Source organism: Phragmites australis, chromosome 2 (genome assembly GCF_958298935.1).
Source record: "Phragmites australis chromosome 2, lpPhrAust1.1, whole genome shotgun sequence".
NCBI lineage: Eukaryota > Viridiplantae > Streptophyta > Magnoliopsida > Poales > Poaceae > Phragmites > Phragmites australis.
The window spans coordinates 36,054,481-36,197,671 of record NC_084922.1 but is presented as its reverse complement, the minus strand read 5'-3'; the positions used below and the strand labels follow the sequence as shown (position 1 = coordinate 36,197,671).

Sequence of the window (143,191 nt, the reverse complement as noted above, 5' to 3'; positions counted from 1 at the left end):
ATAGTGGAAGGCCACTTATCTTGCAACGGAAGCCTCACGACTAGTAGCTTCTAGGGGAGGCACTGAGGTGACTTCCGTCACAAGGCTCAGCATCTCACCCTATATATGAGGCTAAGGTCCTCTCACTTATGCAAGCCAACCAAATAGATCATCGTTTATCCTAGAAGCAGTACTCGAGAGAGTTGTGTTTCTCCTCCAATGACTCTTCCGATGATGAAGATGCTTTGTTCTTAGAGACTCTGAGAGCCTAACATGCGGAGTCGGAGGTATCACAGCGGGGACCTTAGGATGGTTCAGTGCCGAGTCGTCAGCGTATCCATCGGAATCAGCTTAAGGGCCATAATAGGTTGTACAATGACTACTTTGTCGATCCCCCGGTGTACCCCAACTAAATTTTTCGTCGCATGTATTATTATAAATAGAAGCTCTCTTGTGTAAGTAGTATTCACTGATATATGTGTGAGGTGTCTAATGCTCATTGTTCATGCAGATCCAGAATGAAACGTGACCTTTACCTCAAGATTATGTTGGCGGTTGAGGAGTATGACCCATGGTTCTAGCATAGGAGGAATGCTGCAGGCGAGCTAGGGTTGTCCTCCTTGCAAGAAGTGATCATGGCATTCCGTATGCTAGCATACAATGCTCCTGCTGATTCTCTGGATGAGTGCCTCCAGCTTGGAGAGAGCACCATCATTGAGAGCATGAGGTGGTTTGTTCATGTCATCATCGAGATATCCGGCGATGAGTACCTCCGTTCTCCGAACGAGGAGGACATTGCTTGCTTGCTTACTATCAACGAGCGAAGAGGGTTCCTCGGGATGCTGGGAAGCATTGACTGCATGCATTGGAGGTGGAAGAACTATCCGACTGTGTGGTCAGGTTATTTCACCGGCCATGTCAACGCATCGACGATCATTCTAGAGGTGGTGGCGTCGGAGGACCTGTGGATTTGGCATGCCTTCTTCACAATGCTAGGTCCTCTGAACGACAACAATGTTCTGCACTGCTCACATCTCTTCGATAATCTTGCCACTTGTGAGCCCCCAAGGTACAATACTCTATTAATGGACACCATTACACCATAGGGTACTACCTTGCAGATGACATATATCCAAAATGGGTCACGTTCATGAAGCCCATACCAACTTGTCAGAGGATTAACTCCTGTCATAGGGATCCCGAGAGACCCCTTTTTAGAGATTCGGCCAGGGGATGATCCTGAATAAGTTCGTCGGAGAAATAAATGGAAGTAGAAATAAATGCAACGGCCGGTGGTGGGGGATGATCGACCTAGTGTAAAGGGAGTAAATGCACCGGAGTTTAGACAGGTTCGGGCCGCACGGGGGCGTAATACCCTACTCCTGTATGGATGCAATCACTTTCCCTGAGGGGGATCCCTCAGGGATATATCTGGTTACAAGGATATATTGTCTACTAAGAGCTTGAGGCTCCTTGTTCTAGCTCTGCTCAGGCTTGCTTGCGATGTTTTCGTCTGAGTGTGGCACGGTCGACTGCTTGGGCTTGTCTTTTTTCTGATTGTTCTCCCCTCCGATGTTTCGATTTTTCCGATCGTTTTTCCGATTGTCTTCTTCTCTCTATATGCCGATCCTTTTATGCACTCGTCGACCACGACATACCCGAACGGGAAGGAAGGGGCACAAGTTCCAAGACGCCACGACTGAGAAAGGCGTCATCATTTCCTCTGGGCGAAGTGATAGGGGCGGTGGAAAAACACGGCGCGCGTCCGGTCACTCGTCACTGTGGACGCCCTGGCGACGGGCGCCGTTGAGAGGGCCCACCGGGCAGCCACATAGGCACCTGGCGTGCCCGTACTGTCTTGTTCCTCTGCCACGACAGGGCGGCAGACGGAACGTCTTGATCCTGGCAACGTTATCCCGAGATACACCGGATGATACGGGACGGGACCCGTGCAATTAATGGCCCTACACCTCCCTGCCAAAGCATGGCAGTGACTGACACTGCGGCGGGAGCAGTTGGGAATGTCAGGCCGCGCACGCCCATTAAATGCGGCCTCGGACCTCTGACTGGTTGATACCTCATCGGCGGGCCCCTCGGGGGCCCTTCTGGGTTGTCGGGGCACCGAGTGCTCGGGGGTACTGTTCACCTCCCCAAGCACTCTCGCACGAACCTTCGGGGAACCGAGTGCTCGGGGGCTGCCACGTGCAACCCCGAGCACTCTCTCCTGAGCACTTTCGCACTGACCCTCGGGGAACCGGGCGCTCGGGGGCTGCCGCACGCAGCCCCCCGAGCGCTCTCTCCCGAAACTTAGCTCTTCTGATCGTCGGGGGACTAGGATGCTCGGGGGCGACCGGGCACCTCCCTGAGCACTTTCTTCCCGGTACTTGGACTCTGCGGGTCATCGGGGAACTGGGGTGCTCGGAGACCAGAGGCTGTGGCCCCGAGCACCTTCTCCCAGAACTTAGATTTTCCTCATCCCGCATGAGGGACCTCGCGGGATGGTGACGCGTGGCGGACGGCTGGCCTGGCCTCGGGACTCAGGGACCCCCGGTTCTTGATACACCGACACAACTCCATTTGGGAGGAAGCATCAACGCTTCATGGTTTAGCAGGTAGCTGCATGAAAGGATGTAGAATGGGACTCCGGAGTCCTGCAGTTCCGGTTTCCCATAGTCCGGGGAGCAACGATGTTATGGGATCAGGGAACCCTTAACGACATGTGGCTGAGGACACCGACGGTGGGGAACCTGGGAGCTCGGTCGCTGGATCTGTGGTGGCCCAATCCTCACCCGCGGGTGACGATGCGCTAGACGCCCAGTCGCCAGATGCTGCTCGCTTTCGTTGGCCACAGACGTTGCCTGCCTTGTCTCCGCCAAGGCACACCAGATCCTCTTCCGCTGCTTCGCGGGAACCATGATCCATTCCTGAGTTTTGTCGCCAACAGTAAAGTGGGCGCTGCATCTGCCTAAAAAAAATGACGTTGCCGCTCCCCTCCCCGCATCCCTATAAACCTTGATACGGACTCTGCTAGAGTTTTACAAGGTGATGCCGAGTGGTATTTGATGTGGATGTCCACCCGAAGAGGGATACAGACTCTGTTAGAGATGGTCTTAGACACATCAGCATTTGCATGTTATGTCGTGTCCATTAAAACGAGGATCCAGAAAGAGCAATATGGCATCCAAGCATGCCCGCCGGAGGTTATTAGCTGCTCTGACTTAGAACATGGATTAATGAGTGCTTAAGAGTGATTTAATTTTGGCAGGCAGTCTCTAATCTCAATAGGATCCTGTACATAGTGGTTGATGGGTCAGATCACAGATCAAAAAAAATCGCGAAAAGAGGTCTAAAGAAGATAGAAACTCGTAAAAAGATGTGAAAAGCGTTGTCCATGGGTTGGATTCAGAAGCATGCACGTCCAGCCTAATTCTAGCCAGTTGGGAAAAGGAGGAGGACGTTCTCCGCGAGGTGGTTTGTTTGATTGCCATTAGAGACAACAAGGCATCCACCACACGCAAGGCGCCTCGCCGCCGGTTTTGCTTTATGATCCCGTCGGTTGCGGGGTGTCTAATTCGCGCGCGAGTTAGCAGGCTTGCTCACCTGCGATTTCGAACAGCAAAACGATAATCACGTGTGTTAGCAGGTCTCCTTTTTTCTAGCCTCTGATGGCTCACCTCCGCTCCTCTTCTCTAGCAGCTCGCCCCCACCCCGCCCTCCTCAGCCTTCTCGTGCTCCTCCTCATCCTTCTCCAGTGTGCTCACCCCTGCCCTGCCCTCCTCCATCATCTCCGGCAGCTCTCCATCGCCAGACCCGCCACTGCCGCCTGCCGCCACGCTAACTCGGTATTGCCAGACAGTTGCTTTGCTACCCTCGCCGCCAACACTGCCTACCGACGATCCTCCACCGCTCTGCCTCAGCTGCCCTCCCGCCCGCCTCCTCCACCTCATCGGTCGCCGCTCCAGACCTCTCCCTAGACCTATCAAGACCTGAACCCTAACCCTGAACTCCGAACCTTAACTGTAACCTTAACCTGGACCTCCCTTATCAGCCACCACAGCTGTCCATGACCGATTCGAACACCCAACAAGGGCACCATGACTTCCTAATTCGTACACGCTTGTATCAGTCTTTTCGGTCGGTTGCCCTGTTAGAGCAGAGCGAAAAATAGATGTTTTTGGAGCATGACAGCACATCACGATCTCAAAGAGATGCAGCATGCCATCAAATTATATTTGTTGCCAACCCTGACCGATCGGGTACATCGGACCATTCTATTATGCACTATGATTCTGACTAGTTAGCCGGTCATCATACACCGGTAGCTTTATGCGTACGTTTTTATTTAAGAAAAGGTTCAGATTGATGGTTCATATACTTTGTGATCATAAATATTTAACGTTTTAACTACAATCTAATTAAAATTTAAAAACTTTATAGGTCAATAGCTTTTAAAATATTTAGTTTGTAAACATAAAAATTATACGTGAATATTTATTTTAAAAAATACTATCATAATATTATATTTTTATTAGATATTATAACTATATTTAATATAAAATAGTGGTTAAGGTTGCACATCGAAGATTGAAAAAATAAAAAACATTATATACTTTCTCTAATTATAAATATTTATCGTTTCGATCAAGATCCGATTAAACTTTTAAAACTTTTAAAATATTTAGTTTAGAAATATAAAAATCACATATGATTTATCTTAAAAAATATTTTCATAATATTATATTTTTATTAAATATTATAACTATATTTTAATAAAACAATGGTTAAAGTTACCATAAAAATCATAAAAAATAAAAAACGACAAGCAAGGAAGTATTTTTGAGAGAAAGTACTTGATCTCCGTGGTGCCTCTCTAAATGGTTATATGTGAAGCAACAGCTTGTCATACTCTAATCGCAGTGTGACTGAAAAATTAGCAATGAATGCAGAATGTACGATGTCTTAAACATATGTAGCTAGGACCCAAATGCGAAAGAAATGCTTCATCACGAAGGTACTCTTTTTTTCCGAGGGCTCATCACGAAGGTACCAGCTATATGAGATGGGAGTATCACCTAAAGAGGAAACGGAATACCCCACTAAGAACATCACTGCCTTTGACACTGCCAACATGTTTATGTGGAGAATTCTGTAGAGTTGGAAGAAGATTGATGCAACACACACTCGTTTAATGCGTCATAACATAAAAAATTCTACCCACAAGGTCTACTACAGTGTTGGACCTATCGGTCCGTAAAATTATCTCCAATTATATTCTCTTTATGATTTTCTTTCTCGTTTCTATTCTTTTTATTTTCTCTCATCTTCAATAACTTTCTTTTGAAGGGAATCGCGAAGGGAAAGGAGAGAATCTTATCCTAAAAGGAATGACTTAGAAATCATTTCGTAACAAAAATCGTAAAAAAAAAATTGTTACAACGCTGAAGTGAACGAAAATCCGTTATGAATATATTTTTTCTCTAAAAAAAACCTTTGAGCATAGTCTAATCTCACTTATTGATGCTGTCCCCCAGAGCGAGCAAAACAGAGACCCAGCGTCCACCACCGCGCCAATGCTGCAGTGAGTACACCACACCACCCGTCGTCGATCTCCACCAGACCACCACCTAACTAATTGCGACCGTACCGAACCACGGACCGCAGGTAGGCCATGCCAAACCCAAACAACCAGAAACCTCCCCATTCCGGCCCTCCCCCGCGCCGACGCACCACGACGCCCCCAGCGAACGCGGCCACTCCCGCCTGCCCTGCCGTTCTGCCGCAAAGCCGACCCTTAAAAAACACAACCCCTTGCGCGGCCGCTGAAACAGACTGCGAATCGCCGTGCGCCAGCGCGCAGATCGCAGCAGAGGCAGGCAGGCGGAGCCCTTTCCGCGATTAAAAAAAAAACAGAGTACCCACTCGCTTGCTTTGTAGTGCTAGTCGGCTTGGTGCGTGCTCCGCCGCCCCATTCTCCGTGTTTAGTAGTCTCGGGCTCTGTGCGCCGAATCTTTTCCCTCCTCGCGCACCCCAGAGCCACCACCGCCACCCACTCATCCGCCTCTGCGCCCGCGCGTGCAGTGTGTCGACCGGACTAACTGGTACGGGGGGATTGAGATGTGATCGTGGCGGACTAGCACCGGCGGTTAGTCCGAGTTTTGCCGCCGGCTTGTGGTGGCGGGCCGGGAGATGGGGCGGTGCGGAGGAGGGGCGGGCGGCTGCTGCGGAGGTGGCTTCGCTCTCCTCGCCGCCGCCTTGGTCGTCTCCGTGCTTGTGATCCGTGGTGGTGGAGGTATGCGAACTCGGGTCTGTTGGTCTCTGGGAGTTTGGCGGTGTCCTGTGGGTGTAGTTTTGTCAGGATCATGCGTCCGTGGATGCTCGAGTAGCTTACTCGTGAGAATTTTGTGGTCTGAGCTGCCAAAAGCCCAAAACCGAAGGCTCGGAGACTTTGTTTGGTATACTACCCTTAGTTTTCACTGTGAAACGTACTGATGGTTGGAATCTTCGTTGAACTTAGAGTTAACATTGTTTGAGTCTTTCATCCTTGGAATTGGATGGCGGGTTGATGTTAGAGCCTTAGAGGGTTGTTTGCGATTTTGGCATGTATCATGAAGTTATATCCCCCAAGGTTAAGTGCAACGTTGAAGAATACCCACATAATTCAAATTCTAGACATACATGTTTGAAGTTTACTTGGTTAAGAAATGATTAAGTTTATGCACCTAATATATTGGCACGATCGAGTTGTTACCTCCAATTTGTTGGATTCCTATTAATTAATTGCACTGCATATGGCAATGCTGGGCTTAATTATACTATATACTTAAGGAACGGCATAATAGCAATTCTGGATGAAATTGTTAGTGTATAATGGTTGCAGTAACTGGGGACGAGGCACAATTGCTTTGTGCTTTGGCAGGTAACCTCACAGTATGATGCGATCAGAAAATTAGGGATTCAATGTAGCAGGCATAGCAGTAGTATTTAAGGGCTAGGAGATGAGGCTTTACATTTTTAATATGAAGCAAGAATCTTTTGGTTCAAATCAGCATCTAGATTAGTATTGAGCAGTACCTAAAATGCCTCGCTAACTGTTTTAGCTAATCATCTCTTTTTGTTAGCACTGTGTTGTTATAGTTTATGAAGTACACTTGTCAGATATTTTCGCCAAATGTTCTTTAATCTTTAACATTTTTCTTGTTGGTAAAGAAAGATGAAAAAAAACTGTGCTGATTTTTACTTTATTCCACTTGGAGACACGAACAAGTTCCTTCTATCGCATATGGAATGGAACTTGTATGCTGATAAAATCACTGAATGTTCTGTTTCATACTTACTTTTGAAGGTTTGAAGCAATCTCACGCACCTGCTGTTGCTCGCAAGATGGTTCTATCCATAACGAGTTGGCATCCACAAACTAACTTGGATAATGTACTTCATCCATCACAAGTACAAGATCAAAGACTGGAAAGCTTAGGTCTGTAACTAAACATTATATACTTCAATGTTCTGTAATTTTTGTTTTTATATATTGTGATGCGTGTTTCTGAACTAGACACGATTGTCTATATTATTTCTTTGGTAGGATTAACTGCAAAACGACCTGCATGAACTACTATCTAGTATACATGTTAACAAACTGCAGGATCAATATGCACCAAGCCCGGAAATCAACCATGTAGTTAATTTGCATAACTGTGATTTATTCTAAGCTTTTCCAAGTCCAACGTCGAACAATAGCTGGCTTTTTTTCCTTTTTTGTTCTGAAAATAGTTGCACTCTTCTAATAGGTTTCCTTTCATAGATGAAACCATTTCACCATCTAAACAAGCAGTGCTGCCTGCAATGCAACCTAGTGCTCCACCTGATCATTTTTATCAGTCACCAAACAGAGAATTATCCCCGTCTATACAGAGCCCAGGGCCAATTGTTGGTTAGCTTGCTGAACTCTATCTACATCTATGTAACCTTAAAAAACTAGTTTGGCATGATGATTTTTTATTTTTGCTTCATTCACAGGCCAAGCTGTGCCACATTCACATATAATATCTCCATCATTTCAAACCAGCAATGAAGTTACAAATCCTCATCTCCGGGTGCCTGCTTCTTTGCCATCTCTTCCAGTTCAACTAAATGTGCCTCATCCTAAAATTTCTGCTGACACTCCAACTGCTGCACCTTTTTCTCAACAGAAGCCATGGTGTAAGAACTCTCTAAGCTCTGGCATATGTTCTCATTGTTCATCACAACATTCGATCAATCTTTTACGGCCTCTAATTTCATTTTTTTTTTACCTTGGACCAGCATCTCAACCTCCTTCATATCTCCCTTCTATCGGAAGTCAATCAACACCACCAGCTCTTTCACCCCTTATAAATGACCACTGTAAGATTGTTGGATCTAAGGTTATACCATGTCATAAGTTTACAAGCTAATGAGATGGCATCGGGTTTCTCATGCTTACCTAACTCAGAATCTGTTGCAACCTATCTTTTGCACGGCAGCAGCTCCTCAATCATCTCGTACTTCTCCAACAGGCCAGGAGACATCTAGAGTACCTGGTGCTTCACCTCCAGCAGAATTTCCCAGCCAAAGAAAGCCACCGCCAGGAGGTATAGTTCCTATTGATCGCTTAGTGTCTAGATGGTCCATTAATTCCAAACAGTTCATGTTTATATAACCCATTTGTATTGTAACCTTTGGTGGATATAGCAGCTGTATCACCAAGTTCGAATTCAAATGGTACTGAATCAACTAGGTCATTCTGTGATTTTATCATCTGCATTTTTACATTCCGACCATATGATGTACAGTATCTGCTGTTTCTCCATCACCAATATCTTCTCCCGCCATCAATGGGACTAGGTATGGTGCGCCTGTTGCTGCACCTCCGTGGCAATCCTCTACCCCTTCACATTATCCACACATAGAAGGTAGCCCTCTCCTTTAGTTAAAGCTCAACAAACTTCTCTTGATTGCAATACGATCGTATGTATGACGTCAGGCTCACCTCGTTCACCACCACTAAATGCTCCGCTCACTAATCAGGGGAAGATGTATGCATTCGAGTTTCTGGCCCTCCAAAGCATTTAGCGCTTTTAGACTATCCACATAGCAAAAGTATATCGTATCTGTTTGAGAGTTTATGAAAATTATATTTTCTTATTTCTAAGTCAGTTCCAACAATGTTCTGATGCAGGACCTGCTATTCCTCCAGCATCAACTACTTCACCCCCAGTTTTGGCACCTCCTATCAGATCTTACCCGTCTTCACCTGCAATTGGGCGACAAACACAAAGTATGTCCCTCAAGCATTATTCAAAATTATTTTTTTATCTTCTAGGGTATGATTAACATACTTTTCTTCTGCTACACTATGCAGGATCAGCAGCTTCTCCAGAAACAGCAGTTCATCCAGCTAACCATGGTAAGGACCATGGAGTTCCAGTTGCAGCACCTTCAAAAGGAATTCATCACGATTCCATACCTGTGAATAATACACATGGAAAGACTCATGGAGCTCCAGTTGTGGCACCACCAAGGAGAAGGCATCACCAGTTGCCTGCAAATAATACATATGTAAAAGGTATACTACCAGGCACCAATAATGCCTTGTACCAGGATGAACCAATGGCTGGTAATAAAATGATTCATGAAGTTATGTCGTGCAGGACCTGCTGTTTCTCCCTCGAAGTCCCCCATCATCCATAGGAAAGGACCTGGCATTCCAGTTGCGGCACCTCCAGAGGAACATTCCAGCCATTTACCACCTGCAAATCATAGACACCACAAAGGCACGCACCTACTGGAAACACTACTAAAAATAAATGCATTCATCTCAGTCAATTGATGTTTGATGCAGGTTCCTTACCTGTTATAAGTCCTGCTCCGCATAAAACTAATAATGCTTCTGCACCAAGCCATGGGCATTCTGGTTTACATCATAGTCCTGCACCTGCACCTGCACCTGTACGTTTGCCTCCATCAAAAGGAAAGGGACAAGGAAATCCTGCATATGCTCCACACCATCCCCGACAATATCATTCGCCATCGTATTCTCCAGGTTAGATTTATTTGTTTGAACACTCTTGTTACATTGCCTCATTTGTTCTAGCCCCTACAAACGCTCCAGCCATATGTCCTAAGAACAGTCCCAAACAAGCACCACCTCATTTTGTCGAAGGTACTAACATGTTAAGTTTGGTTAGACTTAAGCTCAATCATGCATGCCGCCATCATTGAGTGTTGAAACATGAAAGTCTTAAGACATCTCATGCAAATAAATAGATGACAGACATTTCTAGTGCAAGAATAGTCTATGGTTACTTGATTGAGAGTCCAATATTTAATCCATAGCAGGATCGGGACTCATTCTTAACATGAATACGCATACTATCCTTCCCTGGTATGTGCATCTGAATGTGTTTGTAATATTAGTAACACAGGCCTCAAGTAAATTTCCAACCTTTTATAAATATGTCAAAAGGGATTCCGCCTTGATAATGTTAACTCCAACAGGGGCTGGAAGTAATCTAGATTTCCATGGCTTTAATATGAATGTAACTATATAATCTGGTTTCTCAATACCATTACACCTATGCAGGACCTGATCTACCGCCTGTGCATCCACCTGACAGTCCTGCATTTAAAAAGCCCAAGGCTTTGGCACCAGCCCCTAATCAAGTGTTGCTACCTCCACCACCAAATTCATGTATGCTGAGGATACTTTGTTCCATTTGAATTCATCAATGCAAAGTTTCTCTACATTAGTCAGCTACTCATTGCTTATCTGTGGTTCATTCATCTTCGTTTTGGTTTTGCTAGACTGCACGGCATTATCCTGTCAAGATCCTCTGACCAATACTCCTCCGGGGACAATATGTCTCTGTGTGTTGCCAATAAAAGTCGAGCTTCGTTTTGGTATAGCATTGTACACGTTCTTTACACTGGTCGCGGAACTTGCGCAGGATATTGCGTCTGGAGTGCTCATGAATCAAAGTCAAGTCCGTGTTATGGGAGCAAATGCTGCACCTGATGACCCTGAGAAGACAGTTGTCCTTATTGATCTTGTGCCACTGGGAGCAAAATTTGACAATACAACAGCACTTTTAGTATTTGAAAGGTTTTGGCATAAGCAGGTTATCATAAACACTATGCATTTTGGAAACTATGATGTGTTATATGTTCTTTACCCAGGTGAGAGTTCTCAGTGACTTATTGTTGTTCCACTTAATATCAGATTCTTATGTTAACCTCTTGGATATATCTTGTTGATTGTATTTGACTTGATTCTTAAATCACTTTTTATTGTTCAGGTCCATAGTTCACTTGCTGCTCTTTTCTTTTTTTCCTTTCAAAACACTGGTCATGATACGCATGGTTTCATTTACTCGTGCAGGTCTTCCTTCGTCACCGCCGGCAGCTGCGGGAAGCATGAACAATGGTCTTAGCAATGTAAATGATCCAAGGTTACGCCCCCTTGCTGTTGATGTGGGAAATAAGAGAGGAAGAAAAGGCAGGGACATAATTGTAATAGTTGTTCTATCAAGTATTTTTGCTTTTATTTTATGTTCTGGAGCAGCATTGGCGATTTATTTCAAGCTTAAGAACTGCAACCATTTAACTGAAGCATCACTTACGCCAGCAAAACCTGCAGGTAGCAAGACATTCTGTTCATGGATTATTATTACCTTTTATCTTTCTGTGTGACACCTTTGAAAACGTAGCAAAATGCAGCTTGGTGAACCTCTTTTCTGCTAAAAACATAAGTTGCCCCTTTTTCTGTGAAAACATAAACCATTTGGCAGCAGATTGTAATACATCTTTATAGGTATATGTTAGAGAACAACATGACTTATTGATCATCCTTTCCATGCCTAAAGGCATTCTGAGGCCTTAGTATGTGCTGCAAACTAGCGAGCTAAGATGCTTATTCTGTTTATAGCTTTCAAGAGCTGAGCACTGAGAAGGTGAGAAGTGTTGCTTCTATAGTGAAAAGAAATGTTTCTGTGGAAGATTAAGTGTTCTGTTTCATGCTTCATGGGTGAACTGTAGAAGTACTCGCATCATCTTTGATAAATCTTAAGACTTACAGTTACAACTTTACAAAAAAAAAAAACCTCATGGCACTGATTTTATTCATTTTTCCTTCAATGGTTGCATTGGAAATGCAGGTCTTGGTTCTGTAGTGGTTGGGAGCAGGCTAGGTAGCAGACCTATTTCGGCATCACCGTCCTTCAGCTCAAGCATGGTGACATATAAAGGATCTGCCAAAACGTTTAGCTTGGTTGAGATGGAAAGAGCTACACAGGGATTTGATGAGTCTAGAATTATTGGTGAGGGTGGTTTTGGACGTGTCTATGAAGGTATTCTTGAGGATGGAGAACAGGTTGCTGTCAAGATTCTGAAGAGGGATGACCAGCAAGGTACCCGTGAATTTTTGGCTGAGGTTGAGATGCTTAGCCGATTGCATCACAGGAACTTGGTTAAGCTGATAGGTATATGCACAGAGGAGCATAGCCGGTGTTTGGTATATGAGCTTATTCCAAATGGCAGTGTGGAATCTCACTTGCATGGTAAATTCGTGTGTTTTTTCTTCTTCTGTGACTTCACTTTCTAAGACTTTCTTCATTGTCACAAGAACTTCTGCTTCATCACTTTATTTAGTCGTTTTCTTGGCGAGAGATGTAGATGAGCAAAACACTTAATTGACTAGAGAATCCAGACTCTATTCTGTAGTGGAATAGAGCTGTTATAATGGTGCTACTCATATGAAAACATATCAGTACTAGTTTTGAATATCATTATGTTGAATTTGTTGATACTTAATACCAACAAAATGCAAACATGTGTTTTCAAATCTTACTATGGTTTGTGGGTTGTGTGGTATATATCTTCTGCTCTCTAAATTGGCAAGTTTGGAGACTATGGATCCATGGACTTTTGAAATGAAATAATATTGTGATTCTAAGCAGGATCAGATAAGGAAGCTGCTCGACTTGATTGGGATGCTAGGCTAAAAATTGCACTAGGTGCGGCACGTGCACTTGCTTATTTGCATGAAGATTCAAGTCCACGTGTCATACATCGTGACTTCAAGTCAAGTAACATCTTATTGGAACATGACTTCACCCCAAAGGTTTCAGACTTTGGCCTAGCAAGAACAGCTTTGGGTGAGGGAAACGAGCATATTTCAACTCGTGTTATGGGAACCTTTGGGTATGTTGAATCTGAACTCATTTTCTTTACTCTTCCATAGCCGATTTAATATCCTCAACTTATTATATATTTATGATCGATTATTCTTAGGTATGTTGCTCCTGAATATGCAATGACCGGGCATCTTCTAGTAAAGAGTGATGTCTACAGCTATGGTGTTGTTCTTCTTGAGCTTCTTACAGGAAGGAAACCGGTAGATATGTCAAGACCTCCAGGGCAAGAGAACTTAGTCGCATGGGCTAGTTCTCTTCTGACAAACAGGGATGGTTTGGAAACAATCATAGATCCTTCACTTGGGAATAGCGTCCCATTTGACAGCATTGCAAAAGTAGCAGCCATTGCTTCTATGTGCGTTCAGCCTGAGGTGGATCAGCGCCCATTTATGGGGGAAGTTGTTCAGGCTCTGAAGTTGGTATGCAACGAAGGCAGTGAGTTCAACGAATCCACAAGCTTTAGCCAAGATTTGCATATCCAGGATGCTGATATTGTGAGTAGAGCTAGTCTGGATATGGACGTCGACCCAGCGCTATCTGCCGAGCGGTTCAGTTCATCAGCACATTATGATGCTCTGGATGCCTCTGGTTCTTTCCGACGATATTCAAGTTCAGGTCCTTTAAGAGTAGGTAGAACTGGCCACAATAAGGAGAGGGGCTTGTCAACAGGTAGCTCAAGTGAACACGTTGGTCTACAAAGATTTAGGATTGATTCAGAGTAGTCAGCCTGCAGTCTTCGTTTGATGATGTGAGCATTGAAGAAATGCACATTGGTTTATTTTGTCCAAGCCAGAGTTCATATTTATTGTGAATATCTGTAAAAATAGCAAAAGGTGTAAAAAACAGTGTACCAGCTTCAGCTGAGACCGAGAGTGAGCCCCTGGGTGGCTTGGCAAATGGCAATGGAAGACTGCTAGGTACTGCAGAACTGAACAGTTACTGCTGCCTTCTACTTTTCTCTCATTGATGGCATCGGGGAAGCTGAAGCAAAAAGATTTCGCACGCTCTTTTGTAGTGTTAGGGATGTAAAAATGCCTTCGGCGAAAAAGGGATGTACAAAAGCTTGTTCCCCGTACTCAAAAGTGAAATGTGTCGTTTTCGGCCGATCCACGCTGGGATTCTGGGCCGTTTCAACTGTACAATCCACGAACCCTTTCTATCACATGAAATGTATATCAAGTGAAATTTCAACTGAAATCTCGGATATTCGTACACATGCTGTCATCATTTTTGGATTCAATGGAATAATGTTTGTCTTCCTAATTGGTGGCAATCTTCTGCATATTTATCTGGTGACAGTATATTATCGTTGTGATGCTGGACTTCTTAATGCCAGACTACCGAAGCTGGCTGTTTGGCCATTCAGACGAAACCAGCTGGTTTGGTCTACACGCAACATTGGAGGCGATGTCGCAAAAGACCGGAGCCTTGCGTTTCTGCATAATTTGTGATTTCTCACGTTACAAATCACTAGCATAAAAAACTGACAAGATTATGCTTAGATGCAAATACAGAATTCAAGATGACGTTGCTACATTAAATGGTTGCAATTCCATTTCAGATTACATGCGGTCAAAATACATTCGGTGGCCATTGTTCAGATGGGAACAACCAAAATCAATCACATCCATCACATGCTGAATACAACACCTTTCTGGAACAAACCACACTGAAAAAATAGTGGGGCTGGCAGTACTCATCTAGTGGACGCCATCGCCTACATGGTTAAGGCTCCGGCATGCAAATCATTTTGCATGGCCAAGGAAACGGGCAATCGGTAGAGGATGAACAAAAAATAGACATTGCACTGAACAAATATCTCGTGCAGAAGACTTGACAAATCAAACCAATAAGAAAGGAGAGAAAAGATCGCCATCGTCAGGTTGCTGAAGGAGCTTCCTTTTCCTCAGCTGCAAGCGGAGCATCTTGTTGGTCAGCTATAGCTGGAGAAGCTTCCTTTTCTTTGTCAAGAGACACAGCTGCTGAGAGCCATTCTGAAGCTGGGGCTCCAATTTCAGGCTCCACATACCCATGCACATTCAGAGGAGTGACAGATATCTGTAGGTTGTATAATGAGGGGTAAACAATTAGGCATTTTGAAAGGGACACACACGACACACCACACTAGAGAGAGAGAGAGAGAGAGAGAGAGAGAGAGAGAGAGAGAGAGCTCACAAATCCATTCTCCAATGCTCTCAAATCGATATCTTCATCTAAATCTTCATGTTGCTTCTCAATGAACTGCATTTTGATGTAAGCAGAGAAGAAAATAATGCTCAGAATGCTTTGAGGATATTACATATGTGATTGGAAACATGCTCTCGACTCCACTAGAAAATGTAATTACCTCAGCACGGAATAATTTCTTTACTACTTCTCGAACCTCTTGTTTCCCAGCAGCTGCAACAGACTCAACCTCGACTATCTTTCGCTGAGCATTAACTCTACGTGCAGCTCCCTGAAGATGAAAGCAAAAATCAATTAAAGAAATGTGCTAATGAGGATGTAACAAATTTCTGTGGCATAAAAGAATTGTCTTCTTACTGCTGCAGACGCATCCTTCCCAAGCTGCGCCAGCTGAATACCGAGGCTTTGATGCATGCCCATGAAGTGAGCAGCAGATGAAGGTCTGCTTGTTGACACAGCTTGCCAACTTTGAGCAGGACTATATACGCTCTGTTTGGTCAACTTGAAACCCTGGCATCATGAGATATACAATTTAAAAGTAATTACATTTAAAAAGAGAACCAAACTATGTCCGTGCTATAGGTTTCTTCTATCACAGTTGTCAGAAAGAATGCAAATTAACTCAAGCTAAAGTAAAGTGAAGTGGTTCACCATTATCAATATGTCCACAAATCATAGTTGTCCTTCTAATTAATAATGTTGACATGCCTTACATATAAATTAGTGAACTTACAATTCTCATAATTCTTATGAAGAAATAATGAGGCATATTGTTGCGCTTGTGGATAAGCCACTAAGGTAATGCCTACATGGCTGATCATTCTGTTCAGCTCAGCAGTTGAAGTTAAGTTATGAACTTATAATGCAGAGAAGAAGCTATTAACCCATTAGGCCACAAAATGAGACAGTGCTTTGCCACAGTGGGATACATCTGACATGCCATGGTACTTAAGGGAGTTCAGAGTCAAGATATCACAGTTTCACATGTTCACAGGACTATATTCTGATACAGTATGTTGATACAAGAGAACTACTGGTGACAAAACACAGCTAAAAATATATTTATGTATTTTTTTTAAAAAAAAGGACGCATTTGCCAAAACAGTGCAGCTTCACTGTAGTTTATTGATTTCTTAAACCTTCAATGGTGCAGGCAGCAGATGCACCTTTTTTGTCTGACATCAACATGGCAAACAGCTAATGCTCTGTGATGTGGAATCTCATTTCTTTGTCTTTAAACTAAACTCCCAAGGAGATTAAAGTAGTAAATGATGTTTTTAAATCGAGCTTATTTTTCTAGCCAGCAGCAACAGTGGTCCAGATATGCTTCCATCTAAGTTTCGAAGTGAAAGAAGTAAAAGGAGTTCGTGTAATCCAAGAGCTATGGTGTTGCTATTCACCCTAAAGTGGAGTTTAGGGTTCAGAGTACCATTCACAAAATAACCTTATTTGCAGATGGTGAGTTTGGAACCCCAATATTCAGCAGGCACCCTCTGAGGAAAGTTCCTTTCTCAATGTCTGCCAAGGCAGCACTTATCAATGGCAAACATGCTTGAGCTGCATCCTTGAAGTCACTGTCTTTGCTTTCATCCTTCTTCCTAGTCACATATACCCAACACATATTGTTAGCTTGTGTTATTGGATAGAACAATCATATTAATGATGTAGAAAATTTGAAATATAAATTCAACAAAAGTGTAGGCATGCCCACCAATTCAATGAGATTGCAATTGAAGGCACCCCATACATTAAGGCCTCCCTTGCGGCAGCAATGGCAGAAGAGTGGAACCTGCAGAATTCAGCAATGAATTAATAACAAAATAGAAAACAAACAATAAATGGATCACTTCTGAAACAAGAGCATACATCTCATATCCGCAATTTGGCCCTGCGTTGATACCGCTGATCACCTGTATTAACCAAATGAAATCATCCTCAATGATGAGTTGATGACATGCTCAGGAAATCCAGGTTCTCAACAATAAACATAGCTCACAAGTACGATACCAAAGCCGGTGCCGACCAAGAAAACAGCCTCCCAGATAATGCTAATGAGACGCAATCCACCGGTGTGCCTTCATTAGCAATCATCAAAGTCAGCACAGAAATAAAATATTATGCACAGAAATAACTCGAGAACGGTATGAATGAATAACCCTCACCAGATATCTCAAAAGCTTTCGCCCCTGTGAAATCCACGGATGTCGCGGTGATGGTCTCACGGATGGTAATTGAATGGCCGCAAGCTAGCTTATCCCTTTGAATCAAGAAAGGGCCACAGATTAGTTTAGTTCTAGAATCACAGAGCGACGAAATTAGTTAGTTTCTACAAGCTCACAACACATCCAACCGAAACGAAGACTATTCCGCGGTCAAAAGACCAATGCAAGGCGAAATCAACAAGCCGGGCGGGCGGGCGGGTTGGTGGGGCATACGATTCGGGGGCGCACACGTGGACGTCGCAGCAGCCGCCGGCGACGAGGGCGTCGACGAGAGCCGCGAGACCCGGCGACCGGATCCCGCTGGCGCAGGTCAGCAGGACGACAGGCCTCTCCGGGGCTCCATCTCCCGCTGTGGCGTCGGAAGCCTCCGCCGCTGGGGCCTCCGCCTCCGCCTCCGCCTCGCCGGCGGCGGTGCCGACGTCATCGGCCGGGGGCGGGCGGCGCGCGGCGAGCACGGACTGGAGGTTGGAGACGAGCGCGGACGGGAGAGGGTTGCGTTTCGGAGCGTCGTCGCCGGAGCTGGCCTCCATCGGCTTCGCCGCCGGAGAGGTTGTTGCCTTGTCGGGGATGGTGTGGGGGCAAGAGAGAGGTGTACGAAGGAAGGAAGCGGTGGTGGTGACAAGGAGGAGGTGGTGGAAATGGACTGAAATAGCGAAATGGGTTGGGCGCGCATAGTTTATGGATTTCCTGGCCGGGCCCGCTTTACATGTAGGGAGAGGCTCCTTTTCTGACCTGCTCAGATTTGGGGGAAAGTTGAGTACGGATTCGGCAAATTATGGCCAAATTAACTTTGTCGTCATTTGGTAATTAAATCGTCCATTATTAAATTTTACACCTAAACCACTATTACTAACAGAAGCTAGTGCCATGGTATCCTATGACTTGGGAACCTTGGAATTAGCCAGGTCCTTTCTTTGACCAGCGCTGGTTCATGTGAAAACTAGCAACGTGTTAAACCCCGTGAAATCCATGCGAAAAAGTTTCGAATAGAAAAAAAAACAGATGTAGTGGAGGGCATGCGCGAAAGTTCTGAGACCAAACTCAGCCTGCACTTACCAAGATGTTAATACAGGCATGTCCCCGTCTCGGCATTTACGCGCTGCACGCAAGTGGGGCTACGGTTCCGTTCCGGCGACGTTGGTGTATTCGTCAAACTCTAAAATATTGCAGACACGAGGACGCGGAAGTATGCGGTCACGTACAGCTTCGTGCACTCGATCGCAGATTGATAGTACTACGTGGGGGCGCACGAAGGGAGGCCAGCGTATGTGCACCGATCGATGTACGCGCGGAGCGCCTAGTGGTTGAGATTCGGGAGCCAGCCGAACCTGCACGGCGGTGGTCGCGGCGGGGCAGGGAACCGCCATGTGAGCCCTTTTCAGCGGTCATGTGAGGGGCGCTGGTGACCGCTGACCAGTCCTCTCCTCGCCCGCGCGGGGCCGGGGACCGCGGGCGGCAGGCACGCACGCAGGACGGACGGATCTGGAAGAAAATTTTATTAGATTTTTTATCAAAAAAATTATATGAGATCTTGATTTATACTATTTTTTATCTAACGATTGACATATACAATTGAAAAAAAAAGAGAAAATACGAGATATGTATAAAAAATCTTTCCACAAAATCAGATGTTATAAGATTTTCTTTCGATGGGACAGCCGTCTAACGTTGTATCCACTCGCGCAAGGGAAAAAAGAGAGACTATTTTTAGGCTATCCCGCCAGCCCGCTCGGCTCGATGGGCCAGCGCGGCGCGCGAGGCAGAAGCCCGCGGTCGACCGCTTCGCTCTCCTCGGCTCATTAGTCATTTCAATGTTGCCGACGCCTGCAGGACCATGGACGGTCGGTGGCTTCTGGGCGCGCGATATCTCACGCTCGGCCCCGACCTAATCCACGCGGTCCCGTTTGGTTCCTAGTATTGACTTACCACGTCGCACTTTAGAAAGTATCATGTTATCGAGTGAAGAACGAGCTTGTGATCAAAATTATTCATGCTAGGTGCTTCTACAGTTAAAAGCTGAATGATGAAATTTCGCCAAAGTTGCTGTTGAAATGTTCCTTGGCATTTATATATTTTTGTCAGTTTAGGTAAGATGCCGGCTCTGGTCTTCGTCTTTTCTTTTCCGTCCTCTGCTTCTCCCACGTTCAATGCGATAGCTTATTTGGTTTTCCATAGTACTACTTACCTTTAATTTTGTGTCCAGTGAGACCCGGCTGGCATCGCGAGACCCATATAACCTGAGCTTCTATAATGTAACTAAATACTCATTTCAATCATAAATATATATTATTTTTTATAAAATACGATCTTCAATGTATAATTATGTCCACTATTTTTTATTAAAATATATTTATAAAATCTATTGAATTTGTGATGCTAAGAAAGTTTTTTTTAAAACAAATATACGCATATGTTTCTAAATTAAATATTTTAAAAGCTAATATTAGTGCAGATTTTAAAAGTTTGATCAAATATTTTTTAAACAACATATATTAATGACCGAAGAGTGTATTAGTATAAGATCTACTTCAGTTCAACCCAAAAGCGGTCAAAGTTACCTAACCGTACGCACGTTTACTTATCAGTTTCCAGAACGCTATAATTAGGGATTTCCGTGATTAACCAATCGATGCCTGTTTTTAAGGCCTACCAATGCAGTTATAGCCAATTAAACGCAGCTACTGCCAACGGAGACACCACGCATACACATCGCGTCGAGCCTTGAAAGCCAGAGCCGAAATCTGACCAACAGGGCCGACAGGAAATTATCCAGGACAAACATGGCCAGGGCATCGTCGATGGCGGTGCGGGCGTGCGCAGTGCTGGTGCTGGTGCTGGTCGCAGCGATGGCGGCCGTGCAGCGCGCGGAGGCCGGGCAGAACTGCATCTGCGAGTGCATGAAGCTGTGCATGCGGAAGAAGATCCCGTCGCTGGAGCAGTGCGCGGGCAAGTGCCGGGAGAACGCGTGCGTCAGGAGCTGCGAGGAGGCCTGCAGGCTCAAGGGCTTCCCGAAGCAGCCCACGGAGGGGATCTCGACCTGCGAGGTGGAGCCGCTCACCCCCGACGAGGAGCACATGCTGCAGTGATGCACCACCACTCGTCGACGGCGTGCGTTCTCCGTGCGATGTGATCGAACGAGGAGCACATGCGATCTGTAAGTCTGTGCATGTCTCGTCGATCTGTGAGTCTGTAACCTGTTCCGTTTCATTGTTGGTTTTCTGCTCGTCGTGCATGGCTCTGCACCGCTCGATGTTTCGGACATTCAATGCTACACATATGCGGACCATACGTGACGCGCGTTCTCTGATTCCTGCCATGCGTACCAACACTGAGAGTTACGCATCCATCCTGGGCCATACGTGACGCGCGTTCTCTGATTTCGGAGTATAGTAAAGCTTCGCAGTAATAGTTTTGGGCTTGAAAGTTGCGTATCCATCCTGGGCCTCACTTCGCAGGTTAGCCTAAGAGCCCAAGACAGCACACAGACGGACATACCCCTCAATTCGAGTCTGTTTATCCTCCAAATCACAAAATTAGGTATATCACATTCTTATTAAATGGGTGTAATTTACTTTGTTAGCTGGTTTTGATGATGATTTCATCCTATAAAGCGACAACTGTTTAGCCGACGTGGTATAAAAAAATAAAAAATAACTTTTTTATAAAAATTACAAAAAATCTAAAAATACTAGTCTAAGACCTTATGCGATTTTTTTCTCAAAATAATGTCCTTAGCATCATATTTCATGGAGAGGAAGCTTGAAAAAAAAAGAAAAAGTGTGCTTTAAAGAGCATACATCATTTATTAACTCACATTAAGAAAAATATTAACATACAAACATATTTTTTTTAAAGTATACTTAAGAGGATCTATAAAATTAGTTCACTTTATTTAGACTTTTATTAATTTATCTATGATTTTTATAAAATTCAGAAGCATAAAGTGAACATGTTGGTTTTTGTTAGTTTCTTTGTAAAATCGATAACTAATTCATCTGAGTTTTAAATCAAGTGAAGCAAATTCTGTTGGTTTACTTGTAACATGATATACATGCTAAAAGTATTTATACCCATGAAAAAAGTTGTATATTTTTTGAGAAAGTTTATTTGCTAAACCTAGTTAAATGCATAGTTAATTATTTGCTAATCTAGAAATCATGAAACTAATGTTTTAGTCTTCTTACATGATCCTATATCTTCTAAAAATGCATGAATCATAAAATAGTTATCGTAACATGCATGATTGAGTAAATGTGTTGCAACTAGATTAATTCATAACTAATCCATCACACCCTAAAATTAGTAAAAACCACTTTTATTAGTTTAAAAATAATGCTTTGTGTAGGAAAAATAATGGTAGACATTATAAAGTATATTATGGTGCTTTTTTTCTTAACATGTTCACTTTATGCTGGTCAACTTTATAAAAATTATGAAGAAATTAATAAAACTTTAAATAAAGCGAAACTAGTTTTATAGATCCTCTTAAGTAACTCTACATAAAAAAAATATATGTTTGCATGTTAATATTTTCCTTATGTGAGTTAATAAATTAGTTGCATGATTTTTAGAGCATGCTTTTTCCTTTTTTTTTCCAAGCTTTCTCTCCATAAAATATGATGTAAAAGACATTATTTTTAATATTTTTTCATCGAAGGTCTTAGAATTGTCTATAGAATTTAAAAAAAAATTAAGAATTTTTTATTTTTAAATTTTTTATGCCACATCAGCGAACGTTACTAACAGGATAGGCTGAGTTGTAGCTACATAGGAAGAAATCATCATCAAAATTAGTTAAGGAGGTTAATTGTACCGGTTTAAATAGTTAGATAGGGTGTGATATTTGATTTTACGGTTTGAAAGGATAAACCGACTCGAGCAATAGGTAAGGAAGATAATATTATTATTTTTTAAAATCTAAAAACTAAGTAAATTCGGCCCACAAATATGTGCGCTATTGTTACCAGCACTTTCTCCCCCGTCCCCCTCCCCCGGTAGGAGCACACAGGTCACACGGCCGGTGGGCGCTCGCGTTCTCGCGTGAAAGAACATGTTCGGGAAGCGCGTGGGCGGGTGGGACTTTGCGAGCCGCCGAACTGCCGATGTCGCAAGGCGCCGCGTGCGCGACGGTCTGGCGCTCTGGCCTGAGTTTTTTTTGCCGCGCCAGCACGGGCAGATCGCGTGTGGCGGATGGGCGCGGCACGAGGGGCGTACGGCGAGACACCGAACGGCTGCGTGGCTTGATGTGTCCCGGAGGTGCGTAACGAAAACAGGAAGGCCAAACTCAATGACACTTCACATTTTCTGCACACTTCCTACATGCAAGGAATGCAAGCTTCATTTATGATTCGAGGCCTCGAGCTTCTTCGCAAGGGAGGATAACGATATCTCGTGATCGATTTTGCTGCTCTCTGAACATTTGGTGTCGTGGCATGTAGGTCACTTTTTTCAAAGGCAGACATGCACCATTTAGCTACACATAGATGAAATTCGTAGAACTGTAGAACATTCCCGACTTTTACCTAAAACAAACACACTTTGTGCCTGCCGGTGAAAAAATATGCGCCCGCATGCCCTTCCGGTTCGTTAATTTGGGTGAATCAACATAAGATTAAGACACCTCGCAAAACAATCCCTCGTAAACAAAAAAAAAAAAAATCAAAATAAGATATTTGCTAACTTGGCAGACATGTTTGAGGCTATTGTCAGTGTAATAGGTAAGAAATGCCTCCCCTGATAGGCACCATACTGCCAAATGTCAATCGGCGGCAGATATCCTTAAGACCACGATCTTACCGCGTGACAAGATGAAGCTCAGGAAGCTCAGTCGACCAACCCCTTGATCGAAGCATCAAGGTCTTGTAACCAGCCCCTGCGGGCCACAGGGCACCTTTCGGGCCACAGGGCACCTTTCGGTGAGTATGGTCATGGATAGACGTGAAGTTAGAGTGACATGTTCCATATCATTTAATGCTATAGGATGACCTTGCATATGAGTGTGACATCGTTCGACGGATGGTAAAAGGCATGTTGAACGACCGGAGAAGGTCGAGGGTGTCTACCCCCGTCATGATGAGCTAGAAATAGGTCTGCTATATGGTTTGGCTATGTTCATATGTACGCTTTTACTTTCCCCTTTTATATAAAGGGGATGACCGACTTGTAAAAGGGGATTAGAGAAAATACACCAATTCATCCGATTTATAAGAAAATATACAGAGCGTAGAGCTATTATCCTACAAGAAATCTGAACCTGGAAAACTCTTCACGTTCTTACGTCCATTTGATCCATGCATAAGAAACGTAAATAAATGCGTCCATCGTTCGGTACACCCCACATTATTGTTAGGGATCATCCCCGTCAGTTGCACGCCAGTTAGGGCGCGTTTTTCGCGTTTCTTCAGGTTTTGAGACTATGATTGGGCTACCCATGTCCGAATCTATGATGGCCGTGGAGTCCCATTTCGAGGACCTCGGCCTTCGTGAGTCTTTCATCATGAAGTATGACCCAGACGAGCCGCAGATGGTGACAGGAAGGTCATAGCGAACTATTTCCCGGTTGACTTGATTGGTTCCCCTTGGTCCTGCTCATGAACCTCCCCTACGGGTCGATTCATTCCTGAGAAGACTTATGCAACCAGTTCATCACTAACTTTTAGGGAACCTATGCCCGACCAAGGATCGAGGATGACCTATACCAGGTCAGGCAGCGGGCATAGTGAGCATTGCGAGATTACATCTGGTGTTTCACCGAATGCCAAAATACCATTCCGAAGATCATCACATTATGGAGGGAGGTCAGAGACCATAAGATGGTTGATAAGTTGGCCACCAAAGAGGTTCAGATCACTATCGAGCTCTTTGAGATCGTGGACAAGTGCGTTCAGACTGTTGAGGCCTGAGAGCGCCAGATTGGCTCCAAGCAGCAACCGACCTTTGAACAGGCCATCCTTTCCAAAGGGGCTAGTGTAGGATCAAGGAGGAATGTCTATGTCAAGGTTTGCAACCTAGGGTGACATGTAGGCAATAATAATTCTAGAAATATAAATTGTATAATGTAAATAGACTTAAGTAGACAAATCAAAAAGAAGACACCAGTTTTTTTAACATGCTCTCGGAGACTTGCCGTCTCCCCTAATACACGTTGAGATGGGTTTAAGCCTTTAACCGTTCCTCTATCAAGTATGCAATTCTCACCACGAGAAGAGCTCACTATGAATAACTTGATCTTGAGCCGGATTAATCCAATAAACCACTCACTACCTCGACTCCACTATAGTTGCACTTTACCGCTCTGTCAAGGTGTGCATAAAACCTCTCACAATCATATCGGACCTTCTTACAAGCTTCTTTGAGAAGATCATCGTATCACGACGTCACCACGACATCTAGGTGGTGGCAAACATCAAGAGGAACAAGCTAAGATGAACTCGACTCTCACCAAGTACCTAAAGCTCAATCTCTAATGAAAATACACTTGATTCTTGCCTTACAACCCACTCTATATGCAACACGTGCACAAATATGTGGGGAAGACTTTACTTAGCTCAATGATACTCAATGGGGGTAGGAGAGTTACTCCAAGTTGCTAGATATGACGTATATATAGGCCACAACCTAAAATGTAGCTTATTTAGAGGGCTACATATCCCAACTGATTGGTTGATCTAAAATACATTGGATCAAACCTAAAACATAGTCCAAAGATCCATCACAATGAAAACTGCATGAACCTTAATCTTTTGCGAAATAAATTTACAATCTAAAGGTTCCATTCGATCAAGGGTTAAACACTTTGCAAACTTAGTGACATATCATACGGAGTAGGAACATGTGCTTGAGCTATTTGCAAAACTCATTTACAAACTATAGCATCCTACCAAAGAGAGTATGCACGTGCAAAATTGAGCTTATCAAAGAATGGTAAAAACTCAAGTAATTGTCTAGATCCCTCTTAATAGTATGACATCTATCCTACCAATATGCTTATTTCTCTTCTCTAATCACCATTGATCAGTAAAAAAAATGCTCTACATTTTATACCTTTGCCTTGAGCTAGCCATCTTTTTGAACTTTACAAACACATCATCCAAGTCTCGATGTTTCTTTTAGGCTTGTCATCAACTCTTCACTTATTCTTGGTGACGATGTTCATCCTCGCTTCCCATCTCAATCCTCTCTTGATCTTCCGAAAGCTTGATGAAAATCACTTGATTGATTCCCATTCACCAAGCATAGAAGATTTTTCTTTTCATATCATCTTTATCCGATTCACCATCGAGGTATGAACCGCAAGCATCAAGCACACAAGTTATCCACAAGCTTGTCTTGATCTTATTTTTTCAACTCGACTCATTGAATATCTCAATTTAATATTTATCTTTAGTTACTTGATCTCCATAAGCAACTTTGATCTTCACGCTTATTGTCAATATTCTTAAAGCTATCCTCAAACTCCGAGGTCTCTTGCGCTCTAACTTCTTCTTAATCACATGAGCATCACTTAGAGCTCAATGACCTTGATGCATATCTTTTGATCACATGGTATTCCTCAACGAATCTATGATTTATCACTTAGGCATCTCCTATAGAACAACCTACTAACAATTCTCAACATAATTGTTAGTTCATAGGTATTATCATTAATTATCAAAATCACATTTAGGAGCTAGATACACCTTTAATCTCCCCCATTTTGATAATTGATAACAATATCAATAGATGGTTATATTTGGAAAATGAAGCTCTTAGTATACATCTAATCCAAAGATACAATGTATATTAAGATCAAGTTTTGGTAGTATTAAACACACTAAGTTTTTTGAGATTACCCATTAAGATTTTGATGTTAGTAGTGTTGGAATTTGAAGAGGTTTTTCCTTTAAAATTCGAATTTGAGTTGGAGTCAAATTTGAATTGAGTAAAATTCCTTGAAAAAGAAAAATGAAAGAAAGAAAAAAAAAAGAAGAAGGAGGAAGTGGCCTGACCGAATGGGCCGCTTCAAGGCCCAAAAGCCGAGCAGCCCACCCGGCCAGCTGCCTGCCCTAATAGGGTGCCTGGCTGCGCGTGTGCTGGAGAGCAGCCGCCACAGAGGCGTGCTGGGAGGGGGCTCCGCCCTTCTCGGCTTCTCCGTTGGTCGTCCAGCGATTTCGGCGCGCCGTTGAGGCGTGATGGGGTGGCGGCCGTGCTTCTTCCTCTCTCTAAAAGGCAGGGGCTCTCACCTGTTCTTCACCCCCGAAGCTTTTCCTTCTGCGAGTTTTCCCTCTTGCTCTGATCTTCAACTCTCTCTCCGTTTCTTCTTGCGCGAGGCTGTTCCGGCTTTCTCCGGTGGGGCGTAGACCGACCCGGTTGAGCTCTCCGCTGGGTGAGTTCCCGTCGGCTCTGAGTCGCCGGCCTCGTGCGGGATTTTTGGAGCCGCACCTTCTGCTTGTTTGGTGCTCAGCTGATTCGGTGACCGGCTGCGCGTGTGCGCGAGGAGATCTGTGGTGTGGTGATTGGTATTTTCTGGGCTGTGCCTTCGAGCACGCCATTACTTGCAGTGTTCGGCGGATCCACCTTGGCCCGGTGATTGGACTTCGGCTGTTGTGGTTTCTCTGCTTCTTGCGAGTTGGTTGTGGTGTGCCTCACAGCCGGCTTTGTGGCATTGTATCTCCGAAAGCAATTCCCAGTTGACCTCGGCATAGAGGGGGAATCTCAGTTTTCTGGGTCAGCGCATTTGCGTGCCTTGCCATCTTCATCTTCCCGGACAGTAAGCCCGTTTCAATCCTATCTTTAAATTCTAGCGTGCAATTTTGATTCATATTTATATACTCTGTATATGCATGCTAGAATTGGCAATATTCTGCTCTGTGATGAATGCGAGCTAAGTGCGATTAGTGTATCATTTGAGCTCTTTTGCTGGGCTGTAGTTGCCGGTTATTGATCTAGCTGAAATCCTGTGATTAGTCTCTGTGTCCACTGTGGTGTGGCTTTGCCACCCTCTGGTCAGTGGTTCTGTGTTGAAAAGAGAACTCTGGAAAGCTTTGGTGCTGTCTGGTTCGGTTGGCTTGGGCGCCCTTTGTATGTTACCCTTGATCTGGTGTCACTTTGTGGCATTCTGCTCTGATCAGTTGTAGTCGGCTGTATTTGATATTGTCTGATCTTGATGGTTTGGGCGCCCTAGTGAGTACTGTGTTCGGCTGTCATTCTCTGTTTGCCGACTGGTACTGTGCTTTCCAGAAGAGTTCTCTTGATCATAGACTTGTGTAGCTTGGCCTAGCTTTAGAGGAGATTTGATACACTAATCGGTAACATCTTAGTATGTGTTGGTGGCCGTTAAGTCGGCAACTCGCTCTGAGAGCCATGACTTTGTTTTAATATATGTTCATGAGTTATATTGCTTCACTGACAGTCTTGTTTCATTTGTATTCATGAGTAGCTTATGTGTTTTCATATATGCTTTTGAAATGCTCATGTTTACCTATATGAAATATGTTGTCAGTTATGTTTTTATACATTCTTATACATTCAGAATCAATTCATTCGAAAAGTTGCTAAAACGTAATTTGAAACAACAAGTAGCCTCGCCTCAGCTTCGGACCGACGGCCCATCGTTCGGTACTCTAGATTCATTATCGAGGATTATCCCCCGACATCTCTACTTTTAGTGTAGTTGATACAAGATGCCTTGATCAAACACCTCAAGTATATCCCTAGCTTCAACTCGACGAATTCTGGAAGCTAGAAAAACCCAAATCCACTGCCAAACAGACCCTTGACAGGTAGATGAGTCGTATCTAACTCCTAAAACTTTCACCAATGATGATTCCTAATTTAGACCATAACAAACGCAATATATTGTTATAACAGATTTGGTCATTACTACACAAAGTACTTTGAGTAAGCCAGACTTCAGGGACCTTTTTGTGATGACTCTAACATATTTGTCAAAATTAAGAGGTATGACACTGGGCAATTAAAATGTAGTTTGTGTAGGTCATAGTATGCATCATGCATCTATGCGTGGAAAAGATGTAAATTTTCATCAATAAGAATCGCTAGCAGGAGCACATATTCAAGTACATGTACACTATAGCTGTTTAGAAGTTTCAAGTACTTCCATCTTGGTACATGACTAACACCCAGTTATATATACTTATCCTCCCTACACAATATATATGTAAACATATTTACGTATAACTTAATTATGTGATTACTACGCTGAAAAACATAAGTATATATTATTTCTACAAATTATATGTATTTATCTGATACTGCGCCTGCGTGCTTGATCAATCCATGCAACTATTTAAGTGCTCCAAACATTGAGGGGATCCAACAATGAGAAGGTTGCATGCCGGTGTTCGCCGAGACGCTGTCGACAGATGAGGCACTGGCCGTCGACGTCGAGGAAGACCCCAGGATGGCTTCCATGAAGTCCACCACCGGGCTCACGGCCGCCTCGGCAGGGAAAGTGCCGGCTCCCTTCGGTTCAAGAAACACCGGGAGGCTCCGGACCACGGCACCTTCTTGGGCCACGAGATCGGCTGGCTTGCACTGGCCTCCGATGCCGGCGCCGTTATCCGGCGGGTAAGCGTCCGCCGCGCGGCACAGCTTGATGAACTCCCCGTCGACGGCGTACTGGAGATCTCCGCCGCCGTGGACTATGTGGTCGGGGAGGAAAAGCTGCTGAGAGCCAAAGTCTGCCCATGCCGCGGGATTCTGCACCATGGAAGGAGGTGACTGCGTACTCACTCCTTGTGCTGATGACGAATTGTCCGGTCCGTGCAGTGACGCGCATCCTGCCGCTGTGATGCCCTGTCCAGCTCCATCCAGAATGCTGTAGTACAAGTCTGCAGCATTGCAGCAGAAATCGAGTTAAATTGTGCTCCATCACATGGTATGATTAATTGGTGTCAAACTAGCTAGCTCTATCCAAAGAGGAAACAGCTGAGGCCACCATTGTCACACCATACGCAACAAAGAGAAGCTTCTAGGCGTGAGAACTGGCACGCACAAACGGGAACTGTAAAAATGTAAACAGTTTAACACAGGATTTTCCTGCAGGGTAAGAGATGTTACCGGGGTGGAGGCTGCCCACGGCCTGAGAGATGAGCTTCTTCTTGATGGTGGAGTTCCAGAAATTCTTCACCTCATTGTCTGTTCTACCAGGCAGATGCTTGGCAATCTGGGCCCACCTGCAGTGCAGTAAAGCACAGTAGCTCACATTTAGCTAGCTCAATTGCCATTTGTGTCCCTTTCCTTATCCGAAGCAAGTTAATGCGATCGTGCATTACTCGTATATTGGCAATTGCATGTAACTGTCATGCAGGGAAAGTTGCAGGGTCACATGCATAGCTAATTTGCATGTAGGGCCGCCCGGCGAAGGATTACCTGTTCCCTAGCACCCTGTGGAGCTCAATGATGAGAGCCTCCTCCTGCTGCGAGAAGCTTCCCCTCTTCAAGTCCGGCCTCAGGTAGTTGATCCACCTCAGTCTGCAGCTCTTGCCACACCTCTGCAGCCCTGCATGGATGCACCGATACACAGAATGAAGTACGCTGAAGTGAACTTTTTCTTGCCGCTATCACACAATTACACGTATGTCACTGCATCTGTTTCAGATTACGATGAACGCGTACCAGCTTGTCTCGGGACTGAGCTCCAGCAGCCATGGCCGTGCGTGGTGATGTACTTGATGAGCTTCTCGTCTTCCTCCGGTGACCACAGGCCCCTCCTGACCTTCTGCTTGTTGCAGCAGGAGTGGTACCCCATCTCTCCCTCTCCTCTAACTCACAAGCTTCTCACCTACACACAAGGATCAAGAATGCAGTTCCATACCCACTTGAGCTTTAGTAGTGCATGGTTATAAAGAAGAGGAGGAGAGGGAGAGCAGTCTGCAGCATGCCAAATGCATCCATGCAATGGGTGCATCCAAGGGCAGGCAGGTTAAAAGCACGGGCAGGAAAAGTCGGCCCAAACCTGTGCATGCAGTTGGAGCCCTAGGTAGCTACCCTAGGGGCGAGCGGCAGAAACAAATTTTACAGGAACAGATAAAAAAGACACCTGTGAGATCTTGATCTACATGTTGCGTTTATGATCCAACAGCTGAGAAGAGAGACACATGTCACACTGAGAGCGGAGGTCTTTTGAAGAACCAGATTATGTAGAATTTGTTTCCGCCAGCTGCATGTATGTTACGTAGGTTACTTCAAAAGTGAGTGGCTTCTTATAAAAAAAAAGTGAGTGGCTCAGAGCACTTCATGGCTAAGGAGTTAGAGGATCAAGTTGACTGGAGGGCACTTCGGTAATTCGACCCCGCCTTTTATGATAGGAGACTTGTGTGATGGGGTTCGGCCCCGATGCTAGGTAGTTTTAGGAACTCCTGTACTGGGCGTGAGTGATCGGCCACATCTGATGCCTGTGTGATGTGCACTACTACTGTACCCAGCGGTGAGTGCGCTTTGCTTGCATGCGTGAGAAATTTCACTGCTGCTTTTATCAGTACGGCCATAACTGCTTTGGTTTCTTCAAACAACTCGAGCATGGCAGTGCCGCTACCATTTAGACTAGTATCAATTCGTCTATATATCCAATGGTCCATGTGTCCTGATCAATCGTCTATATTTATACTCGAGCCTTAAATAGTCCAGATTCTTTAGCATGTTTATTGTTCTTACTTACCATGGGTTCTATAAAAAAGAGAGAATTTGTTTCGAAAAAGAAAATAAAAAGAGACAACGCAAGCAGCCGTTCGATCATGATCTCGATCACGATCAGATGATAACGAGGGGTATCCTCTTGTGTAGGGTGTGGTGTCCCGTAGAAATTTTCTTGAGCATTACCGATTTGATTATAGCGCTTTTATAGTTTGTATATGAAAAATAATTAAGCAACGTACAATTCATTTCACGTTTGACAAAACGGTCAGGGTTTGGGATCCTCAGGATTCGTCTTTTTCTTTGGCATTACCGATTTTTCGGGGAGTATTTGCCAAAGAAAAAGACAAGAAGCAAGAACTGCAAGGTCATGCATATGCACGTACGTGTTCACGAGGACACGATTAGGTTGCTTCCCCGAAAAGATTGTAGTAGCAATTAAGTCGAGTAGGTGGCCTTCCGTATTTATCAGCGTTCAACAAATATCTGTGGAAAATTAAAGATACAAGCTATATATGGATCCGAAAGGTACAAAATGCTGTAAATCGGTAAATCTTGATGTCATGTTTCGCAGCCAGTTCTTGCTTTATCCAGTGGCATCAAAGATTAGCGAATACCCTCAGTTTCAGAAGAAACGTCAAAAGATTGGTGAATGCAAAATCCAAAATGCATTACCTTTTTACAACACAGCCATGCATGCCTACCTCTAGCTAATATGTATTAAATCTGGTGACACACTTCATTCTGTCAATTTAGCACAACTCTTGCCATCGCACTCGATTCGACCGAGACCAAAGATGAAATGCTAGCTGATCGAGACTAGTATTTGTTGGCCAAGGATTGATGCAGAAAAGTGGAGCTAGCCGGCGGTTCTTGGACAAGAACACCGAGTGGACTGCACCGGTGCTTGCATGCATGCATGGGCCATGCAGAAAATATAGGAAACGCGACAACACGTAGCATTCGCCGTACGTGCACCACGGCCGGCCCGCTCCCCTGATCGATCGATCGAACGAACGAAGCGTGCACCCTACGGGTCATGTGCACGTCCCTCGTGCAGTTAATGCGCCGGGCCCACGAGGCATGTCATAGCAATACGTACGTGTACCGTACTGCTGCTTCTACCATGCATACTACCGCGATAATGTACGAAAAGGAGTACAATCATGTGTACTGCCTACGTAAACGTCCCTCTGCAGCGCGTGCATGTCGTTCTATATGTATATATGCAAAAAAAAAAAAAAAACATAACGAGAAAACAGAGAAACCTGTACCGGCACTTTCACGGAGCAGCGTGTGTCGGGAGCGCGAAACGGCATGCACCGGCGATTCACGCACTGCATGCATGATGCATGTATCTCTACTTGGTGCTCTCGCACTTGTGCTTTCTGCTCGCTCGCGTCCGTGCGTACCAAAGGCGAGCCGATGTGATTCCCCAACTGCCCATCCATCGATCGATTGTTTCAGTGGCAAGCTAGCGTCCTTTATTTTCCATTGCTTTTCGATCCCGTTGTTCTTACCTGCAGTGTGTATGTACGTACGCACATCACAAGCTCTCCGCTGATATCACTCTCACACATACACAAGTAGGTACAACGCTTCTTATTTGGTGGTTAATTAGTTTCTAGTAGTATTGTTTAACTTGCGTTGGAAGCGAAATGCTTGTACGTGCATGTGAGACATGAAGTATGATATGAGCCACGTAGTAAGCTAGGTATATCCGGTGAATACAAATGCCCACTCTTCAGAAACGACAGTACGTAGAAACCGCTCCATGTGCAGAGAAAGTACCGGTGAACGTAGGGGAAGCTTTTGCTGCACTTGTAAGCGAAGCTACGGAAATGAATGGTGATAGCTACTATATACGCCCAAGACAAAAGAAATGTACTACATATCGACGCATGAATAACCACAACTGTTCGTTATAGTTTGAGCGCATGCACCTTTCCATTGGTCTTTTTTTTGTTGTCTCTGCGTGTGTGTGTGCAGTGAACACAAGATGCCATCCGTTCGTGAACACGAGTACAGTATAACTTCATGCATGTGTGTGACTCACTCTACCTCGACTTCCGCAGTATCCGTGCATGCCGTGCAGTTGGGAAACTGACCCCGAAAAGAGTTGTTCAGTGCTAGGACTCAACTGCTACTCATGCAAGAAGTCGAGATGGATCGGCCGGAGTCAGTGGAGTTGATGCCGAAAGATCGCTGCGGCATAATTTCTTTTCCAGCTATGGCTAGCCTTCACGGCAACTTTACCAACGAAATTACAAAAGGCCACATTGACCGGTTTAGTCACAACTCACAAGCACTGAAGCACATGCACGGGCCGGCGTCATCACGTACGGGTACGGTCCCTCATCCATCGTGTATATATTGAAACCTGCCATGTCTCCTCCGTGCTTTCACTTCACAGTTTCCATTCAAATCCAGGCGTGCATGTCACTGCTTTTTACATTTTCCCTCATTTAACGCGGCGAACCTTTTACTGGGAGCACCGCTTTAACGGGACATGTCTAATTAGCGCACGCTCGCAGTTCTCCGCGCTAATCTCGGATAGCAACCCGATAAAACACGCTGCTAATTCACGGAGCGCAAACGACCGGATAGCAACCGATAAAACTATTTATGGCCAGTTTCTCCGTGTCTTATTTACAGTAGCTGTGATTAGCACTAATTAATTCTCTTTTTGGCAGCAACCGAGGTTTCGCGCGAATCATTTTTGGGATGTGGGATATGAGGGTAAGAAAAAGGTGAGAGAGTAAAATTACACTTTCAACTGGTTTTTACATCCACTTTTATATTACAAATAAATATTCAGTGTGCATTAAATTAAAAATTAAAAAAAAAGAAAGAAACGCAAAAGCAAAATTTCTCTTTCAAACCGGAACATAGTTCAAGTGAAAACAATATATTCTTGATTTACTCTTTTTCTCTAAAATCTATATGGGAGAAAAAAAACTTAAATACAGAAGTAAAAAAACAAAAAAAAGAAAACTTATAAAATAAAATATGATATAACTCATTATAAGTTACATAGGAAATTATTCAGAGATAACTTATTAAAAAAGAATGATATAGCTTTTTTGACATACCTTATTTCAAATATGTTTGAACATAATTTATTCAACATATCGTTTTAAATAGAAAAGTTAATAGGAAAAGTTTTGCAAACAAAGTTATCCAGAAAACTTAAATCGATATAAGTTATCCAGAAAACCTTCTACATAAACCCTAAAGTTGATAACTTATTCAATATAACTTATTTATATAAATTTGTCAGATAACTTATCTATACAAACATTACCTAGAAAACTTATTCAAGATAACTTTTCAAATATACCTTATTTGAGAAAACTTATTTGTAAAACTTATTCAAGATAACGTCTAAAAAAAAGTTATCCTCTTAAAAGTTAATAATTTATTCGATATAACTTATTTGTATAAGTTTGTCAGATAACTTATCTATGCAAATATTACCAAAAAAATTATTCAGGATAACTTATTCGAGATAACTTTTCTTTGAGATAAGTTGACTGAAAATGTTTTTTAAAAAAAGTTATCTACAATAAGTTTACCACAAACTTTTCAATCATAAGTTATCTCCATAACTAATAAATTATAACTTACGCAAAAAATTAATGAAGATAAGTTATCTAAACTTATTGAGGATAACTTTTTTTAGTATATCATGTTTAGTATAAGTTTTGTTAGAACCTTGTCATGTTCAGACAAATGTGCACGATAAACTTTGTTAGAAAAATAAAGAACAAAAATACAATATAAACATCTTTGTATGAGTTTCTGAACAATGTGTCTTACCTCTTGATAAATGGCATTGTTAGAAATCACATATTTAAATCCACATTCTGTGCCACAACAAATAAAAAAAGAATAGAGGAAAATGTTATTTCAAACATCCAATGAACATGTCTTGAAAGCTTTTGTGTAGCTGATCTCCAACCTAAAAAAATTATGTTGCAGGGAAATAAATCCCCAAAAGAAAAAAAAAGTATACCAAAAGAATGACAACTGCATACACTGAACAAGATAACAAAAGCACAAGTCAGATTTATATACCTCCTTGCTTTCAGTCATAAGAGATGACAAGTACGATGAATCATCAACATTGTATGATTCACAATTGCTCGTATCTATATTTGTTTCCTGTACAAAAAAACAAATTATGGGTCGATCAATATTAAAAATAATTATTAGAATATGGCTGATGAATGCACACAAGAAAAATATAGCAACAAAAAACAAGAAATAAACACATACTTTTCCCTATTTCCTGCAGATGAAGAATTGTTCCTTGGAGAAGAGATATCATCTTCATAATTATCAAATCCTTTACTTGATGTAGATCCGGCCATTGTTCTGATGTGAAAAAAGAAAATGATTAACTAGCACTATAACATATTCCATGATGTGCCTTTCTGGCTTAATTAGCAGATGCTAGACTCCAAGCTGATGGACCTGCAACTGATATCAAAGATGCACCCTGATTGATGTAGATCCAGTCATTGTTCTGATGTGAAAAAAAAATGATTAACTAGTACTATAGTCTATTTCACAAGTCCATTCACCTCAACCGGAATGAGCTCTCTGGGAGCATTAATGCAGAATTTCCTCCAAATATGTGAAAAGTTAGAATTTCCTCCACAAACCAGTAATATTTTATGTAGGTTACAATAATGTTAAAATAACAAACCTTGCACATGACTTGCACTGAAAGGTTGAACAAGAGAACTGTCCCAGGAAGGCACCACTGCATTCCTATTTGTGTTCCTAATGACATTAGATATATCTATAGACATGATAGGGCCTTGCTCCCTCAAAGGAGGGAGTTATTGATGATACAGCTTGAGAAACTGCACAAATAAACTCTGAGAATATAATTCTACACAAAAATTTGCAAGTAAAGTTTTATTTCTAAAACTTAATAAACTATCTAACAAACTTACATCAAAAAATTTATACTAGTAACTTTCCTAGAAGACTTGCTTGAAACTTGAATATATAATTGGAGACAAAAACTTCCCCAATAAAGCTTTATATAAAAAACTTTGCTCTTAACTTATCTGACAAACTTAAATGAAAAACTTTATCTTAATAACTTTTATAACATGCTTGCAATAAAAAGGTTTATCCTAATAAATTAAATTAAACAAACAAGTTCTACACAAAAGTTTGCAAATAAAGTTTTATATCTAAAACTTAATAAATTATCTAACCAACTTACATCAAAAACTTTATACTAGTAACTTTCCTACAAGACTTGCTTGAAACTTCAATAAACAAGTTGGAGGCAAAAACTTCCCAATAAACTTTATATCAAAAACTTTGCTCTTAACTTATCTGATAAACTTACATGAAAAACTTTATTATAGTAACTTTTGTAACAGGCTTACAATAAAAAAGTTTATCCTAGTAAATTAAATTAAAAGGTTTGCTTTAAATTTGGATAAAAATTTAGAAGCATGATAACACTTTAGCTCTTACTGTCTTATCTAACAAAATTTTATAGAAACCGGTCAACAGGTAGCAAGCTTTGACGGCACATAGACAAATGCTCAATGAAATTTGGGGTGTTCTAGTGGTGGCATGAGGAGAGAAAGAGAAAGGGTGCTACTAGTATGGCTTGGCAGGGCTGTGGGTGGAAGAGAAGAGGAATGAGATGGGGAGAGGAAGAAAGAGCCGGACCTAATTCCAAAATCGGTCCCATCTCTACAGCCAAATTCCCCTACTCTACCTCACACCAAAAGCCACCTCTCCACACTCCACCATCTCGCTGCCGGCAAGCCGGCCCGTAGCCAACAGTGAGGCTACTCCCTCTCCCTCTCCTACTCTTCCTCAACCGAGGCTCTCTATATCCCCTTCCACATCCCTAAATTCGAGCTCACCAATCCTAGTGCCTCTCTCTCTCTCTCTCTCTCTCTCTCTCTCTCTCTCTCTCTCTCTCTCTCTCTCTCTCTCTACTACACATAGCTACAACACCTAACAGATTGAAGCCACAAACTGTTCTACATCTCTCTGTTGCTCTACTCCGTAGATGATGCCAAAGGATGCTGGTGTTGGTCATCTACCTCTTCTTTCCCTGCTTCCTCACGAACAACCTGCTGCTAAATTGCTTCTTCCCCAATTGGCTCCCTCTACTTCATCTGCACCACCAGCTGCAGGATGACTCCTATCTGTGATCTCTACATCCTCTACTCCAGCTCTCCCTCACAACCCTTGCATCTCACTGAGATTTGAAACAATAACACATGCGAGACAAAGTATGGATCGATTCGTTACAAGAGTTCAATCAATTAGAAAAATCCCCAAAAAGTACCTACACACTTTTCCCACACATCGAGGAAACAAAAAATAAATCAAACTGACGAATCAAGTCAGGGCTAGAAGAAAATCCTGAGATTGGAGCTGCTAGAACCCTAGGATAAGATGAACATGCCACCTTGACAGGAACAGGGATGCAAACAAGGAAAGAACAACAGGGATTCGGTGGAATTGGTAGCTGTATTGATAGGATTTGAACCGGAAGATCCAGATGTACTACAGCTACTTGAAAGTGCCTAGAGGGGGGCGGGGTGAACAGGCTTTTCTGAAAATTAAAACTAAAACAAAGGATTAAATCTGCCAGACACTCCGGTGAAGGTCGGATACTCCGGTCTGGTCCGGAGTATCCGGTCTAGTCCGGAGTCTCCGGTCTATACAGGAATTCTAGAACAACTACGAATTAAAGCAAGTAGCTAGAATCTAAGGATGAAGCTAGGTCTACTGGATATCACAGAGCTAAAATAACACTTAACACTAGCAAGATGATCACTAGAGCAATTTGTATGAAGAATCACAAATTTCACACGATAAAACAAATTGCACCAATACAAACACAAGAGATTATCCCGGAGTTCGGCCACCTCACAAAGAAGTGCCTACGTCTCCGTTGAGAAGCTCACAAAGAGCCGGGTCTTTTCCAACCCTATCCTCTTCTAGCGACCACCAAGATCAAGCTAGAAATTCTTACTCAATTCGAAGATGTTTACAAACTTCCCGTGGCACTCCACAAGTTTGGGTGCTCTACGGGCGACGTCTTGCCGTCTAGAAGCACGAAGCTTCAAGAGAAATGATCGCAGCGAATGCTCGATGAAGAACTCAATGCTCAAGTGGCTTAAACCCTCTCCAAACACAAACTCTCTAAATTTTTGTAAACTTTGCGTTAGAGGTGGTTGGAGGGTCTTTGAATACTCTTAAAGTGCTCAAGAGGTCTAAAGTTCACCAGCAACAGCAAGCCCTAAATGCCATGGGGTGTGGGAGCATTTATAGTCCTCTCTCAAAAACTATCCGTTACTGTTTTGTCAGAACTGACCGGAGTATCCGGCCCTAAATCCAAAAACGGCGTCAGAACGGTCACAGAACGTGTCCAAACTAGCTGTTATAGTTCTGTTAAGTTACCGGAGTCTCCGGTCCTGACAGGGCTTCCAAAAACACTAAGTCCGGAGACTAGCCGGACCCTCCGGCCTCTCCAGATACCGGAGTGTCCGGTGAACACCGGAGACTCCGGTCTTTTTATCAAAAAGATTAAAAATTAACCGAGACTCTCTGCCGGATTCTCTCTCGGAGACTCCGTTTAAAACTTAATCTTTTACCGGAGTATCCGGTGAACACCGGAGACTCCGGTCTTTTTTAATTAAAATAAAGATCTAACCGAGACTCTTTGGCGGAGTCTCCCTCGGAGACTCCGGTCTGTTAACCCATAAATTACCGGAGTATCCGGTGAACACCGGAGACTCCGGTGTTTTTCCAATAAAAATAAACCGTAACCGAGACTCTCTGCCGGAGTCTACCTCGGAGACTCCGGACTAAATACTGAGTACCAGAGTATCCGGTGAACACCGGAGTATCCGGACTCAGTGAATTTTTGCAGAACTAACTCGGTGTCCGTGGGTGATTGTGTCTCTCAACTAGTTGGTTCTAAGGGATAGTTTGAGTATTGAGACATTAACCAAGCAATCAAATGCAACTCTCTTAATAGAGCGGCTATCCTAGACTCAATTTCAAAAATAAAAGAATCTAAATTCTATTGAGTACTCTTCATTGATTCTCTATTTGTTTCGACGGGTGTCAAACGTCACTTCTCTTTTCAACTAATACTTAAACCTGTTCATAACTTAGATAAACATATTAGTTCCTTAATCATTTTGTCATCAATAAGCCAAAACCCACTTAGGGGGCCTAGATGCACTTTCACTACTTTACTCTACTAGCTAGGGTTCGAGAATATCCATTTTCCTGTCTGATACAGACTCCGACTCGGCCCTTTATAGTTCAGGGCTTAAACATACTTAACACTAATGCTACTTAACAAGTAAGTATTGTTTATCGTCCGCAAATGAACTGAAAAGTAACAGGCTGCATAATTAGGCGCTAATTGGACTTGGAGTTGAACGATAGCTGAGAGATTGAAGATGGACGGTGCCGATGCAAGGATACCTCTTCGCCACATAACATAGCCTTCACTGAACTGAACTGAATGTTCTTCAGTAGTCTGAATATACCCTTTCCTGACACACCTAGTCAAACAGCTGACTCCACCTGGGAATCACCCTAGAAACAGAACACGGGGATGTTGTGAACTCCCTCATATTGAGAAGCTAGATCCCTTGCTGCTGGCGACCGACGACGATGACCCTCTCCGCCTCATAATTGCCTCACCTGAATCAACTGTGATTTCAAAAGAGAGAGGGAAAGGGAAAATGTAGAGAGAGAAAATGAATCTCAAAATGAAATACCAGGAGGGAGCGGATAAATCTTAAGAGGCATCGCACGACACAATAAAAAAGGAAAGCGGAACTCGGATCGGTGAGTACGAAAAAGGAAGTAGCGACACTGTCAGAGTCGTGTATGACTTGTTAAATAACGGGCGCGCTCAGAAAAGAATTTCGGGCTTTAACGCGACTCGGAGTCTCATCTTGTCAGCCCGGGACGTGTCGGGCGACCTACCCACACGGCTACTCTCGATCTGATAACTGAGCGATTCGATCGGTCAGGAGACATACATGGACATGTGAGAGCTGGCTAATCCGCGAGATGGCAACAGAATCCCTCGCCGCCGTGCGAAATTCACCCGGCCGCCCGGTTAGGACGTCGTGCGTGCGTGCTCAAAAGAGCCCCGCGAACGAGTCGTTTTCCGCGAAAATTTCCCGATCAGTTGACCATCCAAGAGCGGCACGGTGGGTCGCCATCTCCCGCCCCCGCTCCCGCTCCCGTAGTGCCGTCGCTTTTGAGGGGCCGAGGGACGCCGCTGCCGTTAGCCGGCTACCCGGCGCCGGGAACAGGACAAGCCGAATCCCCTTGCCGATATCGCCGCCCACGTCGCCACGCGGCTGGCGAGCTACCGAAAAGTCACACTGCGCGCGCGCGTACGTCCGTAATAACGGCCGGATCGGTCGACCGGAACCGGTTGAGCATGGGCTGAGCTCCTCCTCCGCGAACTTGAACAATCATGCGTGCGATATATATAGGTCCGGCGCCCCTGTTCATTAGTGCGATATCGGCAGTAATTAGAAGGGGAGGGGGGTTGACGGTGGAGGAGCTCCGTCGAGGATTGGAGGCGACATGCGGAGCTGCTCAGATAGGTGCACTAAGACGCAGACTCGATGGAATGGAGAACTAGTCGTGGAAATCGCCGTCACATCTGAACACCGGGCACCCGCGAAGATGCATATGCCATCAAATTTGGAACACCCTGGCTATCGTCAGCATCCTGCAGATGTGAGGGAATTTATTTGGTTTGCCCACATACATATACAGTGAAGGACGCAGACTCAGCTCGATTATAGGAGCTCTCTCTTCTTTTTCCCGCACACTATCTTATCTTCTTCTTTTTCTTCTATTTCCTCCTCTCCTCTAATTTTTAATGAAGTTTCAGCCGGTGGAGAGCCTGCATGTATGGTGGGTAACCTCCTAGCTGCAGTGGACTTGTGGTGACCGTCACAACTTGTCAAAGATTGCCTTAGACATGTGCAATAACGATTATAGCATGAATTAAAACTATGGCATGTTTAAATACTACGTGAAAGAAGCTCCGGTTTCATTCACAACATTTACACAAGACAAACTATGATGAAAGAAGCTCAGATTTATTCACAGAATATGTACCATATCAGTATATCACAGTAAAAACAATGGAATAAGCAGAAGACATGCCAAATTTATGATCGAAAACAAAGCGGCTCGCAGTGTAAAACGACCGGACCAAACGAGCGGCTCGATGGGCTAACATCTCCCGCCCCCGGGATGCAAAAGCGTAGTGCAGTTGCTATAGACTTTGGAGTCTTTTATTTTTTTTATATTTTTCTATCATTAATATTTAAATAATAGATCTATGATGACAATATTTATATAAATAGGCGTCTACCGTCCTTTGAAATAGCTGCAGCTCTTTCAGAGAGCGATAAAGATGCAAACGTGGCACTAGAGACCCTTATCACTCTCTCAGAGGACGAGTAGGGCCCACCTCGAGCGCAACGCTCCTTACCGCCCTCTGAGAGGACGGATAGACCCTACCCCGCGCCCGCCGGCCGTACCACCCCTTATCGCCCATTGAGAGAGTGGGTAGCCCCTTTACGCCCTCTCAAGATGCGGTTAGCCCCCCGCACCCACCCCCTCCTATTGCCCTCACACTATAAAAGGCTGAAAATCAGTCAAAATAGCCATTTAAATCTAGAAAAAAAGAAGAGATGGGGGAGGAGAGGAGATGGAGGCAACGTGGCGAAGTTTCTACTTTTTTTAATCTGTGGATTTTATATCTCGGTTTCTGGTAATTTTTTTAGACTTATGATTTTTATTAGTAATTAAAGTACCACAAGATCTAGGGTTTAGCGACATAACAGTAGCTACATTATATAAGAACTAGGGTTTAGAAAGGTAATCAGAAAATGATGATTTTCTATCTTTTGTAGTATATTGTAAAGATCAATTTTAACATGGTAGGATAGCCATCAGATGTATAATTTAGAGTACGGTAGTTTCGATTATCTAGATTTTATATAATAATGATGTAAGTAATAATTATAGATAATTAGAACCTTTATTGATTGTAGTGAACTAAATGTATTATTAGGTGATTATCAGTGCCGGTAATTTTGTTAGAGTTTCGATAATTAGAAGTATAGTTTTTCGGTATTAACATTGGACATATTTTCGAATGTTTCTAGGGATGTCCGATAAATTATATTTTCAGATATATTATGGTGAAAGGCTGGATTGGTTATGGTCCTATCGATGTAGATCTCTTTGAATTTCAGCATGTCATCAAGGGGCTTAGTAGAGCTAATGAGAGGACCATAGTGGGCATGTGTAAGTGGCTAATGCGCTATTTTCAACTGGATCCCTAGCAACATGAGCTTAAGCTAAGAGCTGTGCTAAGCCGTGCTACTCAGGGGTACTTCAAGAAGCTTGTCCCGATTAATACGACATCTACTTGGAGATAGTACGTAGATATATTATGTGAATGTGGTCTCCCTCTTGTGCTGCTAGCTCAGGCGTACTAGAAGTACTAGAAGGATCCAATAGAGATAAATGTTGCATAAGCGGTAGCAGGAACAAGTCAGGTAGTGATGGATGAAGCAGACCCGGCAACTATGAGGGACGAGGAAGACGTTGAAAATGTGTGGGAGATGCAACCGAGGGGTATAGCCGATGAGGGGAGCATACCCCTAGCATAATTGAAGAGATGGATATAGAGGATCAAGAGCTGGAGGAAGCCACTGCCGATGAGGATTCATCCGATGAGGAGGGAAATGCTCCTATTCATGTAGAGTGAAGGAATCAGGAATTTTTAAAGCTAGTGGTCAGTGAGGGTCATTAGACACCTTGGAAATATCATAAGAATGAGGTGTCCCAGGGTGCTATGTACCCTAGTAAGGAGGCTGTTATTGATGCAGTAAAATTCCGATCACTGTCTCTTCGGAGACAGTTCAAGGTTGTGAAGTCGAGTAAAAAGGAGTACGACATCAAGTGTTTGGTGTCTGATTGTCTGTGACAGGTGCACGTAGTCAGGGAGAAATGGGTTGACTACTGGGAGTGAACCGCTCCGCTCCAACATATAACTACTGATGACCTAAGAGCCCTCTTGCACAAGCAGCATCAAACGTATCTCAAGGCGTGCGAGCTAGCTGAACATCCTTCTATGCTAGGTTTCTATAGGAGGCAAAGAACAATAGTGATGTTGCCTGACCAGTATGCATCCCACATTCAAGTTCATCATTTTTTCTATTTGGTCATACTACTTATCTTTTTCTATTGATTCGAATGCTCCTGTTTTGCGTTAGGCGTTCCCAGAAGGCGTATAGTTGATAAAAAAATCACAAACTTTTTGGTGATGTATATGCTCTTCGACGGGGGTGTGATGCACGGTTCGCGAACCTAAGGGGTACAGAGGTACCCCCTACTACTCACCCACAAATTGATGAGGACGATGGGATGATGATTTCATACCCCTAATGCATCGACGTTCCAACAGCAATACATGAGAAGGTTCAAGAAACACTGCAAGAGAACATTCACGCACCACATCGAGATGGCATACAACCGACAAGGAAATAGGACGTGCTACTTCCGTGATAGCTCAAGAAAATGACGACGACGACAATTTCATACCGCAACGACCCCTCCCTCCGAGACCTCCATCTCTGAAGGACATTGATGACCCTGATACAAGAACAGGCTAAAGTCCACTTCATAAAAATGTGGAATGAAAAGGAGAAGGAAAGGGCGACATTAGTGATGATAGAGCAACCAACCAGCTCAGGCTTTCGGAGTAGCGTCGGATCCACACAGGTCGATAACCAGGGATATCATGTGGATGATATCACAGAGGCTACCCCTTTCATGTTACATGTTCTGGTTGGTAAGGAAAATTTCACTGTCGAGGCTGCCGCGGGCCAGGCCATTCCAGGCCGCATGTTTCACAATCAAGACATTTCAGCCGGTTATGCCAAGGTACAAGTGGACTCGGTACAACCACTTTTTATGAAGTACAAGCTAGACATCAGCACACCTGAGGGTATCGAGATTCTCGATGAGGCTGTTGGCAACTTCATTCTGTGGCCCAAACGGGATATCATCTTCAGCAATTAGAAGTCACAATCGCTAGCGTCACGGCTGCCCCCGCGCCCAGCAACTCTGCCTCAGGCACCTCCACCCCAGAGCCAAGCCTCTCTGCCTCAGGCACCTTCGCCCCCACGCCCATTATCTCCGCCTCAGGCACCTTCGCCCCCGCGCCCATTATCTCTGCCTCAGGCATCTTCGCATGGTGCTTCACCGTCTGCGACTCCGGCACCTCCGCCTCCAGCGTCTGCGCCTCTGACACCTTCACCTGAGCATCGAAGAGTCCATATCATGGTTATCCCATACGAAAATACTCTAACATCTCCGGTGAAGAGGTGGCTTCTGTCCTCGAAAGCAAAGACATCATCTGCTCTGGAATCTCCAGCGAAGGGCGACCTCGCGAAAGAGACCGACAAAACATTAAGTACCGTTAGTTGGATTTCTTGCCTACACTAGATGTTCCTGAGAAAGATGAGAATGAGCCATTTCTTCCATTGTTTCAACTCCAAGAAGGTCCATGGGAGATGAGGAGATTCCACGAATAATACATGAGGGCATGTCACACGGGATTCTCCATAATCACTGCTTCTGTCCCCGCTAACGTTTTTCTAAGTAGAGACTCCTATCTCATGGTGGATTTTAAGGATATACACACTTTGTTCCGCCGCGACAAACTAGACATCAATCTCATAAGTGTGTGGTGCCTGTAAGTGCATACAATATATCCCTATATTCATATATCTAGCAATATATGCTATAGAAGCTAATGACTAGTGACTTGTTCTATAGAATGCAATTTAACGATGCAGAAAAGTTGAAGGTACCGATCAGATTCATTAATCCGCAACGAATTTCTCAACCCAACTTGGTCGTGAAGTTGAAGACAGATGACCCCCAGATTAAGGGAAGAGTAACAAGAAGAAAGCAATGGTCATAAAAGAAATGACCAAATCACGTAGGTTTGACATATCAACCTACATATGAAGGACTATGCTAGAAATGCAAGACAAGAACTACATCATGACTCCTTACAATTGTAAGTAAGTGTGATACGTCCAAAACCTAACATAAGTATTCAATTTAATTGGTCGATCAAGAACCTAACATAAAGATTTATGTAGTGATCACTTTATTTGTATAATGTTGATGTTGAAGTCGAGCAGATTTGTAGTCATTGACTCAGTCGGTCTCCCCCAAAAATCTTATCAAGATCCCATCGATGTTATACAGAGGTAAAGAAAATTCACATACAGAAAATTCTTATAAATCATTTATGAATTGATAATTATTTATTGTTATTCGAATAGGACCTACAAGTGGTACGTAACGAAAGGTGGGATACACGATACGACCAAACCGGATGCGTTGATGGTTCACACATATTTTTTGGTAATAACACACTTCTAATGTTTGTATCTCACTATTTATGACTAAGAGTATTATTGAACTAACGAATATGTTGTGTTTTTATTTGAAGTGCCACAAATAAGGTTTTGACACCGTTCTTTGTGCATATTATGTTTGCAAGTTTCTTAGTGTAAACGGGAGGTACACAACGAACCCCGACGACATAAGTCATCATTGCGCTTGCATATTCTTATTTGGTTCTGTTTCTGTTGTTAGTAGTGTTTTAGCTCTTTTAGTTGTGTTTTTATTTTAGGCACGGATGATCGAATGTACCCACACCTCACTCAAAGACGAAGATATCCAAAACGTCCAACGTGACATGTGTCGTTTCATCATGCACGAAATCATTCACAAGAGTGGCAGGTTCTTTGACCTCAGAGGTGAATTAGATAGCCATCCAAGGCTTTGTGAGTGTGAGATGAAAGAATACTTGTGTTGAATATTTAGCTTATGATGTAAATTAACTTATGATGTAAAAATATTGTACTTGTGGATATTATTGTATTTGTGTTAAATATTAGACTTGTGTTGATACAAATGTTGTTGAAATCTGTGATGTTGAAAATGTGTTGAAATCTGGAGGGAATAAAATATATGCTCAGTATTAATTATAAATAAAAATATATACCACAGATGGGTCCTTATGTCACTCGTCTATGAAAATTTATCTATCTATAGGCGAACGCTAAAGTGTGTCGTCTGTGAAAATAATAGATGGTTCACTTAAGTAACCGCATGTGGTATTAGTTTTTCATAGACGATTACTTAAGACAACTGCCTGTGGAAATATATTTTCACAGGCGTTTCCTTAAGTAAACCGCCCGTGAAAATAAATTTTCACAAGCGATCTATTTTGCGCCTGTGGAAATCGTTCATTTTCACATGCCTTCGATCACAGGCGGTTACGCTAAATGCCTGTAAAAACCGGTTACGAACCGTCTCTAAAAATAGTTTATGTAGTAATGGTTAATACAATGTTAAGACTACGAGAAGGATAGACTAGAGGGCCATCATCATCATCATACTTAGAAGATACTCTATGTTAGTGTAGATTGTGCTCCTTTTATTGCTATCTGTGAGGGGAAAAGGTGAAATGGTTGGTGAAAATTCCATCTACTTCACATAATTCACACTTCATACCCATCTGCTTCGGAAGTTTACTTACAAATTTGCATAATGAATCGTTTCTTTTAGTTCATTCAATTCACACTTCATACCCATCTGCTTCAGGAGTTTACTTACAATTTTCCAAATCAGATGTTCCTACTCCTACCTAGTTGACATGCATGTTATTTAACCATCAATAATCAACTAGTGTTGTATGTCTTGAATTTTATAGGGTGTTGATAGATAGCAATACAAATATCTTGATATCTCCTTATGTTAGGACATGGATATTTGTTGAAAGATGGCAATACAAATACCTAGATATCTCCTTATGTTAGGACATGGATATTTTCTAGGAAGCACTATAGAATTGTGAATAAAATAATTTAGGAAGTATTCTAGGCCCTATATATTTTCTTAGGAAGAGTGTGTGGCATATTTGTATTTGTATTCGTGAAAATCCTTTGATTTGCTTTACAATTGTTCTTACTTTGTTTCCAATTTCACCTACTTTTGCTTGACATAATCCAAAAACTTGCATCCATGATTTACTTGACGTGACCTGTTAAATTATTTATGCACTTAAGTATCCATTAGTGCTTAGCGCATAGGGGTAAATTTGTTTGCCCTTTGACTCAAAACTTCATCAGGTCATGTGTTTTGGGATAGTGATCCAAAAATTGTCCCGTCAAATGTTGATAAAGTTTGCTCATACCAAGAATTAACCGAGTGTTGGCAACAAAATGAACTATAACATAATGAAGGAAAAAATATCTCAAAATTTCAGCGACAAATCAAGTAGAGGACAAATAAAATCCAAATTAGCTAATAAATATTGATACAAAACAAACATAAGAATCCATCAAAACCTAGCAACTAGGCTAAAAAAAGCTCTGACATACGTAATTGTGCGTGCTCACCATGTACCTCTAATGACAGGTTCAGTTCTGAATGACTCCAACTATCCTTGAGAATCACACTGTAAGCACACCTCATCTCCTTCAAATTTGTGATAATTTCCGAGCAACCCGAAGCCACAACTAAAGATAGCAACATGTAAAATACCCGCGGATAGAGGCTACCTAAACCCGTACCCGCGAGCTTATACCCGTGCCCGCACCCGTACCCATTACCCGCCACGGGTAAGAAATGCTACCTGCGGGCACATCCGTATGCCCGCCCAAAGCACGGATTTGCGGGTAATTAGGATGAATTTATATACCTAGTAGTGACTTGAACCCACATGTAACATGATTGGAGTGGGTTTACGGGTTCACGGACACGGGTATGCCTTTTTCTTGCCCGTGACCTTTGGCCCATCAGGTTTAAGATCAAACCCGCACCTATAACCGCAGACAAGCATTGAAACCCAAACACGTACCCGTCGGGTTTCTTACCCGCGGGCACACGGGTAATCTCTACCCGTTGCCATCTTTAGCCACAACACAATGCGATGCATCAACGTCGAGAGTATCCAGGGTAGCTGGGTCAGTGAGGCCATCAATGCACAATGCACTTGCACCTAAAAATTGACCTGACTAATCTCTCCACATTGCACCCACCGCTCCTCGTGTGACTGATCTATTCTGCACCATCAACATTAATTTTGAGCACACCAGCCGAAGTTGCAATCTACTTTGGAGCAAGATCTCTCAGCATCTTGTTTGTTGATTTGGTTTCTGCTATACTTCGATCATTTCTAACTCTTCAAGATAACTCAGGATAAAATGATTGGTAGAGAGAGGACTCTGAAATTCATATTCATGAATAGTTTTCCTTCGCGCATCCCATATCTCCCAACAGCATATAAGCAACTTTTTTAATTGTAGTTCAGTCAGCGACTGCATCATAAAAAATAGCCACTCCTTCGAGTCTGCGATAAAATTCTCTGCTATATGTTCAGTAAGTTCTTCATCCACAAGAACCCAGACACATCTGGCTAGAGTGTAACTCAAAAGAGCATGACGCCCATTGTAACACTCACATCCACACATTACATCCAGCATGTGTTTCCATGGATATGCTTTCAGCACCTCGCCTATGGACAGATAATTCAGAGCTAACAACCAAGCAAAAATGAGAACCTTGGGTGGAGTTTTGATGTTCCAAAAATCGTTCCATTCCTTTCCACATGCAGCTGCACCAGAGCACTCGACCCTGCCCTCAAAATAATCCTCATGCTTGTATTTATGCTGGAAAAGCATACGTACGCTGATCTCACTAAAAAAAATCCCACTTCGTTCATAATGCCAAGCCCAGAGATCATCTTGCCAGCTCAAGCTGAGGGGAATTTGCTTAACAGCTTGGACATCCATATAAAAAAGAACACCTTTGACACATCATCCTTCCACACCATTGATGTTTGATCAATGAGTTCTACTAACCTCACCGGAGGGTCTGACATCTTTTCTGCCACTGGTCTAAATAATCTGTCGTGAGGAATCCAGTTGTGACCCCATATGCTAGTTCCTTGCCCAATGCCAATTCGCTTGATTAGCCCTTGAGACAGTACAACTCTTCCATCAAGAACTGCTCTCCAAATATATGAAGGTCTACTGCCAAGCGAAGCAGACAGGAAATCCACATTAGGAAAGTAAACTGCCTTTAGTAATCGGGGACTCAAAGATTCATGTTTTTGTACAATCCTCCATGCCTGTCTAGCCAACGAAGCCAAATTGAATCATTCAATATCTCTGAACCCCACCACATTTTCCTTTTGCCACTTTTGCTACCCCACTAGAATTTACGGATCAAAGAGGTAATCTTCTGGCAAATACCTCTTGGTAATATGAAGCACCCCATGGAATACATGGGAATAGCTTGTGTTATAGCTTTGATTATAATCTCCTTCCCTCCTGCTTACAATGTTTGTTCCATCCAACCTTTCAAAACTCAATCTTTCAAGTAATTGAAAACACCACCCTTTGACTTTCCCACATATGTTGGTAGGCCCAAATATCTCTCATTAAGAGATACATTAGATACATGAACAATATTCTTAGCAACATTTCTCAACTGCTCATTACAACCCTTGCTGAAGAAGATCAATGATTTGTCATGATTTATTCTCTGCCTTGAAGCACTACAATAAGTAGCAAGAATATCATTAGCTTTGCAAGCAGCCTCTTTCGAATCTTTCAGAAAAAAGTAAACTATCATTAGCAAATACAAGATGGCTAACTCTTGGCACTGAGTCAGTAATCGCAGTCCCCATTTCAGCACTTCCTGTACCATTGATCAAACAAGAAAGCCCTTCGGCACAAAGAAGGAAGAGATATGGGGAGGTAGGATCGTCCTGCCTTAGCCCTCTTGTCGGCTTAAAATCTTCCAGTGTGTTACCATTGAACATCACTGAAAAAGACACATTTTTCACACACTTCATGATTTTTTCCACCCACAAACGATGGATCCGCATAAGGATGGCAATAGGTCAGGTTGGGTCGGGGCTTGAGGGTTTCAGATCCAGCGGGAGCGACTGTAAAAATCACTCCACGAGGTCATCGAGTCAGGGCCCCAATTCGTGTGGGTCCAGAGCCGAGGTAGCATCTGCACCCACGGGTCCCCCACAGCCCCAAATATAGCCTAACACAGCCCAAGCACCACAACCCACTCCAGAGGTCCAACAAAACCTAGGTCATGTCGTTGGCCATCCACTGATCAGCTCCCACTCGCACATCACAGTCGACCTCGATGTCTCGGGCAATGGCTCGATCGATGGCTCTATCGGTCGACCCCACTCCCTCCCCATTCCCCTAGCCATTGGCCCGGTCTTCGCCCCATCCACCCCCCACACAGGCGGTCGGACCATTGATGCCTTGAAGGCTGACGAGCTCACCTCTATGTAGCCATGGGAGATTGCGGCGACGCGGACGGCCTCCTTGAACTCCTCTGTCTTGTCCCGGACCCTCGACGATGTAGTAGCAGCCATGGCCTCCTCCGATCAGATCCACGGGAATTCAGGATCCTGTGAGATGCGTCGGTTGTTCATTCGTGAACTGCAAGGGCGAGGGACGACAAGGGAAGTGTCAGCTGCAACGTGTTGAACCGACGATGGGTGACTGCTAGTATGTTAGATAGGGTGGTGAGAAGTGAGTGCATGGGAGCGAGAAAGATCGAGCGCGAAGATCCCCCACCGGGTCTCAGGTGGGACTGAGTGTGGTTTTACACCTGATATTAAGTTTGGAGTTGAGTTTGATGTTTGGAGTTTCAAGTTAATGCATTCTTATTATATCCAGTCGTGACCCAACCTGTCGTCACACTAATCCGCTATCCAAGCAGCCAAACCAGCTATCCGGATCCGCGGCAGGGTCACCCGCTGATTATCGGAACTGCCCCTGTCCTCTCGATACGCCAGGCCCGTCACAGCCGTGCCACTGCCATGTCCACCGGTTTCGAGTGATCACAGGCATCACCGCCGATCGTTCGCGCTTCCCTCCTGCACTGCGCTGGATCCAAGGCGCGGACGAAATCAAAGATTTTAAGCAAGCACGGCACCCGTTCGTTGGTCCCGGCCGACGCGCCGGATCGCGTGAGTCTGTCGTGCGTGAGCCACGAGTCCACGACCCCGAGCCCCAGCGTAACTGGTGGGCGATGGCAGAGATCCTGGGCCCCGCGTACTCAACCGGCCCAGATTGCAGCCTCTCCGGCCCGCTCCACGAGAAAAGCCGGGCAATCAATGGCCCGTCTTTCTCGAAGCCCGACGAACGGAAAAGGTAAGCGCGTGAGCCGCCTTTTTTGGCAGCCGGTGCAAAGCGCCCAATGACGTGACAGGCTACCACTACCCGGGACCACACGCCAGCGTCCTACACGGGGAGGGCAGGCCTGACAGTGTGGCCCCGGCGCTCCCCCGTCCGGATTTCCCGGGCTTTGTGCTCGTCCCCGTTTCAAAATGGTATAATTTCTCACGTATTACTAGTTAAAACTTAACCTCTAATATATCATTAGCTTCTGTATATCAGTGATTAAGATAAATCTACATATGATATCACATTAAGAATTTGTAAATTTGACGGATAACATATAAGGAAAGCTCAGTCAAGATCAGAAGAAACAATGTGACAACTAGGGTGACAGCTATCACATATTACTAGTTAAAACTTAACCTCTGATCTATCATTAGCTTCTGTATATCAGCGATTAAGGTAAATCTACATGTAATAAACACATGATATCATATTAAGAATTTGAAAATTTTACGATAACATATAAGAAATTACACCTTTCAAATTTTGAACCGCGCGTCCCGGCCGCAGCCCAACGGCTCCCTCCCAGGCCTCGTAAGCACCGAAGTGCACAACGGCCAACGCACGCCAAGTCTCACGTTTCCCACGTCTCCTCCTCGTCCCCATTTGGCCCTTTCGCCAGGCCACGCCCCGCCCCGCCTCGTCGTGGGAGGAGAGAGAGAGAGAGAGAGAGAGAGAGAGAGAGAGAGAGAGAGAAGAGAGAGAGAGAGAGAGAGAGAGAGAGAGAGAGAGAGAGAGAGAGAGAGAAGGCCCCTGTCTTGGGAAAAGCTTGGGTTTTGGCTGGCGTCGATGGGGGCGTCGGGCAAGTGGATCCGGACGCTGATGGGGATCAGGCCAGCGGCAGAGATGGAGAGGCCCCCCGCGGGCGGAAAGGGGCGGAAGTGGAGCCGGCTGTGGCGGAGCTCGTCCTCGCAGAGGGGCGGCGCGGGGAGCAACGCGTCGGCGTCGGAGGCGCTGTCCGAGGCGTCGTCCACCGCAGACGCGCTCAACTCCGTCGTCGCGGCCGTGGTGCGCGCGCCGCCCAGGGACTTCCGCGTCATCAGGCAGGAGTGGGCCGCCGTCCGCATCCAGACCGCCTTCCGCGCCTTCCTGGTAGCCGTCGCTGCCGCCGCCCGCATTGCTCGATTATTGGTAAAGATGCCCTTTTTCCCTCACCGTTTTTTGTTGTTGCTTGCGAGCAGGCGAGGAGGGCGTTGAGGGCGCTGCGAGGGATCGTGCGGCTGCAGGCACTGGTGCGCGGCCGCCGCGTGCGCAAGCAGCTGGCCGTCACGGTCAAGTGCATGAACGCGCTCGTCCGGGTGCAGGAGCGTGCGCGGGACCGCCGCGCCAGGATCTCGGCGGACGGCCGTGACTCACACTACATCCTTGACGAGCGAAGCGGCCGCGCCGATCCTGTCAAGGAAGCAGAGGTATAAACACAACACCACTGCGAGTAGTACATAGTAGTATAGAACTTGCATAGGCCAGGGTTGAACGTTCTTTTCAAGTGCGATATTTCAGAGAGTGCAGCTGGATTGCCTTATGCCCTTGTGCTTAGTTCGTAATGAGTATTGACTATTGAGTTACTTTGTATTATACCTGCATTATGCTTTTGCAGATGTAGAAATATGCTCTTCATGCATCAGTACATATAGGATTTGTCCCATGGTGCCATTGGTTGCTTTTGCTGGATCGAGACTTGCAACAGTTAAAATCACTCTCTCCATGATGTAGGATTGATTTGGACATTTAGCTCCCTATATTTTTTAAGTCATGATTTGAGATATTGTTTGCTATTGACCAGTATGTTTGAATTAATCTTGGTAGGGTCATTGTATGTAAGCCTTCCTAGGACGATGCTATCAATAATGCTTCCTTGAGACTTGTTTATGCCAAGTTTGATGTCCAAGTTTAGAGTACCAAGTAGGATAATTGACCTGCACAGTTGTTTAGTTTTAAACATTTAAGTCACTGCGTAGTCCTGCAAAAGAGAAGATAATATGTGGTGATGATGTCTGGACGTTTGGATGACATGCTTCACATCTCAGGCAGGATGGTGTGATAGTCAAGGCACTGTGGATGACTTGAGATCAAAGATACACATGAGGCATGAGGGTGCTGTGAAGAGAGAAAGGGCAATTGCTTATGCTCTTTCTCACCAGGTACATCTTGCAGCAATAATCTGGGTATATAACTAATTTATCAGTTTCTTCATATATGCTATTTGTTTCCACAGCGGAGTTCAAGCCACTGTGGAAGGCCTAGCTCTCCTGCTGTTTCTCTTAAGAATCATGGGACTAACAGAAGCAATCATAATTGGAGCTATTTGGAAGGGTGGATATCAACAAAACCTTGGGAGAGCCGCCTTATGGAACAAGCCCATACTGAGCAGTCCACCAATTCACGGTGTTCGGAGAGCATTGAGGAAATGAACGCAGCCAGCTCAAAACTTTCTGATGCAAGCTCAGTCAAGATCAGAAGAAACAATGTGACAACTAGGGTGACAGCTAGGCCTCCTTCCACAATCCCAGCTAATTCTGATTTTGTGTGTGATGCGAGCTCTTCATCAACTTCTTCAGTTACTCCAATGTTTGGTGCCAATTACCTCACAACAGAGAGAAGATCTGATTGCGGTCAGGGAGGTGGACCAAACTACATGAGCTGGACTAAATCGGCCAAAGCAAGGTCGAAGGATTCTAGCACTCATAAGCCACCACTTCAAAGGCAACGGTCTTCTGATCTGCACCACAACAACAGGACGGCATTATCTTCCGTGGATGTTCAAAGCACCGCTGGCTCGGAGGTTTCAGTTACTTCTAAGAGGTTAAACAGCTTGACTCTGAAAGGTCGAAGCACTAGAAGTTTGGACAAGGAGAATGGTCAGCCTGTTGCCTTGTTTTAGGACTTAGTCCTATTTATTTCCAAAATATACTTTAGGCATATTGATGTAACTTGTATGTATGCTCAGATTTCAATGCCTGTTTAACACCTCGGGGACCTCTCAAGACTGAAACGTTACTAACCTACCTACAAGCTCATTAAACAAGAAAATTTTAATAGCACCTCTTTTTAACTAAAAGTATAACTAACTAAACATAACATAGCTAGAGATAAAAATATCATCACACTAACAGTAGTAAGCATCATAGCAAAAGTAACAAGGCTCGATTAAACTCTCATGCCATAACAAGGTAGACATACAATACAATAACTAAAAGGCATCAAACTGATATTATAACTAGAAAGTTAACAAGTGGAGATGATTTGTGCAAAAGTTATGTTGCTACCCATCTTGTATGCTCGACTACATCTTAAGGCGTACCTAGAAAGATAGCAATCGTGAGATTTGAAAATCTTAGTAGGTGAATTGCTTAAACAAATTATTTAGCTATAGTTGATTAGACATTTATCTTTGACAAAAATAATAAGCTAAATATGTTAATACTATATGAAAACATGATTAAACTTGACGATACAACAATAACCACATACTATCACCTGCTAGCTATGTTTCACCATAGTAGTATCAACCAAAACAAAAAAACAGTATTAAAGACTTCCTTGCAACATAAAAACGACATCGAAGCAATTAAAGTAGAGCCATTCATGTGAAATGCATATGTATGTATATAACATGCTCTTCCTCATCCTTACTCCTCCTCAGATAACATACGTGTGTGTCATACCCTTCCATGGGTAACGTACGATACTATACCAGTATGGTTGCGACCATAAAACGACAACATAAATTCCAATACGTGAGATGCATATGAATGACATGCTTCATACATAATCAAACAACATAACTTCCAATATATGTGTAATACTTCAAAAATTGCATGTTATAGCTAATGAACAACTTCAAAGTGACAAATATCGCTTACTTCACTTCTTAATTTCAACATAGGTATATAAGTCATGCTTCACATTTGAGGATTATAAACAACTACAAGAGAAGAGACGTACCTCACTTCATTTTCCTCATAATTAGGGAAAACATCAATTCTTCAGAAAGCAGAAAGTAAGTCACATGTGCACATTTAATTTAATAAGTTATTAGTAAGTGAGACAATTAAAGATGAAGATAACTAAATAACAAGTTAAAGTGTAGCCATCCATTACATTAACTTATCTTCACCGACGATGAAAGTAGGAACTAGCTGTGTCTCGAAGCGGCACCACATGACAAATGCATAAATTAGCACCAAAACACCGCAACAATAAAAAGCAAAAAGGAGACACGCTCCTACACCCAAAACCCCGCATAGAAGGCGATAACAAAAATGACGGCGCAACATTTACCACTTGACTAGCACGACGATGGGTGGGATCTTCTTTTAAATAGGTCGAGGTCCGAAGACCCGAAACAAAATCCTGAGCTAAAGCACATCGGGCAACAACATTATTTATCAATTACTCTTAACCCGCTCAACCAACATGAACAAAACCAACGCCGTCGGAATGATGTTGACAAGACCTACGACCTTCATTTTTGTCTTATGGTTGAACTCGACACCGGTTAAACCTCAATTCCAATTTAAATTGCCGCGATCGACCAACGTACTAAACCGACGATGGAAAACGATTGATCCCCACTAACCATAGGCATCTAAGGACTAAGGCAAAAATACGACAAACTCTAGGAAATTTCCGTTCTTCTCCCTTCTTCCTTTTCTTTCTCCCCTTTCCTCTTTCTCCTTCATCTTCTTCCTTCTTCTTTCTTCTTCCTCTTCCTTCTACTTCTTTTTCCTCTTCTTTTCTTTTTCTTTTCACTTTCTCTTATCCTTTCTTTCTTCTTTTCTTCTTTCTTTCTTTCTTTCTTTTCTTTCCTTCCTCTTTCTTCAAGGGTGGCCGGCCCTCCCTGCTCCACACCACGCCCCCCTGCTCTCACTGACCCCCTGATTTCGGCCTCCACTGGTCGACAACGATGTAGCAGGGCAACGGTGTCAGAAGGGTGTCGGCAGAAGGCCGGTGGCGGGCTAGGGTTGGGAGGGGGTGGTGGTGTCGGGGTGGTTTGGGTCGGGATCAGGGTAGTGACTGATCCCACCCGCTCATTATCTTTTATTTTTTTATTTTTTCTCATCCAATAGTTTAGATTTATTGGGCTCGCTACGGATTCAGCGAGCGTCCAAACAAGATGTTATATAGCAAAATAGAATCGTCTCAACAAGGTCAAAGTTTTGCACTTCTAGTAGGTCCCATAGACAATATTTGAATTTCGCATTTTCGGGTATTACGGTCTCATTGCTCGTTTTGGTACTATCACCATTTCTAAATGTACAAAGGCAAACTAGCCAAAGGTTGAACTTTCAGGGCTGTAAACGCTGGTTGAAGTTATGCAGGATGGTGAAAACTGGTTCGGCTGGATTACCAGCAATGAATTGATAACTTTAGCCAGGAAAAGTGATATAAGTTTTTATTTTCTGAAATATCAACTAATCACGTCTTTATTGCCTTGCAGATTTCAAACCTTTTGTTTTTCTTTGAAAGAACAACGATGCTGGTTTCAGACCTGTTAAATGCTTATCTGTCGCATGCCCTTGCCCAAATGTATCCATGATGCCAAATTCTGCTTGGAAGATGCAGAAATAAATCAATTATATATAGTTACTCCAGCGATTTGTTGACTTGTTTAACTGCAATCATTTGATCGCATATTTTTCTTAATTATATATTCACAACCCTTCAGAAAGCATGCTGTATGTCAGAGACTATGCTTTTATAATGCATAACAGAAGGATCCAATCTGCAGAATGTTATAGAATATAGGGTGAAATCTGGGGAGTAGATTTTGCATAGTAGCTGCCATTGAGCAGAAGGGATTAGAGAGAGAGATGGTGAAATTAAAACATCAACTGATTGAGCCGTTCCTGTTTTTCTTCTTCTTTTGTGTGCGAGTACGTCACAAATAGAAATGTAATCTTCTAGTATTAACTTAATAAACAGAACATTCACTGAGGTAAAACTCCTAAATCTGTTACACGTTGCCGATAAAAAAGTAAAATTCTGCTACTCTTTGACATCAGTTTGCTGCCGTCCAAAAATGAAAGGGACTTCACCCGATGCATTGCGCAGCCACAACTTCTACCTGAATGCTTATCAGTAACCACACTTGCTTTGATCGAATCGTGGTGATAATAGCACGTTGCACACAGTGCGGTCAGTTCACCAGCAATTGTAGGCTGCTCTTGCTTGCAGAGCTTGACACCTGTGTATAGATCCACCTCAGAATCTTTCATGGTTAGTACTGAAACATACTTGTACATGGCGTTTGGAGACAAAGAGCATCTACTATCTGACTTAGATTCGACTCGGAAGATATGTTCTCCATGTGCTTGCAACATCTCCAACCATGATGATCCCTAGAGACTAAACAAAGCGCTGGAGTTGCCTAATGGTTCCCCTAATGCCCTTGCAACCGCAGTCCCCATGTCATTGAAGCTGATAAAGTTATCTAACGTGTGCCGGCTCTTGTCTTGTCTTCTTCCCCTATCCACCAGAAAGAGCACTGCAGCGTCGTCAGGCACCCTCGTGGTCCCATGAAGGCAACGTTTCAGCCCCAAGACAATCTGTGTCAGAGCGTGTCGTTCCGGGCATCGGCAGAGCAAGTTCATCGAACTTTCCAGGGAGCCCAAGAACTGTCTTGTCAACATCATGTATCAACAGCTGCTAATGTTCCTCGAATAACCATAACGACGATCGTAAGGAACAAAATGGTTCTTGCGTTTACTAGATTTTTTGTAGCAGGGTGCTGGCTAGAGCATGTTTGATTAAGCGGCAGTGTCGGGGAACTCGGGACCAATACAAGACGACGATGACGATGACTCAGACGAGGAAAGGTTGAGAAACACGCAGAGTCGGTCGGGGATTGTTGTGGTCAGCTTTGAGGCAACTGCCAGGCTTGCTAAAGAACTCGATTGGATTAGCGAAACGCTGGTCCAAGTCTTCTGTTCTCACCGGCGATTGCTGCTGATGAACCTACAATATCATAGATAACGCAAGCTCGTTAGAGCTGTTGCGATGGTCAACAACAAACTGATGTAAGTGAAGCTGTGTCATTTGGTCCAAGATAAGCAGATAAGGAAGTTGAGGAACATCTTGAAACGAATACTTTCCACGCATCTGATCCGAGAGCAGGAGGCTACCTGTAGGCTGCAGGATATATGCCTCTACGAAAGAAAGAGGCAACATGTATATCATATTTGGCTCTTATCGGAGAAAAGGCTTGTGCTGTGGTGCCGATGCTGTCCAGAAAAAGCATTCAAGATTCCCTTTGAATGAATACTTCCACGCGTCGCATGCTGTATCACGATACGCGACACTGTTACTGTAAATTCTGCTAGCTCATGATCGTGACATGGGAGATCGCAAGACCTTGTCAAGGCCAAGGACTCCATTGTGAGAGGGAGCGGATGGCAAGGGCCAAACTGCAAGAAAAGTCCCTGGCATGCGGGCTCCTGTAGGCAATTTGGTTTGGGCCAGTTGACCCACACAATTATTTACGAGATTATTAAAACAGGGCGATCGCATCATCAGAATCCTTCTTCCCTTAATGCCGCCTTCATTTGAAGCTCCCTGAGACGCAAGAGGCAGCACTCAGAGCACACAGAAACCTCATCTCCTCCCCGGTCTCCGTCCCGGGCCCAACGAGGAGGCCGCGGCTGCCATGGGCGACACCGCGACCGCAGCGCCGGTGGCGCCGAGAAGGTTCGGCAGGATCTGCGTCTTCTGCGGCAGCAACCCCGGCAACCGCACGATCTTCGGGGACGCCGCGCTCGACCTCGGGAAACAGCTGGTAACGCGCCGCAATGCCGATAGTGCGCTCCCGGACGCGCCAAAAGTTCGATCTTTGGTGCGCGCCCGGGTGCCTGGATTGGGTTGCCACCCTCCGTTCGTTAGAACTTCTTTCATTGCTTGCTCTAGCGCACGCTCATGGCGGGATTCCCCGGGTTCTTTTTCCTTTTGGAAAAAAAAAATATTGCAGGTAGCGAGGGGGATCGATTTGATCTATGGCGGCGGCAGCGTCGGTTTGATGGGCCTGATCGCGCAGACGGTTCTTGATGGCGGCTGCCGTGTCCTCGGGTAGCAACTCGATTCAGCCTCTGTTCAATTCTTCGACACTGGTATACTTGATGTCCCAATCTGTAATATTTCTGACGTGTGGCTGCTCTGTTTGATTCGTTTGCAGGGTGATTCCAAAAGCACTCATGCCCCTTGAGGTGTGTACTAATTGTCCTTTTGGGTTTCTTCTTTCTTGTGTATGTTTAGAACTATTGATCGCTACGTCATTCTTAGTTCTTGTACAATTCTGCTCTACCACCTAATTTGTTCATGGGAAAGAACGGTCTATTACTTAGAACTATTCTACGTTAAAAAAAAGAAGCAAATTTTGGTTTGGAGTTTGGTTATATGCTTGCTGACAGATAGGCCATTTTAATTCTATCCATGAAATTCGCCACGATTGTCTGTGTTGCGAATTTTTCGCTAATATGTAGCTACTCTATAGTGTGCCATCAGTAGTGGTCACCAACTCGCCATTCTGAGATCTGTTGGCTCGGATTGATTCACCTTTGTTTCTGGGGTTAGCAATAGGTGACCACTAAGGAATTGGAACTATGATTTAGGGGATTGAATTGCCGCCTATCAGTTTAGACTTCAGGGCTGTACAACTTGTAGTTCTAATATTTGCCACTGCGTGGATGTAGTCATAGAATGTGTAACTTGCCAATAGGACATCTCAACTTGAGAGAAAAAAGTAAGGAGCAATAGGGAATTCAGAAGATAAAATTATCTGTTAGGCGGTGGAGTTCGGAACGTGGTAAATGCAAGTAGGCAAATAAAATGCTACTCTTTCCAGATGCATGTGTCGAAGTGAACTTGGCCTGCATTTTTATGCATGTCCTGTTGTGGAAGTGTTAACCACATCTGAAGAATAGAGACAAGGAGAAATCTGAATGTTTGGCCTAACCATTAGAAACATAAAAAAATTCTTACCAGATATCTGGTGCAAGCGTTGGAGAAGTAAAGGTTGTCTCTGACATGCATGAGAGGAAAGCTGAGATGGCGCGACAATCTGATGCCTTCATTGCTCTTCCTGGTACGCACAATTTACATGTTTTTCCCTAGTACTCACTGAAAGGGACAATAATTCAATTCGATACGCCAACATGGCAATGACGGCTTTCTGGACATCAGGAGGGTATGGTACAATGGAAGAGTTGTTAGAGATGATAACATGGTCACAACTTGGAATTCATGACAAACCAGTGAGTATTAGTATATGACTATGACAATCGGCAAACAAGCCAGGGGCACTGAACAAGTAAATGATCTTGACATACTGCAGGTTGGATTGCTAAACGTTGACGGTTACTATGACCCGTTGCTTGCGCTATTTGATAAGGGCGCCATGGAAGGTTTTATTAAGCAAGATTGCATAGATATAATTGCTTCAGCACCGACTGCACATGAATTGCTGCAAAAGATGGAGGTGAAGTGACCTCATTGGCTCATAATCCATTTTGAACACTCGTTCTTTATTTTTGTACTTTGTCTCATTGACAAGCACAAGGGCTTACATCGATCGGTATTTCAATAATTATGTTGGTTATGTTCAGCACTACACTCGGTCACACCAGGAGGTAGCCCCACGGACAAGCTGGGAGATGTCGGAGCTGGGTTATGGAAAAGCACCAGAGGAGTCATAGCATACGCTTGCCAAGATGACATTGTTGCTGAAGTCCTCTTGTTCTTCGTCTAGCACTAGTGTTACTGGACTGGGGGCATCGGCTTGCAAGTATCGTCTTCTGATTTACCTTTTTAGTTGCGTTTCATGCTACCTGTGCGTTCAATTGTTACTTCATCTGGTGAAGAAGTATAAGAATTTGTATCTACTTCGACAGTAACAGTGTGGGCAAATGCACACATGGTTATGATTTATATTACTCTGTTCGCCTTGTTTGTGATGAATTATATATTTATATGTTGCTTCACAATAGTAATCTTCTATGTGCGATATGATTCATAGAATCCTTTTTTTGTTGAATTACTTGAATATTTCTGTTCTAGTATAAATAATAAATTTATGAATACATGAGACTTTCTCATTACTTCTAGATGGCTCGAGGTTTATTCTGATGAATTAACGAAATGGACAGATAATTCATTACCTCTTCACCTTGTTGAATACAACCTGCTTTTTCTGGCTATAGTATCTTGACTGATACCCACCAACACCTAGTGGCCGGTGAAAACTAACTGACAAGACCTTCGATAGGTTTTTGTGGTTCCGTTGTGCACGAATCTTGCTCAAATTCTTGCAAATGTCACAGTGCCGTATTGACATACATCATAACCATGGCTCTTTTCCATACCACCTCGTCACTAAGGACATTTTTAGAATACAAGAATAGGAAAAACACAGTATTCTGATAGGAATGGTGCAAAATAGAGGATTGCAAAATACAAGAAAAATACAACAACCGTTTGCACAAGAAAAACACGGGAATTAGATAAGAGATAAAAAATATGTTTTTCCATGATTGTTGGACCTCATTCTAGGAATCCTCCAAAATTTCTATGATCAAGTCATTCTATAGGAATTTTATAGGATTTTGAGAAGACCAATACTTCGTTCCAAAGAGCTAGATAAGAATTTTTTCTTTTGGAATTGAATGCTCCAAAATTCCTATAATTTTCCTCCATTCCAAAGGAGATCTAAACGGGCTTTTGACAAACGCATCACTATTCTTTAGCCTTGCAGGATTTTTTTTATGATCTAATTTATATTTGGACAAAATCCTGAGGATTTGGACCCCAAATCCCCACTAACTTGACAAGTCCTAAAATGAGAGGAAAAAACGAGAACACAGTTGCTCTTCGAACACAGTGATGGGACCGAACAAATGCAGAAGCACAAATTGGCAGCGTCCATAGGTACGGAATGTCTCTAAATCAACTGTGTATTTAGTCATCATCACTAAACCTGGATGCTCCTGCTTTGATCCGGGTAGCTGCGAAATTTTGTAAAGCAGGGGGAGAAAATCAGATACCCCGTTAGAGCATCTCCAACCGAACCCTCTTTTCACCTCCTATCCTATATTTAAGGAAAAAAACGATAAAAATCGGTCTCCAACCGACCCCTTATCCGACCCCTTATATCTAAGGAACCCTCAAATCTCCTCCCTCACCCCCTACATCTAGGAGCTCCTCATCCAACCCCTCATTTGGGAGAGAGGGGAGAGAGAGGGAGAGAGGAGAGAGAGAGAAGAGAGAGTTACCAGATATTAATAAAATAGAGGTGATTCGAATATAGGGGTTAAATACGAGGGATCGGTTGGAACGCGTTGAGAAATAGGGGATGAATTATGTATGATGAGCCCCTAAATAAGAGGAATAGAGGGTCAAATATGAGTAGTCAGTTGGAGATACTCTTAGAGCACCACCATTCCGGGAGTCTGAATGGCGAACACCCTTTAAGATCGTCAGTTGGAGATACTCTTAGAGCACCACCATTCCGGGAGTCTGAATGGCGAACACCCTTTAGATCTTACAGGTGCAAATCACATGATTCGAGGATCTCCAACCGAGCCATCTTCTCACCCCCTATCCTATATTTGAGAAAAAAACGATAAAAATCGATCTCCAACCGACCTCCTATCCGACCCCCTTTATTTGAGGAGCCCTCAAATCTCCTCCCTCACCCCCTATATCTAGGGGCTCCTCATCCAACTCCTCATTTGGAAGAGAGTGGAGAGAGAGAGAGGGGGGAGAGAGAATTATCAGATATTAATAAAATAGAGGTGATTCGAATATAAGAGGTCAAATATGAGGAGTCGGTTGGAACGCATTGAGAAATAGAGGATAAAATCTGGATGAGACACCTTAAATAAAAGGAATAGAGAATCAAATATAAATAATCGATTGAAGATGCTCTTAGTCTTTACATATCAATATACTAGTCAAGAATATGCTCCGACAATTTTGTTCAATGAACTGATGACAAAATTCTACACGCTCCAAATCCCAGTTTTCCAAACACAAGTTTTTTCCAGTTGAGCTTGCTTGTCCCGAGATTAGTAACTCAAATTGGAGCACCGGAAGGAATAGAACAATAAGACAGACTTATGAACTCAAGGGGCGCCTGAAGAACCAACTATAAATACATCTACATAACATTATGAGAGCTAGGCTTCATGCGCCTCAGACAGACCATTTAGATAGTGTTTTATTGGAAAGTGAGCTGTGATAGAATAATTCTATTCATATATTTAATAAGATAATTCTATTTATATATAAATGATTGTTTGATAAGTAAAATAGAACAAATCTATTTTAGTATATCGAACCCACCGTCGATATCACGTTCGAAATGAGATGACTACATTCAACTATTTTTTTTAACGGCTCCGTACTGACTCTTTGAAGAATATTCCTTAATTTTGAACCATTACATCCTACCGCTCTCCATCTAAACAACTCAAAAACAAAATAGATCAACTCTGTCCCGTACCGTCCCACGAACCAAATATTACCTTATTTACCGTGCCCAGCGGACCAACTGGCAAACGTGCTTCATGTGATCACATCCTCCTAGCATTTTATTTCCTGTGATCCAAAACTCAACAGGAAACACAATGCTAACCCCTTGATTATGATTTTTACGGAGTAGACGTGGAATTTCTTTCAGCTCTAGTGCTTAACCCTCTCGTCGCCATCAAACTTAAGACCTTCAATGCCTTTGAGAGCAGAATCATAGTTCTTGATATGAGATGAATGCCGACCTGAAGACGAACGCATTGGTTCTGCAGAATGAACAGGTGAGCTTCTCTGAGGACCTGAGGCTCTGCGGAATGCCCCAGGGCTTGCATCAGTTATACGTGCTCGTGAAGGCTCAGAACTATCAGTAGCCACCACATCGCGGCTACTTGAAACAGCAGGTCTCCTTGAAGATCCACTTGACCTTCCCAAAAAAATTGAGCCGGATATCTAGATAACAGTAGCAAGTCAAAGTAAGTCACAATATTGGAAAACCGGAGCATTTTTCTTGTATTTAATTTTTCAGACTGCACACAATAACTCTAAATTATGATGTCCACTGTTCAGTTAACACTTTGGGGTATGCGCTACACTAAACACAACATAAATAAGTAACTGCAAAATCAATGAGGTACTAGCGTTTGGTTGGCGCCTAAACTTTGCCACAACTAAAGTTAGGCTGTTAGGCAAAGCATTGTGGCAAACTTTGGCAAAAAAAAAAAAAGAGTCTGACGAGGGGCAAGGGGCTACGAAAGTTTGGCAAGCCACAATTGTGGCACTAAACCAAACACATACCTAAGAAACTGTGGCATGGCAACATTTGGCAAGCAACCAAATAAGCCCTTAAATTTTACCAAGTCACAACACAATAATGGAAGCATCTACCAGCATTCACTGATCAAGAAGCAGTTGAGTACTCAGCACAATGTGATGTGCAGGACTGGATGAACTAGGTAATAGTGATCTATGATACCCAGTGGATGCAGAAATTTGGCAACCAGAGCTCTAATATATACAGGAATACAGGTAAAACATAGCTCTATATGATACCGAGCAAGACTTATAGCTAAGGTATTGGCTAATCCTCGCATTCTTCTTCTATAACAAGCACCTGTCAGAGAACTGCCAGAATTGACCAAGAACTTGTAATGGTAACTATCCTAGACGATAGTCCAGGTAGTTCTCATAAAACAGTCACGTATATTGTTGGTACTTATTTTCCCATCCCCAACCACCACCACATTGTGCCTTCATAGTGGCTCATGCACTAATATTGATTTTCAAGGCGTATTTGGCATGAGCATCTTTCCCATATACTCCCTTGGGTCAAAAAAGAGTGTCATTTTGACGTCAACACGGTCTCCACAATGCAACTTCAGCCACAAATTTCTATTATTATATGTTTCCAGAACCTAGTATGGTATGATATCATGAAATTACTTTCCCTGATAAATCTACCATATCATCTTCATAGGTTCAATATCAATATTTGCAGAAAAACGGATGTCAAAATCTAAAAAGTTTGAGTGCATGTCTTTCAAAATGACACTTTGTGTACATTGTATAATGATCGAACTTGATTACAGTATTACACTAGGTCTAGAACATGAAAAATAGTATCGGCCTCATCTTCTAAACACCTTTTGAGTCCTATTACCAACAGTGGAAATACGAAGAGAACTTACCACAGGATCTTTAGAAACAGGAACATCATTCCCTACAGGCGCTTTTTGCTTAGACAATGTCCCCACACTTGTAATAGGGGGTGGGGTACAACGTCGATCCATCGATGACCAACCACCAGTCCTTGCTTCCTCAGGACCTGAAGTATAAACAACGAACATTGCTCAGAGAAAATTAACCAATCAAATGCTGATATGCAAACTAAGAAAATTAAGCAGAGTGCACCAATTACCAGATTGCCTGTCATTCTGTAATGCAGGTGCCAACCCAGAAGGTCCCGCACCATGGCCCTGTAACATAGGTAAGGCATAAAAAATTTCCCTACAGATGGTTACATAAAATGTGTGTGTTTGTTGGGTGGGTCATTGAGGCAGAGTCGGAGGACTCACCGCAGCACGGGGTGGAGCAGTGGCAATTTGAGATTGCTGATACTTCAGTATTGTCCAGTCAAACACATAGTCAAACTGAAAACCTACAAAGCAGAGTTCCAATAATGAATAAGAGCAGACATTTTTTTAATCAAGTATGCGAGGAATGAACATGCGGCAATATTTCTTCTAACACTGAAAGCGCGGAAAAGATACTGACCTTCTCGAATAAAAAGGTCACGGAACAGTCGCTTAAGGTAGGAATAGTCAGGCTTGTCATCGAACCGCAATGAGCGGCAATAATGGAAATATGATGCAAACTCAGTAGGATACCCACGACATAGAGCCTGAAATAGATTGACAAAATAAGGACAATCGCCAAGGAGAAGTTCCAATTCCTACTAACAATGTAACATACCTCAATTGATGTTGCAACTTTCTTCTCACTGATTTTCTCATACTTTTGCTTCTTTGTCCCTGCTTTAAGACCTTGCCAAGGAAGGCTGCAAAGAAAACAAAATGTTAAAACTGAAATAAGGGGCACATAAAAGGGTCAATCGGATGACCAATTAAACTAACCTGCCCCTCAGGAAGTACATAAGTACATATCCAAGAGATTCTAAGTCATCTCTTCGGCTTTGTTCTGGCCATTAAAACAAGAGCAAAAATTTAGCCAGTAAGTTCAACGATTTACAAAATCACATTTTACAACAGATTGAAGAACAGTGCAAGTTATAACAAGAAGAAAAAAGAACTTGGCTGGCACTGTATATGATTCTCACCAATGCCAAGATGGGTGTTCACACTAGCATATCTTGCTGTTCCTGTCAAGTTCTTGTTCTCCCTGCAGCATTTATTAGCTAGTTAAGATTGCAGGGGAAATAGGTTAAAAAAGTGAAAGAAAACTCACTAAAGATTTCTGCAAGATAGAACTATCAAATTGATGTAATCATGTAACTGGCATATTTAGTCCTTTACTCTATTTTTTCTTCCCTCCACAGTCGCATGAGCACTGAGACATGACTATTGTAATGACTTAATTCATTAAACATTATAGTACTACCTAGATATAATTTATGATAACAAACGGTTAAACAGACAAAATTTGACCAGCTTGGTCCAAAAAATGATAGGAGAGAAAAAATAGGAAGTAACTTGAGCTGGTTAGAAGAAAACTAACCATGCTGGAAAGAACAAAATGCATATTATTCTATACCTATATGAGATGTGCTGATGAGTTGAGGTATCCCTGTATTTTTTAGCAAGGCCAAAGTCCATAATGTATACCTGAATAAAATATACAGAGCAAAACATAAAGTGGTGAACATACCGAATAAAAACTTGAATAACAGAAATTGAAAGCACATACTAAAGGCGGCATTGTCACCCACCTGATTAGCTCGCCTACCAAGACCCATGAGGAAATTATCTGGCTTGATGTCTCGATGTAGAAAAGACTTGGAATGGACAAATTCCACTCGATTTATCTACAAGTGGGGATGGCAGATTGCATAAAGCTGATCAGCTATGGATGCCGAATAGAATAAACTATGAGGAAAAAAAAAGAAATCAATGGGAAAAGCAGAGACGATAGAGAGGAAGGAGGCTTATGTGGGAAACTCAAATAAACAATATGTAAAAGGATTAATGAGGATTTGTGTGCCTGTGTGCAAACGCAAGGGGCAATGTGGCTATCGGATAGCACACTAGCACAGGGTGGGATCATAGCCATGGAAAAGGAGAATCACAGTACATATCAAGAGTTGATTCATCACGCTATGGAAAAATGAGGTATTAAAACTTGGTAAGAAATAAGCATTCAATTATTGCGGCATGCGTACCATCTGATCGGCAAGCATAAGTACAGTCTTTAGCGATAATTTTCTGCTACAGAAATTAAATAGGTCCTCCAGGCTTGGCCCAAGCAAATCCATAACCAAGACATTGTAGTCTCCTTCAACACCAAACCATCTGATGTTTAGGATTCCAGCTGTCAGAACAAAGATTGTCAATCCAAACCTGTCCTATCACACATTCATACAGCACAAAAAAACATCAACAGTCAAAAGGTTCCATACTTCCTCCTTGCAGAATCCTATAAATCTTTGATTCATAGAGTAACTGAGGATGCTTTGTCTTCACATTTTCCTGTGAACATAAATGAAGGCAATCAAAATTCAAGTTCATAAGATGATACTAGCAATCAAGATGAATAGCTTAGCATTTATCCAGTAAGTAATTCATAACAGCAATAAGCAAGTACAAGCAAATCTATGTTGCAAATCCCGAGAATGCAATCTATTTCAATACTGACACTCTCATGCTCCAAAGAAAGTAGCAATTGAGGGGAAATGTCGACTTTCTGATCCCGTTCCTCTCTTGGTTCATTCTTGCATTTGTTAATTTAGACTTATAACTCAATACTGCATGAGGTGCATCCAAGGTTCACAATATCGTTTGAGGCACGAAAACCGATCCCCGACGATAACCGGAAATTCGCAGTTATCGCGAAAACCGCTCAAAATTCGGTAAGAGTTCGCTCAAAATTCACTCGATCAAATTTGTAATTCGGAGAAAAAATCGACTGAATCGGCATTCGGTAACCGCTCGAATTGGACCGGTTAATGAGCGAATTCACCGGTTTTTCCACATTGACCGTATTTCTCGGTAACCGTTCGGTTTTCCCGATTTATCGAGCGATTTTCTCGAATTTCAGTGAAGTTCAACCAAAAAAAAAATACCTCAACCTTGTAAAATCAATAACTAATTCATCTGAGCTTCAAATCACTTGAAAACCGCTCAAAATTCGGTAAGAGTTCGCTCAAAATTCACTTGGTCAAATTTGTAATTCGGAGAAAAAATCGACCGAATCGGCATTCGGTAACCGCTCGAATTGGACCGGTTACTGAGCAAATTCACCGGTTTTTCCACATTGACCGCATTTCTCGGTAACCGTTCGGTTTTTCCGATTTATCGAGCGGTTTTCTCAAATTTCAGTGAAGTTCAACAAAAAAACCAAAAAATAGCTCAACCTTGTAAAATCAATAACTAATTCATCTGAGCTTCAAATCAAGTGAAACAAATTTTGTTGGTATCCTTGTAACATAATCTACATGGTAAAAGTATTTATACCCATGAAAAAGTTTAATATTTTCCGTGAGAAAATGTATTTGCTAAACCTAGTTAAATGCATAGTTAACTCTTTGCTAATCCAAAAATCATGAAACCAATTTTGTTAGTCTTCGTTACATGATCCTATGCCTTTTAAAAATACATGAACTCATGAAATAGTTATTGTAACATGCAGGATTGTGTAAATGTGTTGCAACTAGATTAATTATATCTAACCCATCACACCTCCAAAATTAGTGAAATCACTTTTATTAGTTTACTTATATTATGCTTTATGTAGAAAAAATAACGGTAGACATGAAAAAATTAATTATAGTGTTGTTTCTTAACATATCCACTTTATGCTTGTGAACTTTGTAAAAATAATGAAGAAATTAATAAAATTCTAAATGAAGTGAAACCAATTTTAAAGATCCTCTTAAGATTCGTCCTACACAAGAAAAAAAATATGTGTTTGCATGTTAACCTTTTCCTTAACATGAGTTAATAAATGAGCTGCACGCTTCAACTTGTTTCTTTTTTTTTCAAACTTTCTCCCTATAGAATATGATGCAAATGACATTATTTTTGAATTTTTTTTCACAGAAGGTCTTAGAATTGTCTCTAGTTTTTTAGGATTTTTTTTATTCATTTTTGAATTTTTTGAATTCAAATTCTAAAACCGCTCGTATTATGAATTCAGTGCGGCCCGGTAAACTCGGTAATCGCGGTTTTTGACAGGTTACCAATGATAAGTTGAACCCTAGGTGCATCTCACCTCAATTAGCACTTCACAAGATTAGCAGATTGCTCAAAGATGCATAAACCATTCAAGCCCTACCAAGTCAATCCCAGGTCCACTCAAGCAGCAAGAACCAAAAAACTACTCAGAAAGATCCATCCATTGAGAACTAGAGCAGCTAATGTGGGTAGACCCGGAATCCAAAGCCAACTCAGAGTGCTCAAATTGGTCCTAGACGGCTAGAATAATAACGTATTACTACAAACTACCGCACCCAAACCCACACCACGGCTGATAGGAGTTGGAACTAAACATGCTGCAGTACCCAGCAGTGATCAACAGATAAGATGCTATAAAACAGCTGCACCAATCAGCAGGCAGCAGCACAGGAAAACTGGAATGTAACAAAGATCCGAGCAGTCAATCCGCAGCGAGAGAGGACAGACCAGCTTAATCGCGACCTCCTCGTTCGTCTGGATATTAGTACCTGCATCCAAAAGCAACACGCACAACCATATCAACAAAATAGCACGGACCAAAATCTCTTGGAGCACGAGGAGCGGCACGCACCGAGGTATATCTCCCCGAAGGAGCCGCTCCCGATCTTGCGCCCGAGCCGGAACTTGTTCCCGACCCGCGGCTCCATCGAGCCCTCTCCTCCCCAAAATTCACCGGGAAAAAAACTGCTAAAAAAAGGCGCTCTTTCACACCCGGAAATCTAGCGGCGGTAGCTCAGATCGGCGGCGCGGGGGTGGAGCGCTTCGGGGATCTAGCTGGGGGGGTTCCCGTGCTACCTAAGGTTTGGGGAGAGGGGCGGGGAGGAGGAGGAGCAGGTGGAGGCGGCGGCGGCTGTCATGGCCGTGCAGGGGCGTGTGCGTGCGTACACACGCTTCGGTGGAGTGAGTCCAATCCTCCTGCGTTTTTCGGGGGGACTTGGGAAGTAGACGAAGCAAGTAACCGAGAAAAGAAAGGAGAAAAAAAAACGAGTAGCAGTTCGGCCTTTCGATTCTATCGGGAATAAATTTTCGCCAAATTTTTTATGAAATTTTATAAATTTTAAGAATTTTAAAAGTATATCTTAAAAAAATTCACTAACATATGAAACCCGTGTAGCAGAGAGAAAAATAACCAAAATTCTAGCGAAAATTTATGAAATTCTGTCTTTTGTCGGTGAATATAAAAATTATAAAACAAAATTGAAATCACTATTTCTATGTGTCTATCTCTTGGATTTGGTTTTTTGCATTTCAGTCCCTCCCTTTTGTCTCTTTTGCTGTCTCTATTGTATGGATGAAAACAGTAACAGTAAAATTCGGAATTCTGGATATTGTTTTCGAAGTTTTCAGACCGGAGAAACCGAAAATGATATTTCAAAAAAACAAAAATGGTAACGATAGAACTATGCGAAAACAATTTACACCACATCCAATCGTTTTTTGAGTTTTTCATTTTTGGCCAGTAATTTTTGACAATAATTATCGGATTTTCTTAGCTCAACCACAGAGCTCACAATAGTGCTAAGATGCAGCACTAGGCCACTGTCGTGCCAGTATAGCGAGGTGCGGCACGACGGCGAGCCCTCGGCTCAACCTCCAACAGATCAACGATAAAAGGCAAAGCACGTCGACCGACAACGAAATAAACATGCATGCACACGCCCAGGATAGAACACTCCAACAGATCAATGAAGCCGGAATGACCTGAGCTGCAGCGGGGCAACACTCCCTTCTCCTCTTCTCCATTGGGCGACAACAGCACGTAAAGGTAGGCAGCAACAAGGTGCCGCCGCTCTGCTCTTCTACGCCACCCCCCATCAATGGCGGTAGGGGCAAGGGCTCCGCCGCCAACAAATTGATCCCAAGTCCGGATGACTTGATTTGTAGCAAAGAGATAAATATTAGAATTGGTTGGGATTTGAGGCTAACTGAACTCAAATTGGTTGGGATAGATGGGGATTACAATAGGCTAGGATTTTAGGGTGTATTTGGCTAGGATAAGGGGATTCCGTTTAGGACTCAATGCTAATCTCGTTTGAGTGATTCTAGATAGATTTTGACTCGTATGGAGGTTGAACTCGGATGTATTTTTGGAGCTGTTGGCTTCTGTTCGTGGAGGCAGAGGGGGCAACTATGCATCGGCTTAAGGAAGGAGATGAGCTCCTCGGCTCACTGTGGTAGGGAAAGAGATAAGGTGGGCGGCCAACAGGCTAGGAGAAAAGAAAGGAGGAGGATAGAAGAGAGAGAAGTGGACTGTGAAGGAAAATTAAGCTCATCTGCTCCTTTTATTTTTCTTTTTTTTATTGTATGATGTTATGTATGCATATGTGCACTGTATAAATATATGATAAAATATCATGATACATTATGAAATAAATTTGATTATTCTTTTAGGTTTATATCATGATACATTATGAAATAAATTTGATTATTCTTTTAGGTTTTAATTATTGATTCCCGATCGATGCTGTTATATTTCCGTTTCGATAACATTGTTTTTTGTTTTCTTGTATTATCAATATCGTGTTAGTTTCCGGTATTATCATTATTAACTTTGTTTTCGAGTGTAAATGTGAAACTGAAAATAATTTAGAACTTTTTCAATACCTTTTCATCACTACTCTATCGCCATGGTGGACTGTTCCTCGACGGTTATTGCTTGGTGTACGCAATGGTGCTGCCTTGGAGTACTATATTATTCTATCCCGCTGATGCGGTGGCAGAGGGTCAGATATCTTTTTCTTTAGATTTTTTTATGGAAACTTAGGTTATTTGCTCGATTCATGAATACTTGTCATCGACATTGACTGATCGAACTTTATGCAGCATATTAGCTAATTGATATGAGAACGATATTATTGTATTTGATCCAGATTTGTATTCATAATATTGTACAATTGTAAGTTTTTTTTACGACTTACTATAGTTATTAGCATGTGCGCCAGAAAATTTCCATCAAAGATCGATCAGACGGATACAACGGTTACAAATGTTCATGAATGGAGGGAGCACATAACAAGCTTAGCTTCAGCATGAAGTCAAAGCAAAGAAATTTTTGCTTCATAATCTTATCGCTTAACCATAAAGCACGCACATATTTTATTTCTTAACATAGTACAACCCAGAGAAAAACACAGTACAGCCCAAAGGCCTATTCTTTTGGATTTTGTTGCTTTCCGTTTTAGTCCCTTGTTTTCATTGTTTTCCTTTTTTGGCGTATGCACTAGTTCTATATTAGATAAGTAATATATTATTATCATGTCAGCTATAAATACTATTAGAGTAGGATAATTTTCTTCAATTTTAGATAGGGTTGATTACTTGCTCTATTAACAGATGATTGCCAAGTGAAATTGATCGATGGAACTTTCGGTAGAATTTTTCTTTCTGTTAACATCTAACATGACAATGATATTGTCCTATTTGAAGTGAAATCAATTTACACTGAAAGCTGTTTACTCGAGAATGTTACCTTGACCGTGACAAGTCAAAACTAAAGGATTTATCCACAAGGAAAATCTGAGCCTGTTGTGTAGCAACTGCATTCGTTTAGGAGATAGCAGTAGTAAGAGCAGCTACCTTAGTCACTCACATGACACTCTGTAAACAACCAAGACAACAAAAAGGTGCAAATTACTACTAGCTGAAAACATAACGTGTCTGGTAAAAGACATGCAATTATTTCCATTTTTTTGGGAACACATCTTTTTTTTTCTTTTCTTTTTTTGCTAGGGTGAATCTGGTATATCTAGTGAAATAATTTAGCATAATCAGATCATCACACAACTATTGGAAAAGAGGGTTTGGCACCCTACAAGGCTGAAGATGAATAATAAAAGTTGCACGAAGCAAGTCCAAATTCAAAATCTTTCTAGATGCTGATATGACGTGCACTGACACTTGTCCATTGCAACGTAACATAAGTTCATTTGTTGACCCAACTTAATTAGATAACCAAATGTCCTAGCATTTACCTAACTGATCACAAGCAATGCCCAATTTTTAATCATGATAGGTCCGGGCAATTTCAGGATATTGCTTGTAGCTTATGTCACAAGGAAACAGGAAGGAAGCAACTGCAAGCTAATCCTCTTTATTATAAAGCATCTTCAGGCTGATCCGAAATTCCTAACACACTTGGAGCAGAGAATTCCAAATCATATAATACATTCAGATTTGGACCAACTTGCCATTGGCCACTTTGTTTGGCAGCATGGAAAAATGAAGACAACTATGAGATCAACCATTCATTTTATACTACTCCACTAGTTCTATTTTTTATTTGATGATTTAGGACCGAGAAAATATCCTTTTGTATTGATGCTAAAATATCGTGTTTTGTGAGACAGTGAAATCTTAATAAAATACTTCTGTCTGATTTTCTGACGACTGCACTTCTCGAACCATCTGTACATTGGTCACCAATATTAAACTACAACACAGTGGATATGTGAGGCATGCAATCATCTTATACTTTTTATTCTCCGTGAGTTCAAGTCTGAAAATCTGAATGAAAGGAGCAAAATAAACTTTTGTGATTGTAATGAAAACTACGGACTCGTCAAAATCAGCCAACACTCACAGGCACAATACATGAACCATGGAAATTTTACACTGAAAATGGTTAGACAAAGCATCAAATGCTCGTACAGATTTTGTTTTTTATGCAAATATGGACTACAGTGAGCACCAAGGTTCAAGACACCGTTCAGGAACCGGCTGGTTGCCTCTTGTTTCTGGCAAAGCTGTGGGAGGAGCCAGGTACTAGGCTACTATTTACTCACTATCCCACTTCGCCCTCCTCAAAAATCTCTTCTAAGATCATCTTCTATACCAAAATACTTCTAATTGATAGCACATATTTTAAATCTGCAAATACTTTAAATTCAAATTTGCGGACAGAAGGGACAAGGCCCAGGAACTGGGCGAACCCATCTGGTTTTTCTACACCTTGTTCTGCACTTGGTACTACGAGCTCAACGAGCTGCTGAAGAAAGAAGGGTTACTGCTTTATCTTTTATTTTTCTGCCAAATTTAAGGAAGCTGATTTGACAGCGAAATCATGCCACACATCAGTCATACATTGGATGATATTTTGATTATTTTCCAACTGCCGTGAATTTAGCACTCACCAACCAAGCAAATGATAAGATGAGAAGTGATCAAAGTTCACAGCAAATTCCTTTTCAAACTTCTGTTAGATCTATAAGGGTAGTATAATGGGTAACCAGCCCAAGCTTTTAAGATGCTACTCTAGGCTTCTAAATTCACATAACCATTCAATCAAATAATGACATGACGCATGAGAGGTGCCAGAACAAATTTACCCCAACAGCATCCTTTTGCTAGGCCTTCTCTTTTGCTGGAGAAGTAAGCAGATGTAATGACGATGCATGGATGGTTGTGCTTGGGATGGGGTCATTCCCTCGTGCTGAACCAGGCCTCCTGATGCTGTGGGTACGCTCCATGTTACTCTTCAAAAACTTCTGCATAGGCCTAGGTATACGTGCAATCAATCGGGATGAACTAACAAGTAGTATCACTCCTGTGATAATAAAGAACCTGCAAGGTGCACGATAATTTATTTCCAGCAGTATGCAGTCCTCGTAAATTGTATCATCCAGATTGAAGCAGATAGAAGAAAGAGAGAGAACAAATTTGTTCAACGATAATATCCCAAACGAGAGAGTATGCCTTCAGTCCAACACTGACATAATTGTTCTAATATTTTGCTATCTTCTTTATCAGTAACCATTAGTTACTTCGACAAAGGTGAACTTAAATTCAAATCAGTAATCTTGCTGGGGTAGCAATGTTTTCATGATTAAAGTAATACCAACAACATATATGTAACAAGGACACCTGTAAATAAACTCCCCATCAATTCCAAAAGAGCCCACCCCATTACTAGCAATGCTGTGTGCCTATTTGGATCGCATGAATACCACAGGATACAGTTGAATTGTCACAGGAATATGAAGATTTTACAGCATCCGAAATGAGCCTAGTACTGCCCTCTAGCAGCATTAAATGAAATTGCTATGCATAAGATAATCATGAATTATAGTGGTTAAGTATTAAAGCCACGGAGAACCTCCAAATCAAAACTGCAGCATCATATGGTACAGAAGGAGAATACAATATAGCATAAAAATATTACCATCCAAGTAAGAGAAAAAGTCGGGCTGTGGGAGCTTGAGGCAGATGTTCATCAAGTGCAACCATACCAGCTACAACACCAGACACTATAGATGCCACCGATGTACATGTAGACACAACAATTGCCCTCCCATGCTTGAGACCTCGAGTCTGCACAAAAAAGTCATTAGATAAACATATAATTGAAATCAGGACAGCATCAACCGAAAGCTACTGGCCTGATCCCTATGGCTGATGTTATATTTCACAAAACGGGTCCAAGAAACTAGTGCAATTTAAAATGACACAACAATCAATAAAATGTCTGCAGTGAGGCAAACAATTAAAATTTATGAATAAGTCATGGTCCCTGAAATTTCTATTTCAGGCTAAGTGTCGACTATTGAGTGAAGAATATTTACACATATAAGCAGCAAATTTTTTTTGCCAAAGAGAAAATCAAATAGTTTATAAGTCTCACTAAAAAAACTGATTATACAATGTTTGGAAAAATGTTAATGGTTATGCGATATGTCAGTATACCCCCAAACTTAGTATAATGAAAGCCTACGTGGGTCATATTCCAGTCTTTATCTATTTTCAGAATAAAAATCAACTCTTGCTTCTCCTACCCAAAATGCAGCCCCACTTCATAGTTCATAGTTACACACCCTTGGGCCATGGTTCTACTTCATGCACCCTACCCTACTTTTCAATGTAATGTGGACAGGCACATCAGGGGTAAACACCACCAGGAGGATACCCGGGTGGTGGCGGCAGCTTGGGATGAGAGACTAGACTATAGATGGGGAGGACTTGGATGGGAAAAGGCTATGTTATTCTTATTGCTTCCCTAACATGAATGACATCGGTCATCTCCTTAAATAGAGAAGGGTCACGCAACAGAATAACAACTAACAAACTGAAGATGAGATTGGCTAGTAACAAACTATAGATAATGTGCTGCTGCTACCTTTGTAATTTTCGTACAGGCTTACTGCCTTATTGGAGCCATGCAAGCCAGCAGGCTGCGCCCTGTGCACATAACCTTCAAGGTGTGGACACATAATTCACAAATTGGTATGAGAGAACAACTAATAGCTACATGTCTTCTAGAAACACATAAGAGACACAGCATACATCCTGTGAAGGCTGCAGTGCAAGACATGAAGCAGGGAAACACATCTCCAGGAAGCTAGAAATACCTGATAAACAAATCCCACAGCACTGCAGCAAGCACTACAAGAAATAGCAGCCGGCACAACAATCTTCGGAAAGCCCATTTCGGACATCACAAATCCCATCTTAGAGATCACTGATGAAATCCTATATATGCAATACAGTTGTAAGTGGTACGATCTCCTCGATGATAAATGGTAGTAACAGCTAACACGTGATGAAATGTGAAAGCCTTATTACATGGTCTCAGAAACGACAGACCATAGAACAGAATGATAGATGTCCATGGACATCGGCAGTAGTAAATTACCCAAACAAAATGCCTGATTCTAAGCCGTATATAACCTCTTCGATCACTTCAGGTCCAGTCTGCATGGATGCATTGTGTTATGTTTTGCAATATGCAAACATGCATTAGAATTTAGGAATACTCACCAACTCTTGTTCACACCTTTGCTTTTTGTACATATGAAGCCAAGTGTTGAGCAGAAACTGAGATGGAAATTATTTTGGGAGGTATCAAGTAAGTACTGGCAGAGCGTATTTTAGATATGCAGATGCAACTATGCAAGTAGAGTAAATGGTGGTGCAAACTCTCTAAAGCATTGAAGCAGAGCAGACCAAGCTAATTGCATAGCACGGGATATACTTCTTTAGGTAGAAAGCATGCTTTAGTGGATGTAATGTAGTACTAAAATTTATGCAGCACAGAGTATGGTACCTACAAACAAGATGACAATTGCAAGCACTAGCCAGGGTATATTGATCAGAGGGATCTTATCCACTTTCTGCTCCTCACCTCCAACGCCAACTCCTGAAGCGAGAGAATGCACAATCAACCAAATGCGTGAACGCTAGCCAAAAAGATCATGAAGCAATGAAGCATTGAAGCCTAATCCCATTTCTACCACTCCAAACAGCAAAGACTGTGACTTGTAAATATGCATGTATCACCTATCGTGCCAAGACCGGCTAGCGTGATGGCGAGCCAGTCGAGGCCGTTCATGACCTCCTTGAGGTAAAAGTGGGAGAACACGCAGAGTATCGCGAGTCCGCACCCGGCAATCGGCTGCACTACGGAGACCTGCACCATCGTCAGCAGCATAAGACCCGATTACTCCAGGAACGGCGACAAAGGAATGCCAGACGGGTAGCGCACGCACCGGCGCCTGGGAGAGCGCGGTAAGCATGAGCGCGGCGCCGCACATGTCCATTAGGAACCCGCTGATCCAGAACTGGTTAAACGCGTACGCCCGTATCACCTGCGCGGACAGCCAGAAAGGGAGTCGGCGACACGATCTGGAACGGAAGGAATCTGCGCGCGAAGGCGAGATGGCGTGTGGGGAAGGGGAGGGGGGCAGACCTTGAGCTTGAGGGAGAGGGGAGGGAGGATGAGGGTGCCCTTCTTCTGGATGACCTTGCCAATGTTGTTGCCGGCGGTGCCGGCCAGCGTCAGCGCCACCGACTCCCACATCTCGCGCTCGCCGACGCTGATCCGATCCAACGCCCTCGTGAGCGTGCGGCGTGCGCCTTCGGGCTGGGATTGGGGGCTCCTTTTTTTACTAAACTTTTTTTTGGAGACCACGAGGGGGAGGCGAGGAGGAGGACGAGGAGGTGGCCGTGTCGTGGCAGGCTGCGCTTTTCTCGGCTGCGACCTGCGAGCCCGTGCCCGTGCGTCCAGCCGCTGCGGCACGTAGTTTTGTGGTGGTGCCCTTCCTGTCTTGCAGCTGCTGCCGCGGCTGCTGTTGGTGGTGGCGGCGGTGGCGTCGTTGGTGGTGGGTCGCGTGTGCGGCGGGGATGGAAGGTGAAGTTTGCGACTCGAGTATATTCTCTTCTCTGTTCGTCGCATCCAGTTTAGTCTGTTTGGGCTTTTGGAGACGAGGGAACAATTTTTGGGCTTTGGACTTTGAAAGGGGACTCTTGGTAGATTTGAGTCCAAAAGCTGATTCAGATTTCACGTATTTTGACAAAACTGATCATACGATTCCAACATATCAAGTGCATATGTTTTGTCGGGTGATGCGCACACAGTAAGTAGCAATAGCAAGGCACTTTTACATTGGCAGGGAGTTAACAAGGCCATGTGATTGAGAAAACGAAGTAACAACACAATCGTATCTTCTTTGACGCCGGGTAACGAAAATGTCTCGATCAAAACTGTAAACGGAGAATTCAGGACAAATTAGAGGAATCGTAACGACACCCATAGGGGGGGGGGGGTCATTCTACTCAACGAGGATTTCCAGGAAGGCAACCCCAAGTTGTCGATGCCCAAAATGACAATTCTCAAAACCATATGAAATCACGACTGTCTTGCTAGTCTAATTTTCAGCCGGGCTCAAAAAACTAGAATAGATACCAACCTTCTGAATAGCTCCAGTACCAGTCTAATGTTCAGCTGGGGTAAAAAACTAAAATAGCTCCAGTACAGTTTGATGTTCTTGCACACAAATGGGGATCATGAATGATTTAAAAAGATCGGGCCTGCTACTACGCACTTGCTTTCAGATTAGAACGGGGGTAAAACAAGTGCCCAAACACATAAAATTTTCGAACCAATGCATGAAACTAAGCAAAACTATTTCTTCAGCAAATTTGCAGATAAAGATGGTCACCACATATGCAAATATCAATCTACATTTATAATTATATGGCCAACGTGCAAACAGTAATCGGTTTTGACAATTATGCAGAGAAGAAAGCTCTATATTTGGTCTATAACTTGCAAGTATGAAATTGACTGTTGCACGCAAACTTTAGCAAGTAAAGTGACTAGTGAGTTAGGTGCGCAATCTAGTTGTGCATGAGTGCAAGTATGAGCTATTTGAATCAGCCAATATTATCCAATAAGAAGGAATCTAAGAATTTATCTATTTGGTATGAATATTACCGAAGGCATTGATGCCCACCGTAAGACTATAAAGCATGTTCCAAACAAAGAAAGCTAGAGCATCAATTCATAGAAATAGGATACAACAAACTACCTTGGTAAAGTGCCTTAGTGCTGAAATAATGCATCAAGCAGGAGTATTACTGTTTGAACCATGGAATTGAAGGATCGAGATACGGCCTAGAGTGAATAGGTATTTTTTCAAATAATAAAACAGAACAGCATAGCGGAAATAAATATCGGATATTCCGATCTATACCGGAACTTCTGATATTCACGATTGGAACTTCCGGTTTGTATGGATTTCAAACGAAGCTAAATCTATGAGCAACAATGAGTTAAACTATGAAATGCAAGATGCAACATAATAAGATGCTATTCAATTCGAAGTAAAACTACCAAGCACAAAGTCTAACTCAATATATTAAACGAATTGCTCGAAATCACATAAGAGGAGAGAAATAACCAAAGGTCCCCAAAGTTCGGATCCTTGAGGGAATACTACGTCTCCGTTGAGGGGCTCGATCGCACTTGAGCCAGGTCTCTTCTAACCCTTTTTCTCATAAGGTTGCACAAAGCACTCATCGGCTCCACTTAGTATTCCTTCCCTTTCAGAGACGAAATCCGGTCTTCACAAATTTCTTATGGCGCACCACAAGTGAATCGGTGGCTCGTGAGTGACTCCTAGCCGTCTAGGAGACCTCAATATCTAAGAGTAACAAATGAGCACGAAGAACGCTTGAAGATGGATCCTAATGCTCAAAGATGAAAACAATTCACTTTCACTAGATTTCTCACTCATCCTTTTCTCAAGATGTAGCACAAAGCAAGGGAGAGGAGAGGTGAACTTTAGGGCTCTAGAGAGGTTCTTTTATGTCAAAACATCAAAAACCCGAAGAGAAGATAGATGGGGAGTATTTATAGGGTACCCCCTAAAAACAAGCTGTTATGCACTTCTTTGCACCACATCGGAACTTCCGATTTTATGGTTGGAACTTTTAATCAATGCAAAGTAACAATATTGACTTGCTCTAATCAAACTAAATATGGAGATATACATATAGGAACTTCCGATCTGACACATCGGAACTTCCAATTTGCGAAAGGTAAAACCAACCTGAGAACTTAAGGTTTGAGAAAACTCCGGACATTTTGACTCCCATCGGAACTTCCGACCTAAAGCATCGGAACTTCCGATTCAAATGAAAATTTCCCGAGTGCTAGAAATTTAAACATGGCAGACATTCCGGCTCACATCGAAACTTCTAACCTAAAGGATCTGAATTTCCGATTCAAATGAAAACTTTCCGAGCGCTAGAAATTTAAACACACCGGACATTTCGGCTCACACCGGACATTTTGACCTAAAGCATCTGAACTTCCGATTCAAACAAAAACTTCTCGAGCACTAGAAATTTAAACACCCCGGACATTCCGATTGAGATCGTAACTTCCGACATAACTCATCGGAATTTTTGGTATCAACAGAACGTTTAAACCCAAGTGTCCGTGTACGTGAAAAGTGTCTCTCATCTAAGGATTAACTTTGAGCACTAAGTTCATAACAAAGCTTTCAACACTGCATCCCTCTTAATAGTATGACATTGTGGCATAAAAGGATATGAATACATAAATCATATCATCTCACATATATCAAAAGAAAATGCATATGACATAATAGCTCACACAATTATAAAGCAAAAAATAAACACATAACATAGCATCCATAAGACATAGTATCCACAAATCATAAGAGTAGCACATTACATCACACTAGCACAATAAAGTTCTTACAACAACTTAAACATAGTTCAACACATAAAACAAGTGATGTCCGACTGACAACAATGAAAAGGGAACAAAGATATCCTAAAATAAGAGATTAAGCTTTTCTCTCCCCCTTTAGCATTAAGACACCAAAAAGGAAGAAAGAAGCTAAGATAAAGAACTACTCGTTATTGTCCTCCTCGTCTCCTCCTCATCTTCGTCGGACTCAGAACCATGAGCAAGTGCAACATCATCATGGAAAGGATCCTCTATCACGTCCTCCTCGTTGTCCTCAACCTCAGAGCCATCTAGAGAGCAACATGGCTGAATGTCAATTTGCCTATGGATCTCCTTAACTCTCATGGTGAGCTTCTTTCTAGCAGCCCTCTCCTTTTGAACTCTCACAGAAGTACTTTTGTACAAACAAAAGATGGACTTTAGGATCCGAAGAGTGGAAGAAGAAGAAGATGCCTCAACTGGCGGTGACTCTGCTCTTGTAGAGGAATGAACCCTCTTAGTTAACCTTACTTGCATCCTTGCGTGCTTCACTTCCTTGTGAAAAGTGAGGTTAGTAACTCTCTCAATTATGAACATGATATAGGGAGAATAACCACAACCTCTTTTAGGATCAAGAGAGGTAAAGTGAATCTCCTCTCAAATGAAGTTAACCACATCAAACTTTGTGTTCTCCTTCATTCTAGCAAGCAAGTTCCTGGAATAAGAAAGAATATTATTGGCATCTCCATCCTTGGTTGCAATGGTCTTCCTGAATATCCTGTTGAGATAAGCATAGAAAGGATGAAGACCAATTGTTTTGCCAAATTTGTATTCTCTATCCATATAGTACAGGAACTCCATATTTTCTGTTTCCATGACATTTTCACTATAGATTTTCTCTATATTGCGATGATCATTTGGAATGAAACCCAAAAGTCTAGCATATGCTAAATATTTGATATTGTACCATGTACCATTGATCATCCAATGGATTGTCCTTGCAGCATCTTTTTCAACATAATAGGTAGCATAAAACTAGACAATCACTTCTTCACACCAAGGATATTCAAATGTCATGATATTTTCAGATTATGAAAGTTACAAGCTACTATCACCTCATTAAAGATGTCATCATCTTGGCTCTCCATATAGCTCCAATCAATCCACTGTGTGCGAAAGGTAGGATACTTCATAAGAAGAATCACAGACTCATAATAATCCTACTGAAAGAAGTTCCAGAAGCGATTGTCAGTGGAGAACCTGTCATACTCCAAGGGATCTGATTCCCTATGCTTCTTAACAACTGCAGATCTGCCCTTGTAGCTGTTGCAATGCCTTGGATGATTATAGGCTCTGTCAGGCATATGCATCCTTAAGGGACCAATTTCTCCTTATTCCTCCATTGGAACATCTTCCTCAATATCCGCCTAAGCACTAGAGTTGCTTCCTCTTCAGGTGGTAAAGAACCACCTCTACTAACATTAGCAGTTTGAGTACTTTCCTCGAGAACGGGCATATCCGGATTTGGATTTCTGCCCCTGCCAACTGCATGCTTTCTATTGTGTCTTCCTTGTCTTGAGCTTTCTGTCAAAGAAGAATCAGTCTGGGCTTTGGTCTTCCTCTCATAGACATGTCCACCTTCCATCATTGAACCTGATATAGATAATATATGTGTAAAGACTTGGAATCAAGATGGAAGAGGATCGGATTGAAACCTAGACTTAAGTGCTGAAATCTGTGAAGATCATATGTTGCGACTGATCCAATCAGATGTTCCGATATGGTCGAAACTTCCAGTCATCCCGATTAGATGTTCCAATTTTCACAACCTAGCAACAAAATCAAGATTTCTATGATTTTTGCGACAACTATGAGAGACGATGATAGATCCAACATCTAGGAACCACAAGCTACTCTTCCACTGAAAGGATTCATAAGATTCTAAGATTTAGAAGCAAACCTAGAAGGAGATGGAGTTACCTCGGAGGAGAGCAAACATGAGGATGAACTTCAATCCCGTGAGGAATTTGAAAGGAAAATAATGTCGCATAGAGGGGGGGGGGGTGAATAGGGGATTTTACAAAAAAATGTCTTCTTTTACCGTTGGTCTAAACTTGCAGCGAAAAATAAACTAGCAAATTTTTCACAAGTGAAAAACCTAAATATACTAGGCTCAACTAGTGCATAATCACCCTAAATAAGTGTGAAAGTTACAATCCTAGAATAATAAAGTTTATTCAATACTGGCAAAAAATATGTAAGAAAATGCTAGTTGAAAATCCTAAAACACTGTTCACTGGACCCGGATACTTCGGGTTGATCCAGATACTACGGATTCAGATCTGATTATACAAAATTCGAACTTTCCAGGTTAAATCTGAAACTTCTGAGTTCAGCACAGAATGAACTCGAAACTGAAATTAAAGGACACATAAGGAGTTATAGCTTAAACCGAATGAAGTCGCGTGTTACAAATGATGATTTCAAGTAGATCCATAAATAACCTACAATTAATTTTACACGAGCAAGTAGATCGAGCAATATGCATAAATATTGAGCAAAAACTCAAGATGGAAGTTTAGCTCACTAGCACTCAATTTTCCAATCTCTCAACCCAACTCACTTTTCTTCTCAAATCTCATACTAAAATTGGAGTAGGGAGAAATTCTTTTAGCTCTAGAATGTTTTTCTTTTGTGCCCAAGCAGCAGCAAACAAAGGTGGAGGTAAGGGGTTATTTATACCATTCCCCCAAAACTAGCAGTTACACAACTTTTTATACTAACCCGGAGTATCCAGGTCAACCTGGAGTATCCGGGTGAAGCACTTCGACCTTAACAGACCACCTAGCTCGGAGCTAAACCCGGAGACTCCGGCCAACCTGAGTATCCAGGTCAGCCCGGAATGTCTGAGTTTAGCAAAGCTGGCCCTCTGAAAACGGCGATAACTTTTGATCCAGAAGTCCAATTTCGACGATTTTGGACTCTACGAAAAGATTATTCAGAGAGCTACACATCCCAACTAAAATGATGATCTCAAACACATAACATCAAATTAGGAATACTCAACAATCTAATTCGGACACTTCCATACTTTCCGTATAGGATTCCTAAAGCGAACTCTCACTTTGGGTTAATTAGAAACTCTTGAGCACTGAGACACAACAAATAGCTCTACGTTGCATCCCTCTTAATATTGTGACATGCCTATACTTAATTTTAAAGATAAAACACGTTTGAATCACATTGAGCCTTCGAATACCTTCAAGTATCGCTCATTTCCTTCAAACTTAGAGGGTTGTCAACTTTTATATAGTCGACACTCCATTTCTTCTTGATTCTTCATGTGATTGATGCAAATCATCCGCAATTTTCCATGGCCTCCCGTGGTATTGACGCAAAGCCTTCACTTGCCCTTCACCACCGTCTTGATCCTTCAACGCTAAGCCATTTGCTTGTCCTTCACCATTGATTGTCCATCCCAGCCGAGTCTTTCTTGTCCTTCATCGTCTTGCCATAGAAAAACTATTTTGTATTTGACATCTTCAAGGAATTCACTTTATCATATATAGAATCCACTCTTGTTATGTGCCCTTGCCATATATGATTTTAATTTAACTTATGCCTTCTTATGGATCATAACCCCAACTCACTCTCAAGCACAAAACAAATGGGTTAGTGCATAATACTCTATTGACAATAATATACCTTTACTTGATCTCCGTAAGTAACTTAGCATTCGCTCTTATCGCCAATCTTCTATGAGTTTTTTCCTCTTATGAGCATCACTAAGATCTCAATAACTTTGATGCAATTCTTTGAACTTATGGCAATTTTCAACGAATCCATACTTTATTATTTATGCATCTCCTAAGAAATAACCTAATAAAAATTCTCGACATAATTATTAGTCCATAGGTATTATCATTAACTTACCCGAGCATTACTAAGAGCTCATTCATCTTGATGCATATCTCTCCTCCATATATCACCTATGGAACAACCTAATAACAAACTCAATATTATTGTTAGTCCATAAGTATTATCATTAATTACCAAAATCACATATAGAAGCTAGATGCACTTTCAGAATCAGAGTCTCCAGCCTAGGGGGAAACCAAACCGGAGGAGGCACCGGAGGTTCCGATCTATCGGAGGGTTCGATCACTAGTGGAGTCGCACGAGAGGGTGAAAAGCTGACAATGAAAAGATAGAATAAGGAGGAAAAAAGTTTCACCGTGGTTAAAAGAGTTGTCAACATTCACACATTGGAAGTTCCGATCAGAGGATCAAAAGTGTTTATACGTAGAAATTTCCAGAAGAACTGAGGATTGGAAGTTCCGATAAGCTAATTTTTCTAGGAATGTTCCAGTCTGAAACACCGGATATTCCGATATGAGCAAATTTTCATCTGAACAGAAGCTTTTGAAGGTTTCCAAAGCTTGATATTCGGATGGATTTTTAGAGATGTTGATCAGTCGAACTCTTTAGATGTTTTTCACTTGTGATCAGCGAACAAATAATCAAACAAAGCTTATGCTCACAAGCGAATCAACACGATCCGAATATCAAAATGGATAAATTGGTATGATAAAAGACCAATAAATCTAAAAAGCGGTTAAAAACACAAATGGAACCGAGAATGAAAAATTTACCAAGAAATTTGACTTGTATGAATCCGATCATAGTACTAGGACCAAAATCCATTTAGAATGAGATCCCTTAGCACTTGAATTCATATTTTGCACATAAATCACCAAAAGTTCACTGAATAGCAAAAATATCATTTAATTCACATCATGTGGTTTGTGTATGATCATTGAGAGAACAACACATTGCCAAGACATGTTCACCATGTTAGTTCAAACATATAGGCAAATATGCAAGCATTGTATGCAGAAGTCAAATCACGTTTCGAGAATTTAGGATATTAAGTTCATTTCTCAACTTACAAAACCTATGTTCATCTAGGGGCTTGGTGATGATATCCGCTAATTATTTTTCCATCCTTACGTGTTGTTATGTCTATGTCAACCTTTGTGGAGTGATCACGAAGGAAGTGGTGTCGGATATCTATGTGTTTGGTTCGGGAGTGTTGGACAGGATTATTGGCTATTTTGATAGCGCTATTATTATCACACAAAAGAGACACTTTGTTCATATGAATTCCATAATCTTTCAAAGTTTGCCTCATCCAAAGTAATTGTGCACAATAACTACCAGTGGAAACATATTTCGCTTCAGCGGTGGATAGAGCTACGGAGTTTTGTTTCTTGGAAGACCATGACACAAGAGATCTATCTAAGAACTAACATGTCCCCGAGATGCAATTCCTATCCACCTTACAACATGCATAGTCCGCATTGAAATATCCAATGAGATTAAAACTCAAACCTTTGGGATACTAAAGCACTAGGTTAGGTGTATGAACTAGATATCAAATAATTCTCTTAACAACTACTAAGTGAGACTCCTTTAGAGCGGCTTAAAATCTTCCACACATGCACACACTAAGCATAATATCGGACCTAGATGCACAAAGATAAAGCAATGAGCATATTATGGATCGATATACCTTTTGATCAATGGATTTACCGTCACTGTTGAGGTCAAGATGGCCATTTGCTTGCATGGCAGTCCGAATGGGCTTGGCGTTCTCCATGTCAAACCTCTTAAGCATGTCCTTGATATACTTGGTTTGACATATGAACGTTCCTTCCTTGAGTTGCTTGATTTGAAATCTTAGAAAGAACTTCAACTCTTCCATCATCGACATCTCGAATCTCTTGGTCATCATTTTACTAAATTCATCACTAAAAGATTTATTAGTAGAACCAAATATAATATCATCGACATATATTTGGCACACAAATAAACTATTATCAAGCTTTTTAGTAAAGAGAACATTATCAATTTTCCCAATTTCAAAACCATTCTTGACTAGAAAGTCCTTAAGACACTCATACCATACTCTAAGAGCTTGTTTAAACTCATAGAGTGTCTTATAGAGTTTATAGGTATGAGATGGGAATTTGGAATCTTCGAAACCCAGGGGTTGTTAAACATATACCACTTCCGTGATGGGTCTATTAAAGAATGCGCTCTTTATATCCATTTGATTAAGGTTGAAATCATGGTGACTAGCAAAAACAAGTAACACACGAATTGACTCTAATCTAGCAATAGGGGTATAAGTCTCACCAAAGTCCAAACCTTAGATTTGTGTGAAGTCATATGCAACTATTCTTGCCTTGTTCCTTATCACTATCACATTTTCATCTTTTTTGTTGTCGAATACCATTTGGTGCCGATCACTTTTGATTGTGCCTTTTTGCCAATGACCACACCTTGTTTCAAGTGAAGTTATTCGACTCTTCTTGTATTACTATCACTCAATCCGGATCTTCAAGTGATGCTTCTACCTTTAAAGGTTTCAAAGAAGATACAAATGAGTAATACTTACAAAAAAAGCAACTCGAGATCTAGTAGAGACTCCCTTATTTATGTCACCAAGAATGTTGTCGGCGGGGTGACCTCTTTGCACACTTTGATGAATTCTTGGGTGTGGCACTTGTGATTGAGGTTCAACTTCATCTTCTTTATCTTGATCGAGTATGTTAGAATCTTCTTAATCTTGATTTGAGGTTAGAGGCTCCACTTGAATTGATGAAAATGGTTGATTTGAATCTTCTTTAGGTTCCTATGGTCTTATCTCACAAATCGTCATCCTCTTGATTACTTAATTTGAAATTTCTTCTTTATCTAGTATATTTGCATCAACTTGATCTACTTAAGAGCCGTTAGTTTCATCAAATGTTATATCACGTGCGATCTCAACAACACCGGTTATTTTGTTAAAAATGCAGTATGCATAAGCATTTGATCCATAACCAAGCAAGAAAACTTCATTTACTTTAGAAGCAATTTTAGAGGATTTTTGCTTCTTGTTGAGAATAAAACACTTATTTTCGAAAATGCAAAAATATGAGACATTTGATTTCTTGTCGGTAAGAAACTCATATAAAGTTTTCTTTAAGAGTCGGTGAAGATATAACCGGTTCGTCACGTGACAAGCGGTGTTGACGAACTCCGCCTAAAAATGATCAGAGATCTTGTATTCATCAAGTATGGTTCTTGTCGTCTCAATAAGTGTGCGATTTTTTCTTTCGACTACCCCATTTTGTTGAGGGGTGTAGGGAGTCGAAAGCTCATACTTGAATCCTTTCTCTCAAGAAATTCTTCATTTTGGTTGTTCTTGAATTCACTCCCGTTGTCACTTCTAATTCTCTTGATCTTCATGTTGAACTCATTCTGGGCTCTTCTTGCAAACTTCTTGAATGTTCGTTAAGTTTCACTCTTATCATGCAAAAAGAATATCCAAGTAAAACGAGAATAGTCATCAGAATTACTAAACAATATTTGTTACCACCAAGGCTTATATAAGCTATAGGAAAAAAAGATCCATGTGAAGTAATTCCAATGGTCTTGATGTTGTCATGATATTCTTGACGGTTTGTGGTGCTCCAATTTGCTTTCCGGCTTGACATGTGCTACAAATCTAATCTTTCTCAAAATAAATATTTGTTAGTTCCAAAATGTGATCGCTCTTTAAAAATTTGCTAAGATTTCTCATTGCGGCATGAGCTAATCTACGATGCCACAACCAACCCATGCTAGATTTGGCCATTAAACAAGTCTCAAGGATCGCTTTATCCAATAAAAAATCCACAAGATAAAGCTTGCCCTATATATGATCTTTGAAGATTATTGAGTCATTTCTTTCTAAAGACCGTCACATCAATATCGATAAATAAAAAATTGAAGTCCATTTCACATAATTAAGACACAGATAGAAAATTATAATTTAATGATTTAACAAGCAAGACATTTGATATGGAAGGATCATTTGAGGTAGCCACTTTATCTAATCGCATTATCTTTCCTTTGTCATTGCCTCCAAAAACAATATTCTCATGTGATGATCCACTTGTATTGAATGATGAGAACATGGATTTCTCTCCGGTTATATAATTTATGCAACCACTATCGATTACCCAACTTCTTCCACCAGAGATATAGTCCTACAAAATAGATCAATTTCTATTTTTAGGTATCCACACTTGCTTGGGTCCTTTTAAGTTAATCACAAGCATTTTAGTACCCAAATAGATCTCTTAATAGAAAAATGCTTATTTCTAACACCAATATATTTAGCAACAATTCTACCATGACTATTTTTTTAAACACGTATGATGCATCGAAAGTAGCTTGAGATGCATGATCATGGTTTTGGATACTCTTGGCTTTGACAAAATTGATGAATCCTTACTTTTGTATCAAGGTTTCAACCTTCTTTCTCTTAGGAGGATAGTATCCAAGTCCTTTATGGTTGAAGATGCCTTTTTTATAACCAAGGTACTTCTTGAGGACCTTACTACCTATATGACACTTTAGAATGCTTTATGAAGGAGTCTCATAAGATTCTCATTTTGACTTACTAATACTTGCATAGATTTAAAGTTAGTAGCACAAGCATCAATATCAATATCTTTGTATCTAGAACAATCAATATTATTTGAGACATTAGTAGAGCAAGATGCATAGAGATGGAGGTGCTATTCTTGACAACTTCAAATTCAACCTCAATAGCTTTATGAACTCTATCTAAGCAATCAAATTTCTTAAGGTATTTCATTTGAATTTTCAAGATTAGAATTTGAAGCTTTGGCTAACTCAAACATTTTAGCCAATTTTTCATTTTTCTCTCTCTCTCTCTCTTTAGCAAGATCCTTCTCGAATTTAAGGTTTCTCTCTTTTTCAAATATAAGCAATTATTCTTGTTTCTCGAGAGTTTCCTCTTGACCTTATATTGTTTCAAGCAACTCACACATGCTAGATAAAGATATTTTGCTTAAATCATCTAGCAAGTCATCATCACTATCACTACTACTACCATGCTCACTAGTAACATCAATACTATGCAATTTGGTAGTAGATGATACCTTACGCCTTTTTGCCATAAGACAAACGGGTGCCTCATCGTCGCTTGAATGATCAAAGAGCGATTTGGTCGGTGGAGTGGTTGCAAAAGTAATAGTGGCAACACCTTCATCCTCATCGGAGTCGGTGTCGGAGTCATTTGAATTCCACTCTTGACCAATGTGAGCTTGACCTTTGTAGTTCTTCTTGTGATACTTGCTCTTATCTTTCTTGTGATGCTTCTCTTTCTTCTCATTGTCTTTTTTGTTCTTTTTGTTTGAACAATCGGCTACGAAGTGACTTGGTTCACCATATTCATAGCATCTTCTCAATGAATGCAGTTCCTTTGACTTGCCAAAGGTTTTTCTTCCACCACCCTTGTTGTAGCCACTCTTCTTGAGAAACTTGTTAAATATCTTGACAAAAAGTGTCATGTCATCCTTGTCTTAATAGTCTCCACTCTCATCTTCACTTGTGCTTGATTTGATTTCTTTTCTTGCTTTCAAAGCTAGGTCTTGTTTCTTCGAGCTTGAGCTTTGGTTGTTGAGATCATAGACTTCCTTGGACTCCTTTTGTATCAAGTCATGTGCTAGGATTCTTCCAAGTACATTATGAGGTGTGAGATCATTGAAGTCTTATCACTCGCGGATGAGTGTCACCAATGTGATATTTCTTAAAGTGATGGCGCGAAGCATCCTTTTGATAATGAAGTTGTCGGTCGTGTTCTTGCATCCAAGCCATTTGATCTCATTCATAAGTAGGCTTAGACGGTTGTACATTTCACTTGGTGTCTCATCATCACCCTTGGTGAAATGATCTAACTTGTTCTTCAATATCTCGATTTTGGATTCTTGGACACTTGATGTGCATTTATGAATATCACGTAGTGTATCCCAAATTTCTTCGACACTCTCAAGACCTTCCACCCGGTTGAACTCTTATACACTCAACGTGCTAAAGATTGCATTTACGGCTTGAGCGTTCTTGTGTTCATTTTGATCATCTTCGAGGGTGGGTTTGTTTGGATCTGTCACAATATAGCCATTTTCCACTTTACACCAAATAAAAGTTGTCGGAGGGTGAACTCCTCAAGCGGGGATCCGGAGGGACCCCCTTTGAGATTCAGCGGGGTGGATGATTCTGAATCCGCTTCGTAGGTGAAATAAATGGGAGTGAATGAGATGCAGGTAGAGGTGGAATGATCGGATGCAGGAAGTAGTAAATGCTCTGAGGATTTTTAGACAGGTTCGGGCCGCACTAAGCGTAACACCCTACTCCTGTGTGTATGCTATAAATGCTCTGAGAATGTTTCTCTGAGGATCTGCTGGGTTACAAGAATATTTGTCTAGTCTAGAGCTTCGTGCTCCTTGTTCTTCGGCTGATCTATGCTTCGGTGCTTATCAAGGCTCCTAGACTTGTCTTCTGCTGATCTCGAATTTCTTTTTCTCTGGGGAGCCCGCCCCGCCTATATACCCGCCAGGGCGGTAGCGTGCCCAGAAAGGATGGCGCGAGTTCTAAGGCGCCATAAATGGAAAGCAACCATCATGGGTTGCTGCGCGAGGTGACGGGGAGGGTTGAAAACGTGCCCCCGTTCGGTCTTGTTCGTCATCATGCCGTTTTTCAACGGGCGCCCCGGGGAGGGCCCATCGGGCAGCCACCGAGCGGCCCGACGTGCCCGCCCGGTCAGAGCAGGTCTGACACAGCAGGGCGGCAGGCGGGGTGCCTCGAGCTCTGTGATGCTATCTCGAGGCGCGCCGGATGACGCGCGATGGGACCTGTGCATTAAATGTCCCCAAGACTCCCTGCCAGGCCGTGGCAGGGACTAATAGCAGGCATGGGGGGAGCAGTTGGAAGTGACAGGCCACGCGTCCTCTTAAATGCGGCATCGGACCTCTCACCAGTTAACACCTCACCGCTGAGCCCTTGTGGGGACCACCGGCGAAGGACTTCTCAGGCCCTCAGGGAACTGAGTGCTCGGGGGCCACTATTCACAACCCCGAGCACTCTCTCCCGGATACGCCCTTTCTTGGTCCTCGGGGAATCGAGTGCTCAGAGGCCACTGTTCACGGCCCCGAGCACTCTCTCCCGGAACTGACTGTTTGGGTCCTCGGGGGCCACTGTTCATGGCCCCGAGCACTCTCTCCCGAAACTGACTGTTTGGATCCTCGGGGAACCGAGTGCTCGGGGGCCACTGTTCACAGCCCCGAGCACTCTCTCCCGGAACTTGGTTTTTCTATCATCGGGAAACTTGGGTGCTTGGGTGCCACTGTTCACAGCCCTGAGCACTCTCTTCCCGGCACTTGGTCTTCTCGGGTTATCGGGGAACTCGGGGACCACTGTTCGTGGCCCCAAATACCCTCTCCTGGAACTTGGTTTTCTCGTACCTCGGGGAGATAAGCCCCGAGGGAGAGTGCCACATGGCACTCTATTGTTCTAGCCTCGGGACTCGGGACCCTCGATTCATGTGTCACCGACAGAAGTGTTAATAGATTTCAAATGCATTTTCATCTTATGTTTCCAAACGGCATAATATGTATCATCAAAGTAAGGTGCTCCACCGAAAAGACTTAAGAAGATGCATTTGAATACTCATATGAGATTCTAGCTCCTTCCACCTTTTCCGTCATCTTGAATTCTGCAAGCGGTTAAACCTAATTTAGGAGATTAGGCACTGATATCTATTGAAGGATCGAGATACAACCTAAAAAGAGGTGAATATGCATTTTTTCAAATAATAAAATAGAACAGCACAACAAAAACAGATATCAGGTATTCTGATCTATACCAGAACTTTTGATATTCACGAGAAACTTCCAATTTGCCTGGATTTCAAACGAAGCTAAATCTACGAGCACGATGAGTCAAACTATCAAATGCAAGATGCAATAAGAGAAGATGATATTCAATTCGAAGTAAAACTAACAAGCACAAAGTCTAACTCAGTCTATTAAACGAATTGCTCGAAATCACATAAGAGGAAAGAAATAACCAAAGCAGGGAGACGCCATAAATTTGTTCCCAAAGTTCGGATCCTTGAGGAAATCTTACGCCTCTGTTGAGAACCTATATCATACTTAAACCGGATCTCTTTTAACCCTTTTCCTCGTGAGGTTGCACAAAATACTCATCGGCTCTACTTGGTATTCCTTCCCTTTTGGTGGCAGAATCCAACCTTCATAAACTTCTCACAGTGCACCACAAGTGAATTGGTGGTTTGTAAGTGAGCCCTAACCGTCTGAGAGACCTCAATCTCTAAAAGTAACAAATACCTAAGAAGAAGCTTGGAGATCAATCCTAATAAAAAAGATGAAAACAATTCACTTTCAGATCTCTCATTTGAACCCTTTTTCAAGATGTAGCACAAAGCAAGGGAGAGGAGAGATAAACTTTAAAGCTCTAAGAGATATTCTTTTCTGTCAAAGCAAGTGTTGCCTTCTTTCTTCATTTTTTTAGAATCGTCAACATCATTTAGCTTTTATCATTAGAACATTTAACTATTTAAATACTTATTGAACATATTAGTTCCTAAATTATTTATCGTTAATCATCAAAACCCACTTAAATATCCTAGAGGCACTTTCAGGAATAACCTAAAAGAGGATTCCTGAAGTAGCGACCTCCCACAAGGCCACAATCTATCCATTTCTGGCAATGTTTCTGTAGACAAAGCAAATTACTGAATCATAAAACATCAAAAACCAACAGAAATCTGCTTATAAAAAAGCATCAAAATTTGGAGGAGGGTTGAATGAGCAGTGGAAAATGTTCTAGAATCAAAACATCCGTACCACCATAACACAACAGCACACAAATGACTCCACATAACACAAGTTCTTTCAAAATTTCTTGGTAAACTCAGTGCCAACATACACGTTTTGAACCACGCACACAAAATGTCACTAATTGGAAACAATAGTCTTAAAATTAACAAAACTAATTCCAGTCTCCTCGTCTGCAAATCATCTTGGACTCCCATCAATGGCCATAGCAATCATATCAAGGAGAATCACTAGCACAATAAACAAAATGAGAAACCACTGGATTGCACAGTGAGCAACCTACATCATGACGAGAAACAAATCATCACCTAGCAATCACAAAACACACATAATGAACCAGCGACACAAGGAGTACCTGCTGTGGAAGAAAGGGTGTAACCCAAGTACTGCTGATTAGACTGCCCTATAGCAGCACAAGGCCAAGCTCTGATGGCTTGATGCCACCGCGGATACGGTAGTTGTAGAGGTAATAGTGGAGCTGCCCATCCCCAGGACCAAACTTGAGCTCCTTGAGGAATGACTCGTTCTCCATGACATCGAGAGCATTGAACACATCATAGTTCTTCTGCTTGGCAACAATCAGTGCGTCATTCATCAGCTGCTGCAGTGGAGTTTTGGTGGAAACATTGTAATACGAGTATGCAGCCTTGAGTGTCGCATAGTTGGCATTGTTCAGCACCGATGAGGGCAGCGTGTAAAAGCTGCAGAAATCTGTGACCTCATGCGTCTCAGGGCTCTCCACAAGGTAGCTGTCCACCACATCCTCCCGGGGCAGCAGCCAGTGCTCCACATCCACCTCATCGAAATCCGGCGCCACCACGAACCTCGCAAGGTAGGCCTTCAGCAGCCGTGTGACAGCAGCGACATCCCGAAGCTCCATACGGCGGAACCCAGGGGTGAGCGGCGCGTCAGGCAGCTTGTAGAGCCGTATTGTGCGGCTCATGGTCATGCGCGGGCCGAGACGAGAAAACCCGACGTCGATGAGCTTCTTGGGGTTGAGGGATCTGTGCCAATAGCGGCAAGTGGTGATGGGAGTCGGGAGGACGACCCCCGCGGTGTAGGCAGCCTGCCAGATGTTCTCCTGGTGGACGCGACGGGTGACCTCGCGGATGAGCACGGGCGCGAGCCGCTTGGATCGGAGCTTCTTGTGGACGCAGAGGAAGTTGATCTCGGCCATGCGGACGACGTCGTCGTGGGCGCGGATGCGCGCGGGGACGCCCGAGATGAAGGCGACGAGCTTCTTGGACTCCTTGGCGCGGACGCCGATGTGCCAGGCGCGGAAGAAGGACGGGGGCTTGAGCGCCCAGCGGAGGAAGGCGGGGGAGTAGTTGAAGCGGAACATGTTCTCGTCGTCCTCGACGTAGTTGTGGGCGAGCAGCGAGTAGAGGTCGGCGAGGAACGCGTCGTCGTCGAGGTCGCATGTGAGCCACTCGAAGGCGCCCGGGAGAGGGTAAGTGTCGGCGCGCACCTCGGAGAGCGGCGTGGGCGGCTCGATGGGGCCATCAGGGAGCGACGCGTCGACGGCGTCGCGGAACTGGCCGACGGGCTGCGTCTCCCAGAACTTGTGGCGGCGGGCGGTGGGGTTGGAGGCGAGGGTCATGTGCTCCTGCACGCGCCGCGCCAGCGCCTCGATCGAGGTGTCCTCCTCGCCGGCGGCGCCGCTGGCGCTGGCGCTGGCGTTGCTGTTGGGGGCGTCGTTGCTGTTGGGCGCGGCCATGGCGATCTGGGCCCGGATCGGCGGTAGGGTTTGGTGGATTTGGGGTAGAAGAGGAGGCGACGACGCGGGGGAAAGGAATGCGAGGGGTGGGATCTCTTTGTGGGCTCGCAGCTCGCTCGTCGTGAGCGTAGTAAAGCCCCAGCGACAAAGATGCGTTAATATTTTTTTCTACATGCTCTAATATTTTCGAACACGAAAATTCCACAAAGCCATATAGCACATAGCTTATTAAAATAGTACGTTTGGATTGAGATTTATATAAAAACTATATAAAAAACCATATAATAGATAAAAAAATTATAGATGAATATCAGACGAGAGGAATGAACGGTCAATATAGACCGTCCGTGCATAAGACATGTGGAGTTATATTTCCCAATAACAATCTTTGTATATTTCTAGGTTAAAATATTTATTGTAATATCTTAAGTACATTTGGATTTGGTGATGATTTGAGTGATATTGAAAAGAAAACGTACGGATTTACGCTGTGCAAACATAATATTTTCAATTTCAATTTAGCGTGCTCACATCAGAACTTGATCCAGATCCATTTGTAGCCGTCGGCAATGGACATGTCCAGGCACATTATTCGTAAGCTGAAGCTTGAAACCAACGTAGCAAAGTGCAGCGCAAAATACAAAATTATGGGAATGGGAGAATCTGCTTTTACAAGCCTTCTTTTGACAAAGGCCATCGGCAATGCCACAGATTACAGGTTAAGCATCGGTGAAAAGCATAATTCCCACACTCGTGAAGAACAAGGGTCGACCATCACGCAACCTTGTCGAAGTGACAGATAGTAAAGTGAAGTGCAGCACAGGCGCATAGCTTATACCACGAAGAACAAGGAAAACTTCGCTTTCTCCTCTTACCCGAATGCATCAGTTTAATTCACTTATTCATTTATCTTCTCTGTTGTCTGATCATGTCAGGAAAAAAAGATGACTGCCATCAGGGTTCACGATCACAGCTCCCAGTGACACACAGGCAAGGCAAGATGAGATACATATTATGACAATTTGAGGACGGGCGGTGCACCGATGTTCTTTAGTTAACCCTAGGACATATCTCCCCAAGTACAGGACAAACGGTTAAGTTATACAACACGGGAGCAATACGAGCACAGACCAGGCCAACCTATCCATGTACAAAAAAGAACAGAGAGGCCTCTGGTTGAGTTCAGAACTCCCTTTGTGACACTTGATTTACTGTGGTAATCTCTCCACTTGAACCTTAACCATCAGTGCAAAGTTAGATGATGGGAAAATTGGCGGAGCGAAAGGTAAAATATGCTGGACGAAGAAGATAAAATACATACATCGTTCATAGATCTCTGCTGCAAGCGTAAGGAGAGACTCCGTCTCTTCAGCTATCTTGAGGATCCTTTCAGCCTCCATCATATGCTCATGTGCAAGGTGTGCTTTGGCCTCAGCATCAGCTACTTTGACAGCTGCTGCGGCTGCTGCCTCAAGTGCGGGACTAACAGTGGCAAACACCCCTAGATTCTTTGATGCCTTTGATGGCTTCGATGGATCCTTCTGCTTTAGAGTTGAAGCTTTTATTGGACCCGGAGTTTTTGTTGCAAAGGAATCTGTGAGCCTATAGAACTTATCGACCTGTTTTATGTTAAGATAAAAGAATGTAATTAAATAACCACTAGTTGCATCTACTCAATGTGCAAAGAAGCCCCAAAGATTGGATAATGGATTCCAGATTATTTCATATGCTCCATATACAGAATAAAGAACAAGAGATACAATTCAATCCAAACTACAAAGTAAATTTATATAAGATAAACTCCAAAGTATGGCATTCTGAATTTGAAATGAAATTCCTTATGAAGGGAAGACAGAAATAAAAAATGAACAATTCAGAACTTGAACTCCGTGGCCAATTTCCAGACAAAATCATTGTAAATTGAGATGTGGAGTGGCAGTTTTCACAAACAGTCTAAAGAACTTTGAGTTTTCTGTTTGACAAACCAAGTGCAAAATTATTCACTATCAAATCTTAAATTGCCATTTCTTCAAATTAAAACCTCAGCAGTGAAGTTAGATTAGTGAGGTTTCCCTATTGTCCCGACATATTCTCACTAATATTCTCCCCAGCTGACATGCAGGCCTGAAAGGTACTATTAGCCTTTCTGTTGACTAGTCGAGGAGAAAAATGGAACACTGAGGGCTCATTTGGATGTGTTTGGAATAGGTAGGACTTAAGCACAATCCATGGGAAAAACTAAGAACCATGTGAATTTGGTTGGAAACACGCCATTATTGGCCATCCAAACAAATCCTGAAGGGGAATAGGTAAACTGCCACACTCAGATGAAAAGGATATCGAAAAAAACTATAGTCTAATCTAAGAAAGGAAGATTGAACTAAGCAATAAAATGTCACCTTTTCAACTTTTTTTGATTCTATAAGCCGCCGTAACTTTGAACTAAGCAATCTTCTAAAATTTGGTTGCACCTCATGCCTTTGCTGCATATGGTACCAAAGATAGCATAAGCAATTTATCATCATTCTCGAAATATATCAAAGTGAAATCTAAATACTGCATGGTATAAAACAAGACACATCAAGTACGGAAAGAAACTCTCAGAGCATGATTGGCATTTATCATACCAAAATCCTATCAAATACATCAAGCACCCCCATCATGTGGTACAAAATGTAATTAACAAATCCAAAGTGCAAACAGCTCCTGTAGTAAACACGGCACTTCAAAAAGTTTCCTTGAAGTTCAAATAAAGAAAATGGCATGTGCAAAAAATCACTTAAATGGGTCATCGGAATTGAGCACACATTTTACACATACTGAAGATCAGGTGATGATAGAAATTCTTCTGAAATACACCCAGGTAGCTCTTATAACCAACAAAATTCTCAGAACAGAAGAAGCTTCTAAACTAAATTAATTTTTCCTATGAGCAAATCAAGCGACGGTATATTCTTGTGATGTGTGATTATTATCGTATAACGTCAGTTGTGTATCCAAATCATAAGTAGTACATAGTTAGGAACAAACAACACTTGAATGAACTCCAAAGTCCAAACACATGGAAAAAAAAACTGCTGCAAAACAATGAAATCAAATAAGAAAAATGGTGGAGATACCCAACCTCTATGAAGATGTAAATCGCATTAATCTCTGAACCATTTGGCTCATTCAATTCGGAAAGAGCTTCCAGGATCATGGCACCGTACCTAGTAGACAAATTGGACACACAGTAATCAGATTCCAGAGTCAATCAGATACCTAACTTTCAAAGCAAATGGACTGACAATCCTTGCTGACTCTGTAAACTCTTCCACCATACGGATGGTTTAAGACTTGTCAGCTTATTTAAGTTTTTCTACATACTGTTTGGTTTATCTACATTCCTGCTAAACCATGTCCGCTCTGGATCATGGCACCGTACCTAGTAGACAAATTGGACACACAGTAATCAGATTCCAGAGTCAATCAGATACCTAACTTTCAAAGCAAATGGACTGACAATCCTTGCTGACTCTGTAAACTCTTCCACCATACGGATGGTTTAAGACTTGTCAGCTTATTTAAGTTTTTCTACATACTGTTTGGTTTATCTACATTCCTGCTAAACCATGTCCGCTCTTTCATTTGCATTTCCATACCAACAAGTGCTTGCTTAAACCCAGATGCTGTTCTATCTAATTCTAATGGAAATTGAACTAACATAGCCATTCAACTGATCATATTCCTCTCAAAGACTGACAATATAGGAGGCAACTATCAGGCATGGGATGAATATAAACATCCTAGTTTCGCCTAAAATGTAAACATCCTAGACATATCAGGAGATCATGCAATTACTCCTGAATCAAGGTACTTAACTGATAGGAATTGATGTATATCTTACAGAATAACTAGGCATTTAAAACTAGGTTTGCTGATTAATTAGACTTGAGTATCAAATAAAGAGAGACCAACTTTGGAGGAGTCTTTCCATCCTGCGGCCTTTTTTCAGCATCTACAGGTGGTGAAGCTTCAGCAACTTTATTTGGCGTTGGGAAAAGCAGAGCTTGTGAGCTAGGCGATGAGGAAGATGAGGGTCCAGTTATCTTTGGAACCCTTATTTTATCCCTTGAACCCAGTCCACTTGCACTGAAACTCAGATTCCTCCATTTGTCCTGAAAATTACCAAAAAGAATGTCACATAGAGAACAAAAAACTATAACCAAGGTGCAAGCTGCACAGGACAACTGAACTGACACGCTTTTCTTATATTCATCAAATGGAAGCAGTGTTACAGTGAACTATCTAACTTTCATAAATATTTTCTGCTTGATTGTATGCATGGAAAACAATTACAATGTTTATCCAGATTTCTTCCCAGTTAAACCACAAGGAACGTCACATTTCTATAACTTGCTAGAATGTACATGACATACATCATGCTGGTTGACTGGCCAAAAAACCTATCAAAATACCTATATCATGTTATTACAGTTCCCACAAGCATCTTCACAGACTAAAGGGGTAATAATTAAACATTTGGGAAATGTATGCTGTTGTACATTTGTTCCCGTAATGGACACTTTTTTTAGGCCATTCCCATTATGGACTTATGGAAGGAAGAAACACGAAGGGCATGAGAAATTGTCTTTCAAAATCCAATTTAGTGCAAAGATGTTGCTATAGGAAAACAAAATCTGGAATAGATGTCGTTTTAGAATGCATGCAGTCAACCTTCAAAAACTGACCATTAATACGCAAAAAATTACTAGGATTCGACACATACAAATGATATGAGTGGATTCGCCATGACAAATACTTTCATATGATTATATGTTTAACAAGATTGACCTTCGTCTGCACTTACGGAAGACACATCCAACCTAGCCATGAGGTGATGTTGAAGGCTGAAATAGTTCGAGGGAAGCATATCAAGAAGCTATCCTAAAAACATGTGTATTAGAGACTGTGCCGATGTCCTAAACGCAAGTAAAAAAGAACAAAGGTAGAATATGAGAAAAAAAAAGACCAGCAATACATGACATTCTTCAGCGCAGGAATGCTACTAGTCCTGGATCTGGAGGATAACTATGACTTGGCATAGAATGCCACAGGGCAGAGTTATGTTAGATCATGTAGTCTGCACGTAGCATGAATTGCTATTTTAATGACTGAAAAAACATTTTTAACAAGGACCCTGATAGGTAGATAGCTGTCATTGAGTGTAGCATCGATTTTCTTCACTATTGTAATTCAAGTTTTCCTATGAACATTATCATCAACTCATCATAGAAACTTTTGGTTCAGGAAAAGGAATGGAATCATTCTGGCAAAACTAAATAGAAAGTGACCAAGGAGGAACAACTTATGATAATTCTATTACTAAGAGCGTATTCATTTTCAGACATAAAAGGGGCATATTTCTCCCTCTTAAGAAATAGATTATGTTTTAGATAAAATTCTTGTTACAAAAGAAATTGATGATATTTCAGTCGTTTAAGAAAATCTTCTTCATGTAGTTGGTTAGCAGGAATGCTGCTCTTACCAGAGTTCTTGTTGAGAAGAGGAGGCAATGGAAGCAAGACATGTGAGTTATATACTGAAGAGAAGGATACAATTCATCTGTTTTTTCTGCTGCACAGTCACCAAATGTATGTGGAGTGCACTGATTTTGTTCTTCAAACACAAGGTATACCTAGGAACATGGGGCGGTTCATGAGTTCGTTCTTCAATTTGTTCCAGGAAGCAAAGAAATGCATATCGGTTATCTGGCAAAAGTTTCATTGGCTATATGGAGCATTTGTGATGATTCACATATTGAAGGGAAGGTGTTGCAATATTTGTTTCATGTTTTTTTGAAGGACTCCAATAGGGGAATTCCCTACTGCTAGAAACTTTTATTTGAAACGAAAAGAAAAGAACGGCTGTACAAGACCTCAAGAAGGGGGAAAAGGAGAACCATAAGAACAGAGAAAAAGAAAGCGGGAAGAGGAAAATGCCTATACAAATAAGCTAATCCATAGAGAGAGAAGAGAGCAGAGGTTGCCTTTCATTCTATGCACCTGCAATTGCACAGAGTCACAGAAATTATTTTTCCATTTTTGGAGAGAGGGCCTTTCTTTCTGAAAGATTTTAGCATTTCTCTGCTTCCAGATTTTCCATGCTGCAATTGCAAAGACTTCCATGAAGAAAAGCTGCCGGAAACCTTGAACTGCCTGCTCTATCATCAAGAAGAAGTCTGCTGTCCGATTCCAGAATATCTCGATCTCCGACTAGCAAGCAGAGCTGAAGGTGCAATCGAAGAACAAGTAAAAGGCAGTCTCCTCAACCCGTAGGTTGCAAAGAACACAATTGTAATCATTGCCGTCAATCTGATGGTTTTTCCTTTTAAGGATGTTCCTCGTGTTAAGTCTGTCTTTGGATAGGAGCCAAGTGAGGACTTTGATTTTCTTTCAACATTTCGCAGCCCATATGTTGATGATGGGGGAAGGTGGCGAGATCGATTTGTAGGGTAGTCCGTAGAATCTGCTAGACTGATAGTTTGTCATGTTGCACTGCTGGGCAGTACTACACAGGGTGGAGCTCGGGGAGGAGGAGGAGCAAGGTGCAGAGATGTTTGATGGCCAATGCAGGATCTAATCAAGCTGGACGCACCAGCAAAATAACCAGAGTAGATTTGTATGTTGTTTTTACGATTTCCACCTCAATAACCCCAAACCCAAAATCTCGCCTTCGACGACCCAAATCAGCCAATAAATCCCCAGCAGGGGAACCACTAAGCATCCCAACACCACCGCACGGCTAATAGAGAATCGCTCACAAACCAGACGGCGGTATAAAACATCATGAAAAGCGCCACAGCCTCAACTCACGGAGCAAAGGATTCGCGAGAGAGAGAAAAAATCTAGAGACGCGGCGAGCTGGGGAGTGGCCGTAGAGATGCAGGGGACGGTACCTTGAGGTCGATGTTGGAGCGGGAGGATAGAACTGGGCTGAACTCGGGGTCCTTCTGGATGGTGCGCCACTTGCCGGCGCCGTGCTTGAGCACGCCGCGCCGCAGCGCCTCCTCCTCCTCCGACGTCCACTTCTGCTTCGGCGCGCCCATCGCCCGGGCTCCTCCTCGGCTCGGCCCCCGTCGTCTCCTGCGTCCAAGTCCCAAATCCTTTGTCTCAAGCAAGCAGGTTCGGTAGGCTAGAAATGAAACTTACGAGATCGAGCAAATAGTTTTTAAAGTAAAATTTCGGAAACTATATATATTTTGATAAAATTATTATAAAGCTATATATTTAAAAAATAGTTTTACAAAACTATATATTTAGTATTAATTTTATTAAAAAACTATAGATATTTTGTAAAATTATCACAAAACTATAGATTTAAATAATTATTTCATAAAACTACAGATTTAACGTTAATTTTATCGTAAAGCTACATATTCGAGAGGATTTGTTCTCAGCCCCGTTACCATGATGATCGGGCTCCGCTTGCAGTCTCATAGCAGCTAGTAGCTTATGAAACAAACCGTTCGGAAGTTCGTGTGACTACAAACGAGGCTCATTCATTAGGTTAATAGGTCTATGATAGAATATATAGTTTTACGATAAAATCGGTGTTTGATTTGTAGTTTTATGAAATTATTAATTGAATATGTAATTTTATGATTTATGATAATTTTTTTAAAGTATTTGTAATTTCATGAGCTCCTAGACGATCTATTTTATGAGCTGTTAGCTGCTGCGTGACTGCAAATGGGGTTTAATCGTCATGGTAACGAGATTAGGAATAACTTATCTGTAATTTTGCGATAAACCGACGTTAAATCAGTAGTTTTACAAAATTATTACTTAAATATATAGTTTACGATAATTTTATCAAAGATATATAGTTCTATAATAAAATTGATATTAAATCTATAGTTTTGTGAAACTACTACTTAAATATATAGTTTTATAATAATTTTATCAAAGTACCTATAATTTTACAAAATTTACTTTAGGTTTTTAAGGAATAAATTTCTAACAAATGATATCTCTGGCCACTAAGTTATGTATATCATCCCATGATAGGACACAACCCGAAGGACGTTACAACCAAGCGTTGCGCTACTTTATTACATTCACTAGGACAAAAATTTGGAACGAATACGAACCTAATAGATCAAACCATCAGTAGGCGCTAGGCTGAACCTAACACCTTCCGACGCCAATTTGAGCATAAGTGAATCTGTTTCAACCATGACGTTCTCCATACCTTTCTCAATCGCTGCTTGGACTCCTCCCATACACGCAAAAACTTCAACATTGCATCTAAAAGAAACGACAAACTTCCAGCACATGCGTGAACAACTGAGCCATCCTCGTCACGCATCACATACCCCAGCCTCCACCACCACTATCCTCTTTGTACGCCTCATCTGAATTTAATTTCAAAAAGTTTGCTCATTCTATAGTTTCATGCTCCCTAATTTTTTTAAATATATATCAAATACACATGCACTCACACATGCATATTATAAGCACCTATGTCAAATCTAAAACTCGAACTCAAATCCTACCTGTGTAATATACAAGAATGTATTTGGTTGATGTATGAGATAATATAGAAATATATTTAGTTAGTGTATAGGATAGTATGAGAATATGTTTAGTTGCTTAAAAATTATGTATTATATCAATGTATAACTTAATTATTTTACAGAATAATTTTTTTATATTTGTTATTATCACGTGAAATGATAAAAATGCATATAAATAAAGTATTATAAAGGAACTCATTTTTCACTATATAACCTATGGCTGAAAATAATTTTAAAAATTAGTCCATCAAATTAGAAAATATTAGTGGATTTTTCTAGATTTTTGAGAATTTATTTGAGGCCCTAACAATTGTTAGAAGTTATACAAGTAGTATTTTTTTTTGAAAAATTTTAGTTTCTATTCTACACAGCTTTTTGAGTAAATCTAATTAAAATAGGTTGCGCATGAATTATAGAACATATAAAAAAGTTCTAGAATTTTTGACGTAATAGAAGACTACTATTTTAAATAGAAGTAAATTTTGAGTACTATTCACATGGACCTGTTCTGTCCTAGATGAAGTGGTGCGACCGATTTCGCTGCACAAGTTCCTTCAGCATTACACGTGAATATTCTAGGAATCTGTATGCCCTCATCTTGGATGAGCTGGTCCAATTCAAGGAATACAACATAATGGAGAAACAGGGGCAGCCTATTCAGCCCCAAAAGCTATCAAAATCAGCCTCAGAAGAGATATTAAGGCAGACATTGCTGGCCTCGGATACTCCTGCCTCAAAAAAGGGTCTTTTGAGACAGCTAGTGAAGTTAGCCTCAAAATAGATGGTTCGAGGATGAGTTGTCTACCTCAAAATTTGCTTGAGGTAAGCAACTTGCTTCAGTACATTGTATCACATTGAGGCTAGCAAGCTGCCTCAGAAGCACTGGGAGGCAACTGTAAGCAGCCTCAAATTCTAATGTACATTAATAGGTAGCATTACATTGTAATGACAAATTTATATCAAATTATCATAATTATTACGCACACGGTCGATAATTTAAATGGAAATTTATATTCATCTCTGCAAAAGTACTTTTCATATGTTATAGCAACACTTTCTTGCGCAAAAAGACAACATTTATAGCTAACAGATTTGGCTCACCCTATCTTTGTTTCCACATTCACAAAGTACAAAAAGTTATAGATCTATATAAAGCAAAAATGTGAACCTACCTACAAAATCAAATTTGTTGACATGGTGGTATGTAAAGCTTGACTAGGTAGCCAGGACTTAGATGCCAATCATTTCCATACTAGAATGGCTGAACTCCGAAATAAATGGTGTCACCCTGTAAAATATTGAGGTTCATAGTAAGATCTATAAACGTGTTAGGGTAATTAAAAATCTATAAAGTCCTACGTGAACTAAAACAACAGTAAGTAATAATGTAATGAATCAGTGTCATATAGCAAATATTGGACTCAAAGTTTCTAGTCATTTGGTGCTTACTTTGAATAATAATCAAACATTTACATGTGTGTGTTAAACTAACTTAATTTAAGTTGAGAAATGGAAACAATCATGATGCAGATCACAAGCTCTATCTGGAACTTTATACACTCATTTTGTGACTATCATGGTGGTTTAGGCACAAGTGGCAACTCTCAGCTGAGCAAAGAGCTCAAGGTTGTAGGCATTACAAGCTGCATAAATCAGATCAAATCTGCAGACACTTAGTAGATGACCTCAAGGTCATGGGCATTACAAGCTTCAAAAATCAGATCAAATCCACGGATGTTAACTGCAATCTGTGATCTCAAACTGAATGATGATTTAGTACACTCAATGGATCTTATAAAAGATTCCAAAATGTAATGACTTGGTGCAAAAAAATTATGTGAATCCATGTTCTACTAGTAGATTAAAAAAGGAAAACGAGCATAGATACATTTCACAAGAATGCTAGGAGTTCAGACCTACATAAACATATGCTTTTGTACTTTACTGCAACCTACGGTTCAGACTTGTCATTTCTTTCGAGAAGGTTTCACTACTTGTTCTTCATACGAACACACTAAAAGTGAAGAACAAATAAACCACATAGAATAATTCCATTGCAATTTTCCTAGAATAGTGATATACATAACCTTTCATTGCAACAAAACAAAATTGCCATACCATACATAATGCTACCAGTCTACTCGTGCTAGATTCAAAATAATCCTTTTCTACCAATTGATAACAGGTGGGCTCATCATTAAATATAGTTCTGTTATTTGTCTCCGTAAAGCATTTGAGGCTCATATTCTTGAAATGTGCTGAGGCAGGGTTGGCATTCTGAGGCTGCACAATCTGCCTCAAGGCACAAATTTGAGGCTAACAAGTTTAGTCTGACTCGGATAGCTGCCTCAAATTGTATGCTGTGGTGTAGTCACCAAACAGGCGGATACCCTCTGATGCGGGATAAACTGATCTAGGATAAGACTCATACAAGGAACCAAACATGGCCATAGGTGGATTTAGTGCATAGCTATAGCAAGTGTTGACGATGAAGTCATGAAGAGCTGGTGTGACGAGTGGCCATATTGTGTTGAATTGGAATTGGACAATGGCATGGCAGTGAAGTACTACACGGGTGCACTACGGGGAGGCAACGAGAAGAAGGCCAAAAGGTTTTTTTACATTTGAATTAAAACAAAACGTAAAAGAAAATATTATAACTTACAAAGTACGTTAAAGATCGACTATCTCCACAGACCAGGTTGGTAAATCCTCGAAGAAGTGGCATTTTCCCTAATCCCGGATAAAAGACAAACACTCAATTTCCCCATGAAAAGACGCGTTTCATAGTTGGAATCGCTACCAGTAAGTCAGTAACCAATGCATCTTAGGTGCAAACACTTAACTTCACTGTATGAACGAACGTCCATTGCGCCTTCAACAGCTTAACCACGTTTCGACTTAAAATTCTTGGTTGTTTATGGACATACGCGCTTTGTTCGAAATTAACTAACCTTGATATACTGTCATCATATTTACTGTTTACAAACAATCTTGTTATGAAGACTATGAGTCGAACCAAAACGTAATTGTCTTTAATTGAAACTGACATGTTTTAATTTGGAAAAAAAAGGCGAGAGTAACCAGAGCAATTTTGAAAACAACTCCCCCCCCTAGGCCAGCAGTACGAAATCGAATAAAAAAAACGAAGGCACTAATGGGCCAAAGGCCCATAGTCTAGGAAGCCACGAATCAATGTTCGAAATTTCACATAGGAGGCCCATGTTTCATAGCAAATCAGTTGCCTGGTGTTCTGTTATAAATCGGCGGTGCCTTGCTAATTCGAAACTGGGGTGCTCGGCAGCAATGAGCTAGCAATCTCCCAAACACAATAAGGAGGGGGAGCAAAATAACAAACATTGCGTGCGTGTCCAGCTGCAAATTAAGAGCACCAAGTATACAAAGTCTATCTGTCCATGCTGACTTCCAACTTCCATGCATGTAGCAGTCGCAGCTCAGTGTACACCCGTACTAGACTACTAGGCAACAACAGTTTGCTTCACTGATCCGTAGCATGCATGGCCGCATCGTGCCCGGTCCCGACACGTCGCGTATGTACAGGGAGCACGTACCGAGCGCCAATTGAACCGTGCGTCGTGCGCGTACGGGTGTGGGCGCAAGGCGCCATCGATCTCTCGCTTCAGTTGAGGAGATGACGTGAGGAGGACCACCTGCACTCAGCTGAACCTGAACGGCGGGTGGCGGCCACGTACGCTCCGTCCCCAAGGTTTCAAAATTCGATTCAAGACCGATTATCGAGTTCCGACGATTTCTTCGATATTCGTGGTTTTTGACAGTAATTTGATAAAATTCGGTAGGAACCGGCCAAATTTTGTCAAAATTTTAAATTCTTTTTAATTTTTAATTTGATTTTTTTTAAATAGATCGATTTCTGAATACGAATCGCAACGAATTAGTAGATAACCGTGAATATCCAGCAATTATCGACACATTTTGAAGTCCCCTCGGCAGAAGGTACGGCGCGCATTGTGGTACGGCGAGGCTGGATCGGAAAGGCAGCAACTAACATCCGCCCGGAAAACGCCCCGCACGCGCTGCCATGGCGCCATCGGCTGTCCGCAGACCGGGCCCCGGCCCGGACGTCGGTGACAGCGGCCGGTGGCGCGCGGAGGCGACCGAGCGATTCGATTCGATTCGGCCGTGGGGGTGAGCATTCAACGCGGCCCGTCACCTGCACGAAGTGTTGGTGGTCTCACCGTCTAGCCAGCTTAGGTGGGCGGTGGCGGGCTCATCTTTGATGCGGCTGTCAGTTTGCAAGGTCGTCACTTGGACCACCTTAGATACTGTAGGTCATTAAATGGGCACATGCTAATATTATTGATGCGATATGCTCCTGCCGTTTCTGGTCAGAGCTCAGTGATAGAGACCAATCAGGAGCGAACTTTTCACCGTCGTAGATCAGGAGAACAGGCAGGTGCAAATGCTTGAACTTAAGGATATTCACCGAGTATTTTTAATTTAACTAATAATACTATCTATCTATTATATTATTATTTAGAAAAAAAACCACTACGTTGAATCACAAGGTCACAATATTATTATATTAATCAGAAAAGGAGGAAAATTTAGATCACTCATTATTATGAACATTTAACAGTATAGATTAAACTAAAAATCCATATAAAATATGATTAATAAATAGTTAAATTCGAAAACCAAAAAATCCATATTAAATACGATTAAATACCTAAATTCGGAATTAAAAATTATAGAAAATTAGTAGTTCAATTTCCATACAGTTTGGAAAATAAAATATCTAAATAAAGAGACTAAATAAAATAAAATAAAATAAAATAAATAATAATTAAAATTGGGGTTAGAATAGAAAAAAAGAATCTATATCAAATATAGTCTATACCTGACGTACAATTTTAACAGTTAATCAAAACATATATGAATCGAACTAATATATGTATACAATTCAGTTATATGTTTGGAGCATAAATAATTTTCTCTTTCACTAACATAAATTTTATCTCTTATTCTAAATTTTATGCGTTTGAAACTAAATGGCACTAACCTCGTAAAAAAACTTAAGAGACTAATTTTTAGTTAATGGTTATCATAATAAAATATTGCTACGAGACTTGTCACGCTATTAACATTACCCACCTTGCTATTTTTCTCAAATTAAACAAATTTTAAAAAACAAATGCAATTAACTAAAATAAAAAAATTGATATATACCTTAGGCTCACCCATTTGCACCCTGTAAGTGGGTCTGCATCTACACTACCGTACTGTATGTACTAGAAAGAATTCAATAATACTACAGGAGAGAAGCACAAGGCGATCAAGTGGTCGTCCAATTGGTGTTTCGATTCAACTGTTCAAGTGATCTCTCCGAGGTCCGAGCAGCGAAGGCATCCCACCTCAAATTTGTCAGATGCACGATACGTCAAGTTCGTTCTACAGGGGAGAAGCACAAGGCGATCAAGTGGTCGTCTAATTGGTGTTTCGATTCAACTGTTCAAGTGATCTCTCCAGGCAGCAAAGGCATTCACCTCAAATTTGTCAGATGCACATTACGTCAAGTCTGTTCTGCTGGGGAGAAATCAAGAGTGTGGGAGAAGCACAAGGCAATCAAGAGTGTATTTGGTTAGAACGTAAAGCTTGTTTTTTTTAATGAGATGATTAAATTTTCTGTTTGGTTCGATGAATATGATGAATCAATTTTATGTTTGATTGGTGAGATTAGATGGATAGGATGAGCTAATTTTCTATTTGATAGAATAGATTGAATGTCCTAAGTTGATTATGATGATCTTTTAGTGAACTCACCCTTAATTATGCAATATTTTGATGAATTTGTATATGTTTGAATTTATTTAAATTCAAATTAAATTAAAAAAAGAACATCACATGAAATGATAAAAATGTATATAAATATAGTATTACAAAGAAACTCACTTTTTCACCAAATAATCTAGGGTTGGAAATATTTTTATAAATTAGTACATCACATGAGAAGAATATTAGTAAATTTTCTCAGATTTTTAGGAATTTATTTGAGGTATTACAATTGCTAGAAGTTATAAAATTATACTTCTTTGGAGAATTTTAATTAAATATTAGCTTAGCTTTTTTGAAAAACCAATTAAATGGATTTCTAGTGAGCTCTAGTTTACTCATAAAATATTTAGAATTTTTGGACCATTCTTATACTCTAAATAAAAATCAAGAGTTAAATAAAAACATTAACACACATACACACAACAGCTAGTTAGCACAAGAAGTGGATGGCTCCGTTTGAGATTTTAGGACGGTTCAGCTCACTACAAGAAGAACACCCCTTTTGCAACACATAGATGCGTTGCTAAGAAGTCCAATGCTTCCAGCATCCATTACAAGAAGTGACGTTGCAAAGGTTTGTTACCACACATATTTAAGTGTTGGTAACTAAGGCAAATAACCGTTGCAAGTTGCAACAGATACAGTGGGTTGAACCAACACTTATATGTGTTGGTACATACCGTGGATGAATGACTTCCCTAGTCTTTTCAATGTATACTTTTATATGCTACAATGTATATAAACGTTGCAACTAGCATTTATTCATCTAATTATACTAATTACATTTATTTGGAGCCCGATATTAAGAAAATGATGAATGTATAATAAATTGGACAACACAAGAGAAATTCTCACATGAAAAATAACGCTGGTATATATATATTAAAAATAGATTGTTGTATTAAATTGAATACCATTCACATAATTCATGACAAAAGTTTTATCTGAAAATCATTTCCTATTGAAATAAAATATTAAGACTAGGAATAGTCCTTTGTGAATGCCAAGGAGGCCGACCAATAAGTAGCTGCTGCCGTGACTGAGCCAGATACTATTGATATGCTAGAAGGGCCCACGCCTTACATCCTTGTAATCTGGACTGGCGGGTATCTCCTCGAGTTTGCAAGGGGTCAGGTGATTCCAGACGTCCGTATCTTACATAGGATCCCGATACGTCCTGGCTATATCGTGGTTACGGTGGACATAGTACATATTAATGCCATTGATCACGTGTTGGAGCTCCCCTCCCCAATGATAAAGTCACAACTCTGAGTGAAGCTCTTCGGCAAAGGATCCAGTGGAAGAGGGATGATATCATGATCTCCAGTGCATCTTAGTCTAGACAAGCTTCAAGTGCAGCCACACCCCTCACTTCCAGATAAGGTAGCTTCACTGCCTTCTCCACCTCCAGAGAAATCAGCTTCATTGCCTTATCCTCCACATCCAACAACCTTGCTTCTAGTTCTAATGCCGTCTTTCCCAAAGAGCCCAAAGAAGAAGTAAAATGAGGCCGAGAAGAAAGGCTCTAAGAAGCACATGCCAAAGAGGTCGAAGGCCATTCTACCGACGAAGAAGTCCACAGATATTAGAGCAACGTAAACTAGTGCTCACACAAAATTCAATTATGAGAAGCCCTTGCTGACGGTAGATGACCTAACAAGAGCAGGATAAGCATGTGTTGACCTGCATAATTACTACATGCAGACTTCTAGAGACACCACTGCTCAAGCCATAGTCAACGACGACACTTCTTAAAAGATGACGACTACTTCCTTGTGAGTTTCAATGACTTATACGACCTCTTAAACTTTGATGCCATAGATGTATTGCTGTTACGGATCTTCACATTGTAAGTCCCTTGAATCTGGACATTCATTAATTAGTACCACTAATTCTTGAGTCTAACTATATTCTTATATGTGGGCACTTGATAAAGAAATAAGGAAGAACAAGGAGCCCCTCGGATTTCTTGACCCTGAGGCCATTACAATCTCGATTATCCAACTTCACCTCGGCTACACTGTGAACTATGTGGCCAAGATAATGCAACATTATTACAAAATGGACTACCTATTGGCCACCCACAATACTGGTGGTTATAGGATCTTATTGATCATTTGCCTCAAGTGAAACTTAGTGTGGTACCTCGACTCATCAAGACCAGTAGGACTAAAAGGCAAACCTAGAGAGTGTGATTATAGTGTTGTAAAAGAACTCCTCGACGTGTTAGTTCTGTCTAGCTTAGTTTACATATTTAACTTTTTCTAATATTAAAATGTTCCCTAATCGATCCCTCTTTATGCAGGGCTTTTGCCAAGTACCTTCGAGCTGATCCTGACTACAACAAGATAGACGACAGTAATTGATACACAAGTCCGGGTTCACGGTAAGTGCTACCAAACAGATGTACCTTTCAAGCCTTTTTCCTTTTGATCTAAACATAAATTTTCTTTTCCGCAATGCCACCACCAACCATCAGGTAATGCATGCGGATTCTATGTTGTGTGTAACATGCTCCTCATTCTCCAATCAAAGGATATAAAATCCCCCGATATAAGTTCAATACAAGATTATTCAATACTAATTTCAGTAATTAGTTTAATTCTTTGATAACATGATATTTGTTACACTTCAAATTATGCAGGATTTTTCAGCTTGTTTTCTCGACGACGGTGCACTCCCGAGGATTCAATAATAGATCATCAAGTTCATGATGTCTAAAATCATCAACCCACACGATGAGTTGCACTATAGAAACCCTAGAGGTCTTATGTAATATGAGTTGATTGGAACTTTGTAACATTTGTGATTTAGTAATGAATTGATGAAAACTTTGTAACCTTTGAGATTCTGTGCTGATGTGAGTTCTTATTTAAGTGTGTTTGTCAATATGGACTTAGATGTGTTGTTGTTGTTTGCAGGGCGAAGACAGCTGCCAAATCCTAGCTATGCTCTATGATGCAGCCAGGAAATAATAGAACCTTATAGGGTAAAATATACATAAGTGACGGGTAACTTTGTTGCCAGTCACTTATGTATTCATATAAGTGTCGGGTGACTTATTGACCCGTCACTTACTTATAACATAAGTGACGTGTAACAAAGTTACCCATCACTTATGACCTCTCCCCATCACATGGGCGAAAGACATAAGTGATGGGTAACTCAGTTAACCATCTTTCACGTCCTAACATAAGTGATGGGTGAAAAGGTTATCCATCACTTATATCTTGCTCCCAAGCACATGGGAGACGCTTATAGGTGAAGGGTCCTTACCAGTCATTAGTGATACATTCGGGGTGACAGGTGCGGGACCCATCACCCATGTCAGTTATGACTTGTCACCCTTAGCTTTTGGTAGCATTGCAAAATCCCCTTTGAATTGTACTCAGAAATCGTGTGGGTTTAGTGTGTAAATTGAGTCTAGAACCCTTAGGCTAGTGCATATACATGTTTATGTGGATAGATTTGACATGCAAGGTGAATTAGTACAGAAATCAATGAGAACACATTTTCTTACAGAACTCGAAAGTTCTGGGTTTGCAACTCGAAAGTTCTAGGTGATCCTAGTTAAAGCTGACCGAGAACCTCCACCCGAAAGTTCCGGGTATAGCCTGGAAGTTCCAGGTAATTCGAAGTAACTCTAACCGGACACCCTCACTCGGAGCCTCACTCAGAATATCCGACCCAACTCAGAAGTTCCGGGCATAACCCAGAAGTTCTAGATTGATCCGATTTAGGATTAGTCGAGCACCCCCATTCGGATGCAAACCCAGATATTCTGGCCCGACCTGAAGGTTCCGACCTCAACACGGAAATTCCGAGTTAATCAAAAAGTGGCAACCCGAGGACCCCTACCCGCAGGTTAACTCAGAAGTTCCATAACCCGGAAGTTCTGAGTTCAACCTGGAACTTCCGGATTTGTTAGAGTTTCCAAATTTGTTAGATTGTAGACTTTATTAATCTTTTGCATGTCTTGTACATTTAACTTGTTGTTATGCATCTTGTGGCATATATCTTTGCATTTCTTTCATGCTCATCATTGTATGCGTTCTTCTTTAGAGAACAAAGAACCAGAGTGTGACGCGGGCGTGATCGAGGGTGGTGTAGAATTCTGTGAGTGCTATGCAGGAAGCACCAGGCAGGCACCAGAGCAGCAAGACAAGCATGTAAGCATACTCTATATACTATCTTGGATCATGTGATGTCTAAGTGATAAATTATGCCATATGTATGTTGTGCATGTTAGCGAAGTGGTGTCGAGAAATGGTGGATGGCTCCTATGTTGATGCATTTGACCTTACCTTGGTTATTTGATGTTTCCTACCCTTGTAACCTGGGCTCAACGATGTGGCTGTCTAACTTAAAAGTTAAACGAGATGCTTAGCAAGACATTAGGTCATTGGTAGAAGTCGAGCGGTGCAATATTCCATCATTCGCGAGTTATAGGTTTAATTATTATTCACAATGATAATAACAATGATGGGTTGATGAGTGGTGATAATGAGGCGAGATGTGGGCGATGCTAGGGGTAGGTTGGGAGAGGAACCCTATTGCCATAGACCAATTGCATAGGTTAAGTACCGTCCGTCAGTACTATTGGCTTTAGCACTTTCTGTACTAACCACATGTCGATCTAATAGTAAGATAATACGATTATCATACGATGTGCTAACGCTTGTCGTGCATTCCTATGACGTGTAAGAGAAAAAGATTAGGAGAAGCAAGGTTGCAGGGAGCTATAGGTGTCCAGGACACGCTTGTGGTAACCCCGGTGCCACATGGGCATGTGCAAGTTGGTAGTTCTAGGTACGAGAAAGGTTGACACGAGTACCCCTTGTTTGGGTCTGTGTGGTCGCGTAAGCCGAATGGTCCTCGTGTCGTTTGAGTAAAGATGTACCCCCTTGCATGGTGTAAAAACAATTTGAAGTTGCCGCGCTCCTGATCACAAGCATGCTTCTGTCCATCCGCATCGGTCGTAGAGTCATGAATGTGGGATGATATGGTATGGTTTGTTGGGATGTAGTTGAGATGGTTCTATTCTCAGATATATTTATGACGGTTCCAGTTACATATATGTTTATGTCGCTGATTATAGGATAGAATGGTATATGTGGTCATGTGTAGATGCTTACACATTTATATCAAAAATTGCTTTCGCATGTGAATCTACTTAACCTTGTGGTCGTTCCTTGCTAATCATCCAAATGTAAAATTCTTGGAGTCAGGTTATTTATATGTACCTATTATGGATTAAGTCTTGCGAGTACTTTTGTACTCACGCTGCTCTTTCAGGTTCTGCAGGTGAGAAGCAGCTAGTGTTTGGCTACTTCATGCCTGCCGATGTAGGTGGTAGATATTAGTAGTGCAAACTACTCGAGAGGCGAGTTTTTGGGTGGTGCCTCAGGGCAATGGCTCCACCCACCTTTTGTTGTCAATAGTTTTTGTTTTCCACTGCGTAGTGTCTTGTAAATATTTATGGCAATGTAATGACTTAATGACATGTAATATATTTTAATTACTCGCTCTTTCTTAAGCTGTGTTGTGAGACCTATGTTGGGAAGGCATGTGTTTCGATCTTGGGCATAAAACACATGCGGGACTACCGAATTGATATTCTGGTTAATCATTGTAGTCATGATTATGGAAATGATCGATTTAATGATTAATTAGAATACTATTTGGACGGTTCCTCACAATTAACGTCCTGGCGGAGAAGTTCACCTAGCTCCTGGGCATCATGGTGGCAAGGACGGCGGAGGATGTGGTGAAGGCGGCTAAGATTGCGTTAGGGTATGTTCTCTGGTGCTATCGTTGCCGCGACCCTAGCTGCAGCCTTGAGATCGTCTGGGAGGGGGTCATAACTGCTGACCCCAAAGCTAAGGCGAAGCTGGAGGTGGAGTGCCAAGGGCCGCGGGAGTTCATAGGGTCCGTCTTCTGGGTGGAGATCGAGGAAAAGTAAACACCATACTGTATCTTAAGTTTGTATGATATCTTATCGACCTTCTGTATTTCTTTGATGGGCTTGTGTTGTTCTTGTGGTTGTAGAGTCCTTGACATAACCAAATTGCCTGCTCGATCTGAGCCCCCGACCACCACCATAGACGACATAAACAATCAGCACAGTTGGGAGGCGGTGGCCGAGTGCGAGCTTGGTTTTGTGGTTGAACGAGAGATTCTTCAGAGCGATCATCAAGGTGCGCCAATCTTACCACATGCCTAGCCGCACGTAGTCTTAGACTAGTCAAGTAATACCCAATCAGCTGACCCTTGCGCGCACTGCGAGTTGTGTCCGACCAGTTTGCCAGGAGGAACTACTTGCGGTGCAAAGGGACTTGGAGCTGATGCCAAGGGAGAACGACCAGTAGCGTTAGGAGGCAATGGCCGAGTGCGAACTTGGGTTTACACTTGAGGAAGAGATCCTTCAGAGTGATCTTCGAGGTATGCCAGTCTTGCCACAAGACTAGCCACATGTAGTCTTAGACTAGCCGAGTAATTACCGACCAGTTGACCCTTGAGCGCTCTGTGACATGTTTTCGGCCAGTTTGCCAGGAGGAACTGCTCACGGTGCAAAGGGACTAGGAGCGGATATCAAGGGAAAATGACCAGTGTCGGTGACACAGGAACCAGGGGTCCCCGAGTCCCAAGGTCAGATCAGCAGTTTGCCACGTGGCGCCCTCCCACGGGGACCATCTCCGTGGGTTACGAGAAGACTAAGTCCCGGGAGAGGGTGCTCGGGGCCATGAACAGTGGTCCCCGAGCACCCGAGTTCCACGATGACCCGAGAAGATCAAGTGCCAGGAAGAGAGTGCTCGGGGGAAGAGAGTGCTCGGGGCCGTGAACAGTGGCCCCCGACCACTCAAGTCCCCTGACGACCAGAAAAGCTAAGTACCGGGAAGGGGGTGCTCGGGGCTGCAAACAATGGCCCCCGAGCACCCGAGTACCCCGAGGACCCAAGGAAATCAGTTCCGGGAGAGAGTGCTCGGGGCCGTGAACAGTAGTCCCCGAGCACTCGGTTCCCCGAGGACCCAAACAACCAATTCCAGGAGAGAGTGCTCGGGGCCGTGAACAGTGGCCCCCGAGCACTCGATTTTTCGAGGATCAAGAAAGGGCATATCCGGGAGAGAGTGCTCGGGGCTGTGAATAGTGACCCCCGAGCACTCGGTTCCCCGACGGCCTACGAAGTCCTTGGCCTGTGGCCCCCACAGAGGTCCAACGGTGAGGTGTCAACCAGTGAAAGGCCCGATACCGCATTTAAGGGGGTGCATGGCCTGCCACTTCCAACTGCTCCTGCCACACTCGGTGTCAGTTCCTGCCATGGCCTGGCAGGAAAACGTGGGGACATTTAATGCACGGGTCCCATCGCGGGACATCCAGCGCGCCTCGGGATAGCATCGCGAAGCCCAAGGCGCCCCGCCTGCCGCCCTGCTATGTCAGGTGTACAAGACTGAGCGGGCACGCCAGGCCGTTCAGTGGCTACCCGGTGGGCCCTCCCCACGGCGCCCGTTGCAGAACAACATGATGACGAACAAGACCAGACGGGGGCGCGTTTTCAACACGTAGATGATCAAAGTGCGACTCATGTGACTTACTATAAATCAAGATATCATCAAAGTATACCACCACAAATTTTTCAATGAAAGCACGTAAACGTAAAACTTCGTTCATCAATCGTATGAAAGTACTAGGTGCATTAGTTAACCCAAAAGGCAATACTAACCACTCATACAAGCCAAACTTAGTTTTAAACGTAATTTTCCATTAATCTCCAAGTTTCATTCTAATCTGGTGGTAACCACTTCGCAAGTCAATTTTAGTGAAAATTATAGAACCACTCAACTTATCAAGCATGTCATTTAGCCTAGGAATAGGATGACGATATCTTATAGTAATACTGTTGATGGCTCTACAATCAACACACATAAGTCAACTTCTGTCTTTCTTTGTAACCAAAAGAACATGAACAACATAAAGACTAAGGCTTTCTCGTACGTACCCATGACCCAAAAGGTCTTGGATTTGTCGCTGAAGTTCCTTAGTCTCTTTAGGGTTGGTCATATAAGCAACATGGTTTGACAAAGTTGCTCCCAGAATCAAATCAGTTTGATGTTCTATTCCTCGAATTGGTAGTAATCCCGGGGGTACTTCAGCTAGAAAAACATCCACAAACTCCCACAAAAGGTTAGCAACAGCAGGAAGCAAAAAGCTAGATATATCATCGAGTGAAAGTAAATCATCTTTGCTTATCAAAGCATAGCATGGTAGCTCATTGTCATAAATTTCAACAAGGTCAGATTTTGTAGCAAGCATAACACACCCTTTCAATTTAATTCCATCGAACTTAGAAATTGTTGTCACCTTCTCCTTATTGGGTGGAAAATTTTGTTTCACTATTTGCTGATTTTCAGATTCATGCTTATGCTCTTTTCTCTTATTTTTAGCTATATCTTTTTCACATTTCACAATTTCAGCAGGGTTAAAAGTAGAAAGATTATTTTTTTCGTTTATACATAAGGGTGTACTTATTACTTCTACCATGATGTGTTGCATATGTACCAAACTCCCATGGTCGACCTAGCAAAAGAGAGGATGCTTGCATGGTACTACATCAAAATTAGCACAATCATGGTATGAACCAGTAGAAAAGTGCACCCTAGCTGTTTGTATTACCTTCGCCTTTCTGCTGTTATTGAACCATTGAATATGGTAAAGGTGAGGATGGGTTCTTGTCAGCAAGGCAAGCTTCTCGATCAAATCTAAACTTATCAAATTGTTGCAGCTCCCTCCATCAATAATGATGTGAACACGGTAATCCTTGACTACGAGGAACATCTGAAATAGATTGTAGTGTTGTAGCTATTCCGCTTGCTCCATTTGATTGCTTAACACTCGTTGCACAATGAGAATCCTATAATTCTCTGTGGCAGCAACACCGAATTCTTCCTCGTGGTCGATATCTGTCTCGTGTTCATCCTCAACATTGCTAGCACTTACATATCCACCATCAATAGTTGCAATGTACGCTTGCTGACTTGGGCAATCCTTCATGATATGGTTCATTCCCTTATATCGATGGCAAATAATCCTAGTCGTGTGACCAGTCAAAGCAATAGAAGAAGAGCTCTTCGCTGGAGCCTGCACGCTAACAGATTTTCTTACCTTGGGAGCATGTAATGGTGTCAAGGGTACTGCTGAATACGCCCTACTCAAGAAGGGGGTAGTAGACCTTGAAGCTGAACGTGAGGCTATTTTATCTTAACCCGACACTGATTTTGAAGTAGTCGAGTTCCAAAATTGTTCCTTGGTCTCTGTTGTTGCCCCTGCAATTCTTTTTCTGCCAAACATGCAAGTTGGAACAACCTAGGAATGCTATCGTATTCTTTGCAATCGACTATATCCTGAATTTCATACCTTAACCCTCCATAAAAGTGTGCAATTACAACCTCTTCATCCTCAATAATATCGCAATGCAACATGCTAATTTGTAGCTCCTGATAATACTCATCTACAGAACTATCACCTTGGTTTAAACGCTGCAATTTCTTACGCAAATCACGTTTAAAAGGTGGAAGAAATCTGTTATGCATAGCAACCTTTAAAACATTCTATGTAGCAGGTGCTAATCCATCAATGCATACCATATTCCACCAGATGATTGCAAAATTTTTAAATTCACAATGGCTTGCCTAACTCTATGCAATATAGGAACTAAATGAGCATTAAACTTCTATTCTACCATCATCTTCTAATCTAAATACCTTTCAGCATCATAAGCATCATCAAAAGATGGTATAGTAAACTTCACCTTAGCAAATGGATCATCATTAATATGTAGGTTATGTTGCTGAAAATTATTACCTCTTATGCCTTGACGGTTGAAGTTCAATCGGTTCCTTTGTCGTTCATCAAATATGTTATGTTCTTGCCTCAAAATTTCATCATCCACGACGGACTCCTCTTATTCATGATCTGCAACATGAGGATCCACTTTACCATTGTTCGGTGACGGATTAACCAATCGATCAAAGCGTGTATTGAGCATCGCAATGCTTTCATTGAGTCGCTACATTGCGGTATTGGTTCCCGCAAGCTTCTTGTCAACGTCGTCATTTATAGTTTGTCGATGATCATCCAACAATATTGTGAGTTCTTCCTTCAAAACACACTCTTTCGCATCCAATATTTCACTTGCCATGGTTAGTAGCAGACAGAAGATAACAAAAGATATTATCCCTATTGACTACTAAGTGGTGGAAAGTGAAGTGGAGTCACACACTTTCAAGCGTCTTACCACGCTCTTACAAGTGTTTTTACCAATCACAGCAGTTGGCACAACCGGTTGTTGGTTTGTGATACCTTATCGGGTGCGAGTGGGGTGATTGCAAGGGAAGAAACTGTTCTGATCGAGAGAAGGTGTAGCTTGGACATGCATTATTTAGTAGCAAGTAAAAGCAATAATTGAAAATAGATTAGCACAGCTGAATAAAAGTCCATAATACTCGTCACAGTTGCTAGCTCGAACACATTCCTAGAACTAGCTCAAGCAAGCCGGAAACTATAACAGACATAAGCACAATGGAACAAAATTCGCAATACAGACTGGATTTTTTTAATTCTCTCTTTATTTTTTTAAAACTCTTTGCTTCTTACTTTTTTTTTCAAATGTGACACAAACTCAAAACTCTTCTACTGCCTTTTCTAAGACCAGTGAAGTACGTGGGTCACAAACCTTTTTTGGAGAGTAGGGGTATAAAGGTAATAAAAAGATACTATCTCTCTTTGAACTTTGCCTACCTCTGTTACGGCTATGTTGGTCGGATTCGAGAAGGTGGACGACTCCGACTAAGTGGTGGCGACGACTAGATGGTCGGACCCCGAAGGGTGGGCGGAGTGACTGGCTGAAACCCGAGTGGGTGGTTGGAGTGACTGGTCGAACCCAGAGTGGGTGGTCGGAGTGACAACTGATCTATAACAGACAAGGACTCGATGCTAGAAAAATAAGACACGATGACTTGACCAACAACAAAGACACCGGCGATGGACTCAAACTCAACAACGCGAAAATTGAAATCAAAATTGCGAAGGGCACAAAGTGGTTTGGACAGCAGAATAACTATGATTTGAATATTTTTGTGGGGCAATTTTCTAGACTCAAGGTAATGGAATAAAACTAAACAAAGGGGATAACTGAGATTAACTAATAGGCAACTGAAGATATGATACCACTTGATGTGGGGATGCTCGATCTTCCGTAGGTAATATGATAAGTCGATTTGGTGGAGCTTTGACGTTGATGATTCAAATGCTCCGATCAGAATAGATCAAGAACCCTCACAACCACTACACCACTACTCCATAGTTATCAACCGTGTCAAGACGTGGTTGACCTTAATAAGAAGGTTTTTCCCATAAGCAAATCAAGAACACAAGCAAGAATAGGTAGATGCAATCTAAATATTGCTTATTACCAATGAAATACTCAAGTTTGGGTTCAATAAATCAATAAACGCTGAAACTGTGTAAAACAGAATAATCTAAACAAACTTGAGCCTAAACTATGATGGCTATTGTATATTTATAGGGGGAAGGAGGTCGACTAGGGATGTGCAGCCGTGGAAAGAGGCATACATGTAACACCCTAAATTTTCAATTTTTGCAATAGATTAAAATTTTGCTATAATTTAAATAGGAGTTATAGGTTTGTTCATTTTAGAAGGAAATTAATTTCTAAATTTAAGTTTTCCATAGGTTATATTTAATTTTGTTGCATCCATGCTGCAGTAGTAGCAGTAGGTTTTTTTGTGTGAAAAATGTTTGCGAATTTTCGCTAAAAGTTGCTCGTCTAAACCCTCTTTTGAATTTGGTTCAAAATCTAAAGAACAGAAAGAAAAGAAAAAAGTTTTCAAAATTCTCAAAAGGATCTCGGGCCGAATCCCTCCACCGACCCATTTCCTCCTCCCTCACCTCTCCCCGCATGGGCCACCCGCTCCCTCCCCCACGTTGGGCCGCACTTGAGCCGGCCTGCTGGTGCGCCTGAGCCGCCCCCTCCCTCCTCTGTTCCGTTGTCGTGTGGGCCCAGGCTTGAGTCGAGCCGCGTGTCCGAGCCACTGAGCCGCTCGAGCCAGCCGCTTATCCTTCCTCCCACCGGGGGTTCTGCCCCCAATTTCCCCACCGCACTTTCAAATTTGAGCTGCCCCAGACTGTTTCTAGCCAATTAAGCGCTTCTACCGCGATCCCCGCCCTGCAATCCCTCAACCCCGACCGTTTCCCCCTCGTTTAACCCTCTCAAATGCGGAAACCGCCACATTCATTTCCTTTAAGGCCGTCGGCCAATTTCTTTGAATCTGGTCGATTGCCTTCCCTTCTCTCGTAAATAAGCCATCCATTGTCTTCCTTGCGACGTTCCGCACATTTCCCACCCGTTTCCCATTTTCTCCTGCTCAGATTTGACCTTGGTGTCGTTATATTCTTCGTATCCAGTGAGAGCTCCACCGTCGCCGCAATTCTCTGTGTCCAAGCCATCTTTGACCCTTTCTCTACCCTCTTCGGCTTCGCAGGGACACCGGTGGACTTCCCTGCCGCTTCTTGGCATCGCTCGACCTCCAGAGCGCCGCCGCACCGAGCCCGAACCCCACCCGCCACCTTTCGTCATCACTGGCCACACTCCGCTCCTCTCCGCTAACGAGAAGCCTTGGTAAAGACTCTCCATGAGCCCCTCTTTTTTTGCGCCACTTCCTGTCGCGATTCGTAGTCGGTAGTGCATCTTTGTGCTACTCCGGCAATACGCCAGCGACCCTACCACCGTTGGCCGTCACCTCCCTATTCAGCGCCGCCCGGCCAAGCCCCTGTTGAATCCCGGTCGTCCGATCTTCATCCGTCGGCCTATATCGCGTACCCCTTCATTACTTCATAACCGGCCCACCGTGGACATGGACCCATAAACCTTTTCCACCAATTTTCCCATTGAAAAATAATTCGGTGAATGATTTATGATGTCATAAATAATATTTTCAGTATAAAAACAATTCGGTTTATTCTCTGAAAATCAAGTAAAATTTGTAGATAAGCCCCTGAAACTTCAAAAGTTCAATACTTTTTGCTCGTAGCTTTGATATAGCTGATTTTTACTCTCAAATGTTTGTAGTGTTATGTAGAATCTTTTTATAGGGTTTTTACCTTGATTTAGTACTATTTGGTGTACTATTCTTAGTAGTTTCACTTGTATGGTTTTTTCGGTTCGTTGTTTAGGAGGTGATCAGTTCAGGAATCTGCAAGATCAAGCTTTTGAAGACTTCAAGCAACCCTCAGCTGAAGGCAAGTGTCCTTGAACATCTTGCTCTTGTTTTAGGATTCATGTGTAGCTATTTAATCGTTCAACGCATGCTTGTCTAAACTGGAATCCCATGTTAGGGTTTACTAGCTTTTTGTATGATTATTCCTTGTCGTCGTTGATGAGTTATGGTTAATGATGGGTAGATATGTTGTTAGAGTTGAGTAAATGTTAATCTTGACTAATAACTATGTAACAAAAATTGGGTATGGTAATTTTGTAGCAACATGGTATAGGGATCCCAATAGAATGTTCATATAATGATGGTGCAAGAATGCACGTGTGCGGGCAATGCATAATTGGTTTGTGGTTTCTCTTGTGTGGAATCCTAAGGACCAATTCTTGAAGCATGCAACCCAGATAAACCGCACAACCACGAGGTTCATATGGGTACAACCTGACCAACTAATTAGCCACCCTTCCGGTTCTGTGGGCACCAATGGATGGCTGAGTGGCACAAGAGGGGGCTTCTCCGGTGAAACCTCAGTGGGTGCCTACAGATTGGTGGTAGCTTTGTAAAGGCCTTGTAGTAAGACCCCAACTCCACACCTTAGAAGTGTGAAGCCACACGGGAACCACAACTCGTGCGGAAAGCTGTGCAAACTCTGCAGAGTATCAAACTGATCAGATCAGCCGCGCTCAAGGTCAAGAGTGGCATGGACTTATTTATGATTAGTTGGGATCAGGGTTTTGGTATAGTTGGTCGGGTAGCCAGGTAATGAAATTACCTGGTGAGTCTTAGTATTTGGATGGAATCCGATGAGTCATTCCATTTGTAATGGTTGTGTCTCCACATTTCATAAGTAATTTGTTGGTTGTTGAAGTCATAGATCATAGTAGCTTAGTGCAATTAACCAGTGTCTAACCTTTCCTTGACTTAAGCCCCATAACATATTTTCCCTTCACTTGTGGAGTACATTATGTACTCACACCCATTTTCCCCTTTCTGGTATTCCCTCTGCTCTTCAGAAGCCATCAATGAAGCTACTTCCTTCAACGAAGATGACTTCGATCCGGAGTTGTTGTTCTAGGTTAGTATACCCCCGGTTGACGCCTGTGGATGATAGAAGACCCACTGGCACTAAAGCTCTCTTGTTTCGCTGTGTTTTCTTTTAGACCCTCGGGTCCTATTGTAATAAGTTAATATCATTATTGTAATAATGGCACTGTGATGATACACTGATGATGTAACGCATGTATGAAACTTGATCCTAGCATACATGTGTTGTGCCCAATTTTGTTCCTTTAAACTGGGTGTTACAGAAGTGGCATCAGAGCCGTGTTGACCGTAGGACGCAACCTAGATGTAAATGAAGTGCTAAGGACTTATGTTTGTACAAACTACTTTTGTAAAATTGTTTCCCTTTCAGTTTTTCCTTACCCTATCTACTGCTCTTTATAAAACTGTTACTAATTTTCTGTCTTCTTCAAAATTGTAGATGGCGTGTACGAAGATCACCCCGCGCAAGTGTGTGCTGGTTCCTGATCAGGAGATCCCTGCTGGTGCTATTTGGGCGCACCAACCCCCTGCCGAGTTCCACTCCGACGGACAGCTCGTTGGCTACTTCGCCTGTACACTTTGGTACCTGCTTCAAGGTCTGAGCCACCACGACACTTCACTCTACAACTGAGTTAGATTTCCGCTCGGAGGCCATGGTTACTCCTGGTCAATGGAGGTGACCATGTTTGAGAAGCCCACCGATGATGGTCTTCGCCGAGTTCGCTATGTTCACACCATCGTCGCCCTTAGAGCTACCTTTGAGGCTGGGATTAAGGACGCCGCTCGCCAGGCTCTGGCTATTCTCTGCAGGGAAAATAGATAGGCCCTTTGTTTTGCTTAGTTTGGCAAGTTCCCACAGTGCCTGTCCGATAGTCTGGAGGTCATCTTCGTGCCCATCAACAATGAGCCAGATCTCCGTCTGAGAGAATAGTTTTGCCTCACAGCTGCCCTATACGCCGAGCTCGACAGAGCCCTCGATGAGCTGGAGGATATGCTTTAGCGTCACACGAAGTAGGAGCAGAGCATCCGCGGGCTGTAGATTTTGCTGGAGGACCTCGACCAGTTCCTCGAGGAGGCTCCTGTGGCACCCGTGGCTGCACCACCCCGTTCCCTGTCGCGCAAGAAGCTTCGTTTAGCAGATGCAGTAGGTCCTTCAGGCACAACAGGTGAGGAGTAGAGTCGAGCTAGGAGGATGTCCTTAGCTGAATAAGTCATTTAGTCCCTGTCATTTCGATTGTCTGTGTCATTTGTTGAGTCTACGTTTGTTGTTTGTGTCTGTAGTGTGAACCTTGTAATAAGTTGGATCTTTGCAGGAGCGTTGGTGTAATATGGGGGTTTCCCCTCTACATTGAACAAGTTGATAATATAACAATAGTTGAGAGTCCTTTTCTTTCTTTCGTGCTATATCTATTCTTTCCTGTTCTTGTCTTGTTTATCCGTCCTTGCTTTTTCTCTTATGTTTCCCGCTCGTACCTTAGCTACCAATAGATGGTGAGCACCAGGCGTGGCAACACCAACAACGACAATGTCAGTGACAACAATGCCAACTAGCGCGATCTTCCACCCCGCCCCTCTAATGGATGTTAATCAAGTGATGACCATTCTCCAAGGCCTGGTGCAGGCTATCAACCAGCAACGTCAAGGCCAGCAAATACCGCCTCAGCAACTACAGTTGTCGGAGGATGAACTCCTCAAGCGGGGATCTGGAGGGACCCCCTTTGAGATTCGGCCGGGGGAGATGATTCTGAATCTACCTTGTACGTGAATTAAATGAGAGTATATAGGAGATGCAGGCAGGATGGATGATCGGATGCTAATGGGAGTAAATGCTCAAGGGATTTTAGACAGGTTAGGGCCGCACGGAGCGCAATACCCTACTCCTGTGTGTATGATATAAATGCTTTGGGAATGCCTCTCTGTGGATCTCTTGCGTTACAAGGATTTTTGTCTAAGTCTAAAGCTTCGGTCTTGCTTCGAGCTTTATGTGTCCTGACTTCGTTAGCTTGTCTATCATCCGTCGTCCTCTTCAACTTCTTGAACTTGTAAAACTTGTCCTTGTCATCGGGGTGCACCCCCCTTTTTATACCATTGGGGAGGCTTGGCGTGTCCAGAAAGGAGGGCACGAGTCCTCATGAGCCATAAATGGAAAGCAACCATCATGGGCTGTAGCTTGATGTTACTGGGGGTTGAAAAGTGCGTCCCTGGCCGGTCTTGTTACCCATTACGCGTGGCTTTAGCCGTTTGCAGGAGGGGGGCCCACTGGGCAGCCGCCGAACCACCCCGCATGCCCGCTCGGTCAGAGCGGGCCTAACACAGCAGGGGGGGCAGGTGATAAGCCTCGAGCCCAGCGACGATATCTCCGAGCCGCGCAAGATGATGTCCGATGGGACCCGTCGTATTAAATGCCCCCACACCTCCCTGATGGGCGGTGGCAGGGACTGACAACAAGCGTGGGGGGAGTGGTTGGAAGTGACAGGCCATGCTCCCTCTTAAATGCAGCATCGGGCCTCTCAGCAATTGACACCTCACCTCTGAGCCCTTGTGGGGTCCACTGGCAAGGGGCTTCTCAGGTCCTTGGGGAGCTCTGGGTGCTCGGGGACTACTGTTCATAGCCCCGAGCGTCCTCTCCCGGATATGTCTTTTCTCGGTCCTTGGGGAACTCGGGTACTCAGGGATCACTGTTCATGGCCCCGAGCACCCTCTCCCGGAACTGTGTCTTCTCGGGTCCTCGAGAAACTCGGGTACTCACAGACCACTGTTCATGGCCCCGAGCGCACTCTCCCAGAACTGCCTTCTCGGGCCCTCGGGGAACTCGGGTACTCGATGACCACAGTTCATGGCCCCGAGCGCCCTCTCCCGGAACTACCTTCTCAGGTCCTCGGGGAACTCGGGTACTCGAGGACCACTGTTCATGGCCCCGAGCACGCCTCCCGGAACTGGGTCTTCTCAGACCTCGGGGAGATAGTCCCCGAGGGAAAGCCCCACGTGGCATTCTGCTGTTCTGACCTCGGGACTCGGGGACCCCTGGTTCCCATGTCACCGACAACAGTCCAGGCTCTGAACTTTCTTGAGTACTCAGCCACCCACCTTCTCACAGGCAGTTGAGCCTATGGAGGCTGATGACTGGTTGAAGACCCTTGAAAGGAAACTTCAGATAGCTCAGTGCACCGGAAGGGACAAAGTTCTTTCCACTTCCCATCAGCTTATTGGGCCAGCTCAGGAATGGTTGACAACATACACTGCCGCTCATGAGGATCCCCAAGAGATCACATGGGCAGAGTTCTAGAATAGCATCCGTGCACACCATGTCCCTGTAGGAGAAGTAAAGCTGAAAAGGAAGGAGTTTCTTAGTCTGAAGCAAGGTCCCATGTCACTGAGGGAGTACCTCACCAAGTTCACCCAACTCTCTCGCTATGCTCCCAATGATGTTAATACCGACGAGAAGAAGCAGGATTGTTTTCTGGAGGGTCTCAACACAGGATTAGAGTACGCCTTCTTGGAAAATGAGTGCCCCAGTTTCCAGAAGTTGGTGAATAGAGATTTTATCATGGAGAAGAAGCGACATAATCTGGGAGAAGAACGTAAGCGCAGCCTGCAAGGTCAGTCTTTAGGTAGCAACAACCGTCCCCGTTTCAATCCTCCACCTACAGGTCCTATGTTCCGCTAGAGGACAGAATCAGCAACAGAGGCCACCACAAAAAATATCTAACCAGATTGCAGGTGCGTACAAGCCGCCAGTGCAGCCAGTGCAACAACAACAATAGCAGCAGTCACTCCCTAACTTCTAGCATCTGTGACCCAACAACAACAACAACCAACCCAAGCAACAGAATCGCAGCGGTCAAGGATTAGGCAACATTGGCCCGTGTTTCAGTTGTGGGAACTTCGGGCACCATGCTAACAAGTGTCCCAAGAAGCAACAAGGCCAAGCACAGGCTCAGGGCAACAATCAATAGTAGCCTCGGTAGAATGTGATACAAGGTCGTGTCAATCATGTTGCAGTCGAGAAAGCCTAGGATGCTCCTGACGTAGTGCTGGGTATGTTTTTTGCAAACTCTCACCCTGCTACAGTTTTGTTCGATTCTGGTGTTATGCATTCTTTCATATCATCTCAGTTTGTGAATACATATAAATTGCCAAGAGCATTAATGAAAAATTGGGTGCTAGTTAGTACTCCTGGAGGAGAAATAGAATCAAGACATGTATGCCCTAAAATAAGTATATGCATAAGGGGGTAGACTTTCTTGCAAACCACATCATTCTGGAATCCAAGATTATTAATATCATACTGAGAATGGACTGGTTAACCAAGTACAATGGACTTATTGGATGTGCCATGAAGTAAGTACAGTTAACACACAGAGATGGTACTAAGGTGGAATTCCAAGCTACAACAGAGTTAGCTATCAACGCCAGTCTCAACAAGGCCAATGTAGTGGAAAATAGCAGAGTGGTTAGTGAATTTGCAGATGACTTCCCAGAGGATTTGCCAGGTATACTACCCGATCACGAAATTGAGTTCGTCATTGAGTTAGTACCTGGAACGACTCCTATATATAAGAGAACATATAGAATGGACGCAAATCAGTTGGTTGCGCTCAATGAGAAAATCCAAGAGCTACTAGATAAAGGGTTTATCCGCCCTAGTTTTTCGCCCTAGGGAGCCCCAATTATCTTCATACCGAAGAAGGATGGAACCCAAAGGATATGTATAGATTGTCGAGCACTGAATGAAGTAACAATCAAGAACAAGTATCCTCTACCCCGCATTGAAGATTTTTTTTTTGACCAATTAAAAGGAGCATGTGTGTTCTCCAAGATCAATCTTCGGTCTGGGTATCATCAACTGAAGATCCGTGCCTCGGATATACCAAAGATAGCATTCATCACTCGGTATGGTCTATACGAGTACACAATAATTCTTTTTGGTTGACAAATGCCCCAATATACTTCATGTATCTGATGAATAAGGTCTTCATAGAGTATTTGGACAAGTTTGTTGTGGTATTTATTGATGGCATCCTGGTTTACTCCAAGAACGAGAAAGAGCACGAGAAACATCTAAGGATGGTATTACAAAAACTCAGGGAGAACCAGTTGTATGCTAAATTGAGTAAATGTGAGTTTTGGTTAAAGGAAGTTCCCTTCCTTGGTCACATTATATCTGCAAGAGGTATATCTATGGACCCAGCCAAAGTGAGGGATGTTCTGAACTGGAAACCACCACAGAATGATTTGGAGATCCGCAGTTTCTTAGGTTTACCAGGATATTATTGTTGGTTCATAGAAGGTTTTCCAAGATAGCTAAGCCAATGACATAACTGCTAGAGAAAGGAGCAAAGTTCAAGTGGACAGCCGCTCGAGAAGCCTAGTTTCAATGAATTGAAGAAAAGGTTAACCTCTGCTCCAGTATTGATCATGCCCGACACCCAGAAGCCATTTTTTATATATTGTGATGCATCTCATCAAGATTAGGGTTGTGTGCTCATGCAAGAAGGTCATGTAGTAGCATTCGCATCCAAACAGTTAAGGAAGCATGAAGAGAATTACCCGACACATGACTTGGAGCTAGCCGCAGTAGTTCACACACTCAAGATCTGGAAACATTATTTGATAGGTCAAAGGTGTGAGATCTATTCCGATCATAAGAGCTTGAAGTATATCTTTACTCAACCAGAACTTAATCTCAAACAATGCAGATGGTTAGAGCTCATCAAGGATTACAATTTGGGAATCGACTATCACCCAGGAAAAGCAAACGTAGTGGCTGATGGCTTGAGCAGAAAATCTCAGGTCAATACTGTAACTCTTCAAGAGATGAGTCCCAAGTTATGCAAGGAATTCAAGAAGTTGAATTTGAGAATGGTGTGTAGCACCGAGATAGTTGCAATGGACATAGACTCAACGCTTGAAAAAAATATAAGGATGGGTCAACTTGAGGATGAGAAGATTTTGGAAATCAAGTAGCTCATCAAAGTTGGCAAAGCCCCAGGTTTCACTAAAGATGAGCAAGGTACAATGTGGTACCAGCACAGAATATATGTTCCAGACGCGAAGGTTATTCGACATACAATTTTATGACAATCTCACGATTCAATATATTTCATTCACCCACGGAGTACCAAGATGTACCAAGATCTTAAAGATCAGTATTGGTGGTACAGAATGAAATGTCTAGTAGTAGAATATGTGGTTTTGTGCGATATTTGTCAGTGAATCAAAGTCGTGCATCAAAGGCCAGCATGACTGCTACAACCATTGAAATTACCTGAATGGAAGTGGAAAGAAATTAGCATGGATTTCATAGTGGGTCTACCTCGAACACAATCAGGATATGACTCCATATGGGTCATAGTCGATCGGTTGACAAAAGTAGCCCATTTCATCCTAGTCAAAGAAACCTATCAAGGTCCAAAACTAGCTGAGTTATATATGTCCAGAATTGTCTGTCTACATGGAGTACCCAAGATCATTGTATCTGATTGTGGCAGTCAGTTTACTTCATGGTTCTGCCAACGATTACATGAATCTATGGATACAAGGTTAAATTTTAGCTCAGCATATCACCCACAAACTGACACTCAGACGAAAAGAGTGAATCAAATCCTTGAACACAAGTTGAGGGCATGTGCTTTGAAGAATCGTAACAGTTGGGACAAGAATCTACCGTATGCGGAGTTCCCGTACAACAACAGTTATCAAGCTAGCCTCAAGATGTCTCCTTTTGAAGCCTTACATGGAAGGATGTGTAGAACCCCGTTGTTCTAGAACCAGACCGGGGAAAGCCAAGTTTTTGGTCCCGAAGTTCTGAGAGAAGCAGAAAGATAAGTACAAGAGATCCGAGATAATCTGAAAATTGCTCAATCTAGACAAAAGAACTATGCAGATAATCGATGTCGAGAACTGACTTTTGAAGTAGGAGACTTCGTGTATCTCAATATGTCACCAAAAAGAGGTCTACATAGATTCAAGGTCAAAGGCAAGCTTTCACCTCGGTTTATTGGTCCGTATCAGATATTGGGAAGATGAGGAGAAGTAGCTTACCAGCTTGAATTGCCACCTCAACTCTCTAGAGTGCACGATGTTTTCCATGTGTCGCGGTTGAAAAAGTGTCTGAGAGTTTCCAAAGAGCAGCTACCAGTAGAAGAACAGGATGTGCGAGAAGACCTCCCCTACTCAGAATATTCAATCAAGATTCTTAAGATGTCAAAACGGGTTATCCAAAACAGGCGAGTCTGTATGTGCAAAGTGCAATGGAAGCATCACTTAGAAGAGGAAACAACTTGGGAAAGAGAAGATGTTCTGAAGGCAAAGTTTTCCCACCTCTTCTCTGATCCTTCCGAATCTCGAGGACCATATTCCACCTAAGGGGGGTAGGTTTGTAACACCCTAAATTTTTAATTTTTGCAATAGTTTAAATTTTCTAGAATTTAAATAGGAATTATAGGTTTGTTCATTTTAGAAGAAAATTAATTTCTAAATTTAAATTTGTCATAGGTTATATTTAAGTTTGTTGCATTCATGCTGCAATAGTAGAAGTAGGTTTTTCCTGTGAAAAATGTTTGCGTAAGTTCGCTAAAAGTTGCTCGTTTAAACCCTCTTTCGAATTTGGTTCAAAATCTAAAAAGAAAGAAAGAAAAGAAAAATGCTTTTCAAAATTCTCAAAAAGATATCAGGTCGAATCCCTCCCCCAGCCCATTTCCTCCTCTCTCCCCCTCTCCCTTCCTCTCCCCGTGTGGGCCGCTCGCTCCCTCCCCCACGCTGGGCTGTGCCAGCCTGCTAGCGCGCCTGAGCTGCCCCCTCCCTCCTCTGTTCCACTGCCATATGGGCCCCAGCTGGAGTCGAGCCACGCGCCCGAATTGCTAAGCCGACCGAGCTGGCTCCGCTTCTGCTTCTTCCCGCCGGGGGTTCTGGCCCCAATTTTCCCCGTCCCCCTTTCAAATCCGATCCGCCTGGTCTATTTCTCACCAATTAGGTGCCTCTACCGCGATGCCCACCCCGCAATCCCTCAACCCAGACTGTTTCCCCTCGTTTAACCCTCTCAAATGCGAAAATCGCCACATTCATTTCCTTGAATCTGGCCGATTACCTTTTCCGCACATTTCCCACTCGTTTTCCCCTTTTCTCCTACTCGGATTCAACCTCAGCATCGTCGTATTCTTTGTGTCCAGTGAGAGCTCCGCCATTGCTGCAATTCTCCGCATCCGAGCCATCTTTTACCCTTTCTATTCCCTCTTTGGCTTCGCAGGGACACTAGTGGACTTCCCAACCACTTCTCGGTGTCGCTTGACCTCCAGAACGCCGCCGCACTAAGCCCGAACCCCATCCGCTGCCTTTCATCGTCACCGACCGCACTCCGCCCCTCTCCACCGATGGGAAGCCTTGGTAAAGACTCCCCGTGAGCCCACCTTTCTTTTGTGTCGCTTCCCGTCGCAGTCTGTGGCTGGTAGTACATCTTTCCGCTACTCCGGCAATGTGCTAGTGACCCCGCCGCCTTCGGCCACCGCCTCCCTGTTCGGCACCGCCCGACCAAGCCCCTGTTGAATCCCGGCTGTCTGATCTTCATCCGTTGGCCTATACCGCATACCCCTTCAACACTTCATAACCATCCTACCGTAGACATGGACCGGCCCTCCAGGCCGTGGTTCATGGGCCCATAAACCTTTTCCACCAATTTTCCAATTGAAAAATAATTTAGTAAATGCTTTATGATGTCAGAAATAAGATTTTCACTATATAAACAATTCGGTTTATTATCTGAAAATCAAGTAAAATTTGTAGATAAGCCCCTGAAAATTCAAAAGCTCAATACGTTTTGCTCGTAGCTCCGATTTGGGTGATTTTTGTGCTCAAATGTTCGTAGTGTCATGTAGAATCTTTTTATAGTGGTTTTACCTAGATTTAGTACTATTTTTTGTATTGTTCTTAGTAGTTTTCCTTGAGGTGATCAGTTCAGGAATCTGCAAGATCAAGTTTTTGAAGACTCCGAGCAACCCTCAGCTGAAGGCATGTGTCCTTAAACATCTTATTCCCGTTTTAGGATTCATGTGTAGCTATTTAATCCTTCATCGCATGCTTGTCTAAACTGGAATCACATGTTAGGGTTTACTAGTTTTTTGTATGATTATTCCTTATCGCCGTTGATGAGTTATGGTTAATGATGGGTAGATATGCTAGTGTTGTCATAGTTAAGTAAATGTTAATCTTGACTAATAACTATGCAACAAAATTGGGTATGGAAACAGAATGTCCGTATGATGATGGTGCGAGAATGCACGTGTGTGGGTAATGCACATTGAGTTTGTGGTTGCTCTTGTGTGGAATCTTAAGGACCGCTTCTTGAAGCATGTAACCCGACTAAACCGCACAACCACGAGGCTTATATGGGTATGGCCTGGACAACTAATTAGCTACCCTTCCATTTCTGTGGGCACCAATGGACGGTTGAATGGCACAAGAGGGGGCTTCTGTAGCGATGGAATCGTCAGTTAGCGGTGAAACCTCAGTGGGTGCCTACGGATCGGTGAGAGCTTTGTAAAGGCCTTGTAGTGAGACCCCGACTCCACACCCCGGTGAGTGGTAGGGCTGCTTGCCCTTCTCCAGCTCACACCCAATGTGATCTTCCTGCTCTCAGTCACCCCTTTGACCCTGGATCACGTCACGAAGGTCATGTTGGTGAAGAGAGGCGAGGAAGTCAGTGGGTTATTTGTCCTAACATGACGAAGGTCTCTAAGTATTTCCTGTCGTGGAGGGAGCACGAGATCTTTCCTACCGCGAAGCCTGCTGGAAGTCTTGGTGATCGCGACCTCCACCAGCCCTAGCGATAGACATGGTGTTTGCTGTCATGGTTTGGTGTCGAGCAATCATAACTAGAAGGGCGAGGTCGCGCAGCTAGGGGGGTACTGGTGAACCCTCCGGTACTACTACCGATGGGTGGCTAAGGAGAATTCGCACGATCTGTAGATTCTGTGCGGGTGTCACGTTGAGTCATGGAGCCTTCAGACTCCGATTCGGTGTCCCATACTTAGAGCACCCCCGGACTCATCTGGGTCATATGCCATGATGAACACCTCACGGCGATCGGAGTCCTCGGAGCAGGACACAGCGGCTGTCATGGATTCGACCATGGGTAGCCCAATCAAGTTATCAGCATTTACCAAAAATGAAAAAGCGCCCCCTACCTGACGCACCAACTGTCGAGAGTTAATCCCTGACAATTCTTCTGGGGTATACCAGGCGGTGGGTGCGTGATCGACATGTTCAGTGTGTGCGGCGTATGAACTCAAGAACACCAGGGTTATCTAGGTTCAGGCCTCCTGCAAGATAACAGCCCTACGCCATGTGTATTCTTTTATAGATAGTATAAAACTATTTACATATATCTTTCTCCTCTTCTTACAAGCCTAATCCTCCTCTATTTATATAGCAGGAGTGGTGTACATACAAACAGACCGTGCCAACAGCTTGACTGGTCTAACCCTGATGAAACTAACTACCCCTAGTTAGGGTAGGTATGCAGACCCTACACTGGTCGATCGACCTGTCCTGTCCTATCGCCCCATGCGACATGCCCATCTGCAAAGCCATCCCATCGGCCATGCGGTGCCACGCCTATCTATAATGCCATCCCGTAGCACTTAATGCTATGGGATGAGACACTGCATATCTGCGCCAGTCAAGACTTTGTTCGATGGAGGGGGTGTCTAAGAAAGAAAGATACTTGAGTAGATAGCATTTAATGTGACTTGATAGGTTAAGATGAAATACCTACCCTGCAACCAGTGAGGCTGGCCACATGGCTTACCTCCATGGCCAGGGGGTTGGTCACGAGAGCCTTGCCTGGTCGCGCGATAGGGCCACAATCTTATGAAAAGTATCTACCGTATGCTGGCACTCCCTTGTGCGGACTCCTGCTGACAGGGGAGCCCCTACTCAATGCACCGACAAAGCTTTTCTAGACTTTTAATGTAACCAATCATCTTGATCATATGAGGACTGACTAGGCTATCTTCTGCTAACCTGTATGCAAACAAGGACTTTGAGGTGTTGTACCTCTCAGCCCTAGCTTGGTTTTCAAACATGCCATGGAGTCCAGCAATCATATTGTAAGGATCCATATTCTCATATTGCTTTTGAAGCTCAGAGTTCATTATGGCAAGCATGAGATAGCTAACATCAAGTGCATCATTGGTGTGCTCCTTATAAGCCTGCTTTTTAGCGGTTGTGGCACTCTCTTCTTGTTCAAGAGTATAGAGAACCTCTAGAACGTATTTCTTTTTCTTTTGCTTGAGAATAATTCTCAGATTACGATACCAATCAATAAAGTTTGTTCTAGAAAGATTTTCTTTTCAAGAATCAATCACAACTTAAAACTAGAAGCGTTACTAGCGGTAGGTGCCATGATCTACAACAGAAAATAAACATGCAAATTCAGCACTAAGTTTATGTGAATCTTCTATTAAATAATTTAACAAAAGAGGCTCCACTATATGTTTTACAATTGTTTTCTCTCTAACGATATATAGTGTTCCAAGATTCATATTTATCTAAGTTCTGGTGAGCTTTGGCATCACTGCTAGAAACCTAGTGACAAAGGTAAGCAACAACTTGTTAATCATATCTTTATATGACTCTTATTTGTTGGGTGACATTGAATGCCCTGTTGCCCAATACCATGCCCCAAAGCTTAAAACTATTTTGATAGCTTTGCTAAGTAAAGCAATACTATGCTACACATGTTCGACATCCATCCTATTTAATAAGATAGTTGAAGGTACTCTACTTTGGTAGATCTACCACACAACGATCAAATTTTAATAGGTACAACGATTGGAAGGGCATCAATTACTCTTAATTTCTGAGAGAAACTATTCTATCATAATAATTATATCCACCACATATAAAATATGAAAGAATAGTATGGCAAGAACATAAAAAGCATCACAGATAATCAGATTAACTGTGACATAGTACGACACTTCCCATGGTGATCTCCATCACCAAGCTTCCTGTCCTTATCGCCATCATACTCAAAGATTTTGTGATCATATTCTAAGCTACTACACCTAATAGCTAGCAATCAAATACATGATAGTATCAAGCATCACATGTCGACACATAGGACGTTATACAATAACATGACAGCTTTAGATTGCAATTAACCATAATACGCAGACCACGAAATTACATACATGCATTACATACATAATAAGGTCATATCAGTCACTTCATTCTCTACAAAAGCAAGTTAAGCGTATAATCGAATTCTAATGTCGTGATGTGAACATATTATTATAGCAATCTATGTGTGTACACTACGCAACGGCGGTCTGCTAACCGGTCAGCGAGCGGGGGGTCGAGAGGGGAGCTTCCCCCTGTGGGTTTCAGGGAAACACCCAGTAAACCACTCAGAAATACACAGATCATATCTATGAAATCATTATAAAAATCTCATCAGATTGATCATATCAAGGCGATTCTGAGTCATTCATAATGCCTTAATTTCTACTAGATCAATCATTTTGATCATCGCATGAGGTTTTCTGAAAACGATGACAACACACATAACTTCGATCTGCTCTTCTTCCAGCCATGTAGCGGCACGCGCTATTAGCCTCGATAGTGATTCCATTCGGTAGGGGCAAATCGCACACGCAGCCAGATGGGAGAGTGAGCTAATCTTTTAATCATATGGTTCCATTGATTCACACCTCATCTGACTGCATTACATCAAACCGCACATCACCTGATTCATCACATAAACCAATCATAAGAACACCAATAGATCTAATCTATTACTATAACATATCAACTATATATAAAAAACTACGTATGTAGGCTCTGATACCACTGTTTGAGAACGGGTAGGCTATATTAGGACAAATCAAAAAATTTCACCGCGTTCAACCAGAAAACCATGCGAGTAGGAGATCATAGATCGTTACCGCTAGACGCGCAGTACAACGGAAGAAGAATCGTGCGTGTCCACAAAGAGGAAGTAGTCAATGACATCGACCATCTTGTCGACCACGAAGATAAAGTAGTCGATTTTGTTGCCTATCAGCACCGCAGCAACGCCAGCAGCGCCTCCATGTTATCCACACGTACAGAGATGAAATACCGTACGTTGGTGTGCTAGCATCGTACCCGACTAGGGTTTCATAGGAAGTTCAGGAAGAGGTGATGGCCAGAGTTTTAGTGGTCGAATCAACTATTGCGCTCACAGCTCATACCTCCTCTTATACAGAGTACGCTAATAAATCTTTAATTACATTAAAACCCATCATGACTCTAAATTCTATAGAGTACGCTAATAAATCTTTAATTACATTAAAACCCATCATGACTCTAAATTCTAATGAATATTTAATCATATTAAATCTCACTTACAAATCTAGTATACATATATAATCACCTCTAAAGTATATCACTAAAAGACGATTCTCCATTGATGGTTTAATTTCCTATCATTAGGAGATGCTAAAAATGAACGGTCCGAGACTCCAAGTGCTGAAGTACGTACGTATATGACAGCGGCATGGGCGGCCGGAATGGCAGAAACGACATGAGCCAAGCTAGGTGCATTCCGAGGCTCTGTACCGTACGTGTACACATCAAAGATAGCAAGCTCGGTCGCTAGGTGGAGGTTGGTGCATCAGATCGAGCATCGCGGCCACGAGCTCATCCTGATGCCGATACATCGATCGATCGTTATCCGGAAAGAAGAGAAGTACCTTTCTGTGGATCCATCGCCCGCGGCCCGCCTCGGCAAAACCGGTGGCTCAGGCAGAAGCCCTCTGCTGGAACGGGATTGTCGCGACGGCGACGGCCACGGGCACGGCGGTGAGAGCGACGCCGACGCGGCCCAGTTGGGACAGCGTGCGTGCATGCACGGGGACCGGTTTTGGAGCCTGGGCGGAGGCGCTGTGACACAGACCGGTTTTGCAGCCTGGTGGTCCGGGCGCGCGAAAGGGACGTCACGCGGAGCGCCCGCGCGCCCATCTCGCGCAGCTCGCCCGCGCGCGGACACGGCACTGGCAGAGGCAGCCGCGGACGATCGGAGGGGGCGTGCGTCCATGCCGATTAAATGGGGGTGGGGGGGCACTGGGGCAGAGTGGCGCCCGATCGATCGATCTGTACGCTTCGACCTGCCTGGCTACCTTGCTAGCTCGCTTCAGATGAGATAAGATATGCTCCTGGATCGGTTTTGTTTCTGCCGTGCGTGTGTCAGATTCAGATGCGTGCTTGCTCGGCTCGGCTGCTCCGCTCGTTCGTGCGGGCTTGCCGAGTGGTATGGCGTCATGTGTCACGGCAGAGCGTACTTTGCGACTACTCCTGGTCCGTGTGGTCCACCCACGGGTATCAATGCTGCTCCGCGGATTCTAGGAGTAGTTGGATGGATATATCATCGTCGATTCTGATAAGATTTTGTCTCCACAAGATGATTATAGGGGGGATCGGTTTTACTACATAGCATGCGTGCAGTTCCAATCTTCTTGGCTAGCTGAGCCTTGAACCAGCTTGTTTCGAGTGAGCGAGCGAGCACCCTCCGCACACATTACGTGAAAAATAAGGTTGACGGTGATAACCGTCGTAGTGACGGGTCGTGTATTCGTCATTTCTAAAGTGTTAATGATGATATATAATAAGTGACGGGTAAGAATTATTATCAATAAGGTTATTGATTGACCTGTTATTTATTAAGATCATTGGTGATGGATCACACTTATAACTTGTTTGTAACCCATCACTTATTACTGATATACGGTTTTCGCGCTTTTTGAACGCGAAAAAAAATTAAAAAAAATATTTTTCACCTAAGCTAAACCAACTCAGGTCTATCACCACTCGCCACGTGTCTCTATCTATTTTTCAAACTATTTTTAGAATATGCGTTCCGTGGGAATCGAACTCACGATAGCCCCTCGCGCATGTAGCTACCTAACCATCTCAATCTCGCGTGCGTCCTAAAGGGACTCGGATAAAAGATCCTTTTAACTATTTTACCGCGGGTCACAGTTATGACATGTCACTAATGTTAATTTTACAATAGACATAAAAATCAGTTGATTTGGAGTGCCTTCGGTTAAATGGTCATAACTTTTGCATGCGGACTCCGATTTTGACGTTTTTTTGACTCTACGGACATTTACAGAAAAAGTTACATCCGTTTCTTCTCCATTTTGTTGGGTTCGGTAAATTTTTCGAGACCTAAAACGGCTTGAAAGATTTAGTTCCCGCCTCCGAAAGTTTCTGCACTATTTTCAAAACAAGTATTTGTGTCTATAGCCGTTAGCCCTTATATCAAATTTGAGCAGAAATGTACAATGGTTCATATTCTAGTGCTTCTGAAGTGAGAAAAATAAAATAAAAATAAATTTTATTTACAATGTTTGGATTATTTTCTGTATTTCTGAATAACGTCATTAGTGACGAATCATATCTTGACCTGTCACTTATGACAGGTCTATGAGACCCGTCACTGATGAGTTAGTTATTGGTGACATATTAAAACTTGATCTGTCACTAATGACTAACCTACGATGACCTGTGAGTGATGAGTCGTCACAACTACGATCTATCATTTTTATCATAATTGACGAATCATATTATGACCTGTCATTCATATAATGTTTTTTTTATCTAGTTTTTACGCAGTGACACTGCTTCGCGCACTGCTGCCGCGGCGATACTAATTACGCATAGCGATCGTAAGATCAGCGAGCATAAATTGTGGAGATCCGCACGCTGCTTGGTGCACTGAACCACCATGAAACACCTCATTTTTCAATCCGGGTCGCCTCGGTTTGGTTGGAGAAACTGGCGCAATGATTGTACTTTGTTAGGCCAAACCTTTTCGGAGCGGAGAGGGAAAAACAATTCATGCCACACTTTGACGAGTACGAACAACTAGTATATAGTTTTTCCCCTCCCATGTTACATCCTCGGATCGACGCAGAATGAATTATTAATAAGCTGGCCACCTGCTAGGAATCAAGTTGGTTCCAGCACTCCAGAAACGTTTGAAATCGCGACAAATTAACGACAAATTAACCGGACGCGCGCGATCTTCAGATGGGTCACCGATGGCGAACATGTTCTCCCCAACCTTTCCTCCCCCACAAACAACTCCATGTTGCATGATTTGGAGGCACAAGTGACAAGATCCCGTAACAACCTTGCTTTGAAACGAACCTTAGTTTACACACGCTGCCGATATCACCTAACAACCACTCCCTAGCCAATGGGTGATTAGGCGATTCTTGTACGTTCTTGGACGCCAGAGGTGTGGGGGAGGAATTAGGGAATCAGAATACATGTCATTAAGTTTGTATACTTGCCTTAAATTAATCTACTAGTTTCGTCGTAGCTAGGTGAGCTAATGGCGTTCATGTGTCCACATTGTTCATTGAACATAGCCATCTCTCGGATCAGCGACGTGTCAAGATGTGAGGACTCGTGCTGGATGCATGCATGCGTACCTGAACTGTCGCGAACTGATCGGTGGAATGCTTCTTGGATTGGTGGCCGTCGTCGTTCAGATCAATCAGCTAGGTAGCGCGAGTGAAGTGTGAAAAACTGCCCCCCCCCCCCCCCCGGGAGACTACTACAAATCAGACATGGAGGACTGAACTTGCTGCACGTCCTTGTCCAGGCGCCGTCGGCTGCACCGACCGGTCGAGTTGGGCAAATCGATTATTCTGCGCGCTGTGCAGAACTGCAGATTACTTGCTGTTGTGTTGTGATCTGGCGGTACAGTGTCCCGATTACTACGAGGTAATTGAGCTAGAGAGACGACGACCCAAATCATTGCGTTTTCATGTGTTCGCGTACCAGGAACCGACTGATCGACGAGGAGACGATGGAACGGGCAGTGTGAGCCAAGGCCGGCGGCGGGGCGTACGTTGTCTGCATCTGCAATATTATTCACCGAGAATTAAGAACGGGGATCGTCCGGATCTCCAGCCGTGCCGCAGTCGCGGCTGCGACTGTGGAGGATCTGACCCCCGATGCCAACATATTGGCGTCTACTACATGAACTCACTCTCTTTGGAAAAGTGCTGCTTCAGCTCCATTTTCATAAATAGGTTTGAGCATAAGTTTTAGTCCTGATTTCGTGCATGCGCGAGCATTTATCTCTAGTTTTTTTCCCCTATTGTACGTGACACAATTTTCACAGCAAATCATGTCGTATTAATTAAGCCAAACAATGGTTACCGCGATTGCGGTATGCGGCACCATGCGCGTTTTGTGGCTAAAAGGCTAACATCAAACGTGTGAGTACCATTTGGTTGGACTTTTTGATATAACCTCGTAACCTCTACAGGTTGATGAGCCGACCCTTAAGGTATCTCTAACAATCCACGTTAGCTACATATAAGAATATTTGTATCATATTTTTGTCTATGTGAAAAATAGTTTATACAAGGAGAGAGAAAATTATAAAGAAAGTAGGTCAACATCTTGCATAGCATTGTACAGTGAAACATCCTATCGGATAAATCAAATAGACTAAGGACAACAAAAGAACGTCCGATAACTACCCAAAAGAAACCGAGTCAAATTAATATACTATGTGAAAAAAGCTTAAAAATAATGGATCATAATCGTAATGTCATCTCAAACACGCTACCGATAATTAGATATAAGTGACAGATAAGGATCTATCACCAATAACATCATTGATGAGTGGTTAAAATTTGACCGATCACTTATTAAGGTCATAAGTGGTGGGTCATAATCGTGACTTGTCACTTATTATAAGTCACAAGTATGACTCGTAACTAATGACTGAAGAACATTTTTTTCTGTTTTTTAACACTAAAAAAATCAAAAAAAAATATTTTTTTTTCACCCGAGTCATACCAACTCAGGGTTATCACCACTCTCCACATGTCATAAATGATTTTTCACGCTGTTTTTATACTTTGCGTTCTGACAGAATCGAACCCACAACCTAGCCTCGCATGCGTAGCACCCTTACCACCTCACCTCCGCGTGCGTTCTAAAGAAAGTCAAAGATGTTATCCTT

At 42.6% G+C, this 143,191-nt stretch overlaps 9 protein-coding genes across 21 annotated transcripts; 4 read left to right on the top strand and 5 right to left on the bottom strand.

Annotated features, from left to right (window-relative positions):
- Nucleotides 1–614: 614 nt before the first annotated feature.
- LOC133906398 (uncharacterized) lies at nucleotides 615–1,085 on the top strand. The gene has a single exon (XM_062348288.1). It carries the CDS (start codon nucleotides 615–617, stop codon nucleotides 1,083–1,085), a length of 471 nt encoding a protein of 156 aa, XP_062204272.1.
- A 4,609-nt stretch (nucleotides 1,086–5,694) lies between these two features.
- Nucleotides 5,695–14,399, top strand: LOC133908582 (receptor-like serine/threonine-protein kinase ALE2). Of its 12 annotated transcripts, none has more exons than XM_062350667.1 (17): nucleotides 5,697–6,268; nucleotides 7,322–7,453; nucleotides 7,781–7,909; nucleotides 7,996–8,178; nucleotides 8,281–8,361; nucleotides 8,514–8,588; nucleotides 8,790–8,909; nucleotides 9,176–9,274; nucleotides 9,359–9,562; nucleotides 9,648–9,770; nucleotides 9,839–10,039; nucleotides 10,580–10,687; nucleotides 10,801–11,172; nucleotides 11,375–11,632; nucleotides 12,150–12,551; nucleotides 12,951–13,194; nucleotides 13,285–14,399. In XM_062350667.1, the coding sequence occupies exons 1-17, from the start codon at nucleotides 6,166–6,168 to the stop codon at nucleotides 13,907–13,909; spliced, it is 3,459 nt and encodes a 1,152-aa protein (XP_062206651.1). In that variant the 5' UTR covers nucleotides 5,697–6,165; the 3' UTR covers nucleotides 13,910–14,399. The 12 variants fall into 12 exon arrangements, with proteins under 12 accessions (XP_062206661.1, XP_062206656.1, XP_062206660.1 ...); XM_062350666.1 differs by having other exon boundaries at nucleotides 5,698–6,268; nucleotides 8,484–8,588; XM_062350665.1 differs by having other exon boundaries at nucleotides 5,698–6,268; nucleotides 8,481–8,588.
- Nucleotides 14,400–14,696: 297 nt separating this feature from the next.
- Nucleotides 14,697–18,393, bottom strand: LOC133908583 (uncharacterized). The gene is made up of 10 exons (XM_062350679.1): nucleotides 17,810–18,393; nucleotides 17,537–17,631; nucleotides 17,382–17,449; nucleotides 17,241–17,284; nucleotides 17,086–17,163; nucleotides 16,819–16,972; nucleotides 15,732–15,884; nucleotides 15,535–15,645; nucleotides 15,363–15,428; nucleotides 14,697–15,245 (listed from the first exon to the last, which is right to left on the bottom strand). Exons 1-10 carry the CDS (start codon nucleotides 18,124–18,126, stop codon nucleotides 15,066–15,068), a joined length of 1,266 nt encoding a protein of 421 aa, XP_062206663.1. The 5' UTR covers nucleotides 18,127–18,393; the 3' UTR covers nucleotides 14,697–15,065.
- A 10,329-nt stretch (nucleotides 18,394–28,722) lies between these two features.
- Nucleotides 28,723–30,571, bottom strand: LOC133910051 (transcription factor MYB86-like). The gene is made up of 4 exons (XM_062352575.1): nucleotides 30,215–30,571; nucleotides 29,969–30,098; nucleotides 29,657–29,772; nucleotides 28,723–29,427 (listed from the first exon to the last, which is right to left on the bottom strand). Exons 1-4 carry the CDS (start codon nucleotides 30,345–30,347, stop codon nucleotides 28,880–28,882), a joined length of 927 nt encoding a protein of 308 aa, XP_062208559.1. The 5' UTR covers nucleotides 30,348–30,571; the 3' UTR covers nucleotides 28,723–28,879.
- Nucleotides 30,572–52,308: 21,737 nt separating this feature from the next.
- On the top strand, nucleotides 52,309–54,569 carry LOC133908580 (protein IQ-DOMAIN 6-like). Its single transcript, XM_062350663.1, has 4 exons — nucleotides 52,309–52,692; nucleotides 52,782–53,009; nucleotides 53,628–53,741; nucleotides 53,816–54,569. Exons 1-4 carry the CDS (start codon nucleotides 52,390–52,392, stop codon nucleotides 54,479–54,481), a joined length of 1,311 nt encoding a protein of 436 aa, XP_062206647.1. The 5' UTR covers nucleotides 52,309–52,389; the 3' UTR covers nucleotides 54,482–54,569.
- A 4,458-nt stretch (nucleotides 54,570–59,027) lies between these two features.
- LOC133908581 (probable cytokinin riboside 5'-monophosphate phosphoribohydrolase LOGL1) lies at nucleotides 59,028–61,548 on the top strand. Its single transcript, XM_062350664.1, has 7 exons — nucleotides 59,028–59,374; nucleotides 59,564–59,661; nucleotides 59,768–59,798; nucleotides 60,577–60,676; nucleotides 60,775–60,845; nucleotides 60,926–61,069; nucleotides 61,197–61,548. The coding sequence occupies exons 1-7, from the start codon at nucleotides 59,246–59,248 to the stop codon at nucleotides 61,284–61,286; spliced, it is 663 nt and encodes a 220-aa protein (XP_062206648.1). The 5' UTR covers nucleotides 59,028–59,245; the 3' UTR covers nucleotides 61,287–61,548.
- Nucleotides 61,549–63,834: 2,286 nt separating this feature from the next.
- On the bottom strand, nucleotides 63,835–70,968 carry LOC133908579 (casein kinase 1-like protein 2). The gene is made up of 14 exons (XM_062350662.1): nucleotides 70,591–70,968; nucleotides 70,467–70,507; nucleotides 68,246–68,315; nucleotides 68,009–68,157; nucleotides 67,559–67,654; nucleotides 67,384–67,454; nucleotides 66,950–67,011; nucleotides 66,747–66,810; nucleotides 66,586–66,670; nucleotides 66,388–66,514; nucleotides 66,189–66,271; nucleotides 66,032–66,089; nucleotides 65,802–65,938; nucleotides 63,835–64,566 (listed from the first exon to the last, which is right to left on the bottom strand). Exons 1-14 carry the CDS (start codon nucleotides 70,664–70,666, stop codon nucleotides 64,270–64,272), a joined length of 1,416 nt encoding a protein of 471 aa, XP_062206646.1. The 5' UTR covers nucleotides 70,667–70,968; the 3' UTR covers nucleotides 63,835–64,269.
- Nucleotides 70,969–72,599: 1,631 nt separating this feature from the next.
- On the bottom strand, nucleotides 72,600–79,149 carry LOC133908578 (probable magnesium transporter NIPA9). Of its 2 annotated transcripts, XM_062350661.1 has the most exons (10): nucleotides 78,697–79,149; nucleotides 78,497–78,595; nucleotides 78,288–78,417; nucleotides 78,059–78,147; nucleotides 77,769–77,825; nucleotides 77,644–77,702; nucleotides 77,360–77,480; nucleotides 76,177–76,325; nucleotides 75,344–75,578; nucleotides 72,600–73,616 (listed from the first exon to the last, which is right to left on the bottom strand). In XM_062350661.1, the coding sequence occupies exons 1-9, from the start codon at nucleotides 78,805–78,807 to the stop codon at nucleotides 75,362–75,364; spliced, it is 1,032 nt and encodes a 343-aa protein (XP_062206645.1). In that variant the 5' UTR covers nucleotides 78,808–79,149; the 3' UTR covers nucleotides 72,600–73,616; nucleotides 75,344–75,361. The 2 variants fall into 2 exon arrangements, with proteins under 2 accessions (XP_062206645.1, XP_062206644.1); XM_062350660.1 differs by lacking the exon at nucleotides 72,600–73,616 and having other exon boundaries at nucleotides 75,185–75,578.
- A 15,563-nt stretch (nucleotides 79,150–94,712) lies between these two features.
- Nucleotides 94,713–103,643, bottom strand: LOC133906362 (glycylpeptide N-tetradecanoyltransferase 1-like). Its single transcript, XM_062348243.1, has 9 exons — nucleotides 103,397–103,643; nucleotides 100,417–100,616; nucleotides 99,584–99,668; nucleotides 98,859–98,942; nucleotides 97,781–98,078; nucleotides 97,649–97,694; nucleotides 96,893–96,947; nucleotides 95,098–96,627; nucleotides 94,713–95,021 (listed from the first exon to the last, which is right to left on the bottom strand). The coding sequence occupies exons 1-8, from the start codon at nucleotides 103,544–103,546 to the stop codon at nucleotides 95,146–95,148; spliced, it is 2,400 nt and encodes a 799-aa protein (XP_062204227.1). The 5' UTR covers nucleotides 103,547–103,643; the 3' UTR covers nucleotides 94,713–95,021; nucleotides 95,098–95,145.
- Between the last annotated feature and the right edge of the window lie 39,548 nt (nucleotides 103,644–143,191).

Bases quoted from the DNA above. Each gene is read 5' to 3' on its own strand.
- LOC133906362 (XM_062348243.1), bottom strand. From the start codon at position 103,546: ATGGGCGCGCCGAAGCAGAAGTGGACGTCGGAGGAGGAGGAGGCGCTG. The intron at 98,943-99,583 runs GTTGGGTATCTC...TACCATATGCAG, and splicing joins CGATTTACATCTTCATAGAG to CAAAGGCATGAGGTGCAACC. The intron at 96,628-96,892 runs GTACTTAAGATA...TAGAGCATGTAG, and splicing joins AATCATCACCAAATCCAAAT to AAAAAAATATTAACGCATCT.
- LOC133908582 (XM_062350665.1), top strand. From the start codon at position 6,166: ATGGGGCGGTGCGGAGGAGGGGCGGGCGGCTGCTGCGGAGGTGGCTTC. The intron at 7,454-7,780 runs GTCTGTAACTAA...TTCCTTTCATAG, and splicing joins TCAAAGACTGGAAAGCTTAG to ATGAAACCATTTCACCATCT. The intron at 10,040-10,579 runs GTTAGATTTATT...ACACCTATGCAG, and splicing joins TTCGCCATCGTATTCTCCAG to GACCTGATCTACCGCCTGTG.
- LOC133908581 (XM_062350664.1), top strand. From the start codon at position 59,246: ATGGGCGACACCGCGACCGCAGCGCCGGTGGCGCCGAGAAGGTTCGGC. The intron at 59,375-59,563 runs GTAACGCGCCGC...AAAATATTGCAG, and splicing joins TCGACCTCGGGAAACAGCTG to GTAGCGAGGGGGATCGATTT. The intron at 59,662-59,767 runs GTAGCAACTCGA...ATTCGTTTGCAG, and splicing joins GGCGGCTGCCGTGTCCTCGG to GGTGATTCCAAAAGCACTCA.
- LOC133908580 (XM_062350663.1), top strand. From the start codon at position 52,390: ATGGGGGCGTCGGGCAAGTGGATCCGGACGCTGATGGGGATCAGGCCA. The intron at 52,693-52,781 runs GTAGCCGTCGCT...GCTTGCGAGCAG, and splicing joins CCGCCTTCCGCGCCTTCCTG to GCGAGGAGGGCGTTGAGGGC. The intron at 53,010-53,627 runs GTATAAACACAA...TTCACATCTCAG, and splicing joins ATCCTGTCAAGGAAGCAGAG to GCAGGATGGTGTGATAGTCA.
- LOC133910051 (XM_062352575.1), bottom strand. From the start codon at position 30,347: ATGGGGTACCACTCCTGCTGCAACAAGCAGAAGGTCAGGAGGGGCCTG. The intron at 30,099-30,214 runs GTACGCGTTCAT...GCATCCATGCAG, and splicing joins CTCAGTCCCGAGACAAGCTG to GGCTGCAGAGGTGTGGCAAG. The intron at 29,428-29,656 runs GTAACATCTCTT...GCAATGCTGCAG, and splicing joins CGTGGGCAGCCTCCACCCCG to ACTTGTACTACAGCATTCTG.
- LOC133908579 (XM_062350662.1), bottom strand. From the start codon at position 70,666: ATGGAGCCGCGGGTCGGGAACAAGTTCCGGCTCGGGCGCAAGATCGGG. The intron at 68,158-68,245 runs GTATGGAACCTT...TTGTTCTGACAG, and splicing joins TAGGATTCTGCAAGGAGGAA to CTGGAATCCTAAACATCAGA. The intron at 65,939-66,031 runs GTAATTGGTGCA...TTTATACTTCAG, and splicing joins ACAGAATGACAGGCAATCTG to GTCCTGAGGAAGCAAGGACT.
- LOC133908583 (XM_062350679.1), bottom strand. From the start codon at position 18,126: ATGGAGGCCAGCTCCGGCGACGACGCTCCGAAACGCAACCCTCTCCCG. The intron at 17,632-17,809 runs GTATGCCCCACC...CTTGATTCAAAG, and splicing joins CACGTGTGCGCCCCCGAATC to GGATAAGCTAGCTTGCGGCC. The intron at 17,450-17,536 runs GTGAGGGTTATT...TTGCTAATGAAG, and splicing joins GAAAGCTTTTGAGATATCTG to GCACACCGGTGGATTGCGTC.
- LOC133908578 (XM_062350661.1), bottom strand. From the start codon at position 78,807: ATGTGGGAGTCGGTGGCGCTGACGCTGGCCGGCACCGCCGGCAACAAC. The intron at 78,596-78,696 runs GTCTGCCCCCCT...CTGTCCGCGCAG, and splicing joins CCCTCTCCCTCAAGCTCAAG to GTGATACGGGCGTACGCGTT. The intron at 77,703-77,768 runs GTGAGTATTCCT...GCATCCATGCAG, and splicing joins AAAGGTGTGAACAAGAGTTG to ACTGGACCTGAAGTGATCGA.
- LOC133906398 (XM_062348288.1), top strand. From the start codon at position 615: ATGGCATTCCGTATGCTAGCATACAATGCTCCTGCTGATTCTCTGGAT.